The sequence below is a fragment of the Monodelphis domestica genome, chromosome 1, assembly GCF_027887165.1.
Source record: "Monodelphis domestica isolate mMonDom1 chromosome 1, mMonDom1.pri, whole genome shotgun sequence".
Classification (NCBI taxonomy): domain Eukaryota; kingdom Metazoa; phylum Chordata; class Mammalia; order Didelphimorphia; family Didelphidae; genus Monodelphis; species Monodelphis domestica.
Genome location: NC_077227.1, coordinates 326,879,144 through 327,023,322, shown reverse-complemented (window position 1 = coordinate 327,023,322; position 144,179 = coordinate 326,879,144). Strand labels below are relative to the sequence as shown.

The following is a 144,179-nucleotide window of genomic DNA, read 5'->3' as shown; positions in this document are numbered from 1 at the left end:
ATGGCTGGGGAGGTAGACTGAATGAACATCCCAGTGCAAACACCAACAACATGGAAATGGGTTCTGATCAAGAACACAAGTAATACCCAATGAAATTGCGTGTTGACTATGGGAGGGGGGAGGGGAGGAGAGGGGAGGGAAGAATATAATTCTTGTAACCAAGGAATAATGTTCTAAATTGACCAAATAAATTTTTCAAAAAAAAAATTCTTTATGAGTTCAAATGTTCCTCCTGCCAAAAGACTCCTTGCTTTTAGGACCAATGGCTGACTTACTTCTTGAATGGAAGTTTCTCAAAGAAGCTACAGTGGACGTATGTATGGTCTTTCCCACGTGTTCTTTCCTCTCCACATCTACCAGCCAATAACATTAGAATAGCCTCTCATTGCAATCCAACAGGCTTCCCTCCCTCTAACATCTTTCTCTGTACAAAATATTTTGCACACTACTGCCAGACACTCATGCTTTTTTCTCCTCTCAAAACACTACAATACCTCCTCATTTCCTATTGCATAAAACCTCAAAATCAGAATTACATAATCTTTATAGAAAGTTGGAAAGGACCCTAGAAGATGGTTTAATCTTGCAGGAATGCTTACTATAAGTTAAAAAGGTGGTTATTCTCTGCCTGGTTTTTAATACTCTGTAAATTTTCCCCTCTCTAAATAGCCAAATATCCTTCCCTATTCCCCAACAGTAAGCATCTGCTCAAGTTAAGCATCTTTGTCTTATGCTTCCTGCCATGCTGATTTCAATTTCTATGCTTTTGTTTGTTCTGTCTCTCCTCCCAAAAATATCTTCTCTCTTTCCTTCTAACAAAATCCTTTAAGTTTCAGACTGAACCTTGAGGGATAGACACCACATCATCATAGGATGAGTTGAAGAAACTGAGGATATTAAAACCAAGAGGAGGGAAGATTTAGGGAGCCTTTTTCAAAAGCAATTTGATTTGCTTTCACTTGCCCCAGAGAGCAGAACAAGGAGCAATGAGGAGAAGTGTTGAACAGGTAAATGTTGGTTTAAAAAAAGGAGGGGGACAGCTAGGTAGTTCAGTGTATTGAGAGCCAGGCCTAGAGACAGGAGGTCCTGGGTTCAAATCTCACCTCAGACGGCTTCCCAGCTATGCAACCATGGGCAGGTTATTTAACCCCCATTGCCTAGCCCTTACCACTCTTCTGCCTTAGAACCGATATACATTATTGATGCTAAGATAGAAGAAGATAAGGATTTGAAAAAAATTTTTTTAAAGGGAAATTTTCCTAATAAGTGCCTGATACCTATTATGTGCTTAATAAATGTTTATTGATTGATTGATTAAAAAGTAGAATAGGATGCCTTCAAAGAAAAATGAGTTCCTTATCACTACAGGTCTTAAAGTGGATATTAGATGGTCTTTTTTTTGTTGTTGTTGTTAGATGTTATAGAGGGGATTTGAGTGCAGGTCTGATTTGGACTAGATGCCCTCTGAGGTCCTTTTTAACTCCAAGATTCTGTGATGCTGTGTGCACCCCTGGCATGGTGGAATGGAAGAAACACTGAACAAAGAATTAGGAGATCTAGCTTCTAATCAGCTCTACCACTGACATGCTATATGACACTGAACTTTTCATTATCTCTCTCTGAACCCCAGTTTCCCCATTGGTAAAATGAGGGTTTGGATGAGTAGCATTCTATGGTTCTGAATTTAAAGTCTCTTCCAACTCTGATGCTCAATTGAAATAATATATGAGAAAACTTCCTAACGAATAGAATAAGCTTACTTAGGAGCCAGCGGGTTCCTTATCACTATAGATCTTAAACTGGAGCCTGATGACCACTTTTCAGGGAATATTAAGAGTGGGGATTTCTTTCAGGTATAGTTGGACTGAATCATTGTTGAGGTCCCTTTTGACTCTTGAATTCTATGATTCTGTGATTCCATGAAGACTTCTTTTTTTTTAATCCCCTAGATATTTTATTTAAATAAATTTTAAAGTATTGCTATATAATACATACAGATAATGATACATAGTTTGAATGAAATAAAATAATCTATCTACTATTTCTCTCTTGTTTTATTCTATGAACATTCTAACTATAACCTATTATATATATTATATATATATAGTATTAATGTGTTCATCTATAACCTCATAGTTTCAGTTTGTCTTTTTAAAATTAAATTAAATTTTATTTTGATGAAGATCTGTCTCTCTCCCTACCATCACTCCCCTACTCCATGATGAAAACAAGACAAACAGAATCCTTATCACAAACATGTATAATCAAGCAAATTAAATTCCTATTGAAATTTTATTGGAATAATTCACATCCAAAAGAAGTCTCATTCTTCACTCTGAATCCATCACCTCTGTAACAGGAGGTGAGCAACACATTTCATCACGAGTCCTTTAGAATTATGCTTAGTTGTTACTAGGTGCTACTTTGGCTTTTAAATTTTAATGTGTTGATATTCTAGTTTGTTTGTTTTTTTCAGTTTCATGCCCAATTTATTGATCTGCTCTATTTTTCTTTTAGTGATGAAAGTGTTTAGAGATATAATTTTTATAAGTGCTAAGTACTGCTTTGGCTTCCTCTCAAAAGTTTTGGTATTGGTCTCATTGTTGTCATTATTTTTAACGAAGTTATTGATTATTTCTATGATTTGTTCTTTGACACATTCAGTCATTAGGATAAAGTTATTAGTTTCCAATTAATTTTTCATCTTTGCTCCAAAGGCTCCTCATTGAAAGTATTTTTATTGCATTGTGGTTGGCAAAATAAATGTTTAATATTTCTACTTTGCTTCATTTGTTTGTGATTTTTTAAATGTACTCACACATATATTCAATTTTTGTGAATCTACCATGCACAGCTGAGATAGGAACATATTTCTTTTTACTCCCATTCAACATTCTTCAGAGGTTTATCATCTTGAATTTTTAAAAAATTATATTTCTATTCTATTCTATTTCTAAAATTCTATTATTTATTTTTATCTCTTTTATTAGATTTGTCTGGGTCTAAGAGGAGATAAATTGAAGTCCCTCTTTATTATAGTGGTTATTTAGTAAATCAGTATCATATACTGTCCATTTCTCCCTAGCATTCATTTAACTAGTATTTTAAGACTATAAATACTATGTCATCTGATGCATATATGTTTAGTATTGATATTAATATATTGTCTATGGTACCTTTCAAGAATATATGTATGTTAATTTTTATATTCATTATTTATTTCTTCTAATTAGTTCTATTTTTTGTATTGCTTTGTCTGAGCTCATGGTTTCTACCCTTACTTTTTTTTTTAAATTTCAGCTGAAATAGAAATTCTGCTCTAAGCCCTTATTGGGTCTATCTTTCAGATTCAAGTATGGTTCTTATAAAGAACACGATAAAGTTGAATTCTGGTTTTTAATTCTTTCTACTATCCTCTTTCATATTATGAGCAAGTCCATCTCATTCATATTTACAATTATAATTGTTGCTTGTAAATGTCCCTCTCTCCTATTTTTCTTTTTCTTTGTTTTTCTGTCCCCTCTTTGTTTTATTTCTGACTAATCCTTCTCAATCTGTCCTTTAATTCCCCCATTTCCTTTAGCCCCTTTCCCTCTCTTTCTTTGTTGAATGAAAAATATTTCTGTACTCAAGAAGACCCTCTGCTATGATTCAAAGATAGAGAGACAGCAATTAAAAAAACGTCCTTATCTGCCGCCTAGTTTCTACCTCATCTTTTTTCACTGTAGATTTGCCCTGCCAGGGCATGTTTCTCTCCCAAGGAAAGTACCAGAAATAGCCGCATTACTCAGGATATATGGAACAGGGGAACTAACTAACACAGGCATTCCTAGCACAATTACTTTATTTTACTGGCGGATCAGCACACTACTGGAGTGCACAGAATGACCAAAGAAGGAAAGTCCTTAGGTTACCCAGACAGCTGTAGCTGTTTGCATCCTTGAGTGCTAAAGATTTACAATTGTTTAGGTTCCGTTCTCCCCTGCTAACCCAGTTCATCCCAAAGGCAACAGGAATTAATTTATTCTTCTTATTCTTATATTTGCCATCAATAGTCATCTTCCTTTTTGCTTAAATACTCTAACTAAATGACACCTCTGCATGCCTAAATGGCAGTACAATCACTTCCGAAGCCTTTCTTCTATTCCCTGTGGCTCCTCGGGGTTCCTATATTTATCATTCTAACAGGTAACATGTGAGATTGTCAAGTGCCTTGCTAAAAATATGATGTCTACACATTCCTCAAATCCATAAGTCCTCTATAACTATTCTGCCTTAAAATCTAATTGTAACCTATGGCCCAGAATCAAAGCTAAGGGTTTACACAAATTGGGTCTAATTGAGGGAAGGATTATTCTCTCACAAATCTCTTTGGCTTGTGGATCTATCATCCAAAACTTCCCCTAGAAACACCAGAGTTTAGTTAGAATATAAGCTGCAAAAGAAAAGCGGAAAGACTCTCTGTGCCCATGCAAGCACCCAGGTGAACAAAACATTAAATATAGGGCAAGTTTTATTTACTTCCCCCTCAAATATAAACACCTCACAGTAAAGCCAATAAATAGTGTAAATAACTCTCGGCTCTTTGGTGAACCTCTAGCTCCTTATTAGCCTATCTGATCTTTTTTTTTTTTTTAACCCTAACTCTCTGTCTTAGAATTGATACTAAGTATTGGTTCCAAGGCAGAAAAGTGGAAAGGATTAAGATTAAATGATTTACCCAGGGTCTCGCAGCTAAAAAAAGTGTCTGAGAACAGATTTGAACCCAGGTCCCCCTGACTCCAAGCCTGGTTCACTACCCACTGCGCCATTTAGCTGCCCCTGACTCCTACAGTCATTTTAACCATCCCTCCCCCTGGCCCTTCAAGGGAAAAGCACTCAGGATCACTAGAGAATTGATCTTTCTCCCAAACCTACACAATCTACATAACTCAATTCCAGTGAAAAACAAAGCAGATTTGCCTTCCGACACTGTGGCTTTGTCAATAACTATATTCCATAGTTTCAGCTTCCATTTCGTTCAGAAACTCCCCTGAAAAATGGAAGAATTCATCATGGTCCAGGAGTTCCTCTGCTGGATGCAGAAAACGTGTTCTAGAGTCTCCTCCATCACTCCATCACCACTAGGTAGCTCAGTGAGTAAGAATGCTAGAACTAGAGTCAAGAAGACTGGAGTTCAAATCCCACCACATGCTTACCCAGCACGAGTCACTTCACCTCTGGTGTCCTTAGTTTTCCCACCTAGAAAATGAAAATAACAGCACCTACTTCTCAAGGCTGTAGTGATAATCAAATAAAATAACATGGGCGGTGCTTGGCAAACATGTAGCAAAGTGCCATATAATGTTACCTCCTCTAACTCTGCTTTGCCATTGCTTAAATCTGTTGCCACCTCTGGGATCCTGTGGTTTCCTAGACAAGCCCTACAGATGCCTAAATTTCATCTCCAAAGTCCTGAGGAGTCCAAGTCTGCATATGTGCAGTCCTCCTTTTTTGTACCTCTGTCCCTAGCTTTTCTGCTCCTTGGCTCCTATCTTTTCTGCCCCTGCCTCTGTTCTCCCTTTTAAAGACAAATTCCAAGAGTATAAACCAGATGTCATTACAAGCTAATATGAACTAGATGATTGAATCAATCAATCATCCACAATGTGGTTTTAAAGGGGAGCTAGTTCCTGCCTTATTAAAGAGCTAACTTGTTGTTATCCAGTTGTGTCCAGCTCTTTGTGACCTCTTTTGGGTTTTTCTTGGCAAAGATACTTGCCATTTTCTTCTGTATGAGTGGAAATTTTCTACTTTTCAACTAGGTTCCCCAGAATTCCTTTAGTATCTACCAGCATCCCTTTCCCTAAATCCTCACATTTGCGTTGTTACTTATTGTTTGTAAGTTTTGGTAACTCGTCCTTCTCTTCCTCTTCTCTTGCAGTTGAGCTAGGCAGGTTTTACTCTAGCTTTTTATTTCAAGTTGTTATTAACGAATCTTAAAAATAGAATACTTGAGTTATTGTATATTAATTTTAATTCTCACATTTCTCCGGCTCATTTTTACAGATGAGAAACTGAGGAAAACAGGGTTAGGTGACTTGCCCAGGTTCAATCGGCTAGTAAATATCTGAGTTTGGATTTGGAGTCAGGACGATGAATCTTCCAGATTCTAAGCCCAAGAGATACAAGAGGATTAGAGAATCTTGCCGGTTTCCTTCTAAACATACCCCTCCTATTATCAATGGAGATCCCCTTATTTTTATTAGTTTGTTAATAGAAACTGACATTGGGGAGAAGTGACTAAAATTTTTACTCAGATTCCTTGGCTCTAAATCTAGCCCTCTTGCCTCAGACTCCTAATGTTTTTCTGGTATGACCAGTCTGCTCAGTGAACCCCACTGTTCTTCATGGAGTGAAGATGTAGAAAAAAGGCAGATGATGGATTGACTAATGCCTGCCATGAGCTTTCTTCTCTGTCAAAAACATATGCGCTGCCTCCTATCCTCTACAGGTATTTGGAACAAATTGTCTTATATTAATTCTGCCCTGTAAGGTGCAAATAAGCTTAAGGGACACTGGCAAACCATAATTACCTGGTACACACTGAAACCTGATAAGAGCTCCAAAAACTTAGGAGGTAAGGAAATTCCTAGAGGGGCCATGAAAGGAAATTTGCCCAAAGAATATTAAGTAACTAAGGAAAATCATCATTTAACTAAAGAAAAACCAGTTCCTCAGAGAGAGAAAGAGGGGGGAACCTTAACTTTTTTTTCTGATAATAAGAGGACAAGGTGGCAAAGTATAAGTAAAATGAAGTCATGATGATGTTCCCATCTTGGATGTGCTGGATCCCATCTCCAGAAGGGTTTCTCAGAAAGCTCAGACATGTTCTAAGAAGGGCAACAGGTGATGCTCCATAGCAATAAAGTTCCTGTCATACCTCTTACCCCCCCCCCCCTTTGAACACTGGTCCTCAGATACTTACATCATATCTTTAAGATGGTCAGTGAAGGTCTGGATGCATAGACTTAAGGGATTGTAGAGCTACTAATTGTGTGAGTCTGCTTTCATTTTACAGGTGAGAAAATCAAATGTGATAGGCTGCCCAAGGGATTTACCCAAGGTCACATCTCTGGTTACTGACAGCCAGATAGAGGAATAGTTTTCTGACTCATGAGCTACAGCTCCAACAACATCAGCATAATTTACAAAGGCAGCAAGGAGCTGATTCAAGGGCTACCTCTGACATATACTTGAAGGTGTTTCCTTACTAGGAATTCTTTATAGCAATGAAATCACAAGTCTGGTTTCTCCCCTTCAACCTATCTCCCCCAAAGTAGATCCAGACGGGATCCAGGTTTTGTTTTGTTTTGTTTGAAGACCAGGTCTTCCCACTTTGTTCAGCAGGCAGTAAAGTGGCTACTCACAGAATTTTGTCCCGCTACCAACTGGCACAAGAGTTTTAACATTCTCCTTTTCAGAAGAGGGTCAGGTTATTTCTCTTTAGGTAAGGAGAAGGCTCCCTCACTTCTGGCACCATATCGATGCCAAATAATGCATATTCCAATTGGCTTAGCTCATTATGGGTCATAACTCCCTCATTTAAGAGATCTGCCAGCCTAGTTCTCCCTAGTATCCAGATTACAGACATGCTCCACCAAACCTGACCCTTAGGATTGCTGAACAAAGAATGTTGGGGCTAGAAGCAGAGACATACTGCAACCAGTTTGAACCAATGTCAATGCAGGTTAAATGTAAATGTGACTTGGGTACTTTTATTTATTTTTTTTTTGAAAGAATTGGTTGTTACATATATACTACCACATACCTGTCCAGAAGACACCTTCAGACCACTGAATGTTAAAAGCTGGAAGAAAGTTTAGAGATCATTTATTCAAACCAAGGAAACTGAAGCCAAGGGATAGAAAAGCATATTGGAATATCACATTCTAAGTCTTTCAATTCTTTAAAGTGCTAACAGCTACAGCTTGTATACTCTTGACCATAGCTCCAAAGTACTTGAATTCTTTCTTTCTGACTGCTTACAGTATTTTCTCCTTGATCTGGGAATTGTCGATTTGTCTGAGGTCACAGATATTCTAACTACAATTCCTTGATAGGCTATGCTAAACCTCAATATGTGAAATGGTCCCTAAATTTTACCAAGGCAAGGTTTGCTTTTCTAGCAGCTGGAATTCATACGGTCCTCAATGCCACTCAAGTTCCACCAAGGCTCAACCTAACTGCCATTTTCATCAAGAAGCTTTTTTTGATCCTTTCAATTCATAGTGCTTTCTTCTGTCTCAAATATTCCTGGAGCATATGATCTGTTCCTTTCACTCTACATTATATTTATTTGTATTCATTTTTAACATTATTTACAATTATATTTTATTTTAAATTCCAAATCTCTTTCTCTATCTTTTCCATTGGGGTTTTGATTTTTTACTTGTTCCCTCCGGAAGTTTTGCTTTTTAAGCTTATTTTGCTTCTGACCATTGCTTCCTTCTTTAATACACATTTTCTCTTATTATTTCTTCTCCTTTTTCTTAATCCCTTTCCCTCCTAGTTCTCTGTTGGGTAAGATGAATTTCCGTACCCAGCTGTGTGTGTATATTTTTATTCTTCCCTCCCAGAAGCTCAGCTAAGAATGAAGTTCCCTGCTTCCTCCCCTACTACCCTCTCCATTTTGCAAATTCTTCCTTGTATATCCCATTTATATGAAATAACTTTTCTCATTCTTCTTCTCTCTTCCAACCTGATTCCTTTTTCATCCTCCCATTCTTCTTTTGAGATTATCCAAACATGATAGAATCATATTCAGACTTTTTGTCTAATTAGATTCTCTCTAAGATCCTTGGTGATGATAAAGTTCTGGGTGGTTACATGTATATCCTCTCCTTATATAACAATGTAAACAGTTTAACCTTTTTTGGTTGCCTATGACATCTTATTCATATTTGTTGGTTGTTTTTTTTTTTTACATTTCTCTTGAGTTTTGTGTTTGAATGTTATATTTTCTATCTAGTTTTGGTCTTTTCTAAAGGAATGCTTAGAATTTTTTTGTCAATTAATGTCCATTTCCCCATTGTAGGATACACATTTCTTGGTTATAATTGTTGATCATTTACCTTTTGTAATATCCCAAGTCTTCCATTTCTTTAAAGTGCTGACAGCTACAGCCTATATAATCTTGACCATAGCTCCAAAGTACTTGAGTTTTTTTTTTTCTCATTGCTTATAGTATTTTCTCCTTGATCTGGGAATTCTATATTTTGACTGTAATATTCCTATAAGTTTTCCTTTGGGGGATTTCTTTTAGCAGGAGACCAGTTGATTCTTTCAAATTCTACTTTGCCCTCTGATTCTAAGCTATTTGGGTAGTTTGCCTTTATAATTTCTTGAAATATGAGGGCTAGGCTCTTTTATTGTTATTGCTTTTATATGTTATAGCTTTCAGATGGACTAATAGCTCTTGAATTATTTTTCCTTGATCCACTTAACAAGTCAGTTGTTTTTCCTATCAAATATCTAATATTTTCTTCTTTTTTCAGTATTTTTGACTTAGTTTTATTATTTCTTAATGCCTCATGGAATTATTAGCTTCTATTTGACCAATTATAATTTTTAAGAAATTATTTTTTCAATAAGGTTTTATGCTTCTTTGTAACAAATTGGTAGTTCACTTTTCATAACTTTTTTGGAGAACTCTCATTTCCTTCCTCCAATTCCCATATTTTTTCCTCTAACACTATTATTTAGTTAAAAAAAACTTATTTTTGCTCTTTTTTAACCTCTTTCTTTAGCTCTTTCTTTAACTCTTTTGGGAATTTTTGGAATTTTTTGTTCATTTGAAAACATTTCTTTAAGGCTTTATTTATAGATGTTTTCAAGTCATTGTCTTCTGTGTTTATGTCTTGAGCTTCCCTGTTACCACAGTAACATTTTTATGGTGAAGTACTCCTTCTCTTTTTGATTATTCTTCTAGACTACTTCTTTTTTTTTTAATTTTTCCCTTTTATTTGAAGACCTCAGGTAACAGAAAACACATTACTTCACAAGGTGGCACATTCTGCTTTTGGAGAAATTCCATAGTTCTGCTTATTGGGAAATTTTTCCTTTTAATACTACAGTGGATCCATGGATCTCACCAATATGTATCAGTGTAGGTCACCTATCTATACCTTCTCATCCAGTGAAAATGTTGTCTCTATTCTATCTAGGCAGCTAGGTGGCACAATAGAAGATGGCTTTAAATGACCTTAGTCCTCCCTGACAGGAGTGCTGATTTAAAATGTGTCCTCAAACACTTACTGGTTGTGTGGCCCTGAATTCATCACTTAATTTCTGTCTGCCTCAGTTTCCTTAACTATAAAAAAGAGGGTAATAATGTCCCCTTCCTTATGAGTTCTTATGAGAATAAAATGAGATACAACTAGGCTAGACCTTATTAGTCTGATTATTGTTTGTCATTTGCAGAAGAGAACCAATGGCATGATGGGGTGATGTCTTGACTCATGAGTGAACTGGCTTTTAATGAGGCATGGTTGTTCAAAGTGGTCAGCCACTCTGTCTTCCAGAGTCATCCAAGACAAAAATCCAGATGACAGATGTTGGTCCAGGATGCAGTGGATGATTGGCATCAATGTCTAACCAAGCTCTAAGCACTCCCTTGCACCTGCTTTAGCTGCCTTCATGGCTGGAAAACATGTTCTTATCTTCCCATTCTACACAGGCAAAGTCTTCACGTGTTTGGGGTAGATGTTATCCTAACTTATTGATGGTTCTGAGGTCTGTCAGTTACCCTCAGCCTGGTGTAGCTCTCCCTATGGAGACAGTTTAACATGTATAGCCACTGTGTGTGCTACTGCTTCTTGGAACCACAGGGGAGAGTTGGCTGGAAGGTGGATGAGCAGCCCTCTGAAGGGCTTGGCAAGTCTTCACACCAGAGGTGCTAGTTCTTCCTGAATAGCAAAGTGTATTAGAATTCACAATATTTGAAGTTAAAATTATAGAACATATGGAAACTGGTTCTATCCCAAAGGAAATAAGAAAATCAAATTCAAATAATATATCTTTATTGGATTCATTATTCAAAGTAATTGGGACCTAGCTGTAATATTTATAAAGACCTTTTGTAAATGTTAAAGGGCTATATAAAATGCTAGCTATTATTATTGTTATCTGTTGTTATTATCATTATTATTATTATCCCATAGATCTACAGAGGTTCTACCCAACATGCTGGAGGCTTCCTTCTAGGTCTTTATATATATTTTTGGGTATGAGAGCAGGTGAGGTCTTAGGTTCAAATCTAGACTCAGATATTTTCTAGTTGTGTGACCCTGGGCAAGTCAGTTAACCCCAATTAACCAGTCCTTACTATGTTTCTGCCTTGGAATTGATGCTTAGTATTGATTCTAAGACAGAAAGTAAGGCTTAAAAAAAGTTGATGTGTATATGAAAGTAAGGAGTAGCTTAGAATCATTTCAAACAATGGGGTCAAAAAGAGGCCTCTTAATCTGCATGTAACAACCACTCTGGGTCACATATCAACAGTTTTAATATATAATATTAATTATATTTTATTGTACATTTATTTATTTTGTTAAATGCTTCCCAATTACATTTTAATCTGGTTCCTTCTACAAGCAGTCAGCATGTTTGACACCTTTGATTTGAAACACTGTAGAATTTCTCTAATACAATCTAGCCTATTTCCTTCTGCACATTCTTTGCTGTTGTCCAGTCATTTTCAGTTGTGTCTGGCTCTTTATGAGGTTTTCTTGGCAAAGACACTGGAGTGGCTTGCTATTTCCTTCTCTAGCTCATTTTATGGTTGAGAAAATGGAGGCAAACAGGGTTAAGTGACTTGCCCAGGGTCACATAGCTAGTAAGTGACTGAGGTCAGATTTGAACTCAGGAAGAAAAGTCTTCCTGACTCCAGGCCTAACATTCGGTCACCTATCTATCATCTAGCTGCCTTCCTCATATTCTAGACCCAAACTGATCATCTACCTGCAAAGTCTGCTCTAGATCTTTGAACTGGTTTTTCAACTTCATATAGTAATTCATAATAGGAATTTCATTCATTTCCATTTAACAGTCAGCTCTCTTGAGTCCAGCATACCCCTGAGAGCATCTCAGAACTAGAGACCTCAGAGATCATCTACCAGTGGTGTCAAACTCAAATAGAAACAGATCTCTGTGGGATGCCACATTAACAAAGAAAATATCAGTGGCAAACAGGTGGCACAGTGGATCAAACTCAAGACTTGAGTTCAAATACAGACTCAGGTACTTACTGGCTGTGTGACTCTAGGGAAGTCACTTAATCTCTGCCTCAGTTTCCTTGATTGTAAAACAGAGAGATTATAAAGCACTTAGCACATAGTACCTGGCACAAAGTAAGTGTTATATGAATATTAGCTATTATAAAACAACAAATTAACGTTATGTTTGGTCATATTTTTATATATTTTGTAAAATATTTCCCAATCATATTTCAATCTGGTTTAAGCCATTTGGAGAATCTTTATCCCAATGTTGGCTCCAGTTGAGAATTGAATTCTTCCTGTTCAAGCTAGGGAAGGATGAAAATTCTTTTAGCAAAACCCTGGTGCATTCACCTGAGTATTAAATATCTTTTTGCACATTAAGTAAGGTAAGGCAGGTAGACTGTAGAGACAGGAAGGCATCAGTTGTAGGCACTAGCTATGAGAGCGCCAGGCTCATTCTCCTATGCTGGAGCTACTTATAGAGAGCCAGATCTAGTGACAGGAGTTCAGATACGGTCTCAAACACTTCCTAGCTGTGTGACCTCAGACATGTCACCTAACTCCCATTGCCCAGCCCTTACTGCTCTTCTACCTTGGAACCAACATACGATATTGATTCTAAGTGTGTACAAGGGAATGGCCAGAAACAAGGAAGTTTGAAGTTTGAAGAAATGCATCAGAAGAGGAGCAAATGGTACTTCACAAGACCTGGAGGGTTGGGATGGAATTCCATCCAGGCTCAAAAGCAGTTGGAGGAGAAAAACCAAAGTTCTACTGATCTTAGACTCTTTGGAGCGGGAAGGGAGAACTGCTTGGCTGGGAATATATACAAAATCTCAATCCTGAGCTTGAACAGAAGAAGAACTCAATTCTCAACTGGAGCCAATCTTTGGGATAAAGATTCTCTTTTTCCCTTAGGGGAACCCAGAGCTTATTCCTGAAAAAGATTACCTAGGTCAAACCCATAAAAGCTATATAGGAAAGAAATCTTGGGAACTTCCTCTTCCCACTGTCCTTTCATTACCTTTTCAACAACTGTATACCCAAATAAATGAGATAGCTTGATTTGTAATAGATTTGTAATAGAACTCTGTGTTAGGAGGGGAACTTCAAAGCCATCAGTTAAGAAGGAGGCTGAGGGGAAACAGCCTTACCCTTTAGTCTAGACTGACTGACTCCATTGGTAACAGCCCCGCTTAGAGAAAGGAAGAGGAAGCGCCACATAGTATTCAGTCCCCACCAGCTGAACATTAGTTCCTTCCTTTTCAAAGTCCCCCTCACTAATACATAAGATAGAAAGGATTTGAAAAAAAATAGTTTTCATTGTACTGCTTATACAGAATCTTATGATCATGGAAGGATGGCTACAAGAAGCATCATATGATCATATATTAAATAACAAAATAAATTGTAACACTTGAAAAAACACTCTCTGGTAGCAAAGTAGAGTTACAGATGTCGAGGATTGCAAAGTGCATCTCTGGATGTGTTCATTCTGTGTTAGGTGTATCTCACAAGAGTTTTGTGTGTCAGGCATGAATCCTGCTGAAGGATAGAATACGCCAAAGGGTTGGGTGATAATGACTCCATTTTTAAGGTCAATGACTGCTGTTTCTTTGACAAAACCTTCTATGAGAAGTAATTCTTTCCTAGGTCATGGAACTACGAGAAGGCAGGATTCCCTAGCAGTCAACCTTGGCTTGGCCTCACTATTTTTTGAATTTCTAAACTCAATTCATTTCAATTCAACAAAGATACATTTAGCAATTGTTTAATTTGACTCAGATAAAAGATGCAGTACCTGTTTTCAAAAAGCTTCTAGTTTAATAAGGGAAATAAGAAAATTTTACTCATAAGCACAGTACAAAGCAGAATGAGGTACGGAGCATAAGAGGTTGTTATAAAAGATCAGAGGAGAGAAAAACAGTTTTCTAGCTGGGGAATTGAGAAAAGTCTTTATGAAAGCCTTGGTCCCTATTTTGAGTCTTGGAAGAAATTAGAGTTTTCAACTGGTAGAGATGGGGATTTGTGGGATTTCAGGTTCAAAGCAACTATGTGGAAAAAAGATCAGGCAGCAGAAGAAAGGAGGAGAGTAAGGGCATGGTAAGTGTTTTTTGTCTGTGACATAGAGAGAGAGAGTAAAGGAAAACTATTCTGTAAAACTGGTAAAATAGTTTTGAGACAGATTGTGAAGGGATATGAATGATAGCATTAGGGATTTATATTTTATTGAGTAGATTATAGCAGCCATGGAAGTTTTTCAGCATGAGAGTGAGATGCTTTAGGAAGATTATTTTGGTAGTTGTGCAAAAGATGGATTGGAAAAGGGAGAAGTGGAGGCTACAAGAGGTAGGAGACTGGTTTTTGGTGAGTAAGAAGGTAGAGCAAGGCAGAGAGTGAGTTGAGGTGGAATGAAGGAAGCATGGCTAGCACTTCATTAAATGACAATTCCTGTCTGAGATTCAACAGTCAGAAATGTGTGAACATATTAAAAATAACAATAACAACAAATCGATTTTCTGGGTTTTCTTGAAATATTAAGGAATTATATATATATATATATTTTTTTTTTTTTCTAAAACCCTTGTCAGACTCCTGGGAAAATCTCCTTGAAAAGGTAGATCAAAAGTTAAGGACAAAAAGGCTTTTCATTAGATTAATGGATTAAAGGGCAATCCACTTTCTTTATCCCCTATAGGATTAGACTAGGATCAGTCCCTGAGAAGCACTATACTCTCTTCAATTCAATAGATTCATGATATAGATCTCTGGAAGGGAACAAGTTGTTTCCCCCAGAAGAATTAGGAAGGCAACTTGCTCAAATTCGGAAATAGTAACTCAGAAAGTATTTTAAGATCTTTTCCATGTTCAAGATTCTTTAAACTGTTACCTAAACTCTTCTTGAGGAGAGAGTCATATTAGAGGGCATAAGAAATCATGTCAGCTTGAAAATCTCTCTCTCTCTTCTAGCTCAAAACATCTTAGTGTAGTGGGAATAAGTATGTTACTTTAGGATGAGCAACTCCATAGGGCAGAGCAAAGTTGGTGGCTAAGTAGCAGCAAAAGTTGAAACTGCTCTGAGAATCCTCCTAAACCAACCTTAAAATAATGCATCAAGACAACTGAAGTCAGAAATCCAACAAGGAGATGAAGTGAGGGGGCTCTCCTGTGGAAAACAACTTGAAGTGTAGGCAAAGTGAATCTATTTTCATGGAATAAGAGGGGAGTAGGAAGTAAAATTGCTCACAGAGGAGTGCCAGTCAACCATCACCCCACCTACTGTGCCAGGCTCCAAGTCTGGGCACAGGTCAACTTCAGAATCCCAGGATCCTGTCTAAGCTAATAGCAGAACATCCCATATGCCACACACCCACTCCTTGAAAATCCCAAGTGCTACCACCAGCCTGCAGTGAGTCTCAGAAGTCCATAGAGCTTGACCCTTTCAAGACTACAGTGAAGCCCTTAACCCCAGGGCAAAATCGCTCACAGTTCTCCAAGTCCATCAAGCCATCAGCAGAGGAGACAGAATCATCAGTTTTCAGAATTCTTAGTCTGTCTGCAGGCAAAAAAAAAAAAGACTGGAAAAATGGGCATATAGCAAAAGAAACACCTAACCATTGAAATTTTTTACAGAAACAAAGAACAAGGCACTGATTCAGGATGGAACAAGTGAGAACAAAGCAACCGCATGCAAAACTTCGAAGAAATGGGGCAGCTGGGTAACACAGTGGATTGAAAACAAGGCTTAGAGATGGGAGGTCCTAGGTTCAAATCTGCCTTTAGACATTTCCTAGCTGTGTAACCCTAGGCAAGTCACATAACCCCCATTGCCTAACCCTTACCACTCTTCTGTCTTGGAACTGATACATAGTATTGATTCTAGGGCAGAAGGTAAGAAAAACCTTTAAAAAAACACTTCAAAAATGGGGATTAGTCTCAGGTACTTGACGAGCTCAAAAAGGAATTTAAAAATCAAATAAGAGAAGTGGAAGAAAAATTGGGAAAAGAAATTACAGTAATGCAAAAAAAGAAAATAATAGCTTAAAAAGTAAATTGTTCAAGTGGGGAAAGGGGCAAAAAACCCAATGAAGAAAAGAGTTACATGAAAGGTAGAATGGACCAAAAAGAAAAGGAGCCTCAAAAGGTCAAGGAAGAAAATGAGTCTTTAAAAATTAGAATTGGGCAAATAGAAGCTAATCACTTCATGAGACATAAAGAAGCAATAAAACAAAATTAAAAGAATAAAAAATAAAAGAAAATATGAAATATCTCATTGAAAAAACAACTGCCCTCAAAAATAGACCCAGTAGAGGCAATCTAAGAATTTCTGGACTACCTGAAAGTCACAATATATATATATTTTCTATCATGACTTTCAGGTAGTCTAATAAAGGTAGTCCTGTCACATCTTCCAAAAAACCTAGACATCATATTACAATAAAATATTGAAGAAAACTTCCCTGATATTCTTTAATATTTTTTTGTTTTAATAACAAATTTTCACATAAGTTTTCCTAAGTTATATGATCCATATTGTCTCTCTCCATTATTCCTTCCCCTCCTCTAGGAGCTGACAAACAATTCAATCTGGGTTGTACATGTACAATCATGCAAAACACATTTCCATATTATTCATTTTTATAAGTGAATCACCTTATAAAGTCAAAACCCCAAAGCATATGCCCAAATAAACAACTGATAAGTCATGTTTTCATCTGCATTTCTACTCCAACAGTTCTTTCTCTGGAGGTGAATAAGTCCCTCAGAATTGACCTAGATTATTGTATTGCTGTTAGTAGCAAAATCTATTTGATCATCCCACAATATTGCAGCTACTGTGTATAATGTTCTGGTTTTGCTTATTTCACTCTGCATAAGTTCATGTAGATCTTTCCAGGTTTTTATGAAATCATCCTGTTCATCATACCTTATAGCACCATTATATATCATAAGTTGTGCAGTCATTCCCCAATTGAGAGACATTCCTTTAGTTTCCAATTCTTTGCCTCTACAAAGAGAGCAGCTATATATGTTTTTGTTCAGATCCTTTTGCATTTTTTAAATCTCTTTGGGATACAGACCCAGTAGTGGTATATAACTGGATCAAATGGTGTGCATTCTTTTATAGCTCTTTGGGCATAACTCCAAATTACCCTCTAGAATGTTGGATCAGTTCACAACTCTACCAGCAATGTATTAGTGTCCCAATTTTGTCACATTCCCTCCAGCATTTATCATTTTCCTTTACTGTCATATTGACCAATCTGATAGATGTGAGGTGGTAACACAGAGTTATTTTAATTTGCTTTTCTCTAATCAAGAAGGATTTAAACATTTCAATAATGAACATATTATTAATAGCTTTGATTTCTTCATCTGAAAACTGCCTATTCATATCCTTTGACCATTTATCAATTGGGGAATGACTTGGATTTTTATAAATTTGACATCATTCTTTATATATTTAAGAAATGAGACCTTTTTCAGAGAAAAAGTTTGTCATTTTTCCTTCTGATCTTGGTTGCATTTTGTTTGTACAAATTTTTTTTAATTTAATATAATCAAAATTATTTCTTTTACATCTTGTAATGTTCTCTGTCTCTTGTTTGATCATAAATTCTTCCCTTCTTCATAGATCTGACAGGTAAACTAGTCTATGTTCCCCTAATTTACTTATAATGTCACTCTTTATGTTTAAATCATATATCCATTTTGAACTTATCTTGGCATATGGTGTGAGATATTTATCGGAACCTAATTTTTGCCATACTGTCTGCCCTGATATTTTTGAACAAAAAAGTAAAATAGAAATTGAAAAAACACACAGATTACCTTCTGTAATAAAGCCCCAAATGACAATTCCCAGGAATGTTATAACCAAGTTCAAGAGCCCCCAGACTAAGGAGAAAATACTACAAATAGTCAGAAAGGAATAATTCAAATATCATGGAGCCCCAGTCATGATTACACAGGATCTGGCAGCTCTTACATTAGAGAATTAGAAGGCTTGGAATATGATATTCTATTTCTCTTCTTCTATTTTATGTATTTTATTTAAAAATATTTTTCAATGTTTACATATTTCATTTTCTTTCCTTCTTCTCTTCCTTCTCCACTCCCGGATCCTATAAGCACTTCTGCAGGGTTATACAAATGTTATCACTTATACCCATTTCCATATTATTCAGCTTTATAATGGAGTAATCTTTTAAAACCAAACCCCCCCCAAATCATATATCCATATAAATAGATGATGAGTCATTTCTTTTTCTTCTGTATTTCTACTCCCACATTTCTTTCTTTGATGTGGATAGCATTCTTTCTCCTAAGTCCCTTGTGATTGTCTTATAACAGCAAAGTCCATTACCTTGGATTCTTCCACAATGTTTCACTTTCTGGGTATAATGTTCTCTTGGTTCTGCTCATTTCACTCTGCATAAGTTCCTAGAGGTTCTTCCAGTTCATATAGAAATCCTCCAGTTCATTATTCCTTATAACACATCACCATCATATACCATGATTTGTTCAGCCATTCCCCAATCGAGGGACATCCCCCCATTTTCCAATGTTTTGCCACCACAAAGAGCACAACTATAAATATTTTTGTACAAAAATTTTTCATTATTATCTCTTTAGGGTGCAAACTTAGTAGTAGTGTTGCTGGATCAAAGGGTATGCATTCTTTTAAAGCCCTTTGGGCATAGTTCCAAATTGCCTTTCAGAGAGGGCATAACAGCCAGATTCATTGGAGTATAGAATCCTATTTCACCTTATGGAGAAGTAGAAAGGGAATGAGAAAGAGGATTATGGGGAGGGGAGTAATATAAGGGAGAGGGAAGTGTGGGGAGGTGATCAAAAGACCCTATAGAGAAGTAGGAGGGGAATAAGAAGGGTGGTGGTGAGAAAGGGAAAATATATAAATGAAAGGGATTGGGGGGATTGATTAAAAGCAAAACAGGATAGATATGTGCAGGGATATAATGAAAGGTTAAAGTTCAGGATTAAAAGAGGAAAGCAAGATGGAGGAGAATACATAGATAGTAATCGTAATTGTGAATGAAAATGGAATGAATTCAACCATAAAACAGAAGCAGATAGCAGGGTGGCTTAAAAAACAGAATCCTACCATATATGATTTACAAGAAACACATCTGAGTCAGCTGGACACATACATATAATGAAGGTAAGGAGATGGAGCAAAATCTATTGGGCTTCAACTGAGATTTAAAAAAGCAGGAGTAGCAATCATGATCTCAGACAAAGCTAAAGCAAAAATAGATTGGGTTACAAGAAATAAGGAAGGTAATTACATTTTGATAAAAGGTAGTATTGAGAATTAAATAATATCAGGACTTAACATATATGTACCATGTTGTATAGCCTCCAGATTTTTAAAGGAGAAACTAAAGGAGCTTAAGGAGGAAATACATTGTAAAACTATTCTAGGGGGTGGGAGCCACAACCTTCCCCTATCAGAACTAGACAAATCTAACCAAAATATAAATAAGAAAGAAGTAAAGGAAGTGAATGAAATTTTATAAAAGTTAGATTTAATAGATATCTAGAGAAAACTGAATCATGATTAAAAGGAATGTACCTTCTTTTAAGCAGCACATAGTACATACACAAAAACTGATCATGTATTAGGGCATAAAAACTTCAAACCAGGGGGCAGCTGGGTAGCTCAGTGGATTGAGAGCCAGTCCTAAAGATGTGAGGTCCTAGGTTCAAATCTGGCCTCAGACACTTCCCAGCTGTGTGACCCTGGGCAAGTCACTTGACCCCCATTGCCTAGCCCTTACCACTCTTCTGCCTTGGAGCCAATATACAGTATTGACTCCAAGACGGAAGGTAAGGGTTTAAAAAAAAAAACTTCAAACCAAAAGCAGAAAATACAAATACAATTTTTCTAGATCATAATGCAATAAAAATACAATCAATAAAGTTTCATGGAAAGGCAAATTAAAAATTACTTGAAAACTAAATAATCTAATTCTTCAAAAGGGGTAGGTCAAAGAACAAATCATAGAAAAAATCTCTGCAATAAAGAGAATGGCAGTGAAGTGATAAAATATCTAAAGTATCAAAATTTATGGGATACTGCCAAAGCAGTATTTAGGGGAAAATTTATATCCCTGAATGGTTTTGTCAATAAAGTAGAGGAAAAAAAAACAGATTGATGAAAAAAAGCTAAAAAAAGAACAAATTAAAAATCCCCAATTAAAGACTAAATTGAAAATCCTAAAAATTAAAGGAGAAATGAATAAAATTGAAAGTAAAAGAGATATTGAACTAATATATGAGTAAGATTTGGTTTTATGAAAAAAACAAATAAAATAGATAGAACATTGATTAATTTGATTTTAAAAAGGAAAGATGAGAATTAAATTACCAGTATCAAAAATGAAAACAGTGAATTAAATTCCAAATGAAGAGGGAATTAAAGCAATCATTAGGAGTTATTTTACCCAATTTATATATATATATATACATATACATATATATATACAAATTTATATATGGCAATAAATTTGACAATCTAGTTGAAATGAATGAATATTTACAAAAAATATACATTTTCTAGATTAGCAAAAGAGGAAATAGAATGTTGAAACATCCCATCCCAGAAAAAGAAATTGAACAAGCCATAAATGAATTCCCTAAGAAAAAATCCCTAGGACCAGATGGATTCATAAGTGAATTCTAGAATGAACAATTTTATTTTGTTTTAAGTTTTATAATTATTTTATAAGGGTTTTTGGTAACAAAATGATTTGAATGGTATAATTTGGCAATGTCCTCATAGTCTCTCAAATTTGGCAAATAGCTACTAATGAGGTATATGTCTTATATCTGATAAATATGAACATTTATTAAGAATTTACTATGTGCCAGGAACTATGCTAAGTGTCAGGGATACAAATTGTTTTTCATCCTTCCTTTTTCCCCCAAATTTCCAATTACATACTTAATAAGCACCACCAATCTAAAAAATGCATTAATGTGCAAACCCACAAACTCCACACTATTTACAATTTGCTTAAAATATGTAAATTCTATATTGTGCTAATAAAAATATCCTCTGTTTTTGAGTTCCCTTTGAATTTCCTTTACTTAGATACTTTTTTCTCCTCATTTTGTGATTATCTTTTTAATGTAATCATAGTATGTGGTATTCTTATTGTTTTTCTTCTCTTTATATTTCTAATATGTCATTTCTAGTAATATACTACAATGAATTGCACTCAAATAACACAATCCATTCAGTTTTTCTCCCAGTGATTGCATTTGTAATATTTCAAGTTATTTTGTCATTACAAAGCTTCCATGAATATTTTCATACATACACAGCTTTTTCCCTCTCAATAATGCTCCAAAGGCTCTGAGATCCCTAGGTCAACAAACATGAATAGCTTTATAACTCTTTTTTTTTTAAACCCTTACCTTCATTCTTAGAATCAACACTGTCTATTGGTTCTAAGGCAGAAAGAGTGGTTAGGGCTAGGAAATGGGGGTTAAGTGACTTGCCCAGGGTCACACAGCTAGGACATGTTTGAGGTCAAATTTGAACCCAGGACCTCCCATCTCTGGGTCTGACTCTCAGTCCACTGAGCCACCCAGCTGACCCCTTTATAGCTCTTAATGTATACTTACATCTTGTTTTCTAAAAAACAATTCACAGCTATTCTATCAATGTAATAATTAGGTCTGTTTCTCCATGTTCTTATCAGCATTTAATCTGATTAACTTAACCCATCTGGTTCTCAGTTAACATTCATTACCAGGATTATATTTAGCTAGATTGGTTCTTAGACAGCAAACATAATCCTTTGCCAGGATCATACTCTTTCCAAAACCAAGCTTTTCTAGCTTAGTCATAACACAGTGGAACTTTTTTTCCAATGCCACAACACTTCAGGAATGCAGGATGACCTCCACAGTATGATAAGTTTTAAAGTAGGATTTTTTGCAGAGTATTTATGCTCTCTAAACCATTCTTGTCCCCCCCCAGAAACTATGTTTGGATTAGGTGTATGCCCAGACTTAAATCTACTATTAACCTCATTTAGGTGTGTGGGAACTTTGCAGATATCTATCGTATTAAAAATATCTAACATATTTAACATATTTATTTAAGGTTCTATTTATTTCATTAACTTTTTCTTATTTATTTTTTGGTTAGATTTATCTAGTTCTGAGAGTTGGGTGCAAGAGATAAAAATGCAAATAAAAATAAAGCAGTTCCTGCCCTCAAAGAGCTTAAAATCTTATGAGGGAATTAAAAATAAAAAAGAAAACTGAAAGGGAAGGAGGAGAAGGTAGCTGGAGGCAGGATGAAGATGTCCAAAGAAATCCAAAAGCAGCATACCTGGTGGGAAATGGGGAAAAGACTGTGCTTTCAATAGAGGCCCTGGAGCCCATGGCCCCATCCTTTAGCCAAAGGGTCCAGGCAGAAGGGCAGAGGGTATGAAGAGATACTTAAGATTATAAAGTATATTCAATGTAGCAGGACAATGAAATTTCTCAATGATGTGTTTCCTGGGGAAGAAGGCATGATGGAGATGCCCAAAGAAATCCAATAGCAAAGGAAATGATTAGGAAACTAAAGCTTTGACTGATGCTTCCTTTTATTATGAGTTTAGGTAGTTGATCAGTTAGAATTTTGGAGTATTTTGTAAACACCCTTACCTAGAATTACAAAAAAAAAAAGTCACTGGAGTCCTCAGTCATCAGCCTCCTCCTAGGTCAAGATTGGGACAGACTTCTGTATTGCCCAGACTTGGAAATCTGAGTATCCTGTTTTCACTACCAACAATGCCAAACAGTTGGAGATTTGCCAGAATGCCATCTGAAGAGAAAACTTTAAGACTTGCTAAGCACTTTACAAATATTTCACTTTACAACTACCTTGGGAGGTAGCTGCTATTGTTATTGTCCTCATTTTATAGATAAAGAAACTGAGGCAGAAAGAGTTTAAGTAATTTGTTGAGAGTCACACAACTGGGAAAGGTCTGAGGCTATATATGAACTCAAGTCTTCTCTTTCCAGATCCAGTATGCTACCCATACTCAAGCTTGCCTAGTAGGCACTTAATGAATTGTACACTTTAAAAAAATTTTTTTGGAAATGCAAGTGTTGGAAAATTTTATTTAATTAGTTAATTTACAATATTTTCCCATGGTTACAAAATTCATGTTCATTCCCTCCCCTTCCCCAATTCCCCTCCTGTGGCTGATGCGCAATTCCACTGGGTTTTACATGTGCCATTGATCAAGATCTATTTCCATATTATTAATAATTTACTAGGATGATTGTTTAGAGTCTACATCCCTAATCATATCCCCACCAACTCATGTGGTCAAGCACTTGTTTTTCTTCTGTGTTTCTGCTCCCACAGTTCTTTCCCTGGATGTGGATAGCATTCTTTCTCATAAGTCTCTCAGAATTGTCCTGGGTCATTGTATTGCTGTTAGTAGAGAAGTCCATTACATTCGATTGTACCACAGTGTATCAGTCTCTGTGTATAATGTTCTCCTGGTTCTGCTCCTTTCACTCTGCATCCCACAGAATTCCTCCCATTCATTTTTCCTTTGAGCACAATAACATTCCATCACCAACATATACCACAATTTGTTCAGCCATTCCCCAATTGAAGGGCAGAATTGTATACTTTTTAGAAATAAAAACCTAAGGTAGCTTAGCATTATTCATACCACTCTGTAAGACCAGAATTTTTCTCCCTTAGGATTGACATTTGGGTGTTGATCTATGATAATAATAATAAAAATAATAATATTTACATAGCAGTTACTATGTACCAAGCACTGTACTAAGTGCTTGTAATTATCTGATTTGATCCTCACAAGATCCTGAGAGGTACTAATCTTACCTCCAATTATCTCCAATATTACCTCCAACTGCAGATGGGAAAACTGAGGTTAAGTGGTTTGCCTAGGGTCACACAGTTAGTAATTGTTCAAGGTTAGATGTTTTTTTTTAAACCCTAACTTTCTGTCTTAATAATTCAAAGTCAAAATGGCAAAGGCTAAGCAAACAGGGGGGTAAGTGACTTGCCCAGGGTCACAAAACTAAGAAGTGCCTAAGACCAGATTTGAACCCATGTCCTCCTTACTCCAGACCTGCCACTCTATCCACTGAGCCATCTAGCTGTCCCCAAGTTAATGGATTTTAAAGAGAGAAGCAGGCTGCTAGAGATCAAAGGAGCTAATATCACTCTCATTTTACAAATGAGGAAACTGAAATCCAGAGATGTTTAGAGCCTTGCCCAAAGTCACCCAGGTAATAAATAACAAAGGAATGACTATTCCCAGTACATATCAGATGTGTTTGATAGAAGTCTCAAGCCTAGCAACAACAAGAATTGACTGGCAACATCTTTGCTGTATGATTGGACATGATAGTTTTCAGATTTGAAAGGTTCCAGGAAAAAGAGTCAAGAGTGGCAGGAGGAGTGGGCTTGTCTAGAGCAGAAGCATCCTGTTGCATGTAAGCCTTATGGTCCTCCAAGTGGCCCCTCAAACCCGAGGTGTTTTAGATGACTATACCAGCACAACATTCAGGCTGTCCATCTGTTATCTCTTGTTCTTTGCACATGACCCTCTAGACTCTTTCTCCAGAAACAGATTCCTCAATCATGTCTTTTATGCCTCTTCTTAAGAGCAAGTCATTATTGAAAATATTGTGCAGCCTACTTACACCCACTATACATCTTTCCATTGCCCTATAGGACCCCTACATTTTTTGATTTTGCTAAGATTAGTGGTGTTACCAAATTACAAATCATAGAATCTCAGGCTTGGAAGAGATGAAAGAGGTGATCTGATTCAACCTTTACCTGAACAAGAACTTCCTCTATAACATAACTAACAAGTCATCATTTAGCTTTTGTTGATTTTTTTGATTTATGTAAAGACTTCTAGTGATGAAGAACTCTCTGTCTTCCAAGGTTGCTCCCTCATGTTTTGGATCACTCACTATTAATAAGTCTTTAAGACTAAATTCTCCTTTTTTTTTTCAACTTCTACTCATTGTTCCTAGATCATGTCTTCATGTCCATTAAGAGCAAGTCTGATTTTTCTTCCACATAATACCCCTTCTAATTCTTGAACACATTGACCATGCCCCACTCAGGGTTTCTCTTCTCTGAACTAAATAATCCCAGTTCCTCCAAATAATTTTCAATTAGCATAAACTTGGGATGTTTCGTCATTTTGATTGTGTCCTCTTGATCTCCTCCAGATTATCAGTGACCTTCCTAAAATGTGGTGCCTAGAATTAATACAGTACTCTAGATGTGGTCCCACCAGGGCCAAGCACATTGAGGCTATTACTTTCCAACCCCTACATACTATGACTTTTAAAAAAATATAGCTTAATATTATATTAGCTTTTTTGGTTCATTGATTAATTGATTGGCTTCCTTGTATCACATTGTTGACTGAGTTTTAAGTCCACTAAAAATCCCAGATCTTTTTCAAATGAATTATTTAGTCATACCTCCTCTATCTTATAATTAAATTGATTTTTAAAAATCCTCAAGTATAAAACTTGGTTATTATTAAATTCCATGTTTTTCAATTTAACTCAATGAGCTAGCCCAGTGATGGCAAACTTATGGCACACATGCCAAAGATGGCACTCAGAACACTCTCTGGGGGGCACAGTGCTGCCCCCCCACCCCCAAGTTCATTACTAGAAAGGCAGAGGGGCTTAGATGGAGAAGCTCCCTTCCCCCTTTCTACTCAGGCTGAAGAAATTTGTTACTTCACCCACACCTCCACCCAGCAACCCAATGGGAGTGCACAGGGGGTAAAGTGAGCAGCTCACAGTCAGCAGACCTGGAGGGGAGGGGAGTGCTAAGGCCACTCCCCTGGCCCTCTCTACATTCTCTGAGAACATTCCTTACTTGACCCACCCCTCTGTTGAGCAGCCCAAGGGGAGTACTTCCATCCCTCCTGTGTGGGATAAGGAGTGGGGTGTGGGGCACACCTGGCACTTGGGGAAGAGATGGCATGCCATCTGAGAGGGGAGGAATAGCATGGTACATGGTCTCTTAAAGGTTCACCATCACTGTTCTAGACTGTCAAGATAATTTTGAATCTTGACTAACCCAGCATGGCATCCATTTTGTTTCCTCTCCTTCCCAGCTTTGTGTCATTTATAAATTTAATAAGAATGCCATAGGCACTCTAGGGCCACATATAGACTCCTGATCCACTCTACCAAAAATATCCTTTCAATTTGATAGTAAAAACATTAATGTCTACTCTTTGAGTGCAGCCATTCAACCAGTTCCAAATAACTGAATTGGATTATTATCTTAACTATTTCTCTTTATTTTGTCCACTAGAGTAGCAGAAGAGTCTTGGTAAAATGCTGGCTAATGTAAATTATATATATAATTCTTCTATTTTACCAGTCAAAGTGCTCTGTCCAAAAAAGGAAATGAGGTTAGTTCAACACATCATGTTCTTGAAGCAATAATGATAGTTCTATGTGATCACTGATTTCTGTTCCAATATTCATCAACCATCTCCTTAATAACACATTTTAGAATTTTGCCAGGAATTAAAGTCAAACACACAGTCCTAAGCAGTCTCTTTTTTTCCTTTCTTTTCCTTCCTGTGTTCCTCTCTCTCTCTCTCTCTCTCTCTCTCTCTCTCTCTCTCTCTCTCTCTCTCTCTCTCTCTCCCTCTCCCTCTCTCTCTCTCAAACTCAAAGGGATCTATGATTTCACTGATTTAAATGTTCTTTCCAACAAAGCAAATCTCAATCCATCCATGCCTATTCATTTTGTGCAGTTCCTATCACTGCTTTCTTATAAGTTTCCCAAATGGAGACCACCCAAAGTGCCAAAGTTTTTTTTTCCTACTTCCTCCTTGGCATCATAAGAGTTCCAGTGGACAATTTGGACTTTCCATCTATCATCCCTTGCATTTGCCATGGGATTAACTAACTAGCTATCTTCTCTTCCTATCATTCACTTCCTTGATGATATATTTGACTGCTATTCTTGAAATTCCTCTTTAGCTTTATGTGGCAACCAGCTCATATGAACCATGTATCTTCTCTTTGCCCTCTATGTGATATTAGTTTTTAATTCTTCATACACTGTTTTGTTTCACGTCTTGCAGCCATACAACAATACAGGTAAGAGACTGGCATTTTCAAAAATTGATCTTTGTTTCTAGGACACTAAAACTGTCATTAAAGGGGCTTCAAAATTCTGTGAGAGCAATCCAGCCCACTCTCCTCCTATTTAAGTATGAGTCCATCTCAATATCTATTTATCCACTGGTCTATATAACATAATTTGTGGGTAGGGACAGGGAGAAAAGTGGGCCCAAATCCATTTCCTCTACTGTTGCATATTAACAGCTCATAATCTGGGAGAATTCCCTTGGAGCAGTGAGAGGTTAAGTGGCTAGCCTATGGCCAGTCAGCTGGTGTTTTTCATAAAGGGTTTGGGTCCAAACTGTTGAAGAACAACAAGAACCACTATAAGGTAGTAAAAATCACTCTTACTGAAAATGACAAGGGAAAATATATTAAATGGGAGGACTCAGACTTCCAGCAATAAGCAGGAGCCTAAACAAAGTCCCTACAAAGAGAACCAGTTATAAACAAGATTTCTAGCATTATGATCTTGATCTGGATACAGGCTTCCCCAAGACAAATAGGGTAATGGCTATTATTTAGACTACCCTCTGATATGCACACTAAGCAGTGATAGAGGTCACAAAGGTAGTTATAAATAAGGGAGTTCAGTTCCTATCAATGGTCAGGTTTTAGTAGCTACCTGGCTGATCAGGTGTTTGCACAGGTGTTGCATATTAACAGCTGGCTGGTTTCAGTTAAGAGTCACTACTATCACTGGAGCCAAAGGAGATCCTTTCTCCAACCTACATTTCTGTATAAATACTTCTTCAAATTCCCTAATTCCTAGACCTGGTATATGTCTGAGGCAGAGACTTGAACCCAAGATTTCTTAGTCTTTCCTGTAGGTTTGTTTGTTTGTTTGTTTGTTTGTTTTGGCATGCTGCTTCTTGCTTTAAAAAAAATACTAATGTTAAATTTTATGCTTGCCAACATGAGATGTGCCATAGAAAATAAAATTGAAAATCTATTCCTTTATCATATTTTCATCAAAGATGTTGCTTTATATTCATCCTGAAGGATATATATATCCTGAAGGTTTTATAGATATATAAATGATCAAATAGATCATGCTCTATTAGATAAATAATCAAATAATAGGAAGAGGTGTCAGATAAAGTATGCTATCAACATTTTAAAAAATGCTACAAATCACAAATACTCAGAAAATTTTCAAATTAAAACAACTCCAATGTTCCAAATCATATATGGCAAAGATAACAAAAGATAAAAATGGTGGTTGTCAGAAGGGCTATAAGAAGACAGGAACACTGCATTTATGCATTGTTGATCAAACCATTAATTGGTTCAATCATTCTGAAAAATATTTTGGAACTATGGCCAAAAAGTCACTGCATTCTAGCAATAATATTACAAGGTCAAAGTCAATGTCTTTGCTTTTATCCATTTCCCATTTTTTAGAGTCAGAACTTCTTTAACTGCATGAAGTGTTTTCTAGTTTTTAACTTTTAAAAAAATTGTGTTGATTTTTAACTTTGTCCTAGCTAGTTCATGATCCAGCTACATACCAAAAGCTGATTCTGAAAGGATTCCCACATCAATTACGAGTTATTTTATATCTGTTAAGATAGTCAATTCCAAATATATATATATATGTATGTATATATATATATTACATATATGTATATTTCAGAGTACACATTTGTTCAATTGTTTCAGTTGTGTCCAACTCTTTGTAACTTTATTTGAGTTTTTTTTGGCAAAGATACTGGCATGGTTTGCTATTTTTTTTTCCAGCTCATTTTATAGATATGGAAACTGAGGCAAACAGTGACTTACCCAGTGTCATTTAGCTAGTAAGTAAGTGTCTGAGGCCAAATTTGACCTCAGGAAGATGTCTTCCTGATTCCAGGTCCAGCATCTCTATCTATTCACAGCATTGTCTAGCTGCCCCCATCAGAGTGCTTAAAAGATACCTGATATACTCTCTCTCTCTCTCTCTCTCTCTCTCTCTCTCTCTCTCTCTCTCTCTCTCTCTCTCTCTCTCTCTCTCTCTCTCTCTCTCTCCCTCTCTCTCTCTATCTTTCTCTTCCTTTCTCTTTCTCTCTCTCTTTCTCTTTCTCTCTCTCTCTTTCTTTCTCTCTCTCTCCCCCCCCCTCTCTCTCTCTCTCTCTGTCTGTCTTTCTGTGTCTCTGTCACTATTTCTCTGTTTCTTTCTCTCTATGCATATATGTATATATGTGTGTTTATAGGCATATCTATAGATGTATAGGTCTCTCTCTATATTCAATGATATTAACTGGGTTTCCATACACACACATACATGTACCTATATCCTGGCCTAGATAATATAATTCTCAGAGCTATAAATCTATGTAGAGCTCTCTAGATAGGTATCTATATCCCTATCTATAGATATGTCTGCCTACATAGAGCTATCTATCTATCTATCTATCTATCTATCTATCTATCTATCTATCTATCTATCTATCTATCTGTCTGTCTGTCTGTCTGTCTGTCCGTCCGTCCGTCCGTCCGTCCGTCCATCCATCCATCCATCCATCTATCTATCCATCTATCTATCTATCTATCTATCTATCTATCTATCTATCTATCTATCTATCTATCTATCTTTCTACCTACCTACCTACCTACCTACCTACCTATCTACCTACTTCTAAGTAATTACTTGTAAGCAATCTAAGTAATCATTGACCTTTTCAGGTTCTTATTTATGAAATATGTTTTCTAACTTTTTTGCACTTCCATCTTGTGCCTATCTATACCTTTTAGTCACTGAGTACCAAGGTATATGCTGATTTAATTTGAGGGATCTTGTTAAGTTCCTCATGGACTTTTTCAACTTCTTTGGGGACTTTCACTTCTGTCTTTTAAATGACCAGCACACAGGAGGTACCTAATAAATGCTTGCTGATTGATAGTTTTATTTTTCATCCTTGGTAACACTGTCTCATAAGCTACCTTATGGTCTTTCTGTTTATTCTTGTCATGAGCAATGCAAGTTTAGATGACCAAAAGTGTCATGAAATGATGAGTACACAATAAAACCAACTCTACCAATTTTTTTATTCATTTGTTCAAGGACACTATGTAATTACAACTTCTTTTTTATCTGTTTTCATTTATGCCAAGAATGTTAATATAGATATGATTCAAATATATATGTGTGTGTATGTGTGTTTATTTTTAAACCATAAAAGATATGGAAGTGAACAAATTAAGAGCACCAACAATTCATTTAATGTCTGTGGGTGGTTTAAACACAATAGGATTTTAGTAACTTTTAATAACCTCTTCTTTTCTACCACCATACCATCATCACTGCTGAAATAAAATGGTACTACATAGGACAGAAGGTTATTTTGTATTTATATCTGTTTAATTGGTCAACATAACCAAAAACTTAGTTACCCAGTCAACAATGTGTTAGCAATTAACCTCTTCAAACTTAATTAGGCTAATACTGGAGAATAGACATAGTTGGGAACCTGGAGCACACTTGAAAACCTTGGAACATTCCAGTAACCTAGCCTTGAGGATCCTTTTAACACAATGAGGTCACAGAAAAAGTCTTTTGGGGAAGTATCTTAGATTGTGTCTGCAATAATTCTTCCATTCATTTCCATTCTCTGTCAACACTGCTGCCACTCAATGTTGAGCCCTCATCAACTCTTCCCTCTATTATTATAATTTTGTGACATATTTTTATTAGGATTTGGGTTCTCATAATAATAAAATCTCATAACCTCAGAATTTGAAGAGATTCTCATCTCTAGTATCTTTGATAAAATCTAGTCATTCCCCAATTGATAAATGGGCAAGGGACATGAATAGGCAATTTTCAGATAAAGAAGTCAAAACTATCTAGTATCTTTGATAAGTAGTCAGTCAAGGTTATACTTGAAGACTTCTAGAGATAAAGAATTTGCTATATACCATTCTACTTTTGGACAGCTGAGATATGACCCTAGATCCTATGAATTAGGAGAGTATTCCAAATCAGGATGCTCATCTCTATTCCATGCTGACTCTATTTGATCCTCACAACTATCCTTTGCGGTAGAGAATACAATCATTTTTATTCTTAAACTCAAGAAGTTATTTGCTAAAGGTTATATAGTCCAAGAGCAACATAATTAGGGTTAAAATTCAGTTCTACTTACAAAAACAAGATGCTTTTCATTATACTTGCTTTCTTGAAGGCCCAGGTTGAATGACAGCTCTAGCCCTCACTGTGTTTCCCCTTTCTCTGAACTTCTTTAGTTCATATATATGTCACACAATTAGCACTTCATTTTATTTATGGTCTAATATCATTCACTATTAGGTTTTTTTGTATTAGAGTTATTTCCCTAACTAGGCTGTAAGTTTTTCAAGGACAAGGTCTGTGAAATCTATTTCTATGATGTTAATAAGCATTGCCTAACAAAGGGATGGGCACCTAGAATCATTAATTTAGATCTGAAAGAGGTCTTAGAGACAGATCATCTAGTCCAACCCTTTCGTTTTTACAAATGTGGAACTGAAATGCACAAAACTTCAGTGTTTTACCCAAAGACACATTGGTAGTAAGGATTAAAGGTAGGATTTAAATTCAGATCCTCTGACTTCAAAGCCAGCACCCTTTCTCCTATACCACAGAACAGCTACACAATAAATGCTAATAGATTAGTTTATCATTCAAAAGATAAACTCGTGGACTGTCAATATTCTATGGACCCTTGGAAAATAAAATGCTTGAACATGGAACATTGAATGTCAGATCAGAAAGGTATCTTATAATTAGAGATCCATTATGTTTTAGTACTATAAAACATTTTAAGAATCATGAAATCTCAGATTTAAGAGAGATCTCAGAGATAATCCAATCCACTAAATACCTGAACATTAATCCCTGACAAGTAGTCATTAAACTTCTTGAGGCACTCCAGTCATGAGAAAAATCCATTGCTTCCTAGGGCAACCCAATTTGCTTTGGGATATCTTTAATTGTTAGGAAGTTTGTCTTACAGAAAGCCAAAATCTGCTTTTCTATCATTTGCAGCTAGTTCTGCCCCCTGAGGCCAAGCAGCACAAATCTAATTGCTCTTCTCCATGATTTAGGAGTTTCTCCTGGTGAGGCAGATCACAACTCCATGTCTGCTCATTGTGACTCTTTTCCATATTTTCCCCAAAGTTCACCCCAAGGGGTTCACTCACTAAGCTGAAGATTTTGCTTTCTTTTGACATGCAATTCCTTGATGACATCATTATTCTTTGGAGCTTCTTATAGGGTTATATTTTGTAGCCTGTTCATATTTCCATTGCTAGAGAGCAATGATACCCATCTTTAGTTCTTCTGAGTGAATGGTTATCTGTATCTAATGGTCATAATGCACGACCAATAAAATGTTAGTATTAAAAAGGTTGGCCCATGTTTTCTTGGGAAGCTTGAGGTAAATAAAGAGCTTTGTGGTTTCCTGAAAACAATCCAGTTCACTCTCTTCATTTTTAAATGTAAGCCTGTCTATACTGTCCATTTGTACTGTTTATCTCAGCTATGGGTACCACTGGACAAGCTCACGGGGTGTCCATCCAAATGCATGATGAAATCTGGACTTTCTTCAACCATTTGATCTTTTCTTTGTGAATAGATAGACAAAACTCATTTGAGTGATAACAGATCTTCATCAGCATGCTCTATAATGTTTTAGGCTTTGATGTAATCAGTATAATGACTCCTCCCTCCCCAAAACACAAACACCTGGAGGAACTCTTCAATCAGAACTCTGCTGGATCTCCATCACAGTGGTGGAAGGCACGCACCACCATGTCTTATATGATTAAATAGGGTTATTTCTGTGGTTATATTCTTCAAGGATTTCTTGAATGATCCTAATATTGGAATGGGTGACATTTTGCTATCCGAGTCCAATTCTGTTCTACCTAATTAAATGTTCAAATGTATCTATCATGTTTCTCTTCTGAATCTCCTCTTTTCCAAGCTAACCAGTCTTATGGCTTATTTTGATGATCTTTATCACAGAATATTAGAATTGGAAGAGAACATAAACAGCATCTAATCTAACCCCTCATATTGCAGGAAAGGAAACTGAAGCCCCAAAAGGAGCAATGACTCACTGAAAGTGACACCACAAATATTAATGGCAGATTTGGTCCTCCTGACTCCATGTCTCAGGCACCTTCCACCCTTAAAGGATACCTTCATGCTAAGCAGGACTCAAAGGGCTAGGGCAGGCTTTCACCTGTAGGGGAAGAGTTTCTAACCTAGCTGAAGAAAATACCACTATTTATGCTCACAAAGATAGAAGGAAGTCTTTGGTCAATATACCAACCTTCCTTTGTTGGCACCCTACTCACTAAAAATGCAAATTAATTTTCAGAGGAAATTAAAGTTGATTTTACCCATCTGAAAAGTGCAACTGAGTGAGGAAGTATTTACATTGCCACGCTGACTCATTCCACAGGTCCACTCTCCATCCACACCAAGGCCTTTGACTTGGAAACATCCCAGAGGCAGGCCCGCAGAGAACAATGCCACATTGAAGCCCAGGCTCCTGATAAAAGAGAATTTTTTTCCCCTTTGGCCTAATTGCCAAGGCAAGAGTAACTGTCCCTCTTAATATTAATAAAACAGGGCGTCCACCTTTGTTCCCACCCTAGTCACTTTCACCATCCCAGGATGTCATATAAAATGTGATCTCGGTGACTTCTAATGACCGCTCAAAGGTCATGATGTCAGGTACATTTATTGTCAGTTACCTCAGTAATCTTTAACCTCAGATGGCCAAAGAGCTAAAATGGGGAATATAAAGCAAACAGAGGGCCCAGCATTAAACCTTAATGACTCAACTTCACCTGATCTGGATTCAGCCAGTTATTTCCTATTCCTGTTCTTTCCAACATCCTTAAGCTAGAGAAATTTATAAAGAAAGTTCATGTTCTCTATCCCTGGCACCTTGATACAATAGGCATTTATTTAACAATAATTATATTCAAGCAGAATCCAGGGGAACATTGCTAATAGCTAGTCAGCCTCTGTCACTTTCAAGTTCATGGGTCTGATTCATGAAGAAGGAAAAAAAAAGCCGACACATTCTATTATGTGACATCTTCACTCACTGCCAATGGCTAGGTTTTGAGCTGTAAGCTATTCATTAAATGTCTTTGCTCCTTCCCCAGTGCAGTTTCCATCTCTTTGTTATGCAATGAAAGGGCAAGTCTGTAAATGGAAGATGGAAGAATCCCAAAGAAGGTTTTCTTTCCACTTTGTGGACCACCAGGGTCCTGACCTCACAAGACTCCTCGTTCTCCATGACACGCAATACCCAGATATACCTCACAATTCAGGAAGTATTTTTTTTTGAGATTGAAATAGGTAATCTTAAAGGTTCCTTTCAGCTCTATTAATCTATGGTTCAAAGCAATAGAAAGGGGGAAAGCCTAACTCTGATGCATAGGACCTGAGTTCAAAACCTACCTCTGATGCTTACTTCCTGGATGAGCTTTAATAAGTCACTTAACCTAAATGGGTTTCATTTTCCTCATCTGTAAAATGAGGGGCTTAGATGGACTATAAGATACTTTCTAGATAATACCCTCCTAGATCTGACATTTATATTAAAGAGTTAGTTTGGGTATAATGGAGAAAGAGTTGATAATTCCTCTATCACACATTTGATGATCCAAGATTTGAGGGAAATTTCTGAATATATTTGAGTTGTCTAATTTGTCTCTTTTGATGATGATGCAAAGGGCTAAAAGAGGGAAATAAAAAGATGAATAAAAATAGGTCCTATATAAATAGGGGCTTTACCATTTTGTTGTTGTTGTTCTATACCATCCTACTCTTTGTGAGGCCATTTGGAGTTTCCTTGACAAATATACTGAAGTGGTTTGCCATTTCCTTCTCTAGCTCATTTTTCAGATGAGGAAACTGAGACCAACAGGGTTAAGTGACTTGCCCAGGATCACAAAGTTAGTAAGTGTCTAAGGCTGGATTCAAACTCAGAAAGAGGAATGCTCCTGATGCTCTATGCAGTACACCACCTAGCAGCCTTCCTTATCAGTACTTTAATTAGTTACCACCACCATTACTAGTACATGCTTTTACCTCACTTAATCCTCACAACAGTTCTGAAATCTAGATATTACAGGAAAGGCATGAAGAAAGAGTAGGATTTCAACAGGCAAAGGTGAGTATGGTTGGCTTTCCAATGTAAACGTTCACAGATTCAGAGAACTTAGAGTTCAAAGGTAACTTACAGATCGTTTAGTCCAACCACTTTGCAGGTCTTTCTGTGAGAGACTAGGTAAAGGGCCTGAAGTTGCCTAGGCAGTAAAAATTGGGATTCAAACCTAGATGCTCTTACTCCATACCACACTGATTCTATACAACACTACAGGCTGGGATGGGAGTGTTAAGGGTCAAGGTTAAGGACTTTTAACCATTGGTGGGGCTGCTTTTTTCTTAAGGTATTTTTTTTTCCTCTCAGGAGAAAGAAATCAATATCAGTTTTAGCTATGTCTTCTGCCTCCATCAGCGATGAAATCAAATTGGTGGTCAATTAACCAAAACATAATCTCTAACTGAGGACGGGAAGAAATGCATTCTTTTGAAGAGTGCTTCAGAAGTCACCTGAAATAGGAAGTCAACCACTTGACCATGAATGGTCAAGACTGAGAGTTGTAGAATTATAGACTCAAGAGTTTCAGAGCTTGGAGGAATCTTAGAAGCATATAGTGTTAGAATCCCAGAATGTCAGATCAAGAAAGGCCCACAGAAATATAGGACTGTAAGATTTCAGGGCAGCTAAGTAGTGAAATGGATAGGGCACTAGGACTGGAGTCAGGAAGATTTCTTTTCCTAAGCTCAAATCTGACCTTAAGTACTTACTAGCTGTGTGGCCTTGGAGAAATCACTTAACCCTATTTGCCTCAGTTTTCTCATCTGTTAAATGAACTGGAAAAGGAAATGGCAAACCATTCCAGGATCTTTTTAAAGAAAATGTCAAGTACTGTTGGAGTCGTCTCATCAATGTATCTTTGATTTTTTTTTTGTTTTGGTTATATTATAAGTGTGCTCTTACAACAATGACCAATATAGAAGTGTGTTTTTTCCTGACAATGAAAAATAAATGAACTGAAAAATTTTAAAAATGTCAATCAGGAATCACAAAGAGTTGGACACAACTGAACAACAAAAACTTCAGAATTGGATGGGGCCCAAGAATCATAGAATTCAAAATGTCAGCCCTGGAAATGCAATTAGAGATCATTTAGTTCAAAGATTCTTATCTTTTTTTATGAGGGTTATGGACCCCTTGAGGAGTCTAGTATACCCTAAAAATCCCTTGATTTTAAGTAATTGAAGGAAATGATAAATTTCAGTTAGAAGTTAGTGAGCATAAAGATGTAATATTTATCACATATAAGTTCACATCCCCCAGGTTAAGAGTCCTTGAACTAATTCAAAACTGAAATGACAGGTGAGAAAACCAAGCCCCAAAGAGATGTGATTTACCCATGGTCACACAAGGAGATAGTGATTGGATTTGAACTTAAAACTCTTGACTCAAACCACTACTAACCAGTTGGGAAAATACTTAGACTAATGAAGTGACTCAGAAGGGACTTTGCTGAAACCTGTTGCTTTGCTCTGACCACAATACATTTCTTTTTGCTCAGAAAAGAAAAAGGGGAGGAGAAGCAGATCAAAGACCAGCAAGATAGGATGGGCCGGGAAGTTGGTTATCAAAGTATGGGGTGGGGAGTGGGGGTGAGAAAAGAAAATACAAGCCATAAAGTTGGATTTGGGTCAGCTTTTAAAATCTGGTTTCTCTTCCAAGGAGAGGTGACCCTCTGTCCTTAACCAACAAAGTGCAGAGAATACCCTCCTGGTCCCTTGTTAGTAGGATTGTGTGTGTGTGTGTGTGAGAGAGAGGGGGGGGGGGATGGAGAGGAAGAGAGAGAGAAAGGGAGAGGGAGACAGAGAGAGACTGACACTGAGACAGACAGACACACACACACACACACACACACACACACACACACACACACAGAAAGAGAGAGAGAGAGAGAGAGAGAGAGAGAGAGAGAGAGAGAGAGAGAGAGAGAGAGAGAGAAAGGAGGCGGCAGAGAGGAATGCCCAGAAGAGAAATAGCTTTGGACAGGGAGGCAGGAGACCCAAGTTCTAGATTGTAGTTCTACCTTGCACTTGGGCAATTTGCTTCCTTCTGTAGACCCCAGTTTCCCCATCTGTTAAATGAAGGGATTCAACTAATTTGTTTCTATGACCCCTTCCAACTCAATCCACAGCTATAGTTCTCTTCTGTAGTTGGACTCTTCTAAGAGTTTTATGGATGATCTCTGCCTTACTGTTCCCACTAATAAAAACCTGATTCCTTCTCAAGATTATGTCATATGGAAATAATAATAGGTAGCATTTATATGCAGAAGGGAAGCGGGGTGGCACAGTGGATAGAGTGCTTGGACTGGAGTTAGGAGGACTCAATTTCAAATTTGTCCTTAGACTCTCACTAGTTGTGTGACTTGGACAAGTCACTTAACCCAGTTTGTCTCAGTTTTCTCATCTGTAAAATGAACTGGAGAAGGAAATGGTAAACCATTCCAGTATCTTTGGCAGGAAAACCCCAACTGGGGCCATGAAATGTCAAGCATGATTGAAAAAATGGCTGAACAACAGGCATTCATATAGAACTACTATATATCAGGCACTGGCTGAGGATTTCACAAATATCATCTCATTTGATTTTTACAACAACCCTAGGAGGTCGGTATTATTATCAACTCCATTTTACAGTTGAGGAAACCAAGACAAGCAGAGGTTAAACAACTTGCTCAAGGCCCCAGAGCTACTGAATATTTGAGACTGGACTTGAACTCCAGTCTTTCTGACTCCTGACTTCAGGCACAGGGCTTTGTCCACGGTACTTAAATGCTTAAAAATGGCTATTTAAAGGAGAGGGGGGGTGAGCAAGGGGAGTCAGAAAGAAAAAGGATAAAAGAAAGGAAAATCTAGGAAAGATGATAAGAATTTATGGAAAGAGGAAAAGTGAGCTAGGGGAGAAGGTCAAGTTGAATGACCTTGACAGTTAGTAGTAAAGACCAGTTAATGGAGATGCCTCATCTTTGTATGACTTGGGAACTTCACAGAAACCTTTAGCAACAAAGCTGGTATCTGCAATTTCTATCCAAAGCCCACAACTGGTCCAAACAGCAGCCTCATGAAATAATAGTTATTTTGGTCTATAAATTCATTGAGGTGGAAAATAAGGCTTGGAGGAGGCAGGAGGCATCAGATCTGAGTTCTAATCCTAATTTGTCATTCCCTCACTGGGGTCCGCTTTTGCTGTCCCAACTTTCTACACACAACCCAGATACTGTTATCCCAGCAGCTCTCTTCGTCAGGAGCATCTTACCCTGGGTGGCATTCCTGAAATGCCACTGCTGGCAATACAGCTTGAGAAGTGCCAAAACCCTTCCTCACAATCATCATTCTTCATTCATGCTCTGAGCTTCTGGCATTGTTTGTGAGTCTATCATTATCTTTGTTCATCCTGACATCAAGCACTCACTGAGAGAGCATTCCTGGGAGCCTGCTGGCACTTCCCTATCAATCAATCATGTGGGTAATCAATCCAGGGAGCAGGTCTAGGAAGCTTCCAACTGTCAAGCAATACCTGGCTTCTAATTAGGTCTCAGAATTATTCTAATTGGGCTGTCTCGTTCTGTTTCCTAGAACCCAGGGAAATATGGTGTCATTATCAATGTCGATAGGAAGGAGAGTGGAGCAATTGATGTCAGTGTCACTCACATGCCTAGACAGAACCAACCTTTCAGGGAGGTAGAGGAGTAATAATCTCTCATGTTTGTACAGTTTATAGATTAGAAAACCGTTCATATTCGTAACTGTCTTAATAGCCCCACAAAAAGGCAAGACAAGTGCTATTATTCCCATTTTACAGATGAGGAAACAAGCTTAAAGAGATTAAATGAATCAATTGCAAAGACTGGGATAGAACCCAGACCACCTTGACTCTGAGTGGGTTACAGGTCCTTCTGGGATTCCTACAAAGATGACTTAAACGGTGCACTCGAATGACTTCCCCTGATACATAATTGTGGAGCAAATAAGAGAGAAACTATTAGATTGTAAGCTCTTTGAGGGCTAGGATTATGTCGATTTCTATTTCTGCATCCCCAAGATATTGAACAGAAATATAAAATAGGAATGTAGTACGAATTTGAGAAATGTTCACTGAATTGAACTGAACTAAAATTATTGAAGGAAGAAATTCATTTCCAATTGGAGGGATCAGGGGAAGTTCCATGGAAGGGATAACAGTTGATCTAGACCTTGAAGTAGGAGGAATGTCAACAAATGCCATGGTGCAAAGGAAGAGGACATTTCAGCCTTCAGGGGACCTATGAGGAAAGGCAGTGAAGTAAAAGAATGAAGAATATATATATACATGATTAATTCCAGATGGCCTGTGGCAGTGTGAAACAAGCTGGAAAGGTAGGGATTACGAATGTATTTAATAAGAAGAAATCATTGATAAACCTTCTCTAAAGGCCTTTCAGGTCTCTCCCCCTCACTCCCTGGCAAGCTAGTACCTTCTTTCTAAGACTGACTCCCATTTATATTGTATATATCTTATATATTCATAGCATGTTGTTTCCCCAACATGAAAGTGAGCTAATGTGTGATTTCAAGGATTCCTACAAGGCCCTCCTCTATCCATAACACAATTCTTCTTCTGCTTCTGGAAGCCCAAAATTTCATTAACAAGTCCCCAAACTCTCTATCCACAATCATGGTGTGGTGGAAAGAGCATTACGCTAGCCCCAAGAGTCAGGAAACCTGGACACTAGTGTCCATTCTTTCACTAATGCATGACTTGGAGAAGTCACCCACCCTCTCTGGGCCTCAGTTTTCCATTCTGTAAAATTAAGGAACTGGTCTAAATAACCTCTAAGATATCTTCAGACTTGAAGTATGTGTTCTAACCCCTCTTCCAGTTCTAGTATTTAAACACTATTCCTTTGCTAACATTCTGGGGTTCCATGATGCTAAGGTCTTTTCCAGCTTTAACATTCCATCGTTCTGTGAATTGTCATAGAAAGCATCAAAGTGTTTGAAAAGCACCTCAGAAAAGCCTGAAGTCCTTGGGAGATATTCAGTCCTAGACCTGAAAAAGCCTGTTTTAAAACAGTTCCAAATGGCACTTTTCTCTTTGTCCTCAGAGATGTCGTCACCACTGCAATGACAAAGAGGAAACCGCCATAAAAGACGGGAAAGAAAGGGCTTTTCATTCTGTCAAAACACCCAGAAGTCTCACGTCATTAAATGGGGAAGAGACTGGCTTCATTTGTTTTTCGAACAAGCAGCCTCACTTTTCCGGAAGGACCTTTTCAGGATAGAAGCAGATTTTGCTTCATGCATGAATGAACTGCTGCCATCTTCTGACATTGCAGAGTTCTGCAAATGACAAGAGATGACTTTTCTACTCTAGGCAAGTACGGGAGGGGGAAAAGGGGGCAGGGGGGGGAGGGGGAAGAGGGATGCTTACCTGGTAAAAATGTGGTCTGGGACCGATAGCCAAAGGAGTGCTGGATCTCTGGGAAGCAGAAAGAGGACATACTAAAAAGGAAAAAGAAAGGCACACTTCACTAAGAAGATATTTTGAACTTGGAAAGTCCCTCTCATCCAATTCAATTCAATTCAATTTGAAAAACATTTCCTATTAGTAATAGTAAATAATAAAATTAATTGATAAAATTTTAAAAATAAAATACAAAAGTAAATAAATAAAACATGGAATTTGATGATTTACAAAGTGCTTTCTTCCAAATAATCTTGTGAGGTAAGTAGTGTAAGTATTGATATTTAAATTTACAAATGAAGAAACTGAAATTTAAGAGTCAAGCAGAATAAAGACCAAAATTTGAGGCAGCAGGTTTGGATTCAAATCTGGACCCACCCACCACCCACTCCCTGCCCCAATGTGACCCTGACCAAGTCACTTTAATCCTATTCATCATCTATAAAATTCAGGGGTGGACTCAGTGTAATTAAGGAAATAAGAAGCAATGTAGGATAGTGGATAGTAATAGAGTCGGAATCAGATCTCTGTGTGAATCTTAGCTAAGACACTGATTCTATAATCTTGAATGAATCACTTAACTTACTTCAACTTCCTGTCTCTAAAATGGGATGATTACTCCTGTAAAGCCCTTACCTCATGAGGCTATGAGGACCAAATGAAATAAACTATATAAAGCACTTTGTAAACTTTAAAGTGCTGTGTAAATGCTCACTATTATTGTGAGGAGGGTGATGGTTGTGGTGGCAGTAGTTATTACTGCAGTTAGCAGACATCTACGTTTGAATCCTCTTTCTTTTACTTACTAGTTTTGAAACCTTGTGGACAGTCTCACAGCCACTGCAAACTTTAATTTCTTTATCTGCAAAATGGGCCTGATAATAATACTTTCAATGATTATCAAGAGAGTTGAAAAAAGAGGATTTGTTGTTGTTCAGTCGTGTCCAGTTCTTTGTGACCCCATTTGGGGTTTTCTTACTGGAGTAGTTTGCCATTTCCTTCTCCAACTCATTTTACAGATAAGGGAACTGAGGCAAACACGGTTAAGAGACTTGTCCAGGGTCATACAGCTAGTAAGAATCTGAGGCTGGATTTGAACTCTATTCTTCCTGACTCTAACCCTAAACCCCAGATCCAGTATTCTACCCACTGTATCACCTAGCTTCCCAAAGCTTTACACCACCATAAATGTAAGATACTACTGTCATTTAACTTATTAGCTCTTGGAAGTATATATTGTGCCCCTCTGAAGTCTTCTTTTCTCCAGGTGAGACATTCTCAGTTCTTTTAACCAATTTATTTATTTTTAGTTTGTGTCCATCTATCTTGCCTAGGCTAAAAAGTGCAGTGGCCAGTCATAAACATCACAATGCTTATTGGCACAAAAGCTTTAACTTGTTCCATTTCCCCCTTGGACCCACCCCCCACCTGGGCTGTGTCACTGATCTGCTCTCTCTCTCTCTCTCTCTCTCTCTCTCTCTCTCTCTCTCTCTCTCTCTCTTTTCTTTATTCTCTCCCTTCTCTGTCTTATCTCTCTCTTCCCATTCTCTCTATTCTCTCTCCATCTCTCTGTCTCTCTCCTTTCCTCTCTTTCTCTCCAGCTCTTAATACCAGAGGATCCTTGCATCATAAGATTATAGATTTTGAGCTAGAAGGGACCTTAAAGTCCTTCAACTCCAACCCACCTCTTTTACAGGTGAGGCAACTCAGTGACAAAGAGGTTAAGTGACTTGTCTAGAGTCATTAATCTATTAAGTGTCCGAGGTGGGTTTTTTAGCATTCTGAGGTCCCTGCTGATATTTTTCTTTATTTCTAGCTACTCTTTTTCTTTTAATGACACCAACATTTTCCAAATCAACCAGGTTCAAAAGCTTGTAGGCTTTTCATTCTCTCTTTCTTCTCCCACATCCAACCTCTTGTCAGGTTCTGTTCTATCTCCCCAATATCACTCTGGGTTTTCTTCCTTTACTTACACTGCTTCTTCCTTGCTTTAAGCCCTCCTCATAGTTCTTTAGACTCTTAAACAAATTCTTTATTTGTTCTGCTTCCATTTCAAACCATTGCTGGACTAATCCTCCTGGTGCCTCACTCTAATCTCACCACTCCCTACTCAGAAATCTTTAAAGGTTTTCAATAAACTAATGAATAAAGTTGAACTCCTTAACCTGACCTTGGAGACCTTCCCCAATCTGACCTCAGCCTTTCTTTTCAGCCTTATCTCACACATGTCCCCTACAGTCCCCCTACAAACTAGAGCTGAGGGTATAGTATAAGAACTACAGGCTAGTGAATCTGCAACCCCCCTGGCCCTTGTCACTCAGGACATTATATTTTTAGTGATTACCCTGAAGGCAAGTTCCATGCCTTGTACTTATTTATGTCCCCGATGGTTCAAGTCCTGGAACACAGGAGGTGCTCAATATGAATTTGCTGAATGATGGATGTTTGACTTTCCATCTCATTTCTGCAGAGGGGTATGAGGTTATCAGAAATAATTTGTCTTGGTCTATTAGAGTAGACTTAAGGCTCTAGAATTTTTCACAGAAGAGTCAGAAATGGTAAGGCCTTTAATTCACATAAGATAAATCTTAAGGCTTAATTTGAGATATCTTAGAGCAAGAAGAGGTCTTAAAAAGGATTGTCTCTGGGTTAAGGCTCACAGGCAATACAGTCAATAGAGAGATAAGGATATAAGTGGATCAGAGTTGCTAGAGGAGAAAACAGACTATATCCTTGACTGAGTCAGTGTAGGGACAACTCCCAACATCAGGGATGTGATTGTCAAGCCACAGTTGGAGAAGGAAGAGTTCTTCGGATCATAAAACTAGAGCTTGAAAGAACTTTATAAGTTACCTACTTCAACTCCCTCATTTTACTGATGAAGACACTAAGGAGACTCAGAGAAGTCAAGACACTTGAACCCAGGTCATCTGACTCCAAATTCACTTTTCTTTCCATTGTATCACACTGCATCAGGTATCCTCTTGACTTGATACTGGGTCTTTATCAGTTTCTTATCAGTCTTCTGGGATTTATGTAAGGACACCTGGGACCAACTCTATATAATAAGTTAACACCACAAAATAGATCAGGGTCAGACCTTGATTTTATAGGTAAAGACAATGGTTTCCTGTCTCTGCTATCACAAGCAAAGATTGGCAAAATTGCATGGGAGATAGAAGTTTAAATCATGAAACATGCCAACATTCTAAGCACCGAAAATTCTAGAAAAGCAAGGACTTACAGACAAGAAAAGAATATAGACAGAAACAGACAGACAGACAGATAGAGAGATAGATAGATGGAGGGATGGAGGGATGGATGTATGGATGGATGGATGTGTGATGATTAAAAATTCTGAGAGCCTGGGTTCCAAGTAAGAAAATCAATTTGTTGATTAGGCAAGCAATAACCAATAGATGAACTGGTCAGTGATCTCTTTTGGTGATCAAAGACAAAAACATTCAATATATTGAATCATTAAATACAATTTAGGAAACTCATTATTTAGCCCTCCAGTAAACTAAATGAGAAGGATGCTTTTTTACAATCCCTCCCTGATTACTTCATGATGATGGAAAATCACATGCCTGATCCAAGGATTCCAATTTCTAGATTAAGAAATCAGATTGGGTCTGATTAAGAGTGACCTTCTTATTTAGCCCAATGCCCACCCAAGGATCCTGTGATGCTCCCCTCCCTCTCCCCAGACATACATAGCTTAAACTAGTTCTTGTTTACCAAACAAGATGGGGCTCACAATCTCAATCTCAATTATCTCTATTTTAGAATATGTTCTCTGGTAGGAAACATTCCTTGGATTGCCAGGAGCAAAGGAATGAGGAAAGAGTTTTGAAAAATAGACTAATCCTGAATTTGAAATTATGATTACTTAGAAATAAAATGAATGCAATATTTGAAATAAATCTCAGATGGATTTAGATATAGCTGTACATCAGCTTTACTTACTAATGAATCTCTTTTTTTCTTCTTACTTCTCTTCTTACTCTTACTATTGTACTTAATAGTATAATATAATATATAATAATATAATGAAATAAAACAATAATTATTTACAACATTTCAGTGTGAAAAAAAATAACTAACCATAACCTTTCCTCTGGGCTTCACTTCTGGAATATAACCCTATCATTTAACTCTCAAGATGGTAGCTAAAGACTAAAAGATAATCTTATTTATTCATGATAAAATAGTTAAAATCATTTTTCTCAGGGGAAAAATTCTTTTCATTCTTTTTTCTTTCTTCTCAAAGTTTCTCTTCAGTTGTCACAATTAATAGTCTCTTCAGAATGACAATAAAACTTTCAGTCTCTCAAGATTAAAGAAACAGTATCCATTGTCCCTATGACAGAGATTTTCAGCTAATACTACATTTCCCCTACTCATAAAGCCATCCCTTGTATCAAAGAATAAAAGAGAAATTGGGAAGATGCAAAGCAGTTCAACAGCATGTGCCATATTTCATAATCATAGTGTTTCATCTATGCAAAGAAGAGAGGAAGGTGCATTTTTTCATTTCTTCATTGGGTGAAGTTCTTCATTATAATGACATAGCATTCAGGTTTAGATTTATTCGTCTTGTTTCCATTGCAGTAACTATTGTGTATATTATTTTCTTGATCCTACTTAGCTTTCCATCAGTTTTGTATCTCTTCCTATCTTTCTCCATATTCTTTACATCTCTAGTTTCTTACAACACAATATTCCCTCACATGCATATACAATTTGTTTGACTAATCTTCACCTCTTGACTGGACTTTTCCCTACTCCAATCTCTACTCAGCTGCCACAGTGAACATCTAAAAAAAAAAAAAGCCCTCCACATTCAGAGCAAGAACTGTGGGAGCAGAAACACAGAAGAAAAACAACTGCTTGATCACATGGGTTGATGGGGATATGATTGAGGATGTAGATCCTAAATGATCACCCTAGTGCAAATATCAATATTATGGAAATAGGTCCTGATCCATGGCACATGTAAAACCCAGTGGAACTGCCCTTTGGCTATGGGGGGAGGGAAGAGGGGAGGGAAAGAATATAAATCATGTAACCATGGAAAAATATCCTAAATTAATTGGATAAAATTTTCAATTAAAAATAAAAATAAAGCCCTGACTGTGTCACCTTGCCTCTCCCAATTCAATGCCTCTGTTACCCCCATAATCAAATAAAAAATCCTTGCTTAGCATTTAAAGTTCTTCATGACCTAGCCCCTTCCTAGTTTTCCTTCCTTCTTGAATCTACTTTACATACTTTATTGTCTAGCAAAACTATTGTTGTCATTCAGTCTTTTTTTTTCTGTCATGCCCAATTCTTAGTGACCCCATTTGAAGTTTTCTTGGCAAAGTACTTGCCTTTTCCTTCTCCAGTTTATTTGACAGATGAAGAAATGGAGACAAACAGAGTTAAGTGATTTTCCCAGCTAGTGTGTGTCTGAGTCCAAATTTGAACTCAAGGCTTTCTGACTCCAGGCCTCTCTAAGGTTTTGTACTGGTTGTCCCACATGAATTCTCTGCCCTCTCATCTCCACTACTTAGTTTTCCTGGATTCTTTCAAAACTCAGCTCAAATCTATCTTTAGCAGAAAACTTTCTCTATTCCTACCAACTGCCAATGCCTTACTTTTTAGAGACTGCCTTCTATGGGGCCCATTATATCTCGTACTTACCTGGTCATTTATATTACCCAAGTTTTCAGCCAAGCCTAGAGCACTTTTCGTGAGACTGTCATAATTGGTTACTAAACAATTGCCTGTGGGGGATGGGGCAGGTTTGACTTAAAAGAGGAGAGACATTCTTCAACCCTTTTTAAGAGAGTTTCTTTTTCTTCCCTGCAATCAGTGGCAAAGTGTCTGTGTGTCTCCTCACGTCAACATTGGCTCCAAAGGTTCATAGTGAATAAAAGCACAGAGTAAAAAAAGACAAGAGCACTGGGCATTTTCAGGGGCAGGGAGGAGTCCAATTGGACTAACATCAAGTTCAAGGAGAAGGAAAAAATGAGAATAGAGTGGAAGGTAGGAAGTTAGTGGATTATAGAAGGGCTTGAACACTAGGCAGAAGAGTCTGAACTTTACTCAGGGCAACAAGGAGCTATGAAGCTAAGGAGCTATAAACTCTAGAGGGCTGCTATGGAACAGGAATAACAAATGTACAACTCCAGTGGCTAGGACTAAAAGCAATGGTTAGAAGTTACAGAGAAGGAGAATTTGGTTCAGTTTGTGGAAGAATCTCCTAGTATGTAGAGCTATCTCACAATGGAAAGGGCCACATCAAGAAACAGTACTTTCATTTGGAAGGGTTCATATGGGGGTTGGAGAAACACCTATCCAGAATACTGCAGAAGAAAGTTGTGCATTGGGTAGAAGACTGGACTAGAAAACTTTAACATTCTTTCCAAGACTGCATATATTCTGTGATCTTATGATTATATATTATAGTAGTTATATCTTGAGAGGATGGAGCATAAGAGAAAGATTTGAGGAAGTGACTCCCCCACAATTAATGCTCAGGCCTCTGACATTCTCTCTGAAAAGGTCTGGTAGTTTTTGGCAGCTTTGTGAAATAAGTAAAATGCTTCTTTTTCCATATGTTGCATTTTCTTTTCCATTCACCTTTCAATAATTTGAAGGTCTAACTTTTGGTTTGGCGCTGTCCTGGAACTGTCTGTTTTCTCCTTTCTAAAACTTTTTTTTTAATTGGATTCTTTTTATAAATTTCCTTGGAACTCTGGAAATTGGCTTTCCCAGTTTTTGAGTTTCCCTCAGCAAATAAGGCCATTGCTTATTTCCATGAGAAAAAAAAAATTCCCCTCCAGTCATCAGTGTGATACAGCATAAAGAGCTCTGATTCTAGAGTTAAAGAATTTGAGTTTGAAACCCAGTTCTGCAACTTTCTGCAACTTACTACCTGGATGATTGAGAACAAATCATTTGCCTCTCTGAGTCTCACTTTCCTCATTTATGAAATGAGATTGCTGGACTAACTTGGCCTCAAAGGGCTCTTCTATCTCTGATCTTGAAAGACCTGATGGCCAAAGAGTTCTGTCACTGAAATTGTACGGTTTAAAACTTGCATCAGGGGGCAGCTGGGTGGCTCAGGGGATTGAGAACCGAGCCTAGAGATGGGAGATCCTGGGTTCAAATCTGCCCCCAGACACTTTCCAACTGTGTGACTCTGGGCAAGTCACTTGATCCCCATTGCCTAGCCCTTAACCACTCTTCTGCCTAAGAACCAATATACAACATTGATTCTAAGATGGAAGGTAAGGCTTTTATATAAAAAAATAAAAATAAATAAAACTAGCATCAAAGGTTGGATGAAAATATAGCTCAAATTTGGTTATCAAATTTGTATGTGATGGGACATTAATGATGGTGGAGTTGTGAACTGAGCCAACCATTCTGGAGGGCAATGGAATTATACCCAAAAGGCTACAAAAGAATGCATACCTTTTGGTCCAGTAATACCACTGCTGGGTATGTATCCCAAAGAGATTTTTCAAAATGGGAAAGGACCTGTTTGTACAAAAATACTTATGGCTGCTCTTTTTGTGGTGGCAAAGAATTGTAAACTAAAAGAATGTCCCTTAATTGGGGAATGGATGAAAATTGTGTTATATGATGGTGATTGAATACTATAAGGAATGATGAACAGGATGATTTCAGAAAGAGCTGGACTGATGATGTGAACTGATGCAGAGTGAAATAAGCAGAACCAGGAGAACATTATACACAGTAAGTGAAATACTATGGAATGATCAAATGTAATAGACTTTGCTACTAGCAGCAATACAGTGATTCAGGACAATTCTGAGGACTTATAAAAAATGAATGCTATCTACCCCCAGAGAAAGAACTGCTGGAATAGAAATGCAGATGAAAACATATGATTTATCACTTGTTTTTTGGGGGTATATGTTTTAGGGTTTGGGTTTTATAAGATTATTTGCTTATAAAAATGAATTATGGAAATATGTTTCACATGGTAATACATGTATAACCTGAGGTGGGAGGAACAAATTTTCAGGTGAGAGGAATGTGGGAGTATTAACAACATTTTGGACAATAGAATCAAAATTCAAAATGATTTTTTGATAGATGAGAAATATCAGCTGGTAGATCTATGACATTCTGATTTTATAAAGTCATGGAATATCAGGGAGGTTAGAATTATACCAGTGATACAATTAAAAAAAATTAAAATAAGCAATTAACTTATGAAGTAGGAAGGCAGCAGCTGCTTGTTCCTAATAACTTGACAAAGAGACTAGCTTCTTTTTCCCTCTAAGACTGTCTATTGAATGAGTTGAGCTAACCTAGACTTCCGAGCTATTTATAAACTGATGCTGATGGAGAAGAATAAGTTTAATCCTTCTTCAGTTGGCGGCATAGTGGATAGTACACTGGACTTGGAGTCAGGAACACTTCAGTTCAAATCCAGACTCAAACACTAGCTGTGTGGCATTGGACAAGACATTTAACCTCTACCTCAGTTTACTCAACTATAAATGGCACTTACCTCTCAGGGTTGTTATGTGAATCAAATGAGAATATTTGTTAAGTGCTTATGTACAGTGCCTGGGTGTTTAACAAATGCTTGTTCCTTTTTTCCTTCTCCTTACTCAAATGACAACTCTGTGGTCATGGGAAGGCAGCAATAATGACCCCCCCCCCTTAATCTTCTTTTCTCCTGACTTAACATCCCATTCCTACATTTCAAAAAACATCTCTTGCTTCACTTTAAGCCCTGCAAGTGTTCACATCTAAAGACAGAGAGATTTGGACACTTTGGTCTAGGTTCTAGATTTAGACTATAAAACTTAGAGAATTCATTTGGCTAAAAGATGTCAATACATAATTACAACATATTAATTCCATAGGTCTTGGGGTTTCCTGTCATTGTCAGTCAATTGAACAAAATCCTCTCCCTACTTTGTTTCTTGACTTTTCAAGATCAAGAGTGTTAAGCCTGGACAAAGTGCAGCTTTTTGGAGCATTGCTATCTAAACAAATCTTTCTTCTTTCTTTCATCCCACCACTCCTCAGGAAATTCTGTGTCTTTAGCCCAATATTATCCTCTTCCTTTTCTTTCTTATGGGAATTTGAACCCTGTCAACATTTGGACTAGGAGTCAGAGACCTAAGTTCATGTCCAACTCTGCTACTTATTATCCAAGTGACCTTGGACAAATTCTCTTTCTAGAGCTCCATTTTCCTCATCTACAAAATGAAGAGTTTGGATTAGAAGATCTGTAACATCTCTACCAGCTCTTTTATTCTCTGAGTCTCTCTCTGCTGCCTCCTCAACCCTTCCTGACACCCCACCCCAAGTCCCAGCTGCGTCTGTTCTCTCCATGTAATGACTGATTTCCCATCCTTGTAATGTCTGACTTCCTATCTGGAGTTTGTGCCAAATGTTGTACCGGCCGAGACAGAACGAGGATTTATTTCAATGAATTGGACTCTGAATCTATAATTTGATTCAAATGTTAAATGCTAATGAAGGCACAGAGGAAATGTGCTCTAAAGTGAACAAGTATTTTGCTGGATCTGCCTCCAACCTACAGGGTGCAACATCAACTTCCAAAATATGTCAAATCTGACTTTTATGTTTTTCTTCCCTTCCCAACAAAATCCACATGCTATTGGAAACCACAACTGCTGAGAGGTGGGAGCAGGAATGGAGGAAGAGATTAGGCTACTTTTCCCTTTCTCCCTATCAATCTCAACTTTCATATCAGCTCAAAGATGATTATTTTGTATCCTATTAGCCATGAAAAGATAAAATCATATATCTGATGTTGGACCTTGAAGGAATTAAGAAGTAGATGGAGTTGTTTCCAATCCCCATATATTCCTGTAGCTTTAGCCTCCCTCTTCCTGTTGACACTTCCTAAGCTGTATCCCTAACCCTCATCCTTTCTAGATGCTTAAAACCATCAAGCACACCATAAGTCATCCACAATCACATACCACAGTCTTAGGAACACAACCTAATGGAACACTAGAGGGTAATCACAGAAATATTGCAGAATAGGTGTCACAGAAATATATGGCTAGAAAAAAGAGGTGGGCTGTTCATGTTGGAGAGTGAGGGATAATTGGTGGGGAGAGGCTGAGTGCTTCACAAACTATTAGAAGAACAAAGGAAGATCCTTAGTGTATTGGACAGTTCTTTTAAGAGGGTCCCATAGAAAGGCATGCATAAGAACCTCACAAGATGAGAAGGCAGGGTTGGACAGCAAGCAATCTGCACTAATGGATGGGTGTGATATACACAAGAAATATTTAGCTGTACCTCATCCTTCATTGAAAACCAAGGACACAGTGCTAAAGAAAAAATATTGTTGGTGCCATCGATATAGGCAGATGACTTTTAGAGGGAAGAACTCTAGATTGGAGTCTAACAATATGGGTTTATATCCTGGATTTTCCACTTGCCACCTGTGTGACTTTGGGAATATCGGTTCATTGTGCCTCAATTTACTCATCTAATACATAGAGATACAAATAAAAGGGTTTGGGAGCTAAAAGAAGGAGAAAAATCCATCAACATATCAAAGTAGAGTTGAGAGGGACCACAAAATTTCAGAGCTGGAAAGGATTCTAGTATCATAGTACATAGAATGTTAGAGTAGGAAGAGAGACCTTATAATCCAATGATACAAAATGTTAGAATAGAAAATGAGCTGAGAATCAAGAAATAAAAATATTCAGAGCTTCCAAGAACTTTATCAGATCACCTAATCTAAATCCATCACTTTTCATAAAATAATATTGAGACACAATGATTTTGAGTGGCTTTACCCCAAATCACACCCTATGGCCAACACTAGACTAGAGATCTCTCTGAGCTGTAAGATTCTCTGATTCTTGAACTTAGTTCTCCTGATTCTTTTAAAGTTTAATACTAGTTCCAGTACTCAGTTCAGTCCAAAAAGAGTGAAGGAAGAAATACAGCCATGTTGAGCAGGCCTCCTCCAGAAAAGTGCCCTCTTCAGGAGCTGACTGAAAAGAATAACAGGAATAATTAGTAGGATGTTACTATCTCAGACCTTGAATGGACTCTTTAGTCACACACAGTTCTTCTCACTCTAGGGAGACTTTTTACAATGGATGTCATTGGCCACAGTTGGGAATGGGATTAGAGAAGGCAGATGGCACCATTCAAATCTAATCACACTCCTACAGACACAACTTGGGGTATCTTCCCCATTGACATATAGGACCAGTGCCCTCATCTTCATCAGCACTTAAAACATTACTCATTGAAAGCAAGACTGGTCTTCAAGCCACAGACAATTCTGAAAAGGAACAAAATGGGCACTTGCCTAAAGATACTGATGTGGATATACAGGAAACTCACTTACTAACTTGGATTTTTTTTTTTTTAAGTAAAGATGATAGAACCAAGGACAGGTAACAGGATAAATAAAATAGTACGGATTACACCTACAAGAACAATGTAAAGAGTCTTAGGTCAGAATGAGCTAATCCTGACAACCAGGTAAAAACTAAAATGAAATTTGAGTTTTTAAGGAAAAAATATTTAGGGGGATAAGACAATCAAATGAAGGACAGGTTATCTCCCAGAGATGGATAGTAAACAATAATAATGAAAAAAGAGAGAAGGCAAACTCTTATTTTGTTTTTGTTTTCTTTTTCAAGGAGAAATAGTCTTTGAATTGAGAAGAATAGATTAAACGTGGTTAAGAAGTTTATACCCAAGAAAAGTGATGAGATTAAAAAGTGAATATTAGTATCATAGATGAATTTAGGTATATGACCCAGATTAACTGTGTTTTAGGATGCAGATTTAGTAACTATTTATTGATCTCTGAAAAATCATAGGGAATTAGAAAGGTACTGTCAGACTGGAGAAAGGCAAATGTTCTGATTTTCACAAAATGGAGGTAAATTAACCTTATAAATTCTAAGCCAGTTAGTTAGATTTTAATTCCTAGAAAAATTTTAGAACATATTATGAAAAGGGATAGTTAGTGAATACTTAGAAAAGGAAATAGTGATCATGAAGACACAACATTATCACCAAGAATATGACATGCCACATTAACCTAAATTTATTTGTTGATAAAGTTATTAAATTGGTAGAACAAGAACATGGCATAGATTAAAATTAGACTCCAGACTAAAACTGAATTCTAGTAAAGCATCTAACAAAATCTGTGATGCTGTTCTTGTGGGCAAGATAGAAAGATGTGGACTAGATTATAGCCAGGTGGATTTGAACCCATTTGAATGGTTGAATTTAAAGAACAGCCATTGATAAATCAATGTCAAATTGGAATTAAGTCCTTAATGTAGGGTCTTCGAAATCTATGCTTGACTCTATGTCACTTAACATTTTTATCAGTGACTTGGACAAAGACATAGTTTGTATGTTTATTAGATTTATAAATGACACCAAGCTGGAAATTGCAGCTAACTAAATAATGGAATCAGAATTCAAAAATATCCTGATGGACTAGAACATTGAGCTGACTCTAATAAGATGAAACAGAATGGAGATAAATGTAAAGTCTTATAATTGGGCTAAAAAATTCAACCTTAGTTATTGGGTGAAAGAGGCATGACTAGAGAGCAGATTATCTGAAAAAGATCTGGGATTTTAGTGGACTACAAGCTCAAGATTTGTCAGCAACAAGGGAATGACTTCATTCTTCTAATAATCATCATCATTAAATGTAAGGATTTTTAATTAGGATTTTTGACAAAATAAGAGAGCAGCTTTTAATAATTTAAGTTTTAATAAGAATAAAGTAGAGGTATAAATTAATATTATCCCTTTAAGCCAGAGAAAAGAAAACTTCTAGCAGCTTTTAACAATTAACAATTTAGTTTAATTAAAATAGAGATAGTAAAAGAATATAGAAAAATGAATATCGTAAAGGAGAGACATATAGGAAAGAGATAGACAATTTCCTAATGTCTATACTAGTTATTCTATAACTACCTATAATTACTACCTAAAACTACCTATATCTACCTATAACTCCCTATAAACTACCACTAATAACAACCACCCCATAAAGTTCCAATCCAATCCAGCCCAATCAAAACCAACCCTATCAGTGTTTAATCCTATTCCAATTAGGTCTATCAACAAAGACCAAACACCTTTCCAAAAGTTAAAAAAAAAAGAAAGAAAACAACAACTAACAGCCCAAACCAAAAGCCAAAAACCCCAAAGCCAGAAAGCCCTTTAAAGGCTAAAGCCAAAAAGCCTTCTCAATAAGCTCAGGCCCACCTTTATATTCCAGCAACTAAACACCAACCACCAACCCACCACCACTCCCAGCAGTCAAATTCCCGGCAACTGACAGTACTAACTGTCAGCAGCTGACAGCCCCTACCAACTCATGCTGGCCCCTTTTTTTAAACCCTTTTCCTACCTCACTTCCTGTCTCTATGGTTCCTCCTTCCTGTCTCTATGGTTTCTCCTTGTATGGTTTCTACTTCCTGTCACTGTGGGCTGGTTAATCCCTACACATCTCTATGATAAGAGGACCTTTAGGTCTCCCATTAAATTTTTAAAAGGAATAAAGAATTCCTTTTTACAATTCTAATTTTCACTTTTCAAAGAACTTTTTCACTCATTAAGTAATAGAATGGTGTTGTGAAGACATCATTAGACAAGAAGTCAGAAGACAGGATCTAGTCAGGTGTCTTACTAGCTATGTGACAAGCTACTGAACTTTCTGTAGTGTCAGTTTTCTGATTGGTTAAATGCAATTATTTCTCATAGAGATATGGTAAGAACCAAATGAACTGATGTGAAGCAATACAGAACAAATTCTCTAAGATTTTCTTTTCTTTTTCTTTCCTTCTTTCTTTTTTCCTTCCTTCCTTCTTTCTCTCTCTCTCTCTCTCTCTCTCTCTCTCTCTCTCTCTCTCTCTCTCTCTCTCTCTCTCTCTCTCTCTCTCTCTTTCTCTCTCTCTCTCTCTCTCTCTCTCTCTCTTCTCTCTCTCTCTCTCTTTCTCTCTCTCTCTCTCTCTCTCTCTCTCTCTCTCTCTCTCTCTCTCTCTCTCTCTCTCTCTCTATTTCTCTCTCTCTCTCTCTTAAACCCTGACCTACGGTAGTCTCAAATCTAAGACAGAATTGCAGCAAGGGCTGGGCAATCAATATTACGTGAGTTACCCAGAGTCACACAGTCAGGAAGTGTAACATTTGCATGACTTCTATTCTACAGATGAGGAAATTTAGAGAAGGAAGGAAAAAAGATGGCACCCCAATTTCCTTTCCAAATGACCTGTCCACTCCCTCAAATTCCCACCATTAGACTCACTCCTTTCCATTATGGTACTGAAAGTCTTTTTGAGAAGGCATTTTTATCCATTAATGAAGCTGTATGGCTTGACTTCTTCCATCTAAGAGGAAACAGGATACTGAAGAAATAATGGGGACATACATCCAGAATATGTTGGAATATTATCATAGTGTGAATCTCATCACTAATACATACAGATTCCCCCCCCCCCCCAAATCCCAACAAATCTGAAGCCTCAATTGTATGCATACCTGGACTCAAAAACAAAAGACTAGCCTTGACATCCCATTTCTGCTACAGACTAGCTACATGACCTAAGGCAAGTCATGTCCCCTCTCTGAGCCTTAGTTTTCTCATGAGTAAAATAGGTATGTAGGGAGACATGACCTTTAATGTCTCTTCACCTCTAACACTGTATGGTTACATACATATACGTATAGAAATACAGACATAGAAAAGTTGTTGTTCTGACTTTCCACCCAAGCACCTAACTCAAAATGGTTCCCACTCTCTTAGCTTTTCTACTAATGAAAACTCCCTGCTCTGTTTAATATCCGATGATAATAAGAAAAACCTCGTTGTATACCACCAGTTCTACCATCTGGCATTCAGCCATTTATTCAATGCTTCCAATAATTTGTTGAATTGAACCAACTAATTAAGTATTTATTGAGTGCTTACCATGTTCCTAGCACAGTCCTGGTTGAGAGTATACTGCATGTTCTAACTAGTTAAGGATTCACCTTTTGGGCAGCTAGGTGGCTCAGTGGATAGAGTAGCAGATCTGGAGATGGGACATCCTGGATTCAAAGTTGGTCTCAGACACTTCCTAGTTGTATGACCACAAGCAAATCACTTAACTCCCTTTGGGTAGCCCTTACCACTCTTCTGCCTTGGAACTTAGTATTAATTCTAAGACAGAAGATAAAAGTTTGTTTGTTTTTTTTTAATTCCTGTTTCATTCACATAGAGATAAGCATGTTCTCATGGGTTTACACACATACACTCTACACATGAACACATATGCAAACAGGCAGATCGCCCTAATTAAAATTGGCATTTATATGATGATCTGAGGTTTACAAAGTTCTTTGCATGCTTGAGCTCAATTGAAACACATACACAACCTCTCACAGACACATGAACATACATATGGATACACATGTACCCGTGAAGGCCAGAAAAAATACTCTAGGTGAGCAATAATCACTTTTTGCTTATTCCTTTTCCCCATTTGGCCTATTATTTACCCAAATTTGAATGCTTTTTCTTGGCACATGGCTCAGCTAAATGAGGCCAACTTTTAAGGACCCCAAACTTGCTGAATTGGACAGGAACTTGAAGAGGAATATATTAGAACTTTTTTTTTTCTGTTAACATTCAATGACTTCCAAAGAATCAGACTTTCAAAGCAAAATGATTGTTTAATGGTGCCAAATCCAGTCATTCTCAGCTCTTTCTGCCTGATTATCACACTGGCTTATGATTATCATATTGGCTTCATAAGTGTCAAGTTCTAGGCAGCCAGGCCAAAGCTGTTTCTCGAGTGAGCCCAGGAAACCCGCACCTCCTAGTGTAGTCCCAAACAGGTGAGGTCAGCCGAAAATGTTCTCCAGCGCATGAAAGTCGGTGCCAAAGCAAGGCCAATTTCACATTCCTCTTAGTCATCTTTTGTTTATGTTTTTGTTTCTTCTAAGGGCATGATGTAAAATGCTTCTGTTTTCCCAATGACGTCAGTGTTCACTGGGAGAACTTGACATTTTCCCATCTCTCAAAAAGCAGATTTAGATTGTACTACAGAATCTGGGAAAACCAGGTTCATTTTTCCCCTCCTAAAAAACAACAAAGCTGGTTTCTCTTCTCTTCCTGCAATGCTACAGGCATGTTCTACCCAGCTTGCTCAGTGAGAGAACTCTCGTCATGGGGCTGCGTGTGGAGGGCTGGAGCAGCCCAGACCCCAGATCCATGGCAACTTGGGGCAGTGCTGGACACTGGTCCTTAGTACTGGGCCAGCCCAAACCCAGTCTGAAAGGGCTAGAAGCAAAAAGGAGTCTATCATAGCAAAGTAGGTCAAGGGTTGGGCAACAACAGAATTTGGGAGCTGAAGTGAAAATCAACATCATGGGCCAAAGCAATAAATCATCCTAATTGGGAACGAGGCAGGTCAAGAGTAGGGCGTCAGCACCATGGTTAGGACCCGTAGTGAATGCAGCCTGTGTGGAGCTGACTTGGCGCTGTGGCTAGAATCACCGTCAAACCTGGCTCCCTGGTGTCACTATTATTGGTATAGCTGAGATAGAGGGGAAGGAAAGCCAGTTGGCAATTGGGAAATGTCTGAGCACACTCAGGTGCATTTTAGGCAGTTTGGGTCCTTCACAGAGTAGGAATCAGGTTCTGGTAGCCTCTGGGGTTTGGGAAGGGCAAGGCTGCATCATTTGCTTTTCCAGGACGCATCCTTGACTTGGGAGTTGTCTTCCTCTCTCTTCCCTGGTGAAATGGTTGGCAGAATAGATTGGGGTGGAGGAGAATATCTGTGTGTCTATATCTTTCCTTCCAAAGGTATCTTGTGTCCTGTGAAAATGCCTCTACCTCCCTCTGAGGCAGAGGGATTCCTTTCAAGTTAGGGCTGAGTCTATGGCGATAGGACTACCCAGCAATGGCTTAAGCTACCCCTCTGAGGAAGGTGAGCACCTGGCACTGTCTCCTTCACTACAAGGGTTTAGTTGAGGACTGTAGAAGTAACAAAGGGGCCCAGAGCTATTGCAAAGAGCTTAAATTGGACAGTCCATCAATAAGCAGTCAACAAGCATTTATTAAGCATCTACATTGTGCCAAGCACTGTGATAAGTAGTCTACTAATTTATTTATTGGAAGTAAGTTAGATTTTTTAAAAACCCTCACTTCCTGTCTTAGAATCAATATTAAATATTGGTTCCAAAGCAGAAAAGCAGTAAGGGTTAAGCAACTGGTGTTAATTGACTTATTTAGGGTCACACAGCTGGAAGAGTCAGGCTAGATGGGAACCCAAGACCTCCTATCTCCAGATCTGGCTCTCAGTGGTAGGTAGACTATATTTTTAAACCCTTACCTTCCGACTTGGAGTCAATACTGTGTATTGGCTCCAAGGCAGAAGAGTAGTAAGGGCTAGGCAATGGGGGTCGAGTGACTTGCCCAGGGTCACACAGCTGGGAAGTGTCTGAGGCCAGATTTGAACCCAGGACCTCCTGTCTCTAGGCCTGGCTCTCAATCTAATGAGCTACCCAGATTCCCCCAGTAGGGAGACTTTTAAGCTAGTATAATAGAGAGGTAAAAAGGAGAGATTTATGGCTGCTTTCAATTCTTAACTGCTGGGTTCTCTGAAGGATCTTTGTTGAAGAGTTTCCCTCTAGTAACAGTTTGAGTCAGTTTCTGGGTCTTATTAACTGAAATTTATTTGAGGGAAACAGGAAAGGAACAGGTCAGATGGAGGGTAAGGAATTGAGGTTCAAGAAGGAAGGAGGGAGAAGGGGTCCCTATCTAACTAATATCCTTCCCCCCAAGTCAGGCAGATCAGGTTTGGTTCACCTGACCCCTTGGGGTCAGAGTAAAGAGATTCTTGTTCTTGGCTGCACAGAAAGTGTCCCCAGGTTCAAATTCAAGGAGGTTGGTGGAAATCTTTCTTAGTAGACAGCTTATGTTTCAAAGTCCTGTCCAATTGGCTTATCTTCTTGTGAGGATCTGGGGTCAGGAATCACAGGGAAAGAGACCACTGTTGGAGATTTAGCCAGAGCCTCCTTCTTGGTGTGTGTTTCCAGACAGAAGTCAGTTTTTCAATCCTGGATCAGCTCACTCCCCTCTCTCCCAAAGTGGTGTTCCTTTTTTGCCCACCCCACACTGCTGTAGAATCCTGCAGCTCTTTCCAGTTCATTTCCTTTCCCAATCTCAAACTTTCTCTTACACTAGGGTGCTTGCAGTTGGCCTGCACTGATTTCTCTTATAAGTTATCATAAGGGTCACTATCCTCCATAATAAAGAATATTAGTACCCGGACTATGTAGGGAAAGACTTGAATCAATAAAAATAATCTCTATTTCTAGAACTCTAAAGTTTCTCAAACAGCTCTTTCTTCACCTCTCCTGTAAAGCAGATAATGGCACTATTATTCGCTCTCACCGATAAGTCAACTTTAACTCAGAGATGTGGAGTAATTAACTTGGGTCATTGGATCTAGACATAGGAAGGCCCTAGAATTATAGGATGTCAGGGTTGAAAGTAGCCTTAAGAGAGGTCTGCTGTCCAGTTCTGTCTTTCCTACATAAGGAAACTGAGATCCCAAGAAAGTCAGTAATGCCCGAGGTCATCCTGGCAGTCTGGGGCCATTATTGCTGCTTAGCACTGGGCCTTCTCCCTTCCAGATCTGAATACATATCATCCTTTAAACAAGGAATAAACAAAATATAATTAAGTGTTGGGAAATTGGAAGACATTTTTCTTTTTTCCAAAGTGGAGAAAGAGACTGAACGCATTTTATTCCTTACTTCTAAAAACTTATGTAAAAGGGCAGCTAGGTAACTCAGTGGACTGAAAACCAGGTCCAGAGATGGGAGGTCCTGGGTTCAAATATGGCCTCAGACTCTTCCTATCTGTGTGACCCTGCGCAAGTCACTTTATTCCAGTTGCCTAACCCTTACCATTCTTTTGCCAATACTTAGTATTGATTCTAAGACAGAAGGTAATTTAAAAAACAAAACAAAACAAAGATGTTGAAGGACAGTTAGGTAACACAATGGATAGAGTACCAAGACTGGGGTCAGGAGGACCTGTGTTCAAATGTGGTCTCAAATATTTTCTAGTTCTATGATCCTGGGCAAGTCACTTAAGCCTGATTATCTAGCCTTTTACCTTAGAATTGATAGTAAGATAGAAGGAAAGGGTTTAAAAACAAAATAAATAAAATAAAAATGCATATTGAGCTCATATTTGTCCTTAATTCTACTCTACTCCCAAGAATAAAAAGAATATAAGTAGCTAAGAACATAGAATGCTAGGATCATAAATTGGGAAACTATCTAGTCAAACCTCCATCATTTTATAGAAGAGGAAACAGAGACCCAAAGGGGTGAAATCAAACAATTAACAAACAAATACTTAGTGCTTTCTATTTGCCATCGACTAAGTGAGACACTAGAGATACACATATAATGAAGAAAACAATCCCTACTGACAAAGAGCTCACATTCCAATTGGGAAGACAACCCATAATTAAGCAAATATGTAACAAATAAGTATAAGCAAATATGCTGCAGTTAAATTCAAAGTATTTTGGGAGAGGAAGGAAACAAGCATTTTTTAAGCACTTACTGTATACTATATACCAGGCACAGGGCTAAGCCCTTTACAAACGAGACCTCATTTGATCCTCAACTCTGGAAGGTAGGTACTATTCTGATGTCCAATATAGTCTTAGGGAAACTGAAGGAGACCCAGATTAAGTAACTTACCCCAGGTCATACAATTGATAGGTGTCTGAGGTCAGGTTTGAACTTAGATCTTCCTGACTCCAGGACCAGCACTCCATCCACTGAACCACCTAGCTAACTGGAGGGAGGGAGGGGTCTAGCTATTGGGGGAGAAAGGGGGGAACCAGAAAAGCAGTGGTGTGTGAGCCATGTCTATTATATATTAATTACACATACACATATTTGTCTAGGTATATATAAATATAAATATATAGGTTGCCACAAATACTTTCTGTGGTAGGGAGTAATGTTCAGTGAAGATGGAAAGATAAACTAAGTTGTTATCAATGACTTTAAAAGCTAAATAGAGGGGCAGCCAGGTAGTTCAGTGGATTGAAAACCAGTACTACAGACAGGAGGTCCTCCATGGGTTCAAATCTGGACTCAGACAAATCCTAGCTGTGTGACCCTAGGCGAGTCACTTAACCCACCTTGCCTAGCCCTTTACCCCCTTTCCACCTTGGAGCCAATATACAATAACAATACTGATTCTAAGATTGAAGGTAAGGGTTTTTTTTTTTTTAAAGAAAAAGAACTAAATAGAGGAAATATTTTTTCCCCTAAAGACAAGAGCCATTGGAGTTGATTAAGTAGGAAAGAAAAATGGTCAGATCTGTGCTAAGGAAAGTCACTTAGGAAGCAGTGTGAAGGATGAAAACTTGAGGCAGAGAGACCAATCAGGAAGTCATTGCAATAATCTATGTGAGAAGTGCTGGAAGCCTGACTAGGAGGGGAGCGGAGTGAGTGGATAGAAGAGATTTGATGTGAGAGATGCTGGGAAGGTAGAAATGGCAAGATTTTGCTGTGGATTAATTATGTGGGTTGAAGAAGAGTGAGGAATTCAGGATAATAGTGAAGTTCTGAACATGGAAGAGTGGGAAGATAGTGGCATTTTCAACAGAAATAGAGAAGTTTAGAAGAGGAAAAGATTTGCTTTAAAATCTTCTACCCTGGGTGACAGAGGTGGGATTTGAACCTCTATCTCCTGAGTTCAAATTCTTTGCTTTTCCCAGGGAGCCTGCTAATGAAGGGACCTCAGGAACATTTAGTTTGGCTACCTTTACCACAGAGCTAGTATGTGCTAAAGCTGAAACTCAAGTCTTTTGATGCCAAGACCAGTTTCACACTGCCTCCCTACCAAAGAACCAATAAGCATCTCTAGCATGAGTATTGTGTGCTCAAAGATTCTTTTGGACCCTGCAAGGGACATAAGAGGGGTAGTATAAAGCACTCCTTTAATGAACTTGCCATATGCCTATGGAAATAAAACTTGCATATATGCAAAAATTAAAGAACTACCTAGGACAACATGGACCCAAGGGCTATAGTAGTTACAGGGAATATGTTGATTCCTGCTCAACATGAGAAAGACCTTATTGATAACTGGCACTAAATAATAATAGTTTAGGAGGCAGATAAATGGCTCAGTGGATAGACTATTGGGCCTAGAATCAGAAAGACCTGAGTTCAAATCCAACCACTGATACTTCCCAGTTGTTTACCCTTGGCAAGTCCCTTAACCCTGTTTGCCTTAATTCCACCTGTAAAAATGAGCTGGAGAAAGAAATGGAAAACCACTCCAGTATCTTTGTTAAGAAAAACCCAATTTGGCATCATGAAGAGTTAGGTGTGCCTGAAACAACTGAACAGCAACATCTTTCTAAGTTCAAATCCAGCCTCAAATATTTCCTACTGTGTGATTCTGGGCAAGTCATTTAACTTCTGACTGCCTGACAAAAGGATCCACTAGAGAAGGAAATAGCAAATCACTCAAGAAAGCCCCATGGATAGCTATGGTCCATGGGGTCATGAAGACAGGACGGAACAACAACAATAATAGTCTGGGTTGTCTTATAAGATTTGGAGTTTCCTTTTTCTTGAGGTGATGGATGGGGTTATTGGATTTAGAGCTGAAAGAGAACATAGGCATCAATAAGCTGATTGATCCAGAGCTGTAAGTGAATTTACAAATCACCAAGTTCAATCCTTTCCTTGTATAAATGAGGAAAGTGAAACCTCAAACGTGTGGGTGATTTGCCCATTTTCAAATTTAACAATTGAGATAGGATTTGAACTCAGGTTTTCTTGAACCAAGGTCTGATATTCTGTCCACTATACTACATTACCTCTCATTTTACAGATAAGCCCTATAGAAAATAAATAGCTTGCCCAAGATTAACCATCCAATCAATAAGTAACAACCACCACTTTATCCTAGATTCTCTATTTTGAGATCCAGAGCTCTTTCATGTTACCATCCCACCTTTTATGTTTAAGCAATCAGTGAGTCAGTCAAAATACATTTATTAAGCATCTGCTATGTGCCTGGCACTGTACTAAGTGCTGGGGATACAAAAAGGTAAAAGAAAGTCCAAGAAGAGACTAGATGGCCACTCATTGAGGCTGTTGTAGAGGGAGTCTTAGATGACCCCAAGTTCCTTTCCTGTTCAGAGACTTTAACTATCACAACTATAGGGAAAAAAGCAGAGAAGGAGATCAAGAGGGGCTAGAATGGTCCACAGGAGGTGAAATTTTTGCAGGGTTTTGGACAGGTGGGAAGAAGTGGAAAAGACACTTCAGGAAGGGGGCAGTGAAGGCTCATATGCAAGGATGAACCAAATGGTTTCATTGAATAATGAAAATCATAGCCTCATTGGGGCAGAGAGTAGTAGATGAGGGACAGAACGAAATAGGTTCATAAAGGTAGGTAAGAAAGTCCATAAAGGTTCAGGATCTTCATCTGAAATAAAGATTCCTAAACAAGTAGTGATAGCCCACTCAAAAGAAGAGAAAGACCTAGACAGCTAAAGGTGAAAAAGATGAATAGCACATTTACTGAGCTCTATGAAAAACTTGAAGGAGGCATGTATTCATAAACAGACTGAAGACTGGCTAGAACATTGTCAGTAAGGTTGGTACTATGAGATTGTCCAAACCTTCTTAGCCTTGGTCTATGGCACACCTACCCTATAAGAAATTCTGCTTTACAGTTAACGTTAAAAGCAAGAGTAAAAAAGCCCAGGTTTCCATGTTGGGACCAGCTGGGGCTCCTCACTAGAGTGGAAAGGCCAGTTGAAAAATCAGACAGCTCCTGGAAATAACAAGCATCTTCCCCTGCTTCTCAGATTGCTCAGTTGTAACTTCTCTAATTCCTGACCCCCATCTAGTAAATTGGTTGATGGTCCTGATTTAATTGACTCAATACGATATACCCAATGTTCCCTCTTCTGTACTGTACTGACTGAGTCCTAGCCAGAAACCATGGAGAACATGCTAATCTACTCTCACCTTAGAACATTTTACTTGAGTTTCCCTTTCCATCATCATTGTAGGTGAACTCTTTACCCTACTGTGACTCATACCTCAGATATCCCACCCAATATCCGATGAGAACTGTGGTAGGAAAAAGGAAGATAATTTGTTCAAGGCAAACTGAGGAAATGGTTGCAGACTCTTCCCTCATGTTTGAATTGTTGAAATAACTTCTTTCACCTCCACATGCAGCTAGATTAATTCTTTCTAAAACACAGCCTATTGAGTCCTTCAAAGAGTTTGAAAAACTTCATTTAATTATTCAACAAATATTTATTCAATACCTGTGCTAGGCACTGGGGATTCAAGGAGTTTGTAATCTAATAAGAAGAAAATAAATACATAAATAAGTACAATACAAGGGGGGTGAGGGAAGAGCAAAAAAGAGATCTAATTAAAGTATTATGAGAAATTTCAGGAGGAGGTGATTGTTCTCACTATCTGGGAAATTAGAGGAGTTGAGTCTTAAAGGAAAGCAAAGGTATTTCAACAAGTAGATGATGTTGTATTTGTGTGTGCAAAATCTATTACAAACATAATAAATCAAAGCATGGAGATGGACAAGGGCAAGAAAAGATTGGGAGAGGACTAGTTTGACTGGGATGTAGAGAATATGAAGGGCAGTTGTGTGAAAATGACATGAAAAGGGGAAGCTAGGTGGCTCGGAGATAGAGAGCCAGGCCTGGGAATGGGAAGTTTTGGTTCAAATACTCTAGGGTTAGGACCCTGGGCAAGTCACTAAACCCTAATTGTCTAGTCCTTATTGTTTTTCTACCTTAGAACTAATACTTAGTATCAATTCTAAGACAGAAAGCAAAGATTTTTTAAAAATATCATGAAAAGATAAATTAGACTCAAGATTATGAAGATTTGAGTAGAGGAGTGACATTAGTAGAAGATGCAAGAGGAAGATTACCTGAGCAGTGATATGAAAGAGAGATTGGGCGGGGAAGAGAGTTGATGACGCAACACTGGATTGGAGGCTATTACAATATTACAATAATCTGGATAGTGAGATGAGGGGCCTGAACTAGAGTGTTTGCAGTCACAGCTAGAATATTAAGGAAGAAGAAATCAGAAAAGAGAGGGTGATTTTGGAGGCAGCTTTTCAGTGAAATGGTGAGGAAGAAATATGGGTTTTCAATAAATTGAGGAATGATTGGGTGTCAGGTGAATTAGAAATAATGATCATGGGGACAGCTGGGTAGCTCAGTGGGTTGAGAGCCAGGCCTAGAGATGGGAGGTCCTAGGTTCAAATATGGCCTCAGACACTTCCCAGCTGTGTGACCCTGGGCAAGTCACTTGACCCCCATTGCCTATCCCTTACCACTCTTCTGCCTTGGAACCAATACACAGTATTGACTCCAAGACAGAAGGTAAGGGTTTAAAAAAAAAAGAAATAAAAAATGACCATAAAGGACATTCTAAAAGATGAACAGTGGAGGAAAAGAAACAGAGAGGATTATAGTTTGAAGGAGTCACAAGGTCAAGAAAAGAATTCTGGTTTTAGGATTGGGAGACTTGAACATGTTGATGGGATGATGGAAGGAATCAATAGAGTGAAATATTGAAGATACATAAGAGAGAGAATAAGTGATACCAGAAGATACAGTGGAGGTAATGAGATTGATCCTGCAGTGGAGGAGGAGGAGGACTCCCTCATCCTCTGAGAGTAGAGAGGAAGGAGGATGGGTGAGAATATCAAGGGGTTAAAAGTAGAGAACAATAACATAATCAATGAAACGGCTTCCTTTGAGCAAAGGAGGACCCTAAAATTTCAGGAACCAAATAGAAAAGTGAGATAGCTCCAGCTCTCTATGATTTCAGAGACGGTTTCAATCATCAAGTCCCTTCCCTCCTCAATCGCTCTTCCATGTCTTCCTCTTACATCTTCTGCTAGTGTCACTCCTCTACTCAAATGTCCATAATGAGTCTAATCTATCTTTTCATATTATGTTTAAGCATTGACCGTCTGTCTTAGAACTGATACTAAGAATTGGTTCCAAGGCAGAAGAGTGCTGAGGGCCAGGCGGTGAGGACTCAATGATTTTCCCAGGGTCTGAGAGACCCTCCTTCATAGAGAAGGTTTCAGCAGCGAGTCAGGGGGAATGGTCTAAAGGACGTTAAGGTGGAGCAGTCAATCATATAGTTTTGCCTCTTCTTTCATGTCATTTTCATTGACAAAAACTCTATCCGTTTCCAATGTTGGGTCAATGGCGGTGACGAGGACTCGGGTGGTAGAACTTTCTTTTCCACCCTGTGGCTATTGAGATGGGAGATGCTGGGCAGCTACAGAGGTGGTTACCAGGTCAGACCTCCACAGGGATTGCTCCTCTCTGTAATTGCTGCGGGAGCCAGGAGGGAAGCAGTGGTCTGGACAGTCCTGCTGTTCCAGGGCTCTGGGGCTCCGGGACTTGGGCTGCCTCCACCAAGGTCTGAGGGGAGACAGGGAACAAGATGGTGGGAGTGTTTGGGCCCATCTGGCACATGCCACTTCCTTTCTTTCTCTCAGGATGCCAACCTGCCTTGTTAGGTTGACTTGCCTGCTCCACTGGCAGCAGTTGGTTGTGGTGGTGGTGGCAGGCACAGCAGGCCTCTTCTCCACAAGCTTTGCTCCCCAGGATGATTGCTGCAGGGGCCAAGCTGGAAGCAGGGCTGGTGGTAGTTCATATCTTTTCAATAAAATAGGAGATAAGGTTGCCTGCTGACAGTGAAAGGGGGAGGCGGAGTTTGAGGCTTGTGGAGAGAGAAGGTTTGGAACAGCTGTTGTGGGGAATGTGATAGAGACTCAATAAGAGAGGAATAAAAATACATCGTACAGCAGAGAAAGTCCAATTGAGGTCAGCAAGAATCTGTCATGGACCCAGTTAGCACAAGTTTGATTTGCTCCATCAGAATTCATCAGAGGAGTAGAAATGAAGGAGGAAGAGGAGGAGGAGACTTACCCAGGGTCAAAGGGTAGCTGAGCAGAAGGTTAAGGGAAGGGAGAGAAAGGATTCTGAAGATGACAAGCAGAGTTATCAAAGGGTCAAATGTGAAGTGAGATGGTGAAAGGATGAAAATAAGGCCAGAATAGGATTAACAGACTGAGAGAACAGTTGGATGGAGTACAGAATACATATGGGAAGAATGAGAGGATAAGAGAAGTAGAACAGGAGATTTTGGTCAGAGAGAACTCTAAGCTTCTAAATATGAAGTAGAGCAACTTAAAAAAAAAGTTTTATTGATACACTTTGTTTTTGACGTCACAGTCATTTCCAGATATATCCTTCTCTACTCCAATCCTGTCTCCCAAATCACAGGGTCTTTTATAACAAAGAAAAAGAGTCCAGCAAAAACAACTGTTCCAGTCCCTGAGTCTAACAATGTATTCACTATTTTGTTCCTGTAAATCTTTACCTCTCTGCCAAGAAGACAGAGGTGTTTTTTATTATCTCTTTTCTGAGACAGATATTGGTTTTTTAATTACCAGAGTTTGGCTTCTTTTTGAAGTTTGTTTTAAAATTATTTTCTTTTTAAGTTTTATTTAAAAATTGGCTTCTTTTTGAAGTTTGTTTTAAAATTATTTTCTTTTTAAGTTTTATTTAAAAATTGGCTTCTTTTTGAAGTTTGTTTTAAAATTATTTTCTTTTAAGTTTTATTTAAAAATTGGCTTCTTTTTGAAGTTTGTTTTAAAATTTAAATTATTTTCATTTTAAGTTTTAGTTAAAAATTAGATTATTTTAGTCATTGTATAAATCACTCTGTTTCTGCTCATTTTATGCTGCATCAGCTCATAGAATTCTTTCCTTGTTTCTCTGAACTCCTCATGTTCATTGTTTCTTTTGGTGCAATAATATTATATTCATAAGCCAGTGGGTTCACCTGCCTCCCGGGCAGCAGGCATCCATTGTGTTTCCAGTTCTTTGGTGCCACGAAAAGTTCAGTGACTATTTTGGGATGAAGTAAACCTTTCTTGAGTATATGGAAGAAAGGAAGGAAGGAAATAAGCATTTATTCAGTGCCTACTATGAGATAGGCAGTATATTTGTCTCATAGAAACCCTGTGAGGTAAGTATTACTATAACCCCCATTTTAGAGATAAGGAAGTGGAAGCAGACAGAGGCTAAGTGACTTGCCCAAAGTCACAAAGCTAGTAAGAGTTTGAGATCACATTTAAACTCGTATCTTCCTGATTCTAAGCTCAGAGCTCTATCCACTATACTACCTAGCGATTCTATATATACAACCAGTAATGAGATCAATGGGACAAAAGTATGAACAATTTGGCCATTTTAATTGCATAAATCTAAATTATTTTCCAGAATTAGTGAATGAAAAGTATTTATTAAGCACTTACTCTATGCGAAATACTACACTAAAGTTCTGAAGATAGAAAACAGACTACCAGGTTGGAGCAGCTAGACACCTCAATGCATAGAATATTGGGTGTGGAGTCAGGAAGACCTGAGTTTGAATAAGAACTCTCACACTGGCTGTGTGACTCTGGATGAGTCATTTAATTTCTGTTTGCCTCAATCCCCTGAAGAAGGAAATGAGAAGCCACTCCTCGACGCATGGTCTACGTGGTCACAAAGAGTTGGACATAAATGATCAAGTTGTGTAGAGCTGGATCTGAAATTAGAAAGACTTGATTTCAAATTTGACTTTAGACACTTATTAGCTGTGTGACCCTGGGCAAGTCATTTAACTTCTGACTGCCTCTATTTCCTCATCTGAAAAATGAAAAAAAAATAGTAAATTTTACTTCCCAGGATTGTTATGATGATAAAATGAGATATTTGTAAAGCATTTTGCAAACCCTAAAGTGCTAGCTATTATTGTTATTTGAAAGAAGACAATTCCTATTTTCAAGGGACTCACATTCTAACTGGGGAAGATAACATATAGGAAAGTTCAGCTGCAAGGAGAATAGAAAGAACCTGAGGTCCTAAGGGTCTAGCTATAGGGCTAATGGCAAGATTCATATATTTTAGAAAGAGTGGAATGGATATTAGTGTACCAGTAGGAAGGGGATTCTTGTTCTCTCTGGCAAGGAGGAACGAGCGTTAAACTTGTAGCAGTAAATTTGAAAAAACAAGAGGGAGGTTGGGAGGGAGCGAAAAGGGAAGGAAAAGCAAGGCCGGACTAAAAGCCAGTTCTGCCTGAGGCCAACCAGACTAGATGCACCAATTAATGAACAGCTCCATCAATATTTCATTGTTGCCTCTATCCTTTCAGTCCCTCCAACAAACAACACGTTCAACAATAACCATTTATATATTAAGCAAATACCTGTGCTAAGTGTTGGAGATACAAATTCAAACAGAAAGAAAGACAGTTCCTGTCCTCAAAGAGCTCACATTCTAATGGGGAAAGAAAGAATAGGTGCTGAAAAATGGAGAGATGGGCCATAGCGGAGGGAGTGGAGATTGGAGTCCAGAAAGGAATGAAGATGTGCCTGGCATGGCCACTTTCCTTAAAATGGTGGTTCTGGGAGAAAACTACCAATTAGAGGAAGGAAATATAGGTTCAGGGAATACTTCAAGAATAAGAAAGTCAGAGGCAGAGCAAACATCCATTTTAAAAATCATTTTTACTTATTAACAATAATCAAAGAAAAAAGTCTCAGTTTTTAATTTATTTCTCTTATTAATCAGAGGAGGAACGGAGTAAGGAATTTGGCAATGACAGTAATAAGATTCAGATGGCAGATGATTATTGTCAGATAGAGGTAGATGTGGCTCAGGGGTTAAGAGCCCTATGCCTGGAATCAGGAAGGAAGGAAGGAAGGAAGGAAGGAAGGAAGGAAGGAAGGAAGGAAGGAAGGAAGGAAGGAAGGAAGGAAGGAAGGAAGGAAGGAAGGAAGGAAGGAAGTTGGAGTTCCATAAGGTTCATTGAAATTTCCAAGAATCAATTAGTCAAGAAGCATTTGCTAAGCCCCTACTTTGTGACAGGCACTATTCTAGGCACCAGGGATACACAGGCAAAAGCAAAAGTGTGCCTCCATCCAAGGAGGTTCCAATCTAATAGGATAGACAAAATGCACACAGGGTAATGGTGGGGAAAAGATTGGATAGGAAGACTATGAGCCAGATATCAAAATCAGAGAAGGGGTGAGGAATTTAGAAGATAAAAGCAACAAGGATCATATGACAGATGATTATCCTGTACTTGGAATCAGGAAAAGCTGAGTTCAAATCCAGTCTCAGACACTTCCTAGCTGTGTAAACTTGGGTAAATCACATAACATCTGTTTGCCTAGGAGGCAGAGTACTTAGTCTACAGACAGGAAGACCTGAGTTCAAATTCCACCTCAGATACTTTTTAGTTATAGGATCCTAGGTAAATCACTTACTCTCTGTTTGCCTGACAAAAAGGATCCCCTGGATCCATTGGAGAAGGAAATGGCAAACCACTCCAGTATCCTTGCCAAGACAACTCCAGCTTTGGTCTTTGGACTCCAAAGAGTTGACATGAGAACTGTCTAACAAGAACATCATCAGATAGTCAGATGACATGAAATTTAAGTAAGTTCCACAGCTAGATCTTTTCCTGTAATCCCTCCACATTGTGACTACAATCTACCTTTCCAGCCTCATTTTCCCCTTAATGTAACCTATGCTTTAGTCAGCCTGCCCTGCTCCCCTCCTTGCCTGTACATCTTTGCTCACACCACTCTCCATTGCCAAGTATCCCCCTGCTATCTAACCTCTACCCAGATTTCAAGCTTAGTAGCAATTCCCACTTTCTTCTATACTTCCTGTCTGTACAATTCATTTAGTGCTTAAACACACCAACCAACTATAATCTCTTTAAGGGCAGGGATTGTGTTCTATCCCATCTCTATGTACCTTGTAGCACCAGGCACATGCTGCTAAAGGGAGGAGATGTTCAGCAATTTTTTGTTGGATGGGTGAATAGATGAGTGACAAAGACTGTGGAACCCCACAGCTGTCCTCCCCTATCAGAACACCCGAGAAGCCCAATGTTCCCCTCCCCTTTTCTCCCCGTCCCCCCACCCCCATTCTCTTCTTCCCTTCTGTGGCGCCAGATGCCAATGAAAATTTTCTAGTAGCTGAAGCTTGGATTTTGGCTGACTTCTTAAATGCCCCCTCCTAAAGGTTCTGGGAGCTGGGATCCCAGCCTTAGCCTGTGAGGAGCACACTTGGGCCACTCTCCCAGAATGGCCAGGGGCTTGCCCTGAATTTTTAATTGTGAAGAATTTACCACTTTCTGTTCATTAAGGATGTGGTCTTGTCGATTTCCCCCAGATTGTACATTATACCCACATCCCGTCAGTTCAGGGCAGGGTGCCATGATGCATCACCCACATGCATCATCGGTCAGCTGTCACTCTAATGAGGCGTTAGTGCAATATGCCTTCTGAATATAAGACTTTCATGATGTATTTCCATAAATATAGTCATAGAAAAGAGTGGAGGCTGCTTAATCTGAAGGAGAGTGGACAGAATGAGGGACACGGGGGCTAAGGCAAACAGACTGTCACTGAGGATCCTTCCTGAGGCTTAATCCAGCTCTTAACTCTCCAGCTTTTGATTCATGATCCAGAACTTTCCATTTCACTCCTTCCACGACCATAAGATCTCCCCCACTAAAACATGCAGAATGACAGAAACACACAATGTAGAGTTGGAAGGCATTTCCACAGCATCTAATCCAACCAGTACCAGACAGGATCCCCCCACCCCCCACTATCAAACTGATTGCTTTGTTCCCCTTTGGCTAATGCAAGATTGGCCTATTAATCCTGAGAGCAGCCTGGAATTTAGGCTTCAGCCATAACATTTTTGCTATGTTCAAAGAAAAAAGAAGGGACGGTGGGGAGAACAGGGAGAGAATTAGAAAACCTAAGTTCAAATCCTGTCTCTGATTCTTACTTCCTGTGTGACCTGGGGCAAGTTGCTTAACCTCCCTGGAATTCCTACAATGAAGGGGTTGGTCTATATGGGGGCCTCCGAGGTCTAGTTATGATTCTATGGGTTTTCAGAGAGTGTGTGTGTGTGTGTGTGTGTGTGTGTGTGTGTGCGCGTGTGTGAAAGACAGGGAGAGAGGGAAGGAGGAAGAGGCAGAGCCAGAGAGGATTCTTTTTATAAAAACCCTATGGTAGTACTAATATCATTATCTCCAAGTGAGAAAAAAAAAAGTATGAATTTGTGGTTGCCGCCATTATTGTCTGACTCTTCATGACCCCTTGGACTTCTGACCGTGGAATTTTCTTGGCAAAGATACTGCAGTATTTGCCCTTTCCTTCCACAATGGCAAACAGAGATGAAGTGACCAGGTCAAGCAGCTAGGAAGTGTCAGAACGGATTTGAATTCAGGTCTTCCTGACTCCAAGCCCAGGGCTCTATCTACTGTGCCGCCTCCCTGCAAATAAGTGACTTTTCCAAGATCACATAGATAGCAAGAGTGGAATTTTAATCCAAGTTTCCATGCTCTACTAAGAATTCCCTTTCTGCTACATGATATCTTTTGCAGGCAACTACAATGCTTAATATTATCCCAATAGAATGTCTTCCCACACAAACAGATAGTCTAAAATACTGAAATGACCTGTAATAGTATTAGATAGAAACCAGAAGCCACCCAAGACTGAAAATGAAATTTCCCACTTTGCCAAATCATAAAAACACAAAATCAAATGAAAGGAAATTCAATATACTGGCAATGCATTCCAATATTCTGCAAGGAACACTGAGAGTCAGGAGGACTAGATTGTAATTTGGACTCCAGATCTCAAAAGCTGCCTGACAAAGGACAATGCCTCTGCCTCACTTTCTTCATCTATAGCGTTCATAATAATACTTGCACTACCTCCCTCTTAGGGGTAGTGAAAGGGAAGTGATTTGTCAGTTATAAAATTTTGTTTTTGTTTTTTATGAAGCTAAGATATTATATTGCTAAAGCTGAGGGTAGTATGGTGTAATAGTAGTATTGGAAATAATAACAAGCATGTAATCTTTGTATGGTATTTTGTATAACACATTTGATCTTTTTACAATAGCCCTATAAAATAGATGCTACGTTTATAAATGAGGAAACTGAAGTTGACAAGAGTATAAGTGACTTGCCTAGGGACTCACGGATAGGAAGCAGATAGGATGCTAACGCAGGTTTCTCTGATTGCAAGCTTAATATGTTATACCATCTGTCTAATGTTGTGAAAAACTAGCCAGGCCTCAACATCAAGAAGTCTGACTAAATTCTGACTGGCAATTATGGTGGTGTAATCTAGAGAAGGAAGCAGCTGGGTGGTTGAACAGAGAGAGTCAGACTCCAGGCTTCCTGAATTCAAATCTGGCCTCAAGACACTTACTGGCTGTGTGACCCTGGGCCAGTCACTTATGTCTGTTTGCCTCAATTTCCTCATCTGTAAAATGAGTTGGAGAAGGAAATGGAAAACCACTCCATTATCTTTGTCCAGAAAACCCCAAATAGAGTCATAAAGGACAGACACAACTAAAATGACTGAAAAGAAAAAAGACGTTGGGGGGTAGAAACCATATTGGTAAGGAGAGTTTCCTCACAATGAGTTCCCTTGAACAAAGAAATAATAGGTTCATTCTCACTCTTACCTCCCACTTCCCCCAACTTTTATTTAATTCCAATTCCTCATTTTATTGGGAAGGAAACTAAGGCACGCTTGTCCAAGGATTTTTAGTTAGTGGCAACACTGGCTCTAGGACTTTTATCTTTTGAATTAAAGCAGAAGTCGTTTCTATCCCCCACCCCTACCCCCACATTCCTACAAATGAGAGGACCAAACCTTCTCTTGAGAATTCTCAGAGGCACCACTTTCTAGAAAGTAAGAAATTAAATACCCAAGACTAAGGGGGGGGACCCACTAATCTTCATTATACAAAGAGCTTTTTGCCACTCTCCAGGACATTTCAAATGGTATTTTAATGTCTAGAGGGAAGGGGGAGGTAGGGGGCACGCATACCAGCAATTATTACTTTTGTAGCCCCTAAAACCCAGCCGTCACTTTCAAAGAGACTTTCTCTGCAGTTTTTAGACATAGACAATTGAGTGATGGAAAGATCTTATGCAGGGACTAGACATAAATAAAGTAGGCTTCAGTCTTGTCTGGAATCCAGGCTATATGTGGAACTCTGCTAATGCCCTCAATCAGGTACTAACATGTTGGTAGCTTCTATCTGGGGTGCCTGGGTTTTAATGAAGGTGCAACTTGAGGAGACAGAGGAGATGAATTCATGGAATTTGATCTGTCAACACCTTTCTCTGTGTATAGGTGAGTCTGTGTGTGTGTGTGTGTGTCTGTAATATATATATATATTTCAAATAATATATACATAATATATTTATAATATTTTATAATAAAGTTGCTACCAAAATCCCCCTATGCAAGATTACTGACTCTGTAACTACAAGACTTGGGTTCAATTCCTGGGTCTGATGCTTAATCACTTAACATCCCTGGTCTTCAGTTTTCTCATCTGTAAAATGAGAGGATTGGGTTAATCTCCACATTCTAATATTTGTGTCCTAATATGAGTGCTCTTCTATGAGGGTCTCCCCTCATAGAAGATCTCCCAAGACCTTGGAGGGTCTCCCAAGCTTTAGACAACCACAGTGACCCTCATGATGTCCCATTTCACAACATGAAGTTACACTGGACTCCTTAAGGCTCAGCCAACAGATCAAAAGTTCCAGTAGTTCTGGAACGTGGAAAAGGTTTCAATGGAGATCCTGTGATCTGAGGACCAGTATGGCTCCTTGGCAGAGGCTCATTGCCAGGGAATCTGGGTACAAAAGGAGGATCTTTTCAGCCACAACATCTCGTGATGACCTAAGGTGTATTCAGGAGAAGCAAATGCTCACACGATGGAACCATGGATCTTGGAAGTATTTTAAATTGTTATTTAATTTTATTTAATTCTTATCTACTTTTTTCCTATCACATGGATAGTTATCTCTTATAACAGAGATTTTAAAAAAAAAGAACTAAAAGAAGCAGTTCAACAAAACCATCCACCAACTCATCCAACAAGTCTTAGTGTATATATACAATGTTCCACTTCCATAGACCCTCACCTCTTCAAAGAAGATTCAGTCATTCTCCAATTAATGGACATTCTCCCTCTAGTTCTTTGCAATAACAACAAAAAAGTGTTGTTATTAAATATTTTAATATCTATGGGGCTTTTCTGGTCTCTTTTATTAGGGCACATTATTATAATATTGGGGTATATTACTGTAATTGTATTATTGGGACATCAAAGAATATTTAAATTTTAGTGGGAATATGGAAGAAATAAATCTTGTAATGAACAGTTAGATAATATATCTTATAGTAAAGACAGAATTAAATAATAGATTGCAATGTACTTAGGTAAGGGGCTTGGGGGAAGAAATAAGCATTTATTTAGAACCCACAAAGTGCCATACACTGTGCTAAACACTTGACATTATTATCTCATCCTTACAATAATGCTGGGAGGCAGGTGCTGTTATGATCCCTATTTTACAGCTGAGGAAATTGAAACAGACAGAGGTTAAGTGGAACAAATCCAAAATGCTCTGCCTGGCATTCAAAGCTCTTTGTCACCTAGCCCCCTCCTACCTTTCCTGTCTTCTTACCCTCCCTATATACTCTTCAATCCAGTAACATGAATCTCCTGTTTATTCCATGAATAAAACACTCCATTTTTCTTCCCTGGGCATTTTCACTAGCTATCCCTTTGTGCCTGAAATGCTCTCCCTCCACCACCCTGCCTATTCACTTTTTTGGCCTCTTTTAAGTCTCAACTAAAATTTTATCTTCTACAGGAAGTCTTTCCGAGCCCCTCTTAATGGCAATGCCTTCTCTCTGTTCATTATTTCCTTTATCATTTTTTAAATATTGCCTTCCATTTTAGAATCAGTATTGTATATTGATTCTGAGGCAAAAGAATGATAAGGGCTAGATAATGGAGGTTAAGTGACTTGCCCAGGGTCACATGTCTAGGATGTGTTTGAGATCAGATTTGAACCCAGAACCTCCTGTCTCTAGGCTGACTCTCAATCCGCTGAGCCACCTAGATGGCCCCTACTATTTATCTTGTATATAACTTGATATATATATATATATATATATATATATATATATATATATATTGTCTCTCCCATTAGATAGCTCCTTGAGGCTCCTTTTGTATCCCCATTGCCTAGCACAATGCCTGGCACATAGTAGATAGCAGATACTTAATAAATGTTTATTGAATGAATGAGTGAATGAATGAAAGCCAGGAATCTTTCCTGCTAGTCTGATCTTTGACTTATAGCAGTCTGGGAGCAGCCCTGTTCCCTCTCCACTCATCTCTCTTTTGGCTGATGCCTTAGAAGTCTTGCTAAAAAGGAACCAGAGTTGTTTGCCTCAGTTTCCTCATCTATAAAATGAACTAGAGAAGGATCATTCCAGTATCTTTGCCAAGAACATTCCAAATGGGGTCATGAAGAATCAGACATGACTGAAAATGACTAAATAACAACAAAGGTACAACCATTTCTCACCTATCATATTGGCTTACATGAAAAAAATGGAAAATGGCAAATGCTGGAGGGAATATGAAAAATAGGGATGCTATAACTCTCTTGGTGGAATTGCAAACAGAACCAGCCATTCTGGAGAATTCTTTGTATCTGTGCTGAAAAGGTTATAAAACCGTGCATATCTTTTGATGCCAGCAATACCACGACTAGGTCTATATCCCAAAGATATCAAAGAAAAAGGAGAAAGACCTATGCGTGCAAAAACCTTTATTTATATACAAAAATCTTTTGGAGGTGACAAAAATTGGAAATTGTAGACATAACCATCTATTAGAGAATGGCTGGACACATTTTGATATGTGATTGTAATGGAATACTATTTTGCTATAAAAAATGAAAAGAAGAATGGCTTCAGAAAAATTTGGGAAGAATTACATGAACTAATGCAAAGTGAGTGAGCAGAACCAGGAGAACCTTATACACAGAAATAGTAATATTATAATGATAATCAACTGTGGAAGACTTAGCTACTCTGATAAAGACAATGATTCAAGACAATTTTGAAGGACTTGTGATGAAAAATGCTATCCATGAATCATTTAAACATGGAAACATATTTTAAAATTAAAAATTTAAATGCTGTTCATCTCCAGAGGGAGAACTGATAAGTTTTGAGAGAAAATTGAAGTATATTTTTTCACTTTCTTTATTTTTGTTATTGTTATTGTTGTCTTTACAACGTGGCCTAATATGGAAATGTGTGCTGTGTGAGCCCTGCTTAGGCAAGGGGCTGAAGGGAGGGAGAGAATTTGAAACTCAAAAAAAAAAAGATTTTTAGTGAATGATAGGGGGCAGCTAGGTGGCTCAGTGGCCAGAAAGCCAGGCGTAGAGGCAGCAGATCCTGCATTCAAAGCTGGCTTCAAATACTTCCTAGCTGCTCTACCCTGGGCATGTCTCTTAATTTCCATTGCAGCTATTCTGCCTTAGAATTAATGTTGATTCTAAGATGCAAGGTAAGAGGTCCCCCCCACCCCCCAATGAGTGATAAATATAAATAATAATTTTTAAAACCATTTATGTTGAAGAGGAAAAAAGCACACAACACAAACTATATGGACTATATGCCTATGCCAATGTCTGATGAATAGCATAGATAATATTGTTGAGGATCAGGGAGAGAGAATACTAGTTATGGAAGATTTCCTAAATGAGAGAAGATTTGACCTGGGCCTTAAAGATTTGGTTAGGTGGAATTAGGCAAGAAGGTGGGGAGAGGAATCAAGGCCTTCTAGTTGAGAGAAATGGTGAAGAAGTATAAAAGGAGTGTTTGGGCACAGTGAGGACACTGAGCAAGGGGTACTAAAATGAAAGTAGTGAGAGCTAAAATTGGAGAGGTAGGATGGAGTCAGATTTGCGAGATCCTCAAAGGCACAAAATTAAAGCACCTGCCCATACTTCAGCTTTGGCTCTTTCCCTATCCCAGTCCCATGGCAATTTTATTTTACAAGCACACAAGGATGCACAATGAAGCAAAATTCAGTTAATAAATATGCTATTAATTAAGTAAAGTCAAAGTAAATATGCTATTATATAATATATATCATATGTATATGATAAATATACTATTATATAATATAAATAATAAATATACTGTTAATTAATTAAGCACTTACAATATACCAGGCACTGTGCTAAGTGCTGAAGATACAGAAAGAGGAACATGATAATCTCTGCCCCAGGAGCTCACAATGTAATGACAAAGACAACAAGTAAATGCATATGTACAAACAATAAATACACAGGATAAATAAGAAATAATTAAGATAGAATAGGCACAAGAATTAAAAGAAAAAGCTTCTCTTCAAAGACGGATTTAATTTTAAGTCTTTTTCTTTCTTTTTATTACTATTCCAAATGTTTCTAAATTCAAACAAAACAAGCATTTCCATCTGTAAAGAAAAAGAGGGTATTATTACACAAATGAAATCACAAATCTATATGTTTAACTTTTAAGATGGAAGCAGGAGGCAGAGATGAGGAAGGAGAGCATTCCTGGCAGGAGAGATAGTGAGAGAAAATGCCCAGAGCCAAGAGTTTGTGGAGCAGCCAGGAGGCCCAGTGTCACTAGATCAAAGAGCTTGTGTCAGGGGCTAAGGCATAAGAAGACTGGGAAGGTAGGAGGAGACGAGGTTATGAAGGGCTTTGAACACCAAACAGAGGAGTTTATCCTGGAGGCAAAAGGAAGCCACTGGAGTTTATTGAGTGGGGGAGAGAGGGAGGGCTTGTAACCTGGTCAGACTTGTATTTTAAGAAGATCACTTTGGTAGCTGAAAGGAGGATGAACTGGAGTGGGGAGAGATTTGATGCAGGCAGACTACGTATAGGGTACAAAGAATAGTCTAGGCACGAGGTGATGAGCGGCTGCACTGGAGTAAATGCAGTGTCAGAGAGAAGGAGGCAGCATAGTCAAGGGCTGTTACATAGGTGAAATTGACAGGGATGATGTGAGATTGTTGGGCCAGGTATAGAGGTTGGTCTTGATAAGGAGTAAGGTCACATTTTTTCTGTAAAATAGGAAACAAGGTTTTCTTCTAGGAGGGTGTGGGAGAGGGAGCCTTGGAAGGTTTAAGGAGGGATTAAAAGAGGTTTGGAAGGGTCACTGTGGAGAGTGAAATGGTGAGCTGATAAAGGAGGTAGAGTGAGATTGCCTAGCAACAGCGAGGGCCCAGTTGAGGTGATAGTAACATAAATTTGTAGTCAGCCCAATCAGAAGAATTGGATGATTTTCTCCATTTTTTTTTCAGCAGCCCCTGTGTAGAAGTAAAGATGGCAGAAGGTAGGAGTGAGTCAAGGAGATTTGGCAAGGTGCAATTATTGGTACGATAAGGTGGTTAAGGATACTGTAGAGTTTAACTGGTTCACTAAGAGATCAAGATGGGGAAAGAAAAGAGATGATACATGAAGGTCTGGGGGAAATGGTCTGGGAAAGAACTGAAGTTTGAAGGTATAGGAGATCATGGTATGGACAAAGAGAAGGTTTTTGTAAGGGAGGCAGAAGTGGAGGTGGAAAGCCAATAGATATGATCAGATAAGGGGATTTCAGAACTTTTGAACATGAAGGTGGTCGACTTGTGTATGACTGAGGTGGGTGGCAGGTAGCTCATGGAAAGTAAGTAGGTTAAAGAACTGAGTGGTTAGCGCATTGGAAAGAGAATCAATATAGTATATGTTGAAGACTTTGTATGAGAGGAGAAGTGGAGGATTCATTTTTCAACTGCCAACTAGATGATCAGAGACAGCTACATAAAAGAATGGTGATATCTGAGGTAGGTTTTAAAGGATAGATGAAGATTCAAAAGACTAGGGGGAGAGTGAGCACAGAGAATAGTCTGAACCAAGGCCTGGAGGTGAGAGTGCCAAGGTTATGTTTGGGGAATAGAAAGTAGTCTAGTTTGTCTGGTGTGTTGAGTGTGCGATGTACAACAACATGAGTTAATCCGGGAAGAAAGGGTAGCCTGTGAAAGTTCTCAAATGCCAGATAAAGGTGTTTGAGCTTTTCTCATTGGGCAATAAGGAGTCATTAACAATTCCTGAGCAAAGGAGTAAAAGATTCTTTTGACATTGTGTGGCGAATGCCTTGGAGGGAGAAGAGAGCAGAGATGGGGAGAATGTGATAAGGTTACTCCATTCATCCTTGTGGGTAGGAACCAGTGATAAGGTCATTCCATTCATCCATATGGGTGGGTACTGGTGCCTAGGGTGGTGACTGAGAATAAAGAGGATGGAATGGATGTGGCAGATGTGGAATGAAATTCAAAAGACCTGGTAATTGCTGGGTTATGAGAGGTGAAGGAGAAGGAAGAGTCAAAAATAACCTGGAGGCTATGAACATGGGAGAACAGGTGATCAGTGGTGCCATAGACATAAATAATGGAGACAGAAGGAGGACCTTATTTAGGAGAAAAGATAATGAGCTCTGTTTTGGACATATTGAGTTCCATGTTTTTGTGGGTTAGACAGGTGGAAATGTACTGTATGTAAGTTGGAAATGAATATCTATAGAGTGGAAGATGGGTCAGGACTATAGAGAGATATATTTTAAAGTCAAGTCACCAAGTGTTTATTAAGTATTTACTATGTGCCAAGTATTGTGCAAGCCCTGGGGACACAAAGAAATGAGAGAAAACCCCACTCCCCCTTCTCCATTGTGTCACTGTGGGAGACAACATACAAGTAGCTATGAACAAATATGATAAACTCAGGATAATTTGACAATCTTAGAGGGAAGATACATAGAAATGAAGTCTTGGAACTTCATTGAGATTGCTGAGAGGGAAGAAAAGGCCCAGGACTGACCCTTGGGAAATACCTAAATTAAAGAATCAGGAAGAAATGAGGAATTAGTAAAGATGACAATGTTTAAAAAGTTAGAAAGAGAACTACGATAACAAAAAAGTAAAAAGCATCCAGGAGAATGGATGGTCAGTACTATCAACAGCTGCAGAAAGATTTGGGGAGTAGAGATTAAAAACTGAAAAAAGTCTATTGGATTTGGTGAGTTGTAAATTAATCATTGGTCACATTGGACAACACTGCCTAAATGCAAGGGGTTAAGGAGAAGTGAGTAGTGAGGAAGAGGAAATGTCCCAACTCTTTGAGAAGCCTGCCAATGAATGGGAAGTGAGAACTAGGACATTGACTAGATAGATTAAGAGGGTCAGTGAAAGTCTTTTCTAAAAAGATCCGGGGAAATAGAATCACGATTTTAGATAAAGAGGAAGGAACCAATGATAAGGATGAAATTGAAGATACATGAAAGAGAAGGTTGACAATTGTAACAAATTCTAGGAAAGACCAGAGGAAATCCCACAGAGGGCACAGGGAGGAAGATTAGCTGTAGTTCCAAGAAAAGGTATTATCCTGAGAGGAGGAGAGGGAAATGGGCAATGCTGAAAAGGTTTGTGGAATCTAGATGGTGAACTCTAAAGGGTCCATTCTAGACATCCTCAATTTTCTCAGTGAAATGGGTCACCTGCTGTAAATGTGGGTGGTGAAGGACTAGTTAATAACAAGAGAAGAGAAGGCTTGAAACAGTCAATAGTGGATGAGGGTTTCCATAGAAAAGATGGGTTGTTGAACAACTATCAGGATTATGGTTATGTAGCATGAATGTGTAACAGATGAAGTCAGATCAATTGAATTATTTCCCCAATGATAGTAAACTCTGATAAATTAAGTTTCTGAGCAGAAACAGAAATCAGGTGGTAGGAATTATTCAGAGGTGGGTGTTCACAGGTCTCATCTGACAGAAAGTCAAGAAGGCAAGAGATAACAGTACTCTATATCATGACATAGTGCAATTAAATACTCAAGTTACAAAAGGTAAAATTCCCTATCAATTCCAGTGCTCCATAAGGAGAATGGGCTGCTTTAGATAATGGTGGATTCTTAGTCCACTTCAAGTGGAGACTGGATGACTGATGCTTAGGTGTCTTGTAGAGGGAAGTGCTATTAGGTAGAAGTTAGTCTAGATGACCTCTGAAATCATTTGCAACTGAGTTTTTGATCCAACTTTTTAAGATGAGGCAACAGAAGCTCAGAGGAGAGATGCATTCCTTGCAACAATCCCACTGATTCCTTGTCTAAACAGCATTTACTGAACCCCCTCCAGTGGACACAGTTCTGTAATAGGTTGGAGGAGGAGGAGAGTTATAAAGACCAAAAAAAAAGGATCCTTGCTCTCAAGGAACTTACTTTCTATTTGGGAGAAACAACATGTACGTAGATAAGTCACCACAAAATACAGAATATGGTAAAAAATAAACTAATTGAAGGGAAGGAGGTCCCCAACATAACAATCTTAAGGAAACACAAAGGCTTTGTTAGGAGACAGCCTTTGAGCTCAGTCTTAATGAAGATCCCAGATTTTAAAAGGTATAAGTGAAGTAGAAGCACATTTCAAGAATGGCAGGTAGCCTCGACAAAGGCCCAGAGGTAAGAAATGGAAGATCATGTACAGGGAAGAGCAAGTTGGCCAATTTGGCCTACATTTTGCTACAAAATGGATGTGAGGGGGAGTACTGCAAAATCAGTTTGGAAAAATAGATTGGAACCAGAAAGTGAAGGGCTTTAAATGTCAGGCAGAGGAATTTGTGTATATTCTATGAAGTAAGAAAGGAAGGTATTTTTATCCCCAATTGAGAAATAAGGAAACTGAGGCTCAGAGAATGAGAGTAAATTCCCAAAAGTCACACAGCTGGCATGTAGAAGAGCTGGGATTTGAACATAAGTCTCCTATCTTTAAGACTAGTGTTCTTTCCCCTCAAACAGGCTGCCGCTCTGGAACTGTTGGCTTCCTGTCCATAGAAGAGGAACCTCCCTTAATTCCTAGCCAATAGTTCTGGGCAACCTTTATTGGCTCCAAATTCTCTGCATGGATGGGATTGCAGAGTGTTACAATGACATTTCAACTCATCCAAGCTGCTTGTCACCTCCATGTTTTATTCCTATAAAAGTTGTAAGAGCATGGTTCATTGCTGTAAAGAAAGCCCAATTTGTAGATATGGTCTTTTCCTGACGAATTTTTGAAAGGTTACTGACATGACATTAGACCCTCATGGGGAAGGGGGTTGTGGGTGCTACTCTTGGTGCCATCTAGGGACTTCCATGGAACTTTCAAACTCTTTTCTGTCAATGGGCAGCAAAAGTATAGGGGAATATGGGCTGAGAATAAGGAAATAAAGAACCCTACATCATAAATTTAGACTTGGAATAGACCTCAGAGGCCATGTAGTTTACACCCTCATTTTATATATAAAGGAATTTTAAAAGCCCAGAGACAGTAAGTGATTTGCCCAATGTGACATAAGACCCAAAGTCCTAACAGGGTCAGGATTGATCAACGAGCACTTATGAAATGTTCCAAACATTATGCTAAACTCCAAAGATACAAATACAAACAATGAAATTATTCCTACTTCCGAGGAGTTTATATTTTAATATGGAAGGCAACAATTGCATATAAAAATACATAGCATAAATATGTTAAGAAATATAAATATATGTATATAAAATGTATATAAACATATTTTCTGTATACACACATACATAAATAACATTGTTAAATTGGGGGCAATAAGAAGTTGGGAGAACAGGAAAGTCAGAAATCCTCTTTAAAATGCATTTTAAAGGAAGAGATGACGCCCATGATTCAGAGATAATAATAAAAGAGTATATTACAGACAGGGATGATCAGTCCAAAGGCAGGAAGACCAAAGATGGAATGTTATGTGCAGGGAACAGAGAGAAAGCTACTTTCACTGCATTGCAGAGTATGGAAAGGGAAGTAATGTCCAATGAGTTGGGAAAGTAGATCAGGACCAAGTTTCAGAGGGCTTTAAAAACTAAAAGGAGTTGTGCTTTATCCTGGAGGGAACAGGGACCACTGGTGATGGTCGAGGAAAGGAATCATGCAGTAAGATCTGCACTTAATTTGGCAGCAGAGTGGAAGATGGATTAGACCAATTAAAGAGTTGAGGAAGAGAGACCAATTAGAAGGATGTTGCAATAATCTAAGCAAGAAGTACTGAGAGTCTGAATTAACATGATAACTGTAAATTGGAGAAGGGCTCAGATGTGGGAGATGTGAAGGTAGAAATGACAAGATCTGACAACTGACTGGACACGTGGTGTGAGGGAAGAGTGAAGAATTGAAGATGATGCCAATATTACCATATTGAAAGCTTAGGGAAATAGTGGTACCTTCAACAGAAATACCGAAGGCCAAGAAGAGTAAAGAATGGGGAGAAGGAGAATGAGTTTTGGAGTTTGGTGGCTCAATGGATTAAGAGTCAGGCCCAGAGATGGAGAAGGTTCTGGGTTCAACTCTGATTTCAGATACTTCCCAGCTGTGTGACCCTGGGCAAGTCACTTAACACCCACCTGCTAGCCCTTACCACTCTTTTGCCTTGGAACCAATCCACAGTATTGATTCTAAGATGGGAGGTAAAGGTTAAAAAAAAAAAAAGACATCTCAAGATGGCCCAGCTTAAACTACCCAATAGAAAATTACTCATACAAGACTGAAGTTATGGGGAGAGACCAGGCTTGAATTTGTAGACCTGAGGATCATTTGAATAGAAGGAGTCAAAGCAAGTGTTTCTGACCTCAAATTCCATACCTTTTCCATTTTCACAATTCTGAATCCTGAATTTCAGGCCTGGCTTTCTAGTTGTGTGTCTCCCAGAAAATGAATAATTCTCTCTGAAACTCATTTTTGGAGCTTATAATACCTATCCTACTTACCTATAGTATAAATATTAACTCTTCTTTTTAGCATTTAAAGCCCTTTACAATTTAGTTCCAACCTATGTTTCTGGAGGAATTTCATAGCATTCTCCCTCATATTCTTTATGCTCCAACCAAAAGTAGCTACTCCTACACCCAAGCTTCTACACAAAGTGTCTCCTATGCTTGGAAAACACTCCCTCTCTCTCTGAACCTCAGTCTTCTTTTCTGAAAAATGAGGCAATAAGGGAATATATATATATAATCTCTAAAGTCTCTTCCAGAGCTAAGATTTTTGTGATCTAGTCAACAACAATCTATTACTGTAGTGGGTCTTAAACTCAATAATAAGATAACCTCGTGTACACTGCAAAGCCCCAGATGCTTCTAAGGGATTATTATATATAGATAGTCCTCAAATTTTGCCATAGTGTGTTCCAGGAATTGCATTTGTAAGGAACATCACTCCAAATCAGATTATATTAGATCGATATTATTTTATGAGAGGAAATGTGGCATAGGGGATAGAGAGAGAGGGTCAGGGAGACCTCTGACACATTCTGCCTTTGTGGCCCTACGCAAGTTACTTAACCTCTCAAATGCCCCAGTCAATTAAGTCTCTAAGAGTATAAACTTCAGAACTGTTCAGCTGCATTTGTGGAAGGACTTTACTTATATCAGTGAAATTATAGGTCCAGACCTAAAATATATTATATTTACATTATGACATTGTGTCATCTATTCTGACCAATCACTTGGAATCAAATCATAAGATCTTAGACAAAAGCATTTCATCAATATTTGTTTAACAGAATTGTTTAATTTTATATATATATAATTATATATAATATATTGATGAAATGCTTGTAAATATATAAATATATTTACATACAAATAAATATAAATATATAAAATGTAAATATATAAATATATTATATATAAATATAATTATATAATTTAATAACATAATTTGTTTAATAGAATTGTATTTATTAGCAATAGGACATAATAGGAAACACAGAAAATCTATAAATTTTTATAACCATTTAAAATGTAGTATGATGTTCCAAATATGGAAGCACACTGAATGTCTCCTTCTCTTTTGCCCTCTCCCTCTTCCTCATGGCCTCTTTTTTGTTTTTTTCAGCACAAAATAGTATTAGGACAAAATTCAGTCTAAAGTCTTTCATCCTATCTAAATGAGAAACTTTATCTGTCTAACTGTCAACTCTAAAATAATGTTCTACACTGAAAACACTTTACATTTAGTGTACTAAGTGGCACAGCAGATAGAGCAGTAGACCTAAGTAAGGAGGATCTGAACCCAGATCCAATTGTGTAACTCCTAGGTAAGGTGCATAACTTCTGTCTGCCTTATTCTCTCATTTGTAAGGCAATGCTAATAATATCCGCTCCCTATCAGGGTACATAATATTGAGATGATAACTTGTAAATCACCTACCAAATCTTAAAGCATTATGTAAATGCTAGAACTAGCTCTTATTATTTATATTATTTTCATTATTTTTATTGAATGACAAACTAGTTTCTAACCCACCCTCTAGACTTATCATTCCTGGTCATTCCTGAAAAGAATCCTCCTAGAAATGGTCAGAGTAAGAAGCCTTGGATTAATTCAAAGAACTGAAATATCCTTGGAGGAAATGTGAAAAAAAAGGGACTGAATGGCATTAGAAAAATGATTCTCTAGGATGCACTGACATTTTAAACTATTATTGATCTGAGATTGATACCTAAACTCTGAACTCTTGCTCAATCTTGATTGTGAAATTTTGTCAACACAGTGCTGAGAGTCTAAACCCTCAGGAAGCTCTACTAATAATAATAATAGTGATGGATTTGAGGTAATAATACTAGTTACTTATAATGATTAGGTTGAGGTAATATATGATGAAAATTCCTGTCCTCAGGAGGTTATGCAAATAGTAATAGTTATGGTGTGCTCTTAATAATGCTAGTTATAATAACAATACGTTTACAATTTACCCTGTGTCTTCTTTTTTGCTTATGAGAAAATTGAGGCTCAGAGGGTTAAGGTAAGCTAGTTAGCAAATGGCAAAGACACGATCCAACTTATACCTTTTGACTAAGTCCAGCCCTTTTTTCAGACATAAAATCAGACATCCAACACCTATGAACCCTCTGGGAATGGAACAGTTAAACCTCTTTGCCCTGTTCCTAGCCACATGCTTTGACTGGATTCAGTATTGGAGAGCTGGACCTATGGTGAGAGTTATCTCCTTTTCTTATAATTATTAGATCATGAACTCTTCAATTTTACTTATATTTAGAATATGGGTCATGCCCATAATGGGCCAGTGCGAGTGAAAAAGAAAGTCCTAAATGTATACTATGAATTGGGGCATGGAACTGATAATATAATTCTATGCACAAAAAGGAATGCTAAACCAAAAAAAAAAAATCATAGTGCACATTAACAGAATGATTAGAACAGGATTTCATAACTTATTACTACTGTCATAATCAGCTAAGAGTCTAATACTTAAACCTTTTCACAACATAAAGCAATTTGTAGGTCTTCTAATGAGCCATTTTACATTTTATCTTGGCTTAGCATTAATTCAAATAGTAAATCAAATAATAAAATATCCAAGCTAGACTCAATCTTCTTGGCAGTAACCATTCTCTCCAATGTAGAAGCTTCCCTGCCACCAGCTTATTCCTCCTGCTGCATTGATTGACACCTCCTCTCACTGGTCCTAGTATGTTTGAAGATTTTGATCTCATTAATACATGTCCATCTTAAGGTTGTTGCTCAATAACCTACTCAGGAAAGGACCATAAAAGAGACCACCCACATGTAATACTCAGTGGAATTGTGCATTGGCTATGGGAAGGGCAGGGGGAGGGGAGGGAGGGATAGAATATGATTTTTGTAACCAAGGGATAATGTTTTAAATTGACCAAATAAAAATAAAAGAAAAAATAAAATAAATATAGCATCATATTGTTTGAAAAAAAAAAGAGAGAGAGAGACCACCCAAACCCAAGTTCAGGGTTAGCTAGGCAGTATATATATTCACATGTAATCCTGGTCAGGAAAAATGAATAATTATAACATCTGGCCCTTGGGACATATCTGGAAAGAAGAGGAAGGAAAAGGGGGAAAGATAACTTGATTTTGTACATCCACTCAATCATCGATTTCTTTGGCTTGGCAACTACTTTGAACACTCTTCATTTCTCACAGCATAAGCTCCTTGTTGATTAGTCAAATGTGGCTAGAAGCTAGCCCCACAGGTTCTTTATGGCCAACTAAAAACATGGAAGGAATATATGCACATGCTCTATACAACCCACATTACACAGGACACAGCCAAGTTCTAGACAGAACTAGGAAGAACGTCAGAGATCAAGTTCAACTCCTTTGACCAATGAGAAAAGTGAGGCTTCAGCGGGAGAGGTGGCTAGTCTAAGGTTGCAGAGACTAATAGCAAGAAATACTGAATGTAAGGCAAACACAGTGAAGTCCTGATTAATAGATATAATGAATATCTGAATACCTTAAAGTGGACGCTTGAATTCAGATTTGCACTATTCGAAGATCTAATTATGTAAAGCTTGGTAACTGGTTCCAGCCCAATGGCAATATGCAGTGTGAATTCAAATAATGCCCTGACCACTTCATGGGATTCAGGATTTATTAGATTTATGATTCATAGTCATCAGGACTTAGCTGTACTGGAGGAAAGGGAATAAAGACAAGGAAAGGGGTCTTGGGTTCACACACTCAGTAATGATCATCACTTCCTAATATCTAGGCTATTGAGGAAGTCAGAAATGCTGCTCTTAGTTGTGTCTTCTATCTAGGATATTGCATTGCTGGACCATGGAGGGGAAAAGAAGAAAGGATGACACTATGTACAAGCTAGGAGAAAGACCTCTAGATTAGTTAAACCCTTACCTTCCCTCTTGGAGTCAATACTGTATATTGGCTCCAAGGCAGAAGAGTGGCAAGGGCTAGGCAATGGGGGTTAAGTGACTTGCCCAGGGTCACACAGCTAGGAAGTATCTGAGGTCAGATTTGAACCCAGGACCTCCTGTCTCTAGGCCTGGCTCTCAATCCACTGAGCTAACCAGCTGCCCCCTCCATTTCACCAGTTCTGAAGAAACCTTGGCTATTAAAACTTCAATTCGACCCAATCAAAAGTGCCTACTATGCATATTCTATACTCTGCAGGAGGTACAGAAATGAAATATATATCTTGTCATCAGGAATTTGCACTTTGAGACACTTCGTCCAGTGTCAAAAAGTTTTGGCTTTGAAAAATCTGAGTTCAAGTCTTACTTATTGTAACAGTTAAAATTAGTTTCTCTGCTAGAAGGAGTATTATATTTTTAGAGGTTTATTAAAGGTTAAGGACTTAAAAAAATACAGAATAAGAAAGCACATGTCTAGGCCCAGAAAGGCCCATTCAATTTCACTTACGTCATGAGAGACACATCTGCTGGTAAGCCGAAGTAGGAAAGCCCCTCAGTAGGTGGAGAACTCCTTTAAATAATAATTTGTGATCTCACCCAGGTGAGAATTCAGTGCGATTACAAAGCATTCTGGGAAGCAAGCAAGGACTTCTGGGAACTGGAGTCCTGGGTTCAAGTCTCCAGTTCTTACATTATGCTATTGTTATTTGGTTGTGTTTTACTCTTTGTGACCCTGTGAGCCCTAAGTATGGCAATACCGTCCTGGAGGTTTTCTTGGCAAAGATATTAGAATGGCTTCTCATTTCCTCCTCAAATGGATTAAAACAAAGGTTAAGTGACATGTCCCAGGTCATGTAGCAAGTCTGAGGTCAAATTTGAACCTAGGCCTTCCTGAAAAAGATTATAAGATATGTATAAATAAAGAAATGTTAAAGAGTAAAAGTGAGAAGGATCATATCCAGTTTCTTTTTTTAGGGGGGATTGGGGAAGATTTCATATAAGAGAAGACATTTGAGTTGGGAATTATTTTGATTACATGAGATCTAGAATCCTTCCAACTGTAACATTTTGTGGTTCTTTTCCTTTTTCATTAGTGTTTTCTCTCTGCTTCCTTCCCCACTCCTGGAGTAGCAGATATATTGAGAAGCAAGATAAAAAAATATATATAGAGAGAGGAGCAGCTAGATGGCTCAATGGATAGAGAGCCAGGCCTGAAGATCCTAGGTTCAAATGTAATCTTAGATACTTCCTAGATGTGTGGTCCTGGGCAAGTCACTTTATCTCATGAGGCTGCCAAGCCCTTACTACTTTTCTACCTTGGACCCAATACCTGACATTGATTCTAAGACAGAAAGTAATGGTTGTTTCTTTTTAATAGATGGAAAGTAAAGAGAGAAAGACCATGGAATGAGTGTTGGCAAGATGAGTGGGGTCAAGGATAATATGAATGTGTGTGTGTGTATGTGTGTGTGTGCTAGGAAAGGGGCATACTATTTAAAACCATAGTATCATAGAGTTGGAAGGTCACATCTCACCTAGTGCAACCCTTACAACATTTCCCAAAAGGAATCACCCAGCTTTTTTTGAAGATATCTATAGCTGGAATTCTTATCAGCCCATGCTATTGTTGAACAATTCAATCTGTTAAGAAATTCTTCCTGATTCCTTTTTCAATACTGTGCATAGTATCTGGCACATAGTTAATACTTGAATAAATAAATACTATTGAATTGAATTGATTGTATACTTCCCTATAACTTCCTCTGAACCTGAGCAAGTATAAACACCTGAAGATATTTTCCCACATATGAAATCCATGGGTTAGATCATAAAACAGATGACTCTAGTTCAATTCAATTCAATTAGATGAATATTTATAGCCACAGAGGATTCCAAAGAAGATACAAGATGGGAGTAAAAGGTGTCTTGTCTGAGGACTGTTGAGTGGGAGGAGAGAAAAGAAAGAAAAAAGCAAGAAGTGACCAGAAATTGGATTTCTCCTTAAGATCTGAATGTTAAACAAAGTGAGTTGATTATTTGCATTAGGGCTTTGCTAGGTGAGGAAGTACCAAATCCCAAGAAATGATAGGAAAGACTCTGAGATTAGAAAGCCATTTGTAGAAAAAAGCCTTTCATGAGAGCTCCTGATATCTGATATAAACACACACATACAAACAACAGTCGTAACAAACAGGAAGTTTATCTTGACAGGTCCCGGTATGAATTAATCACAAGAGGAGAGAGAGAGGAGGAGAGGGAGAGGGAGGGAAAGAGAGAAAGAAAGAAAGAAAGAAAGAAAGAAAGAAAGAAAGAAAGAAAGAAAGAAAGAAAGAAAGAAAGAAAGAAAGAAAGAAAGAAAGAAAGAAAGAAAGAAAGAAAGAAAGAAAGAAAGAAAGAAAGAAAGAAAGAAAGAAAGAAAGAAAGAAAGAAAGAAAGAAAGAAAGAAAGAAAGAAAGAAAGAGAGAAGGAAAGAGAGAAGGAAAGAGAGAAGGAAAGAGAGAAGGAGAGAGAGAAAGAGAGAGAGAAAGAGAGAGAAAGAGAGAAAGAAAGAGAGAAAGAAAGAAAGAAAGAAAGAAAGAAAGAAAGAAAGAAAGAAAGAAAGAAAGAAAGAAAGAAAGAAAGAAAGAAAGAAAGAAAGAAAGAAAGAAAGAAAGAAAGAAAGAAAGAAAGAAAGAAAGAAAGAAAGAAGGAAAGAAAGAAGGAAAGAAAGAAGGAAAGAGAGAGAGAAAGAGAGAGAGAAAGAGAGAGAGAAAGAAAGAAAGAAAGAAAGAAAGAAAGAAAGAAAGAAAGAAAGAAAGAAAGAGAGGAAGAAAGAAAGAAAAGTGAATGAAAGAAACAAATGAAATGAATGAAAGAATCAAAAGAAAGAAATGAATGAAAGAAAAAAAAAATAAAACCTTACTTCCAACAAGAATGGATCAAGGGCAAGGTGATATTTTTTTACAATGATCTGAGGACTCTGAGGCTGCCAAAGCCAAGTAACTTCTATAAAGAGAAAATGGCAGGTCTTCCTACTGGAGGATATGGTGAAAACACTAAAAGAGCTTCCCTATATTCTTCAGGGCATCAAGGATAATGAACTGTTGAGGAATTCTTGAGGTATTGTAGCAGCAGGAGAGGTGTCCCAAAACATATTTTGATTTGTTATTTACTAGTTAATAAGCACACACACATTCTACGTTTCTGGTTACAACAAAAAAATGCTGCTGTAAATATTTTTCTACATATGAGGGGCATGTACCTAATGGTAGTATCCTGTGGCAATGGGTATGCATAGTATAATAATATTTTGGTTATTATCCTAAATTCTTTTTCAGAATGATTAGAGCTATTCATAACTATATCAACAATGCATAATGTGCCTATTTTTCGATTACCCCTCCAAGAGTTGTCTTTTTCCTATTTTGTTGTTTTTGTCATTTTGATGAATATAAAGTAGAACCTCGCACTTGACCCCCATTGCCTAGCCCTTACCACTCTTCTGCCTTGGAACCAATACACAATATTGAATCTAAGATGGAAGGTAAGGGTTTACACATAAAAAAGTGGAACCTCAGAGTTGTTTTAATTTGTGTTTCTCTTAAGAGCTTAACAGCATCTTTTCACGTAGTTTTTAATAGCTTTCTTTTCTTGTTATGAAAATCTTTTATATCCTTTGACCACTTATTGACTGGGAAATAGCTTTTGTCCTCAATTTTGCATCAACTCCTTTTATATTTTGGATAACGAGTCTTTATTAGAGAAATTTAATTTCCTGCAAAGAATTTTCAATTATTAAAAGTTAACTATTTTCCTTTTAATATAATCTGCATTGATTTTACTTATGCAAAGACCTTTTAAATTTTATGTAGCTGAAATTGTCCATTTTGTTACTTCTGATTATTTCTATACCTTATTTGTTCAAGTACTCATTCACCTTCTAGCCATACTTATTCTCCTCTAATTAAGTTATGATATGAACTTCTATATTTAGGTTGGCTATCTAATTGGAGATTTGCTGTTCAGTCATTTAGTCACATCTAACTCTTCATGATCCCATGAAACATTCCATATTTGAGTTTTCTTGGCAAAAATACTGGAGTGGTTTGCCATTTCCTTCTCCAATTGATTAAGGCAAATAGAAGGTAAGTGACTTGCCTGGGATCCCACAGTTATCTGAGATTTGAACTCAGATTTGAACTCAAGTCTTCCTGACTCCAGGCCCAGAACTTTATCTGATGAGCCAGTTGGCTGCCTCCCTGGTAAATAGTGATTTAGTGACCTGCTCAAGGTTATACAACTAGTAAGTGTCTAAGACCAGATTTGAACTTGGGTCTTTCTGATTCTATTCAGCATTCCATCCACTGAGCTATCTAGCTACCTATCATTGAGGATTATCATGGTAGAACCATGTAAGATGATGGTCTAAAACCTAATTTTTTCCAGACTGCTTTCCAATTTTCACAATAGTTTTTGTTGAATCAAAAATCCTTTTCCCCATGATTGACTTCCTGAGATTTATCTAAAACTGCTACTACTTTCAATTGCTTTTAGGTCTTGTGTAGCAAATTTGTTTCACTGATTGACTCTTCTTTTGATTGGTACCAAATAGTTTCAATGGTTACTACTTTGAAGTATAGTTTGAGATTTGTACTGCTAAAGTTCTCGTGTCTACTTTTTTCATTATTCTCCTTGGTATTCTTGACCTGTTGTTACTCCAGATACATTTTATTTTTATTTTCTCTAACTCTATAAAGTAATCATTTGGTAGTTTGAATAACATGGTTCAAGCCTGTAAATTTATTTTATGAAAATTATCATTTTATTATATTAGCTTATACTAGCCATGAGGTACTTATATATCTCTCCAATTACTATTCTTTTATTTCTTTAAACAGTGTTTTTTTTAGTTTTTCATGTCATCTTTTTTTTAACCCTTATCTTCTGTCTTAGAATCAATATTGTATATTAGTTCCAATGCAGAAATGCAGTAAGGACAAGGTAATAGGGGTTAAATGACTTACCCAGGGTCACACAATTGGAACATGTCTGAGACTAGATTTGAACCCAGTATTTTCCTACCTCCAGACCTGGTTCTCAATCCACTTAGCCACCTAGCTACCCTACCCAAATCATTCTTGAGTATGATGAATTTTTGTTAGATGAAATCTCAAATTTTTAATTCTTTTAGTAATTGTTTTGAATGGAATTTCTCTATCTCTTTTTAATGGATTTTGCTGGTGATATATAGAAAAGATGGCTACTGTTTTACTTTATTTTATATCCCACTATTTTTTTTAAACCCTTATCTTCCATCTTGGAGTCAATACTGTGTATTGGCTCCAAGGCAGAAGAGTGGCAAGGGCTAGGCAATGGGAGTCAAGTGACTTGCCCAGGATCACACAGCTGGGAAGTGTCTGAGGCCAGATTTGAACCTAGGACCTCCCGCCTCTAGGCCTGGCTCTCAATCCACTGAGCAACCCAGCTGCCCCCTATATCCCACTATTTTAATGAAGCCATTGTTTCAATTGATTTTTAAGTTTTATGGGTTGTTAAAGCATACTATTATCATCTGCAAAAGACAGTAACTTTACTTCTTTGACTATGATTATTTTCTCAATTGCTTTATTTTATAGTAATAACTGGCATTTCTAGAAAACTATATTAAATAATTATAGTTGAAAAGAATGTCCTTATTTTAATTTTATTGGAAAGATGTCTGAAATTTCTGAATTATAGATAATAATAGTTCTTGATTTTACATAGATACTATTTACTATATTAAGCAAAAATTTATTTATTACTATGCTTTTAAGTGTTTTAAAAATATAAATGTGTGTTTTTGATGCAGTATTATTGTGTTATGAGAAATGTTGAGCAAGATGCTTTAGAAAAACTTGGAAAGTCTTACATGAACCAATTCTAGGTGAAATGAGCAGAACTAGGAAAACATTGTACACAGTAACAGCAATATTATAAGATAATCAACTGTGAATGATGTATCTATTCCTAGCAATACAATAATCTAAGACAAATTCTGAAGGATCTATGAATGAAAAGTGCTATCCATCTCCAGAGAAAGAATTCTGAGTACAGATCAAAACATACTTTTTTCACTTTTGTTATTATTCTTGGGTTTTTGTTTTTTTTTTGGTCTGTGTTTTGTTTTGCAACATGCCTAATATGAAAATATGTTTTGCATGACTATGCATGTATAATGCATTTCAAATTGCTTGTCTTCTCAAAAAGGGAAGACAGAAAGGAGGTAGAGAATTTGGAACTCAAAATTTTTAAAAATGTATGTTTAAAATTTTATTTACATGTACTTGAAAAAAAAGAAAAAGTTAAAAACAAATGTGTTATATTTTGTCAAAAACTTTTTGTATAGATTGATATAGTCATGTAATTTTTATTATTTTGTTATTAATGTGGCATATTGTGTTTTTAGTTCTCATGTTGAAATAACCCAGAATTTACAGAAGAAATCTAACCTGGTCATAGCATATAATCTTTTGAATATATTGCTATAATCTTTTCCTAATATATTACTCAACCTTTTGAATCAATATCCATTAGAGGTAACAGCATTTAGTTTTCTTCTGCTGCTTTATCTCTCCCCAGTTTAAGTAACAGGCATATTTATCTCATAGGGTTTTAGTAGGTTGCATTCCTTTTCTATTCTTCCAAACCATTTATGCAATATTGGAATTAATTGTTCATTTTTTAAACCCTTACTTTCTGTCTTAGAATTGCGTCTAAGGCACAAGGGCAGCACAGGCTAGGCAATTTGGATTTAAATGACTTGTCCAGGGTCACACAACTAAGAAGTGTCTGATTATGGATTTGAACCCAGGTCCCCCCAAACTCAGGTCTGATCTTGAATCAACTGTTCTACCTAGCTGGCCCAAAATTAATTGTTCTTTGAATATTTGTTCAAACTTACTTGTAAATCTATATGGACTTGGGGATCTTTTTTCTTTGAAAATCTATTTATGTCTTATTCACTTTCTTTTTCTGAATTTAGGTATTTAAATTTTATATGGACTGGTTAGAACTTGAGTGGAGAAGGAAGTGAAAGACTCAAATTTTTTACCATGCCTTTTGCTGTAAGCAGTCTAAAGAATACTAGGAATAAAGAATAAGGAAAAGCATGGAAGACAAAACATTTTTTTGGAAAGTGACATTAGAAACTAACATTCTTAAAATTAAAGAATGAGTGGAGGGGAAGCTAGGTGGCTCAGTGGATAGAGAAACAAACCTAGAGATGGGAGTTGCTGGGTTAAAATCTGGCTTCAGACACTTCCTAACTATGTGACCCTCAGCAAGTCACATAACTCCAATTGCCTAGTCTTTATCACTCTTCTCCCTTGGAATGAACACTTAGTATTGATTTTAAAACAGAAGGTAAGGGAAAAAAAGAAATGGGGAGGATTAGGTATTAGGGCTAGAGTCTCACTCTTCACTGAAGTGGGAAAGGTAAAGATTAAAACAGAAATAAAAGTGAAATAATAATCCTAATAAAGCAATAAAAGTAATTTCCAGAAGTTTTTGACTAGGGAGAATAACGGAAAAGAGGGTATATTGGAAGGAGACTAGTATATGTAAGCAACAAAGATAATAGAAGATAAGTACTATGTGTAAATATATATAAAGAACATATACATGCAAATGACAAAATAGATTTAACAATTATAATCCTGTATATGAATAATGCATAAAATTCCCCAATAAAAAAATAGAGAAATAATTAAGCATACTGCCCAACTATTTGCTGCATACACAAATACAATGATAACACATTCATATACATATTAACATAAAGTGATAGAATAAACAATTGTTTTAGATTACTAAATTAATAAAAGTTGCAAACATCTCAGAAAAGGCAAAAAAAAAATTATAAACACAAAAACTAGCCAATAAAACTATGTTATGCATATAATGATAGCATTGGAAAAAATAATAATATAAAATTTACATGCATCAAATGGCATAACACCTAAGTTCTTTAAAGACATTTTAGAGATAATGCAAAAAAATCATTAATAGTAAGAGCTGTAATATTCTTATCTCAAAGTTAGATAAATGTAATAGATGGATAAAGAAGGAGAAAAATATGAAACTGAATGAATTGCTGACTAAACTAGACTTGACTGACCTTCGGTGAATGGGAATATTAAAGAATACCCATATTCCTGAGCATTGCAGTACACATTTACAAAATGTCATCATTTTCTGGGGCATAAGAGAAACATAAAATATTAAAAGTCAGATATAATAAAAGTATCCTAAATAGATTCTAATGCAAGAAAATAGATAAAAGAAATATCAGCAAAAGATAGACCTAAATATAGATTAAGTAATAACTGAATATTGATTATCAATGTATAATAGCATCAATAAAATTATATTACAGCTAATGATAACATTGAAACAACATATTAAAATTTTTGAGATATAACTACAATAGTCATTAAAATAATATTTCTTTCTCTGAAGCTTACAATAATAAATAGTTAAGAAAGGATGAATCAACTGAATATGCAACTTAAAAGACTAGAAAATAAACATATTAGTAATCCTAAAAGAAATTAAAAAGGAAAAATCTTGAAAATTAAGAAGAAATAGAAAAACTACAAAATAAAACAACAAAACTCATAAACAAAATCAAAAACCTTAAAAAAGATTTTAAAAATAGATTAATTAGTTTGTAGAATAATGCCTAGAGAGTTGACCTTGGAGTCACAAAGAAAAGAGTTGAAATTCTGCCTTTGACACATTCTGTCTGGGTAAAGAGCTTTAAGGCATTTAGCTTCTTGGTGCTCTCAGGCAACTATCTAAGGCTAAGTTGTAGAACAGTTGTCAATCTGCATTAATGGAAGGAGTTTCCTTTCTTAAAGTTTCCTGCACCAATGAAGTCACAATATGAAACCATAAAAAAGCCCAAATCAATAAGCCATTATCCAAAAATACCATTGAAACAAGAAAAAAAAAGATTAAAATCAAATTACCAGAATAAAAAAATGAACAAATAGTCAACAGAGAAAATGAAAAGAATGGGCAGAAATTGCTGTATACAATTTTATAGCAGAAAATATCAGAATTAAAAAGAAATTAATGAGTACCTACAAAAATATAAACTACCCAAACTAACAAAACAAGAAATAGAGATTTTAAACAGCTCTGTCTCAGAAAAAGAAATTGAGCAAACTATAAATGAATTGCCAAAGAAAAAAACCATGAGCCAGATGGATTTATAAGTGAATTCTATCAGACATTTAAAGAGCAATTAATACCTATGCTATAAAAATTATTCTCAAAAATAGAGACAGACGGCTCTCTATCAAACTCTTTTTATGAGACAAATATGGTCCTTATACCCAAACAACGGGGAAAGAAAGCAGAGAATAAGAACTACAGAGCAATCTTAATAATGAATATTGAGGCAAAAATTTTTGAAATAAAATTCTCACTAGTAGTCTACAGAAATATATCCAAAAAAAAAATGACTCACCATTACCAAGTTGGATTCCTACAAGGAATGCAAGGATGGTTCAGCATTAAAAAATAATTAGCAAAATTAATCATATAAATGACAAAGATGAAAATCATATGATCATTTCAATAAATTCTGGAAAGGCCTTTGACAAACATAATACTTATGTTAAAACATAAGAAGCAAAGACATGGAAGAACTTTTCTTTCATGTGATTAAAAACATATGCTTAAAACCAAAAGCTATCATTATTTGCAGTCAAGAAACACTGGAAACTTTCTTAGTACAAATAAGGACTTTAAAAAAGTTTCCTTCTCTCTCTCCTATTATTTGACATAGGTTTAGAAATCTTAACTATAGCAATAAAATAAAAGACAAAATCAAAAATATAAATATTTGACAAGCAAGAGACAAAAATATCCTATTTGCATAGGTTTTGAACAATGATAAATGTAAAAGCCCAGTAGAATTGTTCATTGGCTATGGGAGGGGAGAGGGAGGAAAGGACGGAAAGAACATGAATCATGTAACCATGGAAAAATATTCTAAATTAATTAATTAAATAAATAAATTTAAAATAAAAATATCCTATTTACAGAAGACATGTTAGTGTACTTAGAAAAATCTAGAGAAATAGTGAAGAAATTAACTGAGAAAATAGCTTTTGTGAAATAGCAGAATACATACTAAATCAATGAAAATTATTAGAATTTCTGTGAAGTATTAAGAAAATTAAAATAATCATAAAATTCCATTCAATATAACTATAAAATGCACAAAATATCTGAGAGTTAACCTACCAAGGCATGTCCAAGATTTATATAAATACAACTATAAAACATTCTTTACAGACTTAAAAGATTAATTAGAATTATTCATTGCTCATGTCAATATAATAAAAATAACAAAACTATCTAAATTAGTTTACAGAATTTGTGGCATATCAATCAAATAGCCAAGGATATACTTTTTGGTGTTAGAGTAAATAAAAACAAAATCTGTCTTAAAAAACCAAAGGAATAATATCGCAGGGAAAATGAGAGAGAGAGTATAAATGAAGGTGTAACAGCACTGTTGTTGTTCAGCTGTGTTCAACTCTTCATCATCCCATGTACTAAATTGTCCATGGAATTTTATTGGCAAAGATACTAGGGTGGTTTTTCATTTCCTTCTCCAGTAGATTAAAACAAACAGAAATTAAGTAAATTGCCTGGTCACACAGCTAGTGTCTAAGACTGGATTTGGACTCAGATCTTCCTGTCATCAGGTCTAGCACTTTATTAACTGAGCAATCTAGCTGCCTTCTAGCAGGAGCATCACAACACAAAATATTATAAATCAGTAGCTGTCAAATCCATTTGGTACTGAAGAAATAGGAAGGAAAAGAGTGGAGGGGAAGGAAGGGAAGGGAAAAGGAAAGAAGAGGAAGAGAGGAAAGGAGGGAAAGAGATGGGAGGAGAGGAAAGGGAAGGGGAGGCAGCAGAGGGAAGGGGAGGAGAGAAGGGAAAGGAGGAAGGAGGAGATGAGACAGGAAGAGAGGAGTAGAGAAGGAGAAGGCATCAGTGGAATAGAACACATGAACCCAAAACAGAAGCAAACAGAAAAATGTTTGATAACATAACTTATTAGAAGAAGGATTCCCTTTTAATAAGATTTGCTAGAAAACTGAAAAGTAGTTTGGTAGCAATTAAATTTAAATTACTATCTTATCTATCATAAAATTTCAAAATGAATATATGATCTGAATATGATCATGACATTTTTTAAAACTACAGAGAGATCAGGATCCTCTTATAATTATGACTGAGGGGAGAGTTTTTTTACCAAACAGGGATAAAGGAAATAATAAAAGATAAAACATGCCATTTGACAACATAAAATTTTAAAGCTTTCACATGGCAGAGAGATTCAGGATTGCCAAGATGGAACATCATATAGGTTGTCAGATACAGTCTCTGTATCAGATGTTTTTGCTTAATTGTTTTTCTTTGTCACAAGGGAGGATTCAGTCTGGAAACAGAGTTAGAAATGACAGTGATGTTAAGACAAAAGTCATCAATAAGTAGAAATGTGACCTGAATGGAAAAGATGGTACACTAGGGGGGGGGGAAAGAAAAGAGAGATCAAATACCTTTTATAATTATGCCTTAAATAACAAGGGATAAAAGAGATCATAAAAGATTAGATAGATAATTTTAACTACATAAAACTCAAAAGCTTTTGCATGAATAAAATCAATAGATAGAATTATAGGAGAAACAGTAAAATAGAAAAATATCTATATCAGATATCACTGATAAAAGGCTGCTATCCAAAAATATACAATGAATTGATACGAAGATGCAATACCAAGAGACATTCTCCAATAAATAGTCAAAAGATATGAATCATTTTCCCAAAAAGAATTGCAAATAATAAATGACCACATGAAAATATGCTCCAAATCACTAAGAAAAATAGAAAACTAAAATAACTCTGAGGTTTCACTTCACATCATGCAATTGGCAAAGATGCTACAAGATGGGAACAGCCAATGTTGAAGGACCCAGAGGGGGGAAAAAAAAGATGAACTTTGTTGGAGTTGTGAAATTTATCCAACCATTCTGAATTTCATTTTGGAAGTATGCAAGAAAAGTGACTACATTGTCCATCTGTTGACCTAGAAATCCCACTACTAGGCTTACACCCCAAGGAAGACAAAGGCAGAATTAGAAGATCCAATATATGCCAAAATATTCAAAGATATGCCCTTTGTGATAGCAAAGAACTAAAAATAAGGTTGGTGCCTCTCTATTGGAAATTGCCTGAAAAGCCTCTGGTATAATAATGCAGAGGAATATGATTATCTGCTATAAAAAGATGAATATGATTAATTCAGAGAAGTATAGGAAGATTTGTAAACATTGATGCTAGAGGGTTTAAGTGGAACCAAGAGAACAATATATGCACACCTGGAACAGCAATACGAGTAATGAAAGGGATCACCAAGAGGAGTTTTAACTCTCAAGAATGGGAAAGACAACAACAATGTAAGTCCCAGCAAAGAAGCAATGAAATACACTTCTTCCTTCACAGCACAGGGGTAGGGGATTACTATGAGAATATTATATATGTTGACATAAGCGCTATTGAATGCTTTTGTTTATTTGTTTTTCCTGGTCCCAACACAGGGTTGAGTCTGGAGGCAGAGTAAGGAACTACTGTGACATAAAGAGAAGGACATCAACAAAATGTAGGAAAATGTATTCTTTTACATGACAAGGGCATTAGGGAGTTGCAAATCAAAGTACTATGTGAGGACCAAGTGGGGAAAGTTATTAATAAACAGATGATCAAAGAAAGCTTCCTGGAGGAGAAAATATTTTAGTGATCCATTAAAAATTGGCTAGGATATCTTTCTTTTTCTAAAAATTTTTTAAAAATAAATACCTTACCTTCTATCTTAGAATCAATATAGTTCCAAGACAGAAGAACAGTATGGGCTAGGTAATTGGGGTTAAATGATTTGCCCAACATCACCCAGCTAGAAAATGTCTGAGGTCAGATTTGAAGGCCATCTCAAGGCCTGGCTCTCTATCCACTGAGCCACCCAGCTGTCCCTGCCATTCATTTGTCTTCTTCATCAGCCACACAAGATACTTAGAAGTAAAGTTTGCATAGCAAAATATTGCAATATCCTTCCAGTGAAATTATCCTAATCTACAAATGATAGATGCGGTTGTTACTGCAACCTGATAGGAGATTCTTGCAGTAGTTTATGCTGGTGATCACAAGGCACTATATTAGAGTAGTGGTAATGGAAATAGAGGAGGAGACAAAGAGATGTAAGCAAGAATTCCAGTGCCCTGAAGAGCTAGGTTTGGAACAGGATGGAAATGAACTGGATGTGAGGAGTGAGAGATAGGGGGAAATAGAGATAACATTATGAACATGGAAAACGAGATGATTGGTGGTTCCATGGACCCAACAAGCAAAGTAGAAATAGATTTGGTGGGAAAAATAAGTTCAGGTGAGGACATGTAGTTTTGGAGATACTGGTGGGACATCCACGAGGAAATGTCCTCTGAGCAAGTCTGCTAGAGCTAGAAGAGACATTAGACCAGAAGCACAGATACACAAAGAAGTGATCTTTGAATCATGCAAATGAATGAGATTGCTAAGGGATAATTTGTAGTGAAAGAATAAAAGAGTGCCCTAAACAGGTCTCTAAAGAATACCCACATCAAATAATTAAGAAGTTGACAAGAAATTAAGTAAAGAAGACAGAAAAGGTCAAGTTAAAGAGTTAAAGAGAGCAACGTCTTTATAACGGGGAGTGTACAAAGGATGCTTTATATGAACCTAAGGAGGACAAGCTTACATCTAAATATTGTGATTCAACTCTAAATAAAAATTCTTTTATACATATAAAAGATTAATAGAATAATGACTCGTTCCAGAACCATTTCTATATAAACATCAGTGAAAAGAAGAGAATAAAAGTGGCAATTAATAATAATAATAATATCAATCAAGGTCATAATAGTTCACATTAAAATAATGCTTTAAGATTTCCAAATCACTTTACATTTATTGTTTCATTTAATCTTCACACTGTGTGAGTTACTCCAGCAGTTCCAGATTTTCTACTAAATCCTGATGTGACCTAGAGCAGGTCACTCTATAAAATTTGAATGTGTATAAAGGAGGGCACTGGCTAGATGATGATCTTTGGCATTAACCAACAATGTACTCTAAACATAAAGCCCCTTATAGCCCTGACATTCTATATAGTTCTGTGATCACTAGAGCCTGTTTCAAACACAAGAAGCGAAGGTGCTATTTCTCCCTGATTTTAATTGTTGATTACAGGCACCTCCATCCTTGGACAGAAAATGACTCTTCAGGACAAGAACCTATGGCTGTTGCCTTTCTTCCCTTGTAACTCAACTTCCCTGCCTTCCCAAAGCACCCAGAGTACTCTATCTAGTCCCCCGAAACACCATAGCAAAAGATGATTATTCCAATTTGCTATGACCCGGAACAGCCTGAATATCTAATCCAAACATTTCCTAATTCAATACCCATTTTCTGGGTGGGTAGGAAAAGGGGTAGAGCAGAGGTAGGGTGATCCCTAGGTGATATCTTAAAGTTAGGCTAAGGTTCCAGTTTAGGAAAGGCTGTGGAAGAACTCGTTCAAATTCTGTTTCTGCTGCCCTAGAGTTTTCTCTGCCTCCATATGCTAAAAAGAAAGAAAACAATTTTTTTTAAGAAAAAGGGGGGGGGGACTTAAATCATTAAAAAAATACAAAAAGTCTGACTTATGTGAAATTTAATTTAATTTATTTTTATACCGGCAGCTGTCGGTTCAAAGAACAACAACAAAGTAGCCCATCTGTGCTTAATTTCATCAATCTACTGTAGATAGTCACGTGACAGCGGACTTGGACTGAGACATAGCACGTGGCCTGCTCACCACGCTCTCAAGCCATGCTTTCCTATAAAGTCAGATGGAGCTGCTTCCTCAAGGCAGGGAGCCAGGCTCAGCCTCAGAGGGGAGGGGTCTTTCACTGAGGGGTGAGGGCTGGTTTTCCAGGACTGAAGCCTTTCAAAAGAGAGCCTGAGTTGGTTATTTTCTCCCTGTCACTGGAAGTGGGCTAATAGGGGTATGATGAGCAAATGAATAGAAAAAGAAGATTGGACGGAGCCTTCAATATAGGAAATTATGGAAATATATTATATATTTAAAATATATATTGCGGAAATGATATGCACAAAGAATGCTAGCATTGGAAAGGGCCTTAGAATATAGACTACCAAAGATGAAAGGGTCTTAGGATCATTGTATAGAGAATAAAAGATGTCGGTGTCCCTCACAATCATAGAAGGTCAGAGCTGAAAGAAAAATTACTGATCCCTTGGACTGACCTGCCCATTTTACAGAGGAGTAAACTGAGGTCCAGGGAGATGAAGTGAATTGTTCCACATAGCCTGTTAGTAGCAGTACACATTTAGAAACAAGTCTCCTGGCCCCATGCTTTTTTCTATTACACCACACTCTGTCCTCTGATTATTTTCTTCAACTCAATGCCAATGTGTTATCTGCTGTATATGCCAATTCAATTCTCCAGAGACAGGGTCAGCTAATCTTTGCTGGGGTTCAAACCTCAAAAGGACTCTTGAAATGAGAGCAAACATAGTGTCCATCAGGTTCTGCCTTTGGAAATCCCAAGCCATAGGGACTTTGCTTCAGCCCTTTCTTTACCCCCGACCATGACCAGTAGAGAATACAAGGTTAGCCAAGGCTTTATTTATCCTCCAATTAGAAATGCAAGGAGGAGAGTCAGAGGGCCTGTAATTAAAATACAGATCAAGAGATTCACATTTTTCAATTTGCCATGTTAAAAAGTGAAAAAAAAATCCAATCAGCTTGTCATCTTCTCATTAAATAACAGATGGTCCAGTGTGAGTCATAGATCCCCGACTGTCAGAAATGTGCAAACTCTTCTCCTTTCTGAGTTTTTTAACTGAGATGATAATAGCGACATTGACTTACAGGATCATAGGATCATCAGATTTTAGAGCTTGAAGGGTATTAAAGATTGCCTAGTCCAACCCCCGTTTTTTTACAGATGAGGAGACTAAGGCCCAGAGAGGGTAAGTGTCTTGGCCAAGGTCACACAAGTAGTAAATAATTTGACTTTAGGTCTTCTGGTTCCAAGTCCATTCCTCTTTCCACTACACTAGAATGTGAAAAACAAAAACAAAGCTAGTCCTCTGTGGAGCCACCTATATTGGAAAAAGCATTATGGGAAACCAGGTGCTAGGCAACACTTTCCTATCCTCTGGCTTCCCTCTTATCTCCACCTCCAAATGAGGATATGCACACAGACATTCCCAGCACCAGATTCAAAAATTCACCAGCCTACAATCTCAAGTTTATTAAATAGAATTAATCATGACTGCCATCCCTCTCTTTCTGGTGCTAGAAAGAAGGTTGCAATCAGTTTATAAGAGGAATTTATTAAAACAGTATAGTATGGTGGAGAGAGTTTTAAACTGGTATTTGGGAGATTTGATTTTGCTAATTTATTAGATGGATGAACTTGGGCCAGTCATTTCCCCTCTACTGACCTTAGGTTTCCTGTCCCCAACTTAGCTGTACGTAATTATTTCTAAGGGTTGCATCCAACTTTGACATCAGAGATGTAAGCAAGAATTCCAGGGCCTTGAAGAGCTGGATTTGGAACAGGATGGTTGAAGGAAGAAAGAGAGAGAGAGATTCAAAAGCTACCAAGGGATACACCAACACACACTACTACAGTGCTGTTTCTCTTACTGATCCCAAACATTCAGAATGAAATGAATTCCCAGGCCTGGTGGCATGACTCTAGAAATCCATCATGGCTGGGTGCCATCACCCTAGGATGGGGACGGTGGTGGGGACCAGTGGGAGAAGAACATGACAGTAATAGGCTCCTATGGCCTTAAGGTTAAGAAAGTCCAAGCAATGAAGAGTAGGAAGAGGGCAATAAAGTGCAGAAGATTGTGGAAGGCAGAATGCATTCCATCCCCTCTCCTTCCATGTTATTTCCTTGGAGCAAAACTCCAACCACCTCCATGATGGTATTGACTTGGTCTAATTTCCTCTGGTTCAGGAACTCTAAGGTTGTGTCTTGCTTTTATTTGTGTCAATCTAAGCTCAGGGAGACTAGACTGATAGCTCAAAGAAATGCCAGAGACACAGCATAGCAGGATTTCAGCAAGATGTCTGACAAAGGCTTTATAATAACTTACTGGCCTGATAGAAAGCACTGGGCTCTATACATTAGGTGGATTCATGACCACTTGAATGATTGCATCCAAAGAGTCAGTGGATAATATCAAGCTGTAGAGAATGGTGGAGAGGTGAACATACCTATAAGAAATAAACACTTTTATTGATGACTTGAATGAAAGCATGAATTATATAGTTTTCAAATGTATGGCTAACTTAAAATTAGAAATAATGGTGAACACATTAGGCAACAATCAGATTTCAAAAGGGTCACTAGAAGCTAGAATAATGGCTTGAATCTAATAAGATAAAATTTGCTAAAGGAATATTGGTTTTATACTTGTGTTAAAAAGTCAACCATAAATTGAAGGGATGTCCAATTGGGAATGGCTAAACAAATTGTAATATATGATGGATTATTATTGTGCTGTAAGAAATGATGAACAGGATGATATCAGAAAGAACTGGAAAGACCTTCATGGACTGATGCAGAGTGAAATAAGCAGAACCAGAACTTTGTACATAGTAACAGCAATAATGTGGAATGATCAACTGTGAAAGACTTAGCTACTCTCAGCAATACAATGATCCAGGACAATTCTGAAGGACTTATGACAAAGAGAAAGAACTGTTGGAGTTGGAATGCAGATCAAAGTATGATTTTCACTTTTGTTTATTTGGGTTTTTATTTTGGGATTTTGGTTTTATATGATTATTCTCTTAGAAAAATAAATAATATGGAAATATATTTTGTATGATAATACATGTATAACCCAGATCTAATTGCTTGCCAGTCTGGGAAGGAATAGGAAAGGGAAGGAGGGAGACAATTTGGATCATATAACTTCAGAAAATGTATGTGGAAATTTATTGTTACATGTAATTGGCAAATTAAAATATCTGTATAAAATAATTTTTAACTCAATCATATCAGTACAGAATAAGAAAGTAATTTCAGTGGTTCATAGCTGATTCAACAGTGTGACCTGACAGAAAAAAAAAAAGCAAATGCAATATCAGGATGTATGAACAAAACCATAATGCCCAGGAAATTTTTTTTAAAAAACAGTATCCTGATTGAATCATATCTATAAGATTATCATTAGTTTCAGGCACTGTAATTTAAGAATAATGACAAGCCAATCAAAAGGAAAGTAATAATAAAGATGAAGGGCCCAGAAAAAATGTTCCAGGAGGAACAGTTGAAAGAACTGGGAATATTTATTCTGTAAGCATTGAATAAGTATTTTTTAAAAAAACTATAAAACTTTATCTCTACCTTTCATCTTAGAATTTGTACTATGTATTGGTTCCAAGGCAGAAGAGCAGTAAGGGCTGGACATTTGAGGGTTAAGTGACTTGCCTAAGATCACACAGAAAGTATTTGAAGTCATATTTGAATCCAGGACCTCTTGCCTCCAGGCCTGACTCTCAGTCCCCCAAGGCACCTAGATGCTCCCTCAAATGAGTATTTGTTTAGTGCTCAGGGGATGTAGATGTAAAAATGGGATGGGGAAATAGACAATCAGCATACACACATAAAAGGAAATACAAAATATAAAAATTAAATACAAGGTAATTAGAGGAGGTGGCACTAAACAGTTGGGAAAATCAATGGAAGGCATTTGTCAAGTATGTTGTAAATATAATCCAAAGAACTTTAAAATAAAAAGGATGGGAGATCTGGGAAACTTCTATATATCCCTCATGCTAGAAAACATAGAGAGAAGCTATAATAAAAGAGCAATAGCAGTTGAAACAAGTAGAAGTTCCTAGCAGACAAAATCCAAGGAAAGGAGACAATAGTAAAAACCCATGTCCTCAAATATTTATATACAAATGCCCAGAGTTTAAGAAACAAACAGAGGAACTGGAGATCCAAAGTGGAGAAAGCAAATTTGACCTTATAGATAGCACTGAAACTTGGTAGCATGAAACTCTATGCACCATGTCTCTGTATAGGTAATAAACAAAGTAAGTAGAAGATTGGGTAAGAGTATTGTATATAAAGAAAGGGTGAGCAAATCCAAGAATTAGAGGGAAGACGTTTGGCAGAGGTTATTTAGAGAAACAGAAGTGATTTTTTTATCATTGAGATAATACCACAGATCACCTTGACAGAAAGAGGAAATAGTTGAGGAGTTTGGAAAATAGATCATAAATTTGATTCAGACATGATATAAAGTAGAAATGAAGAGTGGCCTCAATTATCCAGACATCTGCCAGGAGCTTTCTCTCTCAGCAAATAATTTCTAAATGTTTATCCTTCAAAATATGGGGGAAACAACAAAAGGAGATTCTACACAGGATCTGATTTTTACAGAGAGGAGTCAGTCATTGGTATGGAAATGATGGAAACCCAAGGGTATAGTGGCAATTCCAAACTGACACTTGTGATGGAAGAGAAGAAATTTAGCCATATTGTGACATGGACCCAAGATTTTTTTAACCCTTACTTTCTGTCTTGGAATTAATACTATGTATTGGTTCCAAGGCAGAAGAGTGGTAAGGGCTAGGCAATGGGGGTCAAGTGACTAGCCCAGGGTCACACAGCTGGGAAGTGTCTGAGGTCAGATTTGAACCCAGGACCACCTGTCTCTAGGCCTGGCTCTCAATCCACTGAGCTACCCAGTTGCCCCCTGGACCCAAGATTTTTGAGAAAGCATATTTCAAAGGATTCAGAGGAAAGATAGGTAAGATGTCATGGAGCAAGATGTTTATAGGGAAGGAAGTCAGCCCAGGAGAGATGGGAAATACCCAAAAATGAAATTCTGAAGATACAAAAGAATTCCATGAGAAAGAAAAATGTCATTTGTCTTAAGATATTATTGTGGTTGCACCAACTAACTTAGATTTTTAAAGGAAGAAATGTACAAAAGATGAAAGCAAGGACAGTTAAGCAAAAAAATTAGTCCTGTGGAAATGATGTGAATATATGTATGCATATATGTGTATGTATGTTATACAAACATATATAGATGCACAGCTATATAGAGACAAATATGGATATTGATGTAGCTATAGATATAAACATAGATATAAATGATAACTGACAATATAGAGAAGGCAGAGGAGCTTGATTCTTTTTTGTTGTTGTTTCTGTTTGCTCTGAGTTAAAGAGCAATTATAATGAAATGACAGAACAAGCTAATTAGGAGTTGATACCCAAAATAAGTTAGGAGACTGTGAGAAAGAATCTGGCTCTTTTGATGAATTTACATCACCTGGTCCAAATGAACGACATCCTTGAATCCTGAAAGAATTAACAGATATGATGCTAAATATTCTCAGCCATATATGAACGATTATGGAAATTAGGAATGGGTTCACAAAATTAGTCAAGGCAAACTCCCCATTTTTAAAAATGGAAGAACACAAAACTAACAAACTACAGATAAATGAGCTTAAATTCATTTCCTGAGGAAAATTTTAAAAAGTATCATTAAAGAGATGATTGGTAATCATCTACTTAGAAGAGTAGTGATTACAAAGAAACAGGAATGTTTCATGAAGATTATTTCATGTCATATTTACCTTACTTTTTTTTTGGCAGGATTAGTCAATAATAAGTATTTATTAAGTTCCTACTATGTGCCAGGCATTGTGCTAAGTGGTAGGAATTCAAAGAAAGACATAAGCTGGTCACTGATCTTAAGGAGCTCACAATCTAATGGTGGAGAGACAACATATAATAAGAAGCTGAAAGAGCAAGAGGATAGAGAGGTTATTTGGTGGGGGCCATGATGAAGTCCTACAGCTGGGGTGGGAAATAATCAGAAGCAAAAACTTGAGAGTTAATTTCATCTTGAAGAATCAGTTTCTGGAGATAGTGAAATCCAAGAGGTCAGTAGAGATGGCAAACAATAAGGTGAATTTCCTGGTTGCCCTCCTCAAACAGAGGGTCTGAGAGGAGATCCCAGGTGAACACTTCCCACTTACTCAATTGTAAGATGAAGGGAATGCTGTGGGTAAAATATACCTATATTCTAGCAAAACTTTTAAAAGAATATTATTCTTGTGGAGAAAATGGAAATGTGCACTGGAAGACAATACAAATGGGTTGATTCAAGGAGATTAATGATTCAATATCAATCTCTCAAGAGGTCCCAGATCTTTTCCCTGTGTTGCTAAATATTTTTATAATTCTTTGGAAAAAAGGCAAATATATATCACATGCTGCTCAGATTTGGAGAGGACACAAAACCAAGAGGGACAGCTAATAACCAGTCAGGATCCTGAAAAGATCATGATAGGTTAGAACTAATAAAATGAAATTCAAAATGGATGAATGCAAAGTTTATATATGAATATTAAAAAATCAGCTTCACAAGAATAAGATGAAGGAAGCATATTTAAATAGTAGTTGTTAACGAACACAATGAGATCTTGGACTGTATTAAAGGACTTCCAGAAAAAGGCTTCCAGAAATAGGCAAATGATGCCCCAACATGCTTCTACCCTTCTTGAGCTTATCTAGAATATTATGTCCTATTCAGAATGGTTCAGAAGAATGCAATTAAGATTGTGAAGAATCTAAAGTTCATATAAGTATCAAGGAAAATTCAATGGTGGGCATAGTAGCTCAAGGATGTCACATGAAGAAGGGACTAGATTCACTCTGTTTTGTTTCAGAGGGTAAGTAATGAATGAGTAGAAGTTGTAAAAAAGTCAATTTAAACTTGATATAATGAAAAACTTCCCAAGAATTAGAGCTATTCATAAAAGGAATGAATTATTTTAAGAGGTGTATATTTGGGAAGAGAGGGTTCCCACTCCTTAGAGATCTTCAAGCAGAGGCTGGAGAACCTCTTGATGGGTATGTGGTAGTAGAAATTCCTATTTTGTATGAGTTTAGACTAGATGGTCACTGATGTCCCTTCCAACCCTCAAATGTTATTATTATAGGAGGTGGTGCTTAAACTGAATTTTGAAGGAAATGGGGGATTCTTTGTTTGATTCTTTTACTCCCTTTAAACTTTCATTGATATCTTGACTTATCTTCATTCCTAAATATATCCCTTGCTCCACTCCTACCCTTGCAACAAAGAATAAAAAAGAAATAAAAAGAAAAAGCATTTCAATAAAATTAACACTTCAATTATATTTGCCAGTACATACAAGTTTCCACTCCCATAATCTTCCACCTTTAAAAGGAAAAGAGAGAAGTACATTTTCTCAACTTATCTGCAGGATCAAGTTTTCTGATCATTATCTATTACTCAATATTCAATTTCATTTTTTCTCTTTCCATTTGCATTGTTGCAGTGGTATATATATATATATATATATGTATATATATATATATAATTTCCTTGGTTCTACTTACTTAATTTTGCATCAGTTTATATAGCCTTCCCATGCTTCTCTGAATTTTTTATGTTCATATTTTCTAATTGCATAGTAAAATTCTATATCTTTCACATAATACAATTTATTTAGCCATTCTCCAATCAATAGGCATGTACTTTGTTTCTAGAACTTTGCTACTACAAAGAGTTCTGCTTATGGAAGAATTTGGTGTATTAGGAGACTCCCTTTCTGTCTTTTATTTTCTTGATACATATGTCTAGCATTAGGTTAAAGGTGACATTTTAGTCACTTTCAGGCAGGCCTTATGCCAAATTGCTTTTCAGAATGGTTCTACCTACAGTGTATTGCTATGCCTTTCTTTCCATGTTCCTTCTAAGATGGATGACTATTTCCATCTTTCATCATTTTTACCAAATTGCTAAATATAAGGAAAAAGTTTAGAATTGTTTGGATTTACATTTTTCATGGTATTAATGATTTAGTCATTAATGGTTCTTCATTGGAACTTGGGAGTTCTAAAATGGAGGTGAAGAGTGATAGCATTATTTGAATAAGGGACACTCTGGACATGCCCCTAACTCACTGATGATTTGGGGGCCCATTGGATGCTCTCAACCTGGATTAGACCATCTGCCAAGACGATTCACTGGGGTTTTACTGATAGGCATGCTACAGCTTTACTAGTTGGACCCCAAAGGTGGATGAGTGGTCCCCATCCTCCTTGAACATCCATACACCCAAGAGAAATAGGTAGATGTTTAGAAAGAGCAAAATTCCTTATAAATAAGAGTTTTAAAGTAGAATGGGTTGCATCAAGATATAAGGACTTCTCTTTAAGTGGAAATTGGATGGCCACTTGTCAGGAATGTTGCAGAGGTATTCCTGCTTAGAGAAATGTTAACTTGATGATACATGAGCTTCCTCATTTCACAGAGTTTGGCATAACCAAATTACCTAAAATGGAGGTACCCACATGTTGACACTCAGGGCTCAGAGAACAACGTGTAAAAGAATCTTGCCCAACAAGAGAGAATATCCAGCTCTGGCTTAAAGTCCTCTAATAAGAAAGGGATCTGCTCAGACAATACATGCCACTTTTGGAGAGCTCTGATGGTTAAGGCACTTTTCCTTACATGGAATCTAAATCTGATTTTTTTGCAACCTTCACCTACTAGTTCTGGCCTTTGGAGCCAAACAAAAAAAGTCTAATCTCTCTTCCATGTGATAGTCTTTGAAGGTAGCTATCACACCCACCCCCTGCTAAGTTTTTTCTTCTGTCTACTATCCTTTCTAGTTCCTTCAACCAATTCTCATAAGGTAGAACATATTGTGGACCTATGCTATCCTTCCTCCAGATGTTCTATGTCTTATTAATTTCCTTCCTAAAATGTGGAACCCAGAAGTGAACATATATGGACCTGACAATGGCAGAACACAATGGGACTGCCATTGCTGTCTTTCTGAACATTAGCTAAATATAATTTTTTTGGTTGATATTAATGCTCAAACTATTAAATCCCTAGACCTTTTTAGGAAGAAAAACTAGTTAGCCACACTTCACCTATACTATACATGTGGAGTTGATTTTTTGAACAAGTGAAAAAATTTTCTTTTATCCCTGTTTCATTTCATATTATTAGAGTCAGCCCCAATGTTCGTAACTGTCAAGACCTTGGATCATGATTCTGTTATCCAATGTATTAGCTGGCTCTCCCACCTTTGGGTCATCTGCAAATCTGATAAGCTTATCATTTTTGCTTTTATCCAGTTTATTGCTAAGAATACTAAACAGGGAGGCAGCTGAGTAGCTCAGTGGACTGAGAGCCAGGCCTAGAGACGGGAGGTCCTAGGTTCAAATCTGGCCTCAGACACTTCCCAGCTGTGTGACCCTAGGCAAGTCACTTGACTCCCATTGCCTAGCCCTTACCACTCTTCTGCCTTGGAGCCAATGCACAGTATTGACTCCAAGATGGAAGGTAAGGGTTTAAAAAAAATTTAAATAAAAAAAAGAATACTAAACAGCACAGGGCTAAGTACAGGTCCCCAGAGTACTACTGAAGACCCTAATACTTGGGTCCAGTCATTCAAATAGTTATTATTTTAATAACCATGTTATTTTGTGGCTATTCTCTTTGGCAGAGAAGACATTAAAAAATAATAATGGTTATGTCAGATTCTGTCTTGTGCCTTCTACCTATTATAGTCTTCCTGTCCACCAAGAAGATGTAGTACTGTGCCTTCTTTGATTTTCTTTTCCTCTATTATATCATATTTTTTAAGCCTTCCACTGGGGTCTTCAGGAATAAGCAAGAAAACTGCCAGGGATGTTAGAGAAATGATTCTTGCTTCATATAAAAATTAAGCTAGGTTAATTCTGAGGTTGCCATAATTCTATGATTGTGTAATATATTGTTCTTTCCTTGTTCTCCTTTTAACAGGCAAATATCTTGAGAGTGATCCAGGAATCTCAGTATAATTGAGAGGCCAGATAGAACTTTTCTTTTGTACTGACAGATCCCAGGACAGAATGAAGTCACTGAACATATGGGTCAAGAATGGATTGTGGGGCAGTTTGATGGCTCAGTAGATAAAGTTCCAGGCTTGGAGTCAGAAGACTCATTTTCCTAAGTTTAAATCTGGCTTCAGAGACTGCTCAAGTCACTTCACCCTGTTTGCTTTAATATCCTCATCAGTAAAATGAACTGGATAAGGAAAGACAAATCATTCTATCTTTGCCAAGAAAACCCTAATTGGAGTCATGAAGAGTCAGACACAACTGAAAAATAACTGAGCAACAAAAAGAATAAAGTAGACAAATTTTATAGCTTTTATTGCCGCCTCCTCCTCCTGACCAAGTTCAGGAATGCCAGTCAACCCCTAGGAAACTTCTAGGAGCATTTTTACTTCTTTTTACAGTGTTGCCTCAGTAGTACTCTGGAAGCCTGGAATTGTCCTAGCCTGCATCCAAGTTTCATCATTAGTGACTTCCTGTCCAACTCCAAAACAAGTTTTCTGCTCTTTACCCTGATAGATTATACCCAAGACTCTCCTTATTGGATTATGACATTTACTATATCATGTCTTAACTGTCTTTCCAAGGGGAAAAATGTACACAAGGATACTTTTAAATTTAATTTGCATCATTAACATCTCCTTTACTTTTTAAAGTCAAGATAATCAATAAAATAATAAATCAAGCCCTAGTTTTTAGTGTTTTCCAATTTCTGTGGTGTAAATGTTCACATTCAAAATTTAATGAGAAGTTCTCACAGAGTTGTTTAGCAGGCTCCCACACATTCCTGCCTGCTTATAAACCAAGCATTGATGCAGGCAGGACCTACATTAATAAACAAATTGCTTTCTTTATTTTTCTTTAAAAATTTTTTCCAATTACACGTAAAAACAATTTTAACATTCTCATATTTTGAGTTCCAAATTGCTCTCCCTCTCTCTTTTCCCCATTCAATAAGAAAGCAGACAATTTGACAAAGATTATACATGTGCAATCGTGCAAAACATATTTCTGTATTAGTCATGTTGTGAAAGAAAACACAGACCCCCAAAATAAAAAGCCCCCAAATTTTTAAAACAGTTTTAAAAAAGCATACTTTGATCTACATTCAGATTTCACCAGTTCTTTCTCTGGAGGTAGATAGTATTTTTCATCATACGTCTTTCAGATTTATCTTGGATCATTGTACTGCTAAGAATAGCTAAGTTATTCACAGTTGATCATTGTACTATATTGCTGTTACCGTGTACAATATTCTCCTGGTTCTACTCAATTCTCTTTGCATTGGTTTGTGTAATTTTTTCTAGATTTTTCTCAAAGCATTCTGTCTGTCCTTTCTTATAGTTCAACAGTGTTCTATCACAATTAGATACCACAACTAGTTCAGCCTTATGTTGATATACAGTGGGAGGTGTTGGTCTCTACCTAGTTTCTGCCTCACTGTTTTCTAGTTTTCCCAGCAGTTTTCATTAAATAGTTAATTCCTGACCCCAAATCTGAGATCTTTGGGTTTATCAAACATTAGATTCCTATGTGTATTGGGTACCTAATCTATTCCTCTGATCCACCATTCAGTTTCTTGGCCAGCACCAATTTTTTTTTATAATTACTGCTTTGTAATACAGATTATTATCTGACACAGTTAAGACACTTCCCTTCATATTTTTTTCATTAATTGCCTTAATAGTCTTGACCTTTTGTTCTTCCAGATGAATTTTGCTATTATTTTTTCTAGTTCTATAAAATAATTTTTGGTAGCTTGGCATGACACTAAATAAATTAATTAATTTAGGTCGAATTACCATTTATCATATTGACTTACTTATGAGCAATTAATTTTTTCCAGTTGTTTAGATCTGACTTCATTGAGTAAAATATGCTTCATAATGGTGTTCATATAGTTTTGGGGTGTCTTGGCAGGTAAATTCCCAAGTACTTTATATTTTCTGCAGTTATTCTTAATGGGATTTCTCTTTCTATCTCTTGCTGCCAGATTTTGTTGGCAATTTATGTAGGTTTATTTTATGTCCCACAACTTTGCTAAAATTATTGTTCATTTCAACTGATTATTCAATTGATTGTCTAGGATAGTCCAAGAATATCATCATATCATCTACAAAGAATAATAATTTTGCCTTCTCATTGCCTACTTTAACTCCTTCAATTTCTTTTTCTTTTCTTATTACTATAGCCAGCATTTCTAGTACAATATTGAATGATGTGGTGATGATGGACAAACTACTTCACCTCTGATTTTATTGGGAAGGCTTCTTAGCTTACCTCCATTACAGATAATGTTGAGGTTTTAGATAAATACTATTTAATTTAAGGAAAGCTCCATTTATTCCTATACTCTCTAATGTTATTTTTAAATAAGAATGAGTGTTGTATTTTGCCAAAAGCTTTTCCTGTATCTCTTGAGATAATCGTATGATTTTTTTTTACTGGTTTTCCTATTGAGATGCTCAATTAGGTTGATAGTTTCCCCAATATTGAACCAGCCTTGCATTCCTGGGATAAATCCCATCTGGTCATAGTGTGTGATCTTTGGGATCTATTGCTATAACCTCCTTGCTAGTATTTTATTTAAATGTTTTGCATCAACATTCATTATGAAAATTGGTATATAGTTGTTTTTTTCCTCTGTTTTTGCTCTTCTTGGTTTAGGCTATCATCACCATATTTGTAAAAAAAAAAAAGGAATTTGGTAGAACTTCGTCTTTGTCCATTTTCCCAAATAGTTTATATAGTATTTGGAATTAATTGTTCTTTAAATGTTCAGTAGAATTCACTTGTGAATCTATCTGCTTGGAGATTTTTTCTTACAGAGCTCATTGATGGCTTTTTCAGTTTCTTTTTCTAAGTTAGAGTTGTTTAAGTAGTCTGGTTATTCTTCTGTTAATCTCAGTAATTTATAGTTTTGTAGATATCCATCTATTTCACTTAGATTATTAGATTTATTGGCATATAATTGGGAAAGATAGCTCCTAATAATTACTTTAATTTCATCTTAAATTGTGAATTCATCTTTTTATTTTCAGTGCTGATAATTTTATTTCCTTCTTTTAAAAAATTAAATTAACCAGTGATTTATCTATTTTATGGGGTTTTTTTTATATAACCAGCTCCTAGTTTTATTGATTAGTTCAATGTTTTTTTTTTTACCTTCATTTTTAGTAATCTCTCCTTTGATTTTCAGAATTTCCAATTTGGCATTTAATTAGGGATTTAAAATTTGTTATTTTTCTAGTTTTTCTTTAGTTGTATTCCCAATTCATTGATCTGCTACTTCTCTGTTTTATTAATGTAAACTTTTATAAAATTTCTCCCAAGTACTGCTTTGGTTGCATCCCATAAATTTTATGTTGTGTCATTGCTGTTATTCTCTTTAATGGAATTATTGATTGTTCCTATGATTTATTCTTTGACACACTCCTTAGGTTTTGATTTCCTTTCTAATTAACTTTCTTATCTATATCTCCATAGCCCTTTCCTGAATGTAATTTCTACTGCATTATGATTTTAAAAGGATGCATTTCTGCTTTTCTGCATTGTTATGAGGTTTTTATGCCCTAATAAATACATGGTCAGTTTTTGTGTAGATGCCATGTACTACAGAGAAAAGAGTATTTTCCTTTCTATTCCCATTAAATATTCTCCAGATGTCTATCATATCTAACATTTTTAAAATTATCTTCATTGGGATAGTTAGATTGCTTCAGTAAATATAGAGAGCCAGGCTTGGAAATGGAAAGTCCAGGGTTTAAATCTGGCTTCAGACATTTCCTAGCTGTATGACCCTGGGTAAGTTACTTAACCCCAATTGCCCATCCCTTACCAATCTTCTGCCTTGGAACCAATAGTTAGCACTGATTCTAAGAAGATAAAGGGTTTTTAAGAATTATATTCATCTCCTTAACTTCTTTCTTGTTTATTTTTTGCCTAGATTTATCTAGTTCTGAGAGGAAAAAGTTGAAGTCTCCTAGTAGTATAGTTTTATTGTCTATTTCTCCTGTAACTTCTTTAACTTTTCCTTTTAGTATTTAGATGCTACACTATTTGGGGCAAATATGTTTAATGTTGATTTTACTGTATTGTCTATGATACATTTTAGCAAAATGTAATTTCCCTGCTTATGTCTTTTAGTTAGATCTGGTTTTGATTTTGCTTGTATGATATCATGTCTGTTATCCCTGTTTTTTTTTAAACCTCAAATGAAGAAGAGATTCTGCTCTAGTCCTTTACCTTTATTCTGTGTATGTCTTCTGCTTCAAATTCTTGTAAACAACATATATTGGAAGAGTCTGGTTTTTAATCTACTCTGCTATCTGTTCTGTTTTATGAGTAAGTTCATTACATTCATATTCACAGTTATGATGACTGTGTATTTTCCTCCATCCTTCTTTCCCACTGTTTATCGTTCTTTCTCTCTCCTTTCACCCTATTCCTTCCCCCTCCCCAAAGGATTTATTTAGTTGGTTAATTTATTATTTAATTTCTATTTATTTGTTTGTTTTGAAAATAATTAAATAATAATATTTTAAAGTTATTGAATTTATAATTTTATTTATTCACTTCTTTAACCACTGACTCCCCCAATCTACCTCTTTTCTATTAGCCACCCTCTTCTCTTCTTCTCCTCTCCTCCTATTTCTCTGGGGGGGGGGGTAACATAAATTTCTATATTCAACTCAATGTATATAGTATTTACTCCTAGAACCAAGCACTGTACTACCCACACCCCATTTTCCCCTCCACTGTAAAAGCTTTTTTGTACCACTTTTATGAGATAATTTACTCCACTCTACCTCTTCCTTACCCTTTCTTCTAATGCATCTCTCTCTCTTTAAAACTTTAAAAAACCCTTACTTTTGTCTTAGAATTGATAACTAAATATCACTTCCAAAGCCTAAAAGTGGTTAAGACTAGGCAATTTGGGGTTAAGTTACTTGCCTAGGGTCACACAGCTAAGAAGTGTCTGAGACCAGGTTTGAGTCCAAGATCTCCCATCTCTATGCCTGGCTCTAGCCACATAGCTGCCTCTCTTTCTAAGTCCTTTATGTTAAAAAAAAATCATCCCATCATACTGAACTCACACCCATACCCTCTATCCATTATATTCTTCCTAACTATCCTAATCATGATAGAGTTCTTAAGAGTTATAAGTATCAACTTCCTGTGTAGAAAAATAAATAATTTAATCTTACTGATTCTCTTTATTTCTCTTTCATGTTTACTTTTTTATGTTGTCTTGAATTCTGTATTGGAAAGTCAGATTTTATATTCAATGCTGGTCTTTTCATTATGTTTGAAAGTCGTCTATTTTATTAAATATCCACTCCTCCTCTTTACCCCCAAAAGATTATATTCAGTTTTTCTGGGTTGATGATTCTTGGTTATAATCCAAGGTCCTTTTCCCTCTGGAATATGATATTCTAAGCTTTCTGATCCTTTAATGTAGAGTCTACTAAATCTTGTATTATGCTGGGTTTAACTCCATGATGTTTCAGTTTTTTTTTCTTTCCCATTGGTGCAGCATTTTCTCCTTGATCTGGGAATTTGGCTATAATATTCCTGGGAATTTTGATTTTGGGATCTCTTTCAGGATTTGATCAATAGATAGCTTATTCTCTGGTTCCAGGATATCAGGGAAATTTTCCTTTATATTTTCTTAAAATATGATGCTGTGGTTCTTTTTTGATCACGGCTTCTAGGTAGTCCAGCAATTCTTAAATTATCTCTCCTTGGTCTATTTTCCAGGTCAGTTATTTTTCCAATGAGATATTTCACATTTTCTTCTATTTTTTCAATCTTTTGGTTTTGTTTGATCATTTCTTAATGTCTTATGGAGTCATTTAGCTACTACTTATCCAATTATAATTTTAAAAAAATTATTTCCTTCAGTGAACTTTTGTACCTTATTTTCCATTTTTCCAATTTTACTTTTAAAGAAGTTTTCTCTTCAGGGGCTTTTTGTGTCTCTTTAACCATTTGGCCTATTCCAAATTTTAAGTTATCATTTTCTTTACTATTTTTACCTTTACTAAATTGTTGACTTTTTTCATGATTATCTTTCATCATTCTCATCTCTTTTCCACATTTTTCCTATACCTCTCTTATCTGATTTTTAAAATCCTATTGAGTACTTCTAAGGCCAGAGACTAATTCACATTTTTTCTCTCAGGCTTTATCTGTATCTGTTTTCATTTCATTATCTTCTTCTGAGTTTCTGTATTGAACTTCCCTGTCAAAATAGTGACTTTTTTAATGGTCAGGTTCTTTTTGTTGTTGTTGTTTGTTGTTTGCACATTTTCTCAGACTATTTCTTAACTTTTAATTCTATGTTAAAATTTGGCTCTATTCCAGAGGTAGCAAGGACACTGTCCAAGCTTTAGGTTCTTCATCTTGCTATGTTCAAAGCTAGTTCTAGTACACTGCTCTCCCAATCTGTGCTCTGGTCTGAGAAACCATAAGCATTCTTTTCTGCCATGAAACTATGATCAGGATCCCCACTCCTGCTAATGCTCCTCCTCACCCTGAGTCTATGACCCAGAACTGAGTGTGGGCAACAGTCCTGCACATAATGTCAAGAAAGGGTTCCTTGTAATTTTCTTCTAACCAGTTGTCCATCACCATATCCAGGGATTCAGTAACCCCCTCACCCCCCAAGGCCTGCTGCTAGCAGCCTGTTTTGAATGCATTCCACTCTCATCCCAATGAAATAGAGCTTTCCTGACAACCTTCTAAGTCGTCATGGGTTGAAATTTCGTTTTGCTCTAACCTTTTGTTGGTTCTGATGCTTCAGAATTTATTTTGAGTTGCTACTTTAATATTGTTGGAGGAGAATTTGGGAGGAATCTGACAATTTTCTGCACTTACTAGGAAGGAAGGAGGGAAGGAAGGGAGAGTAAGATTCAGGAAAACCAATTAATTTATAGGGGAAAAAATCTAATATTATATGCAGTATAAATAGTGCAGTATGGAAAGGAACATGGGACCTAGACACAGGAAGACATGAGTTCTAATCCAGCCTCAAATACTTATTAGTTGTATGTCCCTGGGCAAGTCTTATTTTCCCCAATTATAAAATGGGGATAAAAATAGCACCTACCTTCCAGAGTGATTATAATGATCAAATGAGATCATCGTGAAGTGATGGGAAGAATGTCAGGCTCATAGTAAGTGCTATACAAATTCTAATATATATTATTAATAATATTGATTATTATTACTCATCTTCATTGGAGCTGAACTTATTCTTTGTTATTTTGTAACATACATTTTCAATTGTTTTGTGATGGCTATTCTTTCCATTTATGTTGTTGTCACAATGGTTCTATTTACTTCACTTTGCATCAGTTTATGGAAACATCTCTATGCTTATCTCTGTGTATTTATCATATTTGTTGCTTCTTACAATAAAATAATATTTATATATCCTGATTTGTTTAGCCATTCTATCAGTGAGCATGTAGGTTATTTCCAGTTCTCTCTCTCTCTCTCTCTCTCTCTCTCTCTCTCTCTCTCTCTCTCTCTCTCTCTCTCTCTCTCTCTCACACACACACACACACACACACACACACACACACACACACACACACACACAAAATCCTGCTATATGTGTTTAAGGATATAATGAATGTATAAGTTTTATATGGGACCTTCCTTTTTACAAATGATCTCTTTGAGATAGATATTAGCAATGAAATCTCTGGGTTAAAGGGTATGGACAATATAACCACTTGATTTGTATAATTCTAAATTACTTTCTACCCTTTTGGACTCCTCCCTCTGATTGGATGTTTAATTCCAGAACCTTCATTTAAGGAAGGAACCCATTAAGGCATCTATTTACAACCATCTGGCTACAATCTAGACTTCTTTCTCCTTTATGCTCCTACCTTCCCTCACTCCCCAACCTTCAGCTTCCTTTTAAGTTGTCTTCCTCTATTAGGATGAATGCTCGTTGAGAGAAGGGAGTGTTTTTCTTTTTGCTTGTTTTTGTATCCCCCATCCTTTGCAATATGTGTGGAACATAGTCAGTACCTAATAACTGTTGGCTGACAGAAAGGTTGTACTTGCTAACAATTCCACAAACAATGCATTAATTAGTGGACCTGCCTTTCAAAAACCCCTTCAGCACTGACTACTCCCATCTTTCATTATCTTTGCCAATTTTCTGGGTGTGAGTGAAACTTCCAGGGTTTTTTTTAACTTGAATTTCTCTCATTATTAATGATTTGGCACTTTCTTTCATATACTTATAAATAATTTGTGATTCTTTTAAGAACTGTTTGTTCATATTCTTTGGCCACTTATTTACTGGGGAATGGCTTATCAATGGTGTCTTAATTGCTAAATCTGTCTTTTTTTATAGATCTCAATCTTCTTGACCTCCCTGGTACTTTAAAAACTGATAACTCATCCCTTGTCCTCTTGACTTTCTCTTCCTTGGGCTCTTGCAATACTATTTCTTTTCTAGTTCTTGTCTGCCTGATTATTCTTTCTCCCTTACCCACCTTGCATATTCCCTAATACTGTCCAGGGTTCTCTTTTCTCTTTACATACTCTTCCAATGATCTCCTCAGTTCACATGAGTACAATACAGATAACTTCTAAATCTATAGATCCAGCCCCAGTTTCCCCTGAGCTCCCTCATGTATCACCAGCTGCATGTTGGATATTTCCACCTAGATTTCATATAGATACTACAAACTCAACATATCCAAAACAGAAATTATTACCTTTCCCATGAAACTACCCCTCCTCTAAATTTTTCTATTTTTTTTGTTGAGAACACCACTAATCCTCCTATCACCCAGGTTTACAGCCTCAGCACCATCCTCAACTCATTCCTTTCCCTTACTTTTCTCATCTAATTTGTTCCCAAACTTTGCCAATTTTACTTCCAAAACACCTATTTCTCTCTCTGTCTCTCTATTCATGTGGTCTCCCCATCCTAGTTCAGGCCCTCATCACCTATTACCTAGACTGTTTCAAGAGTCTCTGAATTATTCTCCCAGATTCTAGTTTCTCCCTTCAACAATTCATCCTCCCCAATACTAACTAAATATTTCCCCTGAAACACTGATCTGACCATATCATTCTCTTTTTCTAAAATATTTAGTGTCTCTGTATTGCCTCTGGGATAAAAGGCAACTCCTCAGTTTACCATTTAGAGGCATCTACATTATGATTCCATCCTGCCTTTTCAGATTTTCAGACTTTTCATCAACTGTCTCTTTAGAATCCATTCTTGATTTCCCCCAAGGAATTGAAATCAGGCTCAGCAATCTATAGATTACAGACTTTATTCCTTTCCCATTTTTTAAAACTGAGACATTTTCCCTTTCTTAATTCTTCAGTTTTTCTCCCATCCTTCACAACTTTTTGAATATCACTGATGGGGGCTCAGCAATCACATCTGCCAATTACTTTAGTGCCTAAGGATATATAGTTTATCTGGGTCAGGAGTCCTGGATTCATCACAGGCAAGGAGGAGCTTTCTCTGCTGCTACTTACTTATCCTGAATATTAACTTCACTTTAGCCCTCTCCCCCTGCATAACTCCCACTATAAAGATCATCTTCCTCCCACATAAAACAAAAGGAAAATGAGAACTGAGCAGCTCTGACTTCTTTGTTGCCTCATTCTCCCTAAGCAGTGGCCCTTTCCTTTCTTCTGTTCCTAATTTTTTAAACCAATATATCTTAAAAACAAACTTTTTTGGTCCCTGCCTTTATTTGCCAGCCAGTGTATTATGAGCTTTATCATTCCTGATCCTATTTTTATAGAATTGTGCCATATTATTTTTTTATTCTGTCCTTTCTTCTACCTTTTGATCATGTCTTTTAAAATCTAATTTGATTGCTAAATTTCCTATGCATCTATATTGGTAACTTTAGACAACTTTCCAGAACCTTCTGCTACTTTGTACGGCAGATACAAGTTCTTTAGGTTTAGAATGAAATTCCTCTTAGACTCTCTAGCTTCCCTTCAAGGCTCCACTCGAGAACCACTTTTCCTGAACCCTTATGTATTTCCTCATTCAAGCTTTCAAAAAATATTTGTCTTTGTATCCTCAGCAGCTAATTCAGTATCTTTAAGATAGGTATTTAATAAGAAGAGTTCAATTATTCTGATGGGCTCAGACTTGCTTCCTAGTCCCTCAGATAACCATTGAACTTACAGAACCAGTCCAATGGATTTCCATTTTCCCAGGAATGAACAGTCATGACAAAACATTTTGGACCCAAACTCTAATGATCAAACTCTAAAGGAAACACACCAAACTCACCTAAATGGACAATTGGGGCCACGTACCTCAATACTGCATGTGAAGAGCTGTTTAGAAGAGGTTGTAACAAGCATCTCGAATGTGAAGCAAGACATTCCATTCAAAGGCAATCTGTTAAAGTGAGACAGGCAGTCAGATCAGATTACCAACATCATGGCTTGGCTGCCATAATGTCTGTTATCACAGGGAGGAGAAGCATTGGCTCCTAAAACACTTATCCCAACTTTGTGACAATGACACTTTTCTTTTTCCTGATGTCCAGCTGAATATTTTTAACCCTATGACTCAGAATTAAAAACACATTTTATGACTTCTGTGGCTTCTTACAACTCACATTTCATAATGTGGTGAATCATCTTTTTTTTTTTAACCTTTACTTTCTGTCTTAGAATCAATACCAAGTATGGGATCCAAGACAGAAAAACCCAAGGACGAGCTTATTGGAGTTAAGTGACTTGCACACAGCAAGGAAGTGTCCGAGGTAAGACTTGAACCCAGAGCCTTCTGTCTCCAGGCCTGGACCTCTATCCACTAAATCACCTAGCTGTCCCTGAGCCATCTTTTTGACAGCTCCTTCCTCCAAGTAGGAGATATGGCTTTTACACAATGGGGGTGGGGGGTGGGGGAGAGGGACCAGGAAGTGGAGTGGGACTGTAGACACCTATCATATGCCTCTAGAGAAAACAGAGTGAAACTCAGATGACCTTTGTTTTAGACCCCATCCAACCACTTAAAAGTAATTTGAGTAGGTTCAAAACCTAACTTCACAGTTTCCTATTTATATGATCATGAACAAGTCACATCATTTGTCTGGAACTCATTTTTCTCATCTACAAAATGAAAAACTTTGAATCAATTACCTCTAAGGCTCCTCCCAGCCAAGATTCTATTATCAGATATTTATTAAGTGCCTGATATGTGCTAGGCACTGTGCTAAGCACTGAGGATTAAAAAAAAAAAGACGGTCTCTGTTCTCAAAGAGCTCACAGTCTAATGGAGGGAAACATGCAAACTACTATGTACAAAAAAAGCTATATTGGATAAACAAGTCCTATCAGAGAAAAGGGATTAGCTTTGGGGGGCATCAGGAAAGATTTGTAGGAGGTGAGATTTTATCTGGGCCTTGAAGAAGGAAATAGGGAATCCAGGAGGAAGAGATGAGGAGGGAGATCATTCCATGCATGGGAAATAGCCAATGAAAATACTCAGAGTTGGGGGTGGAAAGATTGGAATGGAGTATCTTGTTTAAAAAACAAGGCAGGTGCGCTCTCTTTGTGGTAGCAAAAAATTGGAAAAGGAGGAGGTGTCCTTTGATTGGGGAATGGCTGAACAAATTGTGGTATATGTTGGTGATGGAATACTATTGTGCTCAAAGGAATAATGAACTGGAGGGATTCCATGGGGACTGGAACAACCTCCAGGAATTGATGCAGAGTTAAAGGATCAGAACCAGAAGAACATTGTACAAAGACTAATACACTGTGGTACAATCGAATGTAATGGACTTCTCTACTAGCAGCAATACAATAATCCAGGACAATGAGAAAGACTGCTATCCACATCCAGAGGAAGAACTGTGGGAGTAGAAGCACAGAAGAAAAACAACTACTTGATCACATGGGTTGGTGGGGATATGATTGGGGATGTAGACTGGAAATGATAACCCTACTGCAAATATTAATATGGAAATAGGTCTTGATCAGGGGAATTATGGTAATAGGAAATGCTAAAGCCCTAACACCAGGAAGCCAGCTAGGGGGAAAGGCTAGATCTTGCGCTCCTCCCCCTACCCTACTTCCTGTTCTCCTTCAACTGTCTTGAATGGTCTTCTCAGAAATGGTAAGTTTGAAGATTTCCTCTAATAACTAACTCTCACAATTAAATCTTTCAACTAAGAGGTCTTTTATTCTTTTAAATAGAGGAGGTAAGGTGAGGGGAGATGATGAGAGGAAAATAGGTCTCCCTAATTTTATAAATTTCCCCTGTTGATTGATGATTCTAAGATATATTCAAATTCAGGAAATAACAGTTATCTTCCCTAAGGGGAGATGTTGACAGCAAAGGCTGACTGGTTTTCTTCTCACCAAGTCTTCTCAGCACTCAGTCATATGGATAATCAATGACCAAAGAGAGAGTTTTTCTTCCACCTTCTCTTCCAACAGCCAGAGAAGGAAGTGAAGTTCAAGCAGCTGGGTTTCCTAACTGCTCCCTTCAAGATTCCATTGGAACTCTATCTCCATCTCATTTGATTGGCGTTTTACCAAGTTCTAAGCTTCTTGCTTTTTCTGCAGATCCATTTTGTCACTTCTCAAAATCTTTGTTTACAACATGTAAAACCCAGTGGAATTGCTCACTGGCTATGGGAGGGGGTTTGGAGGAGGGGAGGGAAAGAACATGAATCATGTAACCAGAGAAAAATATTCTAAATTAATTAATTAAATAAAATTTCAATAAAAAACAAATAGAAAGCAGTGTTTAATATTGTACTCAAATGTTTTAGAGTATTGCAACCAAATAAAATTTAAATTATTTGCAAAAAAAAAAAGCAGATGGGGACAGCAAGATGGCTCAGTGGATTGAGAGTTGGTCCTAGAGAGAAGAGGTCATGGGTTCAAGTGTGGCTTCAGACAGTTCCTCTGTGACTCTGGGCAAGTCTCTTAACCCCAATAACCTAATCTCTAACCACTGTGCTGCCTTGAAACCAGTATACAACATTGATTCTAAGACTGAATGGTAAAAGTTTTAAAAAAGAAAAGAAATAGCAGGGCCCACGTCGCTAAATCACAGATTTACTCTCTCACTGTGTGGCAGTGAGAGAGTGGGTATAAGGTGTAAGAAGATTGCAAAGGTAGGGAGCCAAATTAGGAAGGTCTTTGAATGCTAAGCAGGATTTTCTATTTGATCCTGAAGATAATAGGGAGCCACTAGAGTTCATTGAGTCCGGGGGAAGGGAATGGCATGGTCATATCTGCTATAAGAAAATGAGCTATTCTTCCAAGGTCCCAAGATTTTATCTCTTAAGAGACTCAAGAAACGTCTTGAAACACAAACCAGATAAATATCCATCGATATTAGGCAAATGACTAACAAAGGGATAAAATATTGGGTGCAAGTTCTCTGGATAGGTTAACGGAATCATAAGATCACATGCCTTGAACAATCTATAACATTCTAGACTTTTTGCTTAAAGGGGCCTTAAAGTCCATCAGGTCCCACCCTCTTATCTTAACATCTAAAGAAGCTGAAGGTCATATAGCTAGTAAAAGAGTATGTATTAATTAGAATCTTATACTCTTGGACTTCATCCCCCAGAAGTCCTTCAGTATTTCCCAGAATTCCTCTCCTCTACCACATTTGTACTGTCACCTTTGTATATAGTTCAGTGTAAGCCATTCCCTCACTCTCTTTTTCTCACCACTGGACTAGGTTCAGGTAGTTCTTTTACTTTAGTTATTATTAATTGTAAAAGAGGAGAATAGGGGACTCTTTCTCTTCTCTTTTAAATAGAGGGAAGGGGTGAATAAGTTTGTCCCACTGGATAGATGTAAACTCCAGTGAAAGGTTGAGGGGAAATGGGGTAAGTGGAATATGGATGCTGAGATGTAAGCAGATGGGTTGAGGGAAAGATGGCAGGATCTCTCCCTCCCTGGAGTTGGCTGACACCAGAGCTTGAGGCAACCTCAAAGAGACAGAAAGGACTCTCTATCTCTCTTCTCAAAGGGTATTTTATGATTTATATCCCTTGAGTCCTAGTGGAAACACAACTCCCAAGGAAGATGTTTATATCCCTGATCAATTAAATTGTCCCAAGCAGAGAGGTTTGTAGTCAAGCCCTCTTCTGTGAAGGGCTGTGGCAACCCAGATCTAGTTTACCACAGATGAGATAGGATTCACCCTTGAATCCTTTTCTCAGTCACCCAACCTCTCTCTTGTAAGAAACCAAGCCAACCCCAAAATCTGACTTAAAACTAAGGTTTTATTAGGATTGGGGAAGGCAAGTAGAGAAGGGAAAAGGGAACAGGATGCCCTAAAGTTAAATCCCACAACAGCCAGATGTAGGAGGTTTGAGTCCAAGTCCCAACGAACTCTGCCTCCTTTCCAGCTGTCAGTCTTTCTTTATTTCTAAGCTAACATCTCTAGTATATATCTCAATAAAATCAAAGGAGGATAAAGGGGAGACCCAGAAAGAAGTAGGGAGGCTGACTCAGATGAAAGAGTCCAAGCCAAGCTTCCTCTAAATCTAGGGTTTTTGTTGGTAGGTAGAGAACGGTAGTAGAAGGATTTCTCAATAGAAGCAGGTACACAGATAAGTAGTAAAGTCTCTCTCTTCTCTCTCATGGCTTTGGATCCCCCAAGAAAAGTCCTCTCCATTTTCCTTCCAAACTGTAAGTCCTCAACTGTCCAGAATTCTCCTCAGCCCCCAGTTCTTTACCCAGAATCCTCTGTTAACTCTCAACTGCCACCAAGCTGCTTGTCCATCAACATGCAGGGTTCTATTCAGATCCCTTTTGCCATCCTTTACATAATAAAACTTTATAAAATATAATATTAGTTATTGTGTATTAATTTAAAAACCCACAAGTATGAAGAAAGATTTGAACTCAGGTTTCTTGACTCCAACTCCAGTGTGTAATCCACTACCTCAGACCACCCTAGTATAAAACTGAACATGGCAGACACAAAATCTCAAGGACCTATGAGGTCACCTAGCCCAAGCCCTATCAGAAGCAGTTTCTGTCCATACTGATAAGAGGTTGGTCGCTCTTTCTAGCTCTTTGTTGATCAAATAACAATCTCTGCTGCTCCACATTTAGCTATTTTCCATCAAAGGATGTGAGTCCTGTCCACCACTGTCTCGGGCGAGTTCTCTCTGTTTCTTAATAATAAATGGTTTCCTATTTTATCAGGGTTCTACGCTCCTAAGCCTGAAAAATGGGGGATGCTGGGAGGGTGCAAGGACTCTGCCTTGGGATGTCCACTCACTGCTTTCAAGTGGACACTCAGCTAAGAGCTTTAGCAACTTTAAAAGAGGACTAGGGCCGAAACTCTGATCAGGAGAATGAAGAATAAATAATTCATAAAGAACTACATCATGAATCCTTGCTGGCTCCTTTCCCAGAAGCATCTGACAGCACAGTGCAGTTGTCTTTTTATTTTTGTTTTCTGGAGAGATAGAGAGAGAGAGAGAGAGAGAGAGAGAGAGAGAGAGAGAGAGAGAGAGAGAGAGAGAGAGAGAGAACAAGAGTGTGTGTGTGTGTGTGTGTGTGTGTGTGTGTGTGTGTGTGTGTGTGTTTAAATTAGCTCACAATTTTATCACTAGGATTTGGTCTGAGAAATTGGATTTGATTCCAGTTTCTTACTATAACCTCTGAGCTTCAGAGGTAGTGAATGCTGGACCTAGAGTCAGGAAGACCTGAGTTCAAATTTGGTCTCAGACACTTCCTAGCTGTGCAAGCCTGGGCAAGTCACTTGACAAAACGGTCTGCCCAAGTCTCTTGTGCCTTTAAAATGATGATAATAATAGCATCTACCTCACAGGGTTATTGTGAGAATCAAGGGAGATATTTATAAAATGTTTAGCACAGTGCCTGGCACATAGCCGACATTTAATAATGCTTTTTGCCTTCCTCCCTTCCTTCCTTTCTTTCCTTCTTCCCTCAGAAGTCCAGCTCTAAGACTATGACCTGGGTTCAAATCCCAGCTCTGCTTCTTACTACCTCTGTGATGTCGGACAAGTCATTTCACCCCTTGATGCACCAGCCTCATTTTCAAAAAGAGTTCATTGGATGAAGTTTATATCAAAGGCCCCTTCTAGCTCAGCTGTTCTGTGGCTCTATCAGTCTTTCCAGCTCCAAAATTCTATATTTTATAATGCTCTATCAGTGATCCTTAATCTTTTTGTCTTGTGAATCCTTTTGGCAGAATGGTGAGATCTACAGACTTCTTTTCACAATAATGTCTTATTGCTTATATCCATTATTGAAGGAAATGCTAAATTTCAATTAGAGGTTGATTAAAAAAATACACACACATATCCACCTTCAGGGATCCCACAGAAATATGTCCCTGGACCAAATAGGAGTCCATGAGCCCCAAGTTCAGAATCCGTATTTTATATCAACTGTAATGGTCAATGAGGTTGAATTTGGAGCCATGAAGGATGTTGCCCCAGGTTTGCCAATGCTAGATCCATTTTTTTTCAAAATGGAAATGGAAATGGAAGCATCTGGATCGAAAGGTTTGCTCTCTGACCCTAAGTCCAGACACTGGGAAGAGAAGTTCATCTGCTAGCTTGGGTCCCACTGAGGCCAAAGCAAGCTGCCTTGCGACAGTGTCTTGCAAATGAGATGGGGTACAAAAACATCCCCTCCAAACGAAGCCTCCAAGGCTGATCTCCCAAGCTGCTCACTGAGGAGAAGAGAGAAAGGCCGCCAACATTCCAAGTAGTACAAACCCATTCCATAAAATCAAATGATTGCAAGTAAAATGAAAAACAAACATGTGTGTTTCTCCTCGTCCCATCTGTGGTGATTTCTTGAAGCAAAAGATCTTCAGTGAGGGAAGAAAAAAAAGCAAGTGGAATTACTCTGCAAATAATATGGAAAATAAGCAATTAGGAGGAAAAATAATAAGGAGAAAATGAACATTAATAAGACAAACACAATACTCCACTGTTGGGGGATTTTTTCCCTTGTTCTGAAAACAAATGGTGACTACATGTCTGGGTTTCTCTGTTCCACAGCTCCAAGCCTAGTTGGGCTAGGGAGGTCGAGGAGTTTTGAAGATGATTCCTTAGCTTTCTTGGGCATCAGTACCTGTTTGGCCACTAGAAATTAGGCTTTGGAGGAAGAGATCAATCAATAAATCAATCAATTATCCTCATACCACTCCACTGTTGTAATAGAACTGAATAGAATGTTAGGATCATAAGATTTGAAGTAGGGCAGAACCTTAGAAATCATCTAATAATCCAAACTCTTTATTTTACAGATGAAGAAACTAAGGTCCAGGAATTTTAAGTGACTTGCCCATTATCAGACAAGTAACTGAGCCAGAACTTGAACCAAGGAGGTTCTCCTTAGTTTAATCTCTCTCCTTTTGCATCATCTTTTGGAAATTTTGGGGCAACCCATCATCATCTCAAAGTCGACAGATCCAAGACTGAACTAATTGTCTTTTCTCTCAAACCAACCCTTCCTCTTAACTTCTATGTCTTTGATACAGATACCGCCATTCTCCAATTTCCCAGGCCTGCAACCTGTCATCCTCAACTACTCCCTCTGCCTCACCCCACATTTCAAATCAATTGCCAAGTCTAATTGCTTCTCCTTCTACAACATCTTTTTCACCCATTCCCTTCTCTCTATTCATGCCACAAACACATGTGTTCCAGCTCACCTGGATTATTGTGGTAGCCTCTTAATTAGTCTTCAAATCTCCTCCCCTCTCTCATCCATCTTCCTCCACTCAGCAGCAGAAACAACATTCCTTAAAGCACAGGTCCAACCACAACACTCTCTGACTCAAATTCAAGTGACTTCCTCTTACCTCCAGAATCGAGTTAGACATTTGGGCAGCTGGGTGGCATAGTGGATAAAGTACCTGGCCCTGAAAGACTCATCTTTGTGAGTTCAAAGCCAGCCTCAGACACTTACTAGCTGTGTGACCCTAAGCAAAGTCACCTAGCCCTGTTTGCCTCAGTTTTCTCATCTGTAGAATGAGCTGGAGAAGGAAATGGCCAACCACTCTAGTATCTTTGCCAAGAAAACCCCAAATGGGGTCACAAAGAGCTAAACACAACTGAAAAACAACTCAACAACATTCAATATTTTAAAACTGCCCTACCTGGCTCCAACCTACATTTCTAGCCTTTCCTGCCTTTTACTCCCGTTCATGCAGACTTCTGTACAGTAAAACCAAGCTTCCTGCTGTTCCTCACATAAAACACTTTATTTTCTGCTCCTATCCCCAGCCCCTACTCACCTCCATTTCTTAGAATTCCATTTTCCTCCAGAGTTCAGCTCAAATGCCATCTCCTCTGTCAGGCTTATTTTGATTCCCTAGCCAGGGGTACTTCCCTCCCTAAATCAGCCTCTACTTATTTATTTTGTATACATTTTAAAATTCATTTTTAATGAATTTTACACTTTTCACTTTTTTTACACTTTACACTTTAAAATCTTACACTTTATGATTTTCACAAACCGAGAGAATGTGACCTCCTGGATAGAGAGCTAACCTTAGACTCAGAAAGACCAAGTGCAGGGTCCAAGCACAGCCTTTTTCCTCCATCCTGGCAAGTCACTTAACCTTTGTGTTCTAAGCAATTCTCTCCAACTATCAATTCCTTAGAAGGTGTCTGCCTTCCTTGGCAAAGAGGATTTCCTCATCTAAGAGCTTTCTATCCAAACAGATAAGTAAAGAATAGAGAGATGTGTTAGGGAATAAATGAATGAATTAAACGTTTATATATATATATGCCCTCATTATTTTGGGGAGATTATACATGTAATATAATATATATAATATTTTTCATATGTATGTAATTTAAAGAATATATGTGTTTGTGTATATATGTTTTATATATATGCATAGATATATAGATATCTCCCCTGAAATAGAAAATGTTAATCTGTGTGACACTATTTCTTGTTGCAATGACTGATGTACTCTGGCTTAAGAATAGATAGAGCTGTTACTAGTAGGGGACACACCTGCCTGTTTGCAATGGAGATAGAAGTACTTTGAGAGATACTGAGATGTAATATTATAATAAAAGAGAAATAAAGATTGTTTGAGTTTTTGTGTCCCTAACACCTAATACAGTGCCTTTAAAAGATGCTTACTGTTTGTTAGGAGGGCAGCTGGGTAGCTCAGTGGATTGAGAGCCAAGCCTAGAGACAGGAGGTCCAAGGTTCAAATCTGGCCTCAGACACTTCCCAGCTATGTGACCCTGGTCAAGTCACTTGACCCCCATTGCCTAGCCCTTACCACTCTTCTGCCTTGGAGCCAATACATAGTAGTGATTCTAAGATGGAAGGTCAGGGTTTTAAAAAAAACTAAAAATAAAATAAAATAAATATGTGTTGGCTGATTTATTGATTGATTGTATCCTCAGGTATCTTCTCCTCACTTCAGTCATTCCTCACTCAAATGTCAAAGTGATCTTCCTAAAGCAGAAGTCTGAAATGTCACTCTTCTATTCACTAAACTTGTCACACCCAAGAAGTCCAAGATCAAATATGAAATCCTCTGTATGGCATTAAAAGCCCTTTCTACCCTTCCCCATTTCCCACCTTTCCGCTCTTCCTTCTCCTCCCTCTATGCTCTTCGATTTGGTGACAATGGCCTCTTTGCTGTTCCTTGAACGACATACTTCATCTCCTGATTGTAGGCATTTTCCCTGGCTGCCTCCAGGCCCAGAATGCTCTCTCTCCTCATCTTTGCCTCATGGCTTCTCTGGCTTTCTTCAAATCTAACGGAAAATCCCAGCTACTACAGAATCCCTCTCAATGCTAGAGCCTTCCCTCTAATGATTATTTCTAATTTATCCTGCACCTAGCTTGTTTGTCCATAGTTTGCACGTTGTTTCTTCCATTAGTATGTGAGAGGAAAGGTTGCCTTTTAGCTTTCTTTTGTCCCGAGCATTTATATGTCTTGCACATAATACACATTTAATAAATGCTTATCTACTGACTTCCCAACTGAGTTGCTTCCGGCTACAACTTCCACTACTACCCTTCATGAACTCTACATTCCAGTCTAAATGGACTATTCTGTGTCCTGAAATTTCTTGCCACTCCTGGCCATTCCCTCCACTAAGAACATCCCCTTACCCCCAGCTCCCCCTATCCAATCCTACTCAATTTAAAACTCAGCGGTTCCAATTCCTCAATGAAATCTTCCTCAGTCTCCTCAGTGGAAGTCATGTGTTCCTCCACTGATATTTCCCAGAATTTTGATCATTTGTCTCAACTAAGTCCAACAAGGATTTATTAAGTTTCTATTATGTGTCACACACTGTGCTGCGGTTTCCAAATACAGAGAAAAACAAAGTAATCCTTGCCTTCAGGGGCTCATGTTTTATCTAAGGAAACAGTATAATTTCCTAATTTGCAATAGGAAGGGGATATGAAACTTGGGTTCTTTGTATTTGTATTTTTGTTATTTGGTCATTGTTATTATTTTATTGTTATAATTTAATCACTCTATTTCAACATAATGAACTTCTTTTAGGATTCGATGTATTTTTGGTTTATACATTTAATTTTTTTCTATGGGGGCAGCTAGGGAGCACAGTGGATGGAGTGTGAGGCTTGGAGTCAGGAGGACCCAGGTTCAAATATGACCTCAGAAACTTTCTACCTGTGTGACCTTGGGCAAGTCACTTTTGCCTAGCTCTTACCACTCTTCTGTCTTACAACTAATCCTTTGCATCAGTTCTAAAACAGCGGGTAAGAGTTTTTTTTTAAGTAAAATTCAATTAAAATGTTATTTATTATTAAATGCATTTAAAAACCTTATATTCTGAGAAGAGTTCCATAGACTTCCCGAGACTTCCAAAGGGGTCCCTGACACCAAAAAGAACCCTGGTTTAGAGCATCTCTAAGGACCTTTTCAGCTCTCTAAACTCACTACTAGTAGTAGACAAACAAGAAGGCTTTGTGGAAAGCCTCACCCCCCTACATTCAAGGGTGATCACCTTTTGTGGTAGAATCAAAGGACCTGAGGCTGAATCCTGGCTCTGCTCCTCACTAGCTATGACTTTGGTCAAATCATCTTCCCTCTGGACTTCAGCTTCTCAAGTACAAAATGAAGGGATTAGAGTTCCTTCCAGAGCTACCATTCCTTGGTAAGGCATCAGGCTCTTCTTCCTCAGGTTTGGTTATCAGTTAAAAGCCCCAATGGTTGGAATCTTCCTGATTATTTCTACACAGACATTCCATTCATCTTATAGGTCACAGATCCCTCAAGCGCACACCGTGCGCCACCCCCCACCCTTCCCACCCCCCCGACCCCCACCCCCACCCAGGGTCTGGGTTAAGGAGTCTCCTCCATGAAGAACCAGAGGGCATGGCTCCTACAAGAGCACCAGCAAGAAACAGATGGTCTGCTCACCTTCCTACTCTGAATGCAAAAACATCCTAGGGTCATGGCCTCCTTCTTCTCCACTTATGCATAATTAGAAACTTGTGAAAACAAAAGAGAAACTCTGGCTCCTTTTTAGCAAGGCTACTAAGGCAACAGCCAAAAGGGAGAGGAGCAGAGAGAAAAATAGGGCTGCTCCCAGACCTTCCTGGGTCAGAGATCAGGCAGCAGTCTAATGGAAGAGATTCCTGGCTTTCATTCATTCATTCAAATAATCATTTATTAAGCACCTACTATGTACCAGGCATTGTGCTAAGTGCTAGAGGTATAAAAAGAGGCAAAAGACAGTCCCTGCCCTCAAGGAGCTTGCAATCTAATAAGAGAGATGACATGCAAACAAATATAATCAAAGCAAGCTATATAGAGGAGAAACAGGAAATAATCTAAAGAAGGAAACATTGTAATTAATAGGGGTGAGGGAAAGCTCTTCGGAGAAGAGAGGATTTTAGTCGGGATTCATCGGAACCAGGGAGGTCAATAGTTGGAACAGAGAAGGGAGAGTGTTCCAGGCATGGGGTCAGTTAGAGGCAATTTCTGGAGCTGAGAAATTAGTTGTCTTGTTCGAGGAATAACCAGGAGGTCAGTGTTACTGGTGGGGAGGAAAGTGTAAGAAGATTGGAAATATGGGATGGGGCTAAGTCATGAAGGGCTTTGAATGTCGAACAAAGCCAAATTGGTTTCTCTTAGAGACTCAAGATCTCACCAACTCACCTGAGATACAGCTTAACTAAGGCCCAAAGAATAACGGAGGCAGGTATATGGTATGTTGTCCTAAGTGTGAATCGTGTCTCAAACATTTTTGATAGCTATGTAACCTCAGGCAAGTCATTCAACCTTTTTTCACTCTCAACTTTCTCATCTGTAAAATGGGGATAATAATAGTACCTACATCACTGGGATATTGTGAGGACATAATGAAATAGCATATCTAAATTGCTTTACAAATCATAAATGTAGAGCTATATAAATATTTGCTATTATTACCCCCTTCCCACCATTTGAAGCATAGGGCAGTTAACAGCTCCTTAAACAGGTGCCAAGGAAGGCATTGTGTTCAGATAAATGGTAGATTGGCTGGCCAATTTGTACCAACATTCATCTTGTCTATTCCCAATCTTTAAATTATCCCCTAAACTGCTGGAGTCCAATGGATGCAGATCAAAGTATACTCTCTTTTATATCAGTGTATTTACAGTTTTATTTTGGGGTTTGGGTTTTATATGAGTGTGCTCTTACTAAAATGATCAGTAAGGAAGTGTGTTTTGCATGACAGTACATGTATAGCCCACATCAAATTGCTTATCTTCTTTGAGAAGGGAGAGGGAAGGAAGGGAGGAAGGGTTTGGATCCTATAGTTTTGGAAAATATATACCGAAAATTATAATTACATGTAACCTGGAAAATAACATATCCTTGAGTTAAAATAGAATAAAATAAATTGTCCCTTAACTCAAACAGAGCAACATTTTGTTGATTCAGAGGTTATTTATAAGCATTCTTATCTGATAATCTTTAGCCACACAAGGCCAAGAAATCAGAAAAAAAAATCAAATAAAGCTTTTGAGCAGACAAAACAGATATGACAAGATCCACATACTCAATATACAAAATTCATGTGTTTGTTGGGTGTATGGGGTGTTCAGAAAAGACTAGTATCTCTGACATGAGAGCTTGCTCAGCCCATTTCAAGACTGCTTTCTTCCATGGGTTGTCCATTGGTCACCTAGCTCTCACTCGTAGCTCCAAGAAGCTGTGGCAAGCACAGTGGCCAAATCCTGGTAAATAGTCTTGGCAGACAGACTAAATGAGGTTGAGGGTAAGCCCAGGCATGTAAAGAATTCCCCCAGCAGAATGGGCAAATGAGAACAATTTGTTCCAATGGCCATGAAGGCAGTGAAAGTAGGTACTGTGGGGCTCTTTGAGCTTGGTTAGAGATCAGAGAAACTAAGATCATCTACTGCATCCCAGGTCATCACCAGTAAATCCTAACTTTTGTCTTGTCCCTGGATTTAGATGTCTCTGGAAAAGAGAGTAAGGCTGACGATTTTGTGTAAATAGCCTCACTTAAATACAATATATATTAGAGTCAAAAGATATCATCTGTGTTGTCATTTTTGTCCTCTTTGAGTACAAAGCACAACAACAAATTTAGTGGATAGGAAAGTCCTTCAAGCCCTCAGTCTGAGCCTACTGGTCTTTAGTTTACACACAGTGTGAATGAATTTGAGTATTGGATGTCCACAAGAGAAATAATTAGAAAGGCAAAAAGGATTACCAAAGACAGCTTACTAAGAGCACCAAGAAATGGCAAGTGACAATGTGACACTGAGGTAGAACTAGGAAAAGAAAATAAAAACATAAAAAACAAAAGCAAGAATTAACACAGCCCAGAGTTTGGGACCATTTCCCATTAAGTCAAGAAATTTCACACCTGCTCAGTATCTCAGGCACTTGAGAGCATTACTGTGTTCAAGGCAGTGATTGAAGCATTCAAGATAAATCAGAGGCAACCTTAAAGAGAAGGCTGCAGTATTGAGGGCATTGCAAAGGGCTTCTTTGCAGAAGGTGGGATTTTAGCCAAGTCTTGAAAGAAGCCAGAGGGGCATGGATGAGGAGGGAGAGATTTCCAAACATGAAGAGAAAATGGCCAGCGATGAGGGATGAAGTACTCATGCAAGAAACAAAAAACAGCCCAGTGTCACTGGATTGTAGAGAAAGGACTAAGAATTTATATAACATCTATCATATGCCAGGCTCTCTAAAGGGAAGGGAGTAAAAGATGAATAGAATGAAAGGACAAGTAGATACAGAATATTCTATAATTATGTTATAGAATATTATTATATTGTAATTATTATATCATATTATAGGATATTATTTTATTATTATAATATCATAGAATATAGAAAAGGCTAGGATTTTATATTAGATCCTAGAGATAATGTGGAGCCACTGGAGTTTATTGAATGGGGAACAGGCCTGACATAGTCAGACCTGAAATCTAGGAAGACCACTTTGGCGTGAGTGGGGTATATGTATGGAGTAGGAAGAAACTGGAGGCAGGGAGACCCCAACAATTGACTATTTCAAAAGTCCAGGAATGAGGTGATAAGGACTTACAGTGAGTGAGGTGGCAGTGTTAGAAGAGAGAAGGGGTTGTATACAGGAGTTGTTTTGAAGGGGGAATGATAAACAGGACTTAGTAGCTGATTAAATATGATGAGAGAGATTGAGGAGTTGACAAAAGCACTTAGGGGGAGAACCCAGAATGGATGGTTTCTAGGTTGTGAACCTGGAAGGACAGTGATATTCTTAACAGTAATAGGAAAGTTAGGAAGAGATATGGATTTGAAGGAAAAGATAATGAGTACAGTTTTGGAAATGTTGAATTTAATATGTCTATGGAACATCCAAATTGAGCTGTCCAATAGTTAGTTGAAGATGCATAACTAGATAAAGGTCAAGAGAGAAACTAGGACTGGATAAATAAATCTTAGCCTCATTTACATAGAAGAGAATTTAAAAAAATAAAAATTAAAAAAAAATTTAATTACTAAGTGAAATAATATAGAGGGAAAAGAGAAGAGAACCAAGGAGAGCATTATGAGCAAGACAGCAAAGGAGAATGAGAAGTGATCAGATGGGCAGGAAGAAAAGTAGTAGCATGAAAATCTGGAGGGAAGAGATTATCAAGGAGAAGAATGCGATTGACAGTGTCAAAGGCTTCAGAGAAAAAGTGTAAGGATTGAGAAAAGCCCATTAGAGTTGTCAGTTAAGAATCATTAGTAATTTATTCTTCTCCATTCCCAGACAGGTTTTTTTTCCTTTTCCTGACAACTGGTTCTATTATAGCTGAAAAAAGATCCACTACAGTCTTCCTTGGATTAGAATGTAGGTGGGCTGCCCGTTGCCAGTTTTATAGGGAGACATGGTCAAGAGTTGAACAAGATAGGCAGAAACAGAGGGACTGTAGTCTCTATCACTGAAATGATCTCTCAGTTGGACGAAAGATCACAGATCCATTTGAGTCTCTTGAGAATCCTCTATTTTAGAAGGTATGGGTATGTGATATCCCCTGCAGAAAAAAATTGCCACACTAAATATTGAAAATTTTAAAAGTTTTGCTGCTCTGCGTTGTGGCAGAATGAGTGCCAATTAAGTCCAGAAGCCCTATTTTTAAGTCCCTGTTTGGCTACTAATGACTCCAGAATTTCTTGGTCTATGTAATGGAAAATTATAGTAGTTACTTAGCTCACAAGGATTTTGTGAAGAAAATATTTTAGCTAACTTTTAAAGTGCTATATACTAGAGTTATTATTGCATAATATTCTCTACTAGTCATTGAAATTGCAGGCTTGGTGACAGTAAGAAAATGTCAGTCAGAGGCTAAACTTTAGATACATCCCTTGTGCCTAGCACAGAGTTCTACATAGTATCATAAATGCTCAATAAAAGATTGCTTAACGCTATTGAATCCTCTCACTTCATATTCCATTTCCCATCTGTGAGCCATGGCACAAGCGGTCCCCCATGCCTACTCCATCCTCATCTTTGCCTCTTAGAATCCCTTGTTTCTTTCAAAACAGCTTAGATACTACTTCCTACGGGAGACTTTTCCAAATTCCCCCACCTTTAGCCTCTTGCTTCTTAAAGTGGCTATATATATATATATATATATGCATATATATATATATGTACATATATTTGAATATATTGATAGCTGTCTATGTGATCTCCTCCTGTAGATTGTAAGCTCCTTGAGGGCAGGGACTATTTCCTTTTTGTCTGTTTCCCAGTGTCTACCACGGTATTTTTCACCTGATAGGTGCCTGATAAACTCTTGCTGATAGATTGAATGAATTCCAAGTCTTATGAATCCATCTCATTTCTTTCCATTATTTCAGGAAGTATAATCTATCTATCTATCTATATCCTCCTGAAAGAATTAAAGTTTTTGTTAAGATGTTTTTCAAATCTGTCATGGTCCATTTAACTAGTCAAAAAGTGCATGTTAAGGCTGGTATTACATGTGTGTTAATTACATAATTACATTACATGTGTGTTAATTGCCTTAAATGTTTCTTCCCATAATATTTTGAAGATTATCATTATAGTGATCAGGAAGTATGGTTCATAGAAAGCCATCCTCATAGCCAAAAAAAAAAAAAAATCTCAGTTAAAATCCTGCTTCTATCATGTACTAGTTGTGTAACCTTAATCAAGTCAATCAATCATTAAGTTGTTATTAACACTTACTGGGGTTAACTGGGTGGCTCAGTGGATAGAGAGTCAGGTTTAGAGACAAGAGGTCATAGGTTCAAATCTGGCCTCAGACACTTCCCAGCTGTGTGATCCTGGGCAAGTCACTTAGCCCCCATTGCCTAGCCTTTACTGCTCTTCTGCCTTGGAACCAATACACAGAATTGATTCTAAGACAGAAGGTAAGGGGTAAAATAATAATAATAATAATAATTTTAAAAAGAAACACTAAGTGCCAGGCAGCTTAAAATGTCATTGCCTCTGGGCCACTCTATAAATTGCAGGGCAGATGCTGGTCTCCTTCTCCATTTTAAAATGTATGTATTTTTTTTTAAGTATTACCTTCCATCTTAGAATCAATACTGTGTATTGGTTCCAAGGCAAAAGAATGGTAAGAGCTAAACAATGGAGGTTAAGTGACTTGCCCAGGGTCACACAACTAAGAAGTGTCTGAGATCAGATTTGAACCCAAGACTTTCATCTCTAGGCCTGGTTCACAATCTACCAAAGCACCCAGCTGCCCCAAAATTTATTTATTTACTCACTTGTTGATTGATTAATTTTAGCGCACATCTCCTTATATCTCATGGGATGGAAATGTAGCAGTCAGTCATGCACCCTCTCAGACTACTGGTTGACACAGAAGTTTTGCTGTACTCCATTTCTGACCTTGGCTGTTTTGCCTAGGCAGCCTAGTCCCCCTCCCCTCGCTCCTCCCCTTCCTCAAGACTCACTGTATTGGTGTCAAACTTAATAAAGACCCCCTTTAACACTACTGTAGCTCAGACTGCTCAAGCTCAAACAACCCACCAAGTCTCAGCCTCCAAGAAACAGAGATTATATCACACCTACTCACTCCTCTCCAATTATTTTAATAGGCAATGGGGGTTAAGTGACTTGTCCAGGGTCACACAGCTGAGAAGTGTCTGAAGTCATATTTGAATGCAGGACCTCCCATCTCTAGGCCTGGCTCTCAATCCACTGAGCTGCCCAGCTGCCCCCTCCAACTTTTTTAAACCATATTTTTCTAGAAAGTTTGCTCATGTGTATCACTTCATTCATAAAAATCAATGAATCAAGAGTTAGAAGAGATCTTAAAGCTCCAAAACATAAGTTGTCAGAGCTGTAATAGAGTTTAGAATCATAGTACCAGGAAACTACAAAGATGGATCAAAGTACAATAGAATATTTAGTACTGAAAAAGAGCTTCCTTGTTCAGCCATATCTCTATATGATCCCATTTGGGTTTTCTTTGCAATGATACTGAGGTCATTTGCTATTTCCTTCTCTAGCTCATTTTACAGAGGAGGAAACTGAGGCAAACAGCATTAAGTCATTTGCCCAGGGTCACCTAACTAGCAAGTGTCTGAGGCCATATTTAAATTCAGGAAGATGAGTCTTGACTTCAGACCCAGTGCTCTCTCCACTGGGCTACCAAGCTGCCCTGAAAGAGAGCTTAAGCATCCTCATATCAACCTTGCTCATTTTACAAAGGGGGATACTGAGCTCTAGGGGGAGTGATGACGAAGATCATTCATTGAGTCAAGAACAAGAATGAGAATTCAGAGTTCATGAATCTTTAGACAGTGGCTTTCCCATATCACTGACTTAGAGCCGGAAGGAATGTCGGAGGCCATCCAATTCAACTCTTACCCAAAGCATAAATCCCATTATAACTCTCTCAATAATGTCAGAAAGACTGTGTTTCTTGCAAATAGACACAGGGAAAATTGAAGCATTGAAGTCATTTTCTAAACATAAAATAGGAATGTCATTAAAGCTATCTATGAACTCCTTCTCCATACCCCCTCAAGAAAAGGAAAAGATTTCGCCCTTGTTATATGCCAATATCCTTCATTATTGTGCTGGCTAATGTCTTCTGTTGAAAATAGTATCAGAGGTCACAGAATCATAGAATTTTCAGAGTGGATCAAACTTTAAACCTTGTCTAATCCACTTGTCCCTTCATTTTACTGAGACCCACAAATTCTAAGTGACCCATCCAAAATTATGGAGGTAACAAGTAACAGAGCCTAGACTAGAATCCAGGGATGCTGATTCTAAATAACCACTTTTCTCACAAAGGCCTTGGAGGTTATAGAATACAAATATGTTTTCCCTCATTTTAAAGATAAGGAAATTATAGCTCCAGGAATGAAGCATTTTGCCCAAGGTCACTATTAATTAGTAAGTGCTCTTTCTACTTTACTACTGAGTGGGAATGATAAGTTTGCTTAGGGGGCTTCTCTATTAGGGGGGAAAAACTATTAACTTCCATTAATATGAAAGGAAGGATAAGACACAAAAGTATGAAGCCATCACATTAATCAAAGACCATCTAAAGAGAGTTGTACTCCATTCACCTAGGACAAAGATAACCTGGGAATGGATCTGTGGTTTGAAGTCCAAAAGTCAGGATCAAGGTCCAGAATATAATGAAGAATAGTGGTAATTCTCTACCCTGAAAAATTTTTTTAAAGTATTTGTTGTTGGAAAAAAAGAAAGAGACAAAGACTACAGTCAGGGAGAAAAGAGCCAGACATGCTCCAGTGATAAGCTTCTCACCTCCTCCTTATTATCTGCCATTTCCACAATTAAGTAAGTATAGAGCACATACTGTGTATGCAACAACATGTGAAGGATACAGAGGGAAGAAGCTGATCCCTACTGGGAAATGACTGCCCTCCATTTAATTTGTTCCTCCTTGAAACAGCAAGATGATGGCTCTTTTGTTAAAAGAGCTATCCCCAAGTTCAACCAGTTGCCAGCTATTGGCCATTCCTTTGCTCATCCAGTTCTGAGTCTCAGTTTCTTTCTCTGTATAATGAGGGAAGTGGACAAAAAGATTCCTTGGGTCTCTTCCAACTCAGTGCCTAGATTTACTACTAATGGACTAGAAGTATAGAATAGTAAATATAGGGCTACCCCTGCAAGCAATGGAATATTGGGTTCAGATTCTATGTTTAAAGTTTACAGCTGTATGTATACAGTTAGTGTTGGAAAAGCCACCTAACTGTCCTCTGCCTCAGTTTTCATATCTGTAAAATAGAAGTAACAAAAATATTTATGATGAATGAACAAATATGATGCAAAGAGTGTTTTATAACCTTAAAATGATACCAAAAAATTTGAGTTATAATAATTAAATAGAGATTGTATGGTACAATAAGAAGAATGCTGAATTTGGAATCAGAGGATCTAGATCTAAACCCTCCCCCAGCCACTTGTGAAGATGGTATTGACTCTCTCCTTGCCTACTTTTAAATTTAATCAACCAAAGGGAAGATACCCCTACTTAACCATCAGTAGGGGAGGTTCACAAACCACTTACTAAAAGGGTTTATACCTTCAGAAGCAACTGACTGCCCCCTGGGCAGTGCTAAGCAAATTAAAAGACTACCATTGGTCCCCATAAAGTGGAGGAAGGGACAGGAAGGGACATGGAAAAAGGGTTTAGAAAAGCCCAGAACTTCCTGTCCAAAGAATCTTTCTCCTTCAGACTTCTTCCTTGGAGGA

General features: G+C 37.5%; 1 long non-coding RNA gene across 1 annotated transcript; it reads right to left on the bottom strand.

Moving 5' to 3' along the window:
• Positions 1–40,995: 40,995 nt before the first annotated feature.
• Positions 40,996–126,633, bottom strand: LOC130456355 (uncharacterized). The gene is made up of 3 exons (XR_008915097.1): positions 126,341–126,633; positions 124,283–124,367; positions 40,996–41,085 (listed from the first exon to the last, which is right to left on the bottom strand). It is a non-coding gene; the product is annotated as an uncharacterized LOC130456355 (long non-coding RNA).
• Positions 126,634–144,179: the final 17,546 nt, after the last annotated feature.